This window comes from Scyliorhinus torazame, unplaced genomic scaffold (genome assembly GCF_047496885.1).
Source record: "Scyliorhinus torazame isolate Kashiwa2021f unplaced genomic scaffold, sScyTor2.1 scaffold_662, whole genome shotgun sequence".
Lineage (NCBI taxonomy): Eukaryota > Metazoa > Chordata > Chondrichthyes > Carcharhiniformes > Scyliorhinidae > Scyliorhinus > Scyliorhinus torazame.
The window spans coordinates 1-116874 of NW_027308389.1; the positions used below are offsets into that span (position 1 = coordinate 1).

General features: G+C 47.8%; 1 protein-coding gene across 1 annotated transcript; it reads left to right on the plus strand.

Annotated features, from left to right (window-relative positions):
• Positions 1 to 10123: 10123 nt before the first annotated feature.
• On the plus strand, positions 10124 to 110788 carry LOC140406575 (laminin subunit alpha-4-like; the record flags this gene model as incomplete). The annotated part of the gene is made up of 19 exons (XM_072494575.1): positions 10124 to 10418; positions 11501 to 11587; positions 13641 to 13792; positions 16642 to 16752; positions 21166 to 21277; positions 29435 to 29599; positions 32984 to 33177; positions 43424 to 43540; positions 47246 to 47394; positions 50861 to 51002; positions 62549 to 62645; positions 77323 to 77439; positions 78774 to 78956; positions 92959 to 93098; positions 94653 to 94829; positions 94937 to 95082; positions 102148 to 102310; positions 104471 to 104604; positions 110617 to 110788. Coding segments are annotated over exons 1-19 (2838 nt in total), but the record flags the coding sequence as incomplete, so codon positions are not given.
• Positions 110789 to 116874: the final 6086 nt, after the last annotated feature.

The window sequence follows — 116874 nt, forward strand, 5'->3', positions numbered from 1 at the left end:
GGCACGGACACCCCCCAACCTCCACCCCAACACGGACACCCCCCAACCTCACCCCGGCACGGACCCCCCATCACCTCCCCGGCACGGACCCCCTCCCGGCACCTCACCCGGAGCCCAGCCTACTCGAACCACCCCCCCCCCCCCCCCCCGCCGCACACACACACACACACAACCCGAGACACACCTCTCCTCACGCATTCAGACAGCGGCCACGCCATTGCCTGCCCAGAGCCAACCCCCAGGCCGTCACTCACCTCCACGCTGGTCGGCGTGAGCCTGGAGCACCGGGTCACGCCGATGAAAAGGAGGTTTAATTTACGTCGACGTGAACGGTCCATCACGTCGACGGGACTTCGGCCCATCCGGAAGGGAGAATATCGGCAGGCCGAAAATCGGCTGCCTTGCGCAGACCCGTGACATTCTCCGCGGCAGCAGCGACATTAACGCCCCGCGACTTTTCTCCCTTCCGAGACTTCGGCAACCGGCGGGGGGGCGGGGATTCACGGCGGCCCAACGGCCATTCTCCGACCCTCTGGGGGTCGGAGAATGACGCCCATGGGGAGAAAGCAGGAACAGGGGCGGAATTCTCCCCAAACGACGCGATGTCCACCGACTGGCGCCGAAAACGGCGCCAATCAGACGGCATCGCGCCGCCCCAAAGGTGCAGAATGCTCCGCATCTTTGGGGGCCGAGACCCAACATTGAGAGGCTAGGCCGACGCCGAGGGATTTCCGCCCTGCCAGCTGGCTACAACGCTGACATCCACTCCACAAAGTGAAATATTGCGCAGGTATGCCCTGTCCATAAAAAGTGGGGAAAATCCAACGTGGCTGATTAATCCCAGTTGAATCCACAGAAGTTCTCATGGAGTGGCTATCATATCCAAACTGGAGAGGATGAGCTCCAAGTTCAGTGCTAAGCTTGGGCCAGACATTTACATGTTCTTCAACAGCGACTGGAATATCTCTGGCAGGCTGGTCAAAGCACCATGGGCGCGATTCTCCAAAATGGAGATTAAGTGTTCGCGCCGTCGTGAACGCCCGTCACGTTTCACGACGGCGCGAACAGGGCCCGGGCATGACCTATTCTGGCCCCCACAGGGGGGTGAGCACGGCGCTGGAGTGATTCACGCCACTCCAACGTCCTTACACGGCGCCGAATGGGTGCCGCGCCAACCCACGCATGCGCATTTGGGGCGCGCCATCCTGCGCATGTGCGGGGAACTTCTTTTTTTTAAATAAATATTTTATTGAAAATTTTTGGTCAACCAACACAGTACATTGTTCATCCTTTACACAATATTATAACAACACAAATAACAATGACCTATTTTATAAACACAAAATGAATAAATAATAAATAACAAAAATGAAAACTAACCCTAATTGGCAACTGCCTTCTCACAAGTAACACTCTCCAAAAATATAATTTAACAGTCCAATATATAATTATCTGTCGCAACGACCTATACATATTATACAGTATATATTAACAACCCTGAGAGTCCTTCTGGTTCCTCCTCCCCCCCCCCTCCTCCCCCCCCCCCCCCCCCCCCCTCCCCGATCCTGGGCTGCTGCTGCTGCCTTCTTTTTTCCATTCCATCTATCTTTCTGCGAGGTATTCGACGAACGGTTGCCACCGCCTGGTGAACCCTTGAGCCGACCCCCTTAGAACGAAGTTAATCCGCTCTAGCTTTATAAACCCTGCCATGTCATTTATCCAGGTCTCCGCCCTCGGGGGCTTGGCTTCTTTCCACATTAACAATATCCTGCGCCGGGCTACTAGGGATGCAAAGGCCAAACATCGGCCTCTCTCGCCTCCTGCACTCCTGGCTCTTGTGCAACCCCAAATATAGCCAACCCCCAGCTTGGTTCGACCCGGACCCCCACTACTTTTGAAAGCACCTTTGTCACCCCCATCCAAAACCCCTGTAGTGCCGGGCATGACCAAAACATATGGGTATGATTCGCTGGGCTTCTCGAGCACCTCGCACACCTATCCTCCACCCCAAAAAATTTACTGAGCCGTGCTCCAGTCATATGCGCACTGTGTAATACCTTAAACTGAATCAGGCTTAGCCTGGCACACGAGGACGACAAGTTTACCCTGCTTAGGGCATCTGCCCACAGCCCCTCCTCGATCTCCTCCCCCAGCTCTTCTTCCCATTTCCCTTTTAGTTCATCTACCATAGTCTCCCCTTCGTCCCTCATTTCCCTATATATATCTGACACCTTACCATCCCCCGCCCATGTCTTTGAGATCACTCTGTCCTGCACCTCTTATGTCGGGAGCTGCGGGAATTCCCTCACCTGTTGCCTCGCAAAAGCCCTCAGTTGCATATACCTGAATGCATTCCCTTGGGGGCAACCCATATTTCTCGGTCAGCGCTCCCAGACTCGCGAACTTCCATCCACAAACAGATCTTTCAGTTGCGTTATTCCTACTCTTTGCCACATTCCATATCCCCCATCCATTCCCCCCGGGGCAAACCTATGGTTGTTTCTTATTGGGGATCCCCCAAGGCTCCAGTCTTTCCCCTATGCCGTCTCCACTGTCCCCAAATCTTCAGTGTAGCCACCACCACCGGGCTTGTGGTGCAGTTCCTCAGTGAGAACGGCAATGGAGCTGTCACCATAGCCTGTAGGCTAGTCCCCCTACAGGACACCCTCTCTAATCTCTTCCACGCCGCTCCCTCCTCCTCTCCCATCACTTACTCACCATTGAAATATTAGCGCCCAATAATACTCACTTAGGCTCGGTTGTGCCAGCCCCCCCCCTATCCCTGCTAGGCTGTAAGAATCCCTTCCTCACTCTCGGGGTCTTCCCGGCCCACACAAAACCCATGATGCTATTTTCAATCCTTTTAAAAAAAGCCTTCGTGATCACCACCGGGAGGCACTGAAACACAAAGAGAAATCTCGGGAGGACCACCATCTTAACCGCCTGCACCCTCCCTGCCAGTGACAGGGATACCATATCCCATCTCTTGAAATCCTCCTCCATTTGTTCCACCAACGCGTTAAATTTAACCTATGCAATGTGCCCCAATTCTGGCTATCTGGATCCCCAGGTAACGAAAGTCCCTTGTTACCTTCCTCAACGGTAGGTCCTCTATTTCTCTACTCTGCTCCCCTGGATGCACCACAAACAACTCACTTTTCCCATGTTCAATTTATACCCTGAAAAATCCCCAAACTCCCCAAGTATCCGCATTATTTCTGGCATCCCCTCCGCCGGGTCTGCCACGTTATAGTAGCAAATCGTCGCATACAAAGATACCCGGTGTTCTTCTCCTCCTCTAAGTACTCCCCTCCACTTCTTGGAACCCCTCAACGCTATCGCCAGGGGCTCAATCGCCAGTGCAAACAATAATGGGGACAGAGGGCATCCCTGCCTTGTCCCTCTATGGAGCCGAAAATATGCAGATCCCCGTCCATTCGTGACCACGCTCGCCATCGGGGCCTATACAACAGCTGCACCCATCTAACATACCCCTCTCCAAAACCAAATCCCCTCAACACCTCCCACAAATAATCCCACTCCACTCTATCAAATGCTTTCTCGGCATCCATCGCCACTACTATTTCCGTTTCCCCCTCTGGTGAGCCATCATCATTACCCTAACAGCCTCCGTATATTCGTGTTCAGCTGTCTCCCCTTCACAAACCCAGTTTGGTCCTCGTGGACCACCCCCGGGACACATTCCTCTATTCTCATTGCCATTACCTTGGATAGGATCTTGGCATCTACATTTAGGAGGGAAATAGGTCTATAGGACCCGCATTGTAGCGGGTCCTTTTCCTTCTTAAGAGAAGCGATATCATTGCTTCAGACATAGTCGGGGGCAGTTGTCCCCTTTCCTTTGCCTCATTAAAGGTCCTCATCAATACCGGGGCGAGCAAGTCCACATATTTTCTATAGAATTCGACTGGGAATCCATCCGGTCCCGGGGCCTTTCCCGCCTGCATGCTCCTAATTCCTTTAACCACTTCTTCTACCTTGATCTGTGCTCCCAGTCCCACCCTTTCCTGCTCTTCCACCTTGGGAAATTCCAGCCGATCCAAGAAGCCCATCATTCTCTCCCTCCCATCCGGGGTTGAGCTTCATATAATTTTTTATAAAATGTCTTGAACACTCCATTCACTCTCTCCGCTCCCCGCTCCATCTCTCCTTCCTCATCCCTCACTCCCCCTATTTCCCTCGCTGCTCCCCTTTTCCTCAATTGGTGTGCCATCAACCTGCTCGCCTTCTCCCATATTCGTACTGTACACCCTGTGCCTTCCTCCATTGTGCCTCTGCAGTGCCCGTAGTCAGCAAGTCAAATTCTAGATGTAGCCTTTGCCTTTCCCTGTACAGTCCCTCCTCCGGTGCTTCCGCATATTGTCTGTCCACCCTCAAAAGTTCTTGCAGCAACCGCTCCCGTTCCTTACTCTCCTGCTTCCTTTTATGTGCCCTTATTGACATCAGCTCCCTCTAACCACCGCCTTCTACGCCTCCCAGACCACTCCCACCTGGACCTCCCCATTATCATTGAGTTCCAAGTACTTTTCAATGCACCCCCTCACCCTTAGACACACCCCCTCATCTGCCATTAGTCCCATGTCCATTCTCCAGGGTGGGCGCCCTCCTGTTTCCTCCCCTATCTCCAAGTCTACCCAGTGTGGAGCGTGATCCGAAATGGCTATAGCCGTATACTCCGTTCCCCTCACCTTCGGGATCAACGCCCTTCCCAGCACAAAAAAGTCTATTCGCGAGTAGACTTTATGGACATAGGAGAAAAACGAGAACTCCTTACTCCTAGGTCTGCTAAATCTCCACGGGTCTACACCTCCCATCTGCTCCATAAAATCTTTAAGTACCTTGACTGCTGCCGGCCTCCTTCCAGTCCTGGACTTCGACCTATCCAGCCTGGTTCCAACACCGTATTAAAATCTCCCCCCATTATCAGCTTTCCATCTCTAGGTCCGGAATGCGTCCTAGCATCCGCCTCATAAATTGGCATCATCCCAGTTCGGGGCATATACGTTTACCAAAACCACCGTCTCCCCTGTAGTTTGCCACTCACCATCACGTATCTGCCCCCGTTATCCGCCACTATAGTCTTTGCCTCGAACATTACCCGCTTCCCACTAATATAGCCACCCCCCTGTTTTTCGCATCTAGCCCCGAATGGAACACCTGCCCCACCCATCCTTTGCGTAGCCTACCTGGTCTATCAGTCTCAGGTGCGTTTCCTGTAACATAACCACATCTGCCTTAAGTTTCTTAAGGTGTGCGAGTACCCGTGCCCTCTTTATCGGCCCATTCAGCCCTCTCACGTTCCACGTGATCAGCCGGGTTGGGGGGCTTCCTACCCCCCCCCCCTTGTCGATTAGCCATCCCCTTTTTCCAGCTCCTCACCCGGTTCCCACGCAGCTGTATCTCCCCCAGGCGGTGCCCCCCCACCCATCCCCTCCCATACCAGCTCCCCCCCTCTCCCCAGCAGCAGCAACCCAGTAATTCCCCCCTCCCACCCCCCCCCCGCTAGATCCCCCGCTAGCATAATTACTCCCCCCATGTTGCTCCCAGAAGTCAGCAAACTCTGGCCGACCTCGGCTTCCCCCCGTGACCTCGGCTCGCACCGTGCGACGCCCCCTCCTTCCTGCTTCTCTATTCCCGCCATGATTATCATAGCGCGGGAACCAAGCCCGCGCTTCTCCCTTGGCCCCGCCCCCAATGGCCAACGCCCCATCTCCTCCACCTCCCCTCCTCCCCCCAGCACCACCTGTGGAAGAGAGAAAAGTTACCACATCGCAGGATTAGTACATAAAACTCCTCTTTCCCCCCCTTTTTTAACCCCCCTCTTCGCCCCCCACATTCGCCCCACCACTTTGTTCAAACGTTCTTTTTAATAACCCGCTCATTCCAGTTTTTCTTCCACAATAAAAGTCCACGCTTCATCCGCCGTCTCAAAGTAGTGGTGCCTCCCTCGATATGTGACCCACCGTCTTGCCGGTTGCAGCATTCCAAATTTTATCTTCTTTTTATGAAGCACCGCCTTGGCCCGATTAAAGCTCGCCCTCCTTCTCGCCACCTCCGCACTCCAGTCTTGATAAACGCGGATCACCGCGTTCTCCCATTTACTGCTCCGAGTTTTCTTGCCCAATCTAAGGACTATTTCTCTATCCTTAAAACGGAGGAATCTCACCACTATGGCTCTGGGAATTTCTCCTGCTCTCGGTCCTCGCGCCATCACTCAGTATGCTCCCTCCACCTCCAACGGACCCGCCGGGGCCTCCGCTCCCATTAACGAGTGCAGCATTGTGCTCACATATGCCCCGACGTCCGCTCCCTCCGCACCTTCAGGAAGACCAAGAATCCTCAGGTTGTTCCTCCTTGCGTTGTTCTCCAGTGCCTCCAACCTTTCCACACATCGTTTCTGATGTGCCTCATGCGTCTCCGTCTTCACCACCAGGCCCTGTATGTCGTCCTCATTCTCGGCTGCCTTTGCCTTCACAACCCGAAGCTCCGCTCCTGGGTCTTTGTTCCTCCTTTAGCCCTTCGATCGCCTGTAGTATCGGGGCCAACAGCTCTTTCTTCGTTTCCTTTTTGAGCTCTTCCACACAGCATTTCAAGAACTCTTGTTGTTCAGGGCCCCATGTTAAACTGCCACCTTCCGACGGCATCTTGGTTTTTGCTTGCCTTCCTTGCCGCTGTTCTAAAGGATCCACTGCAATCCGGCCACTTTCTCCTCCTTTTTTCATCTGTATCCAGGGGGGATTCCCTTCTGGTTTACCGCACAGTGTTTTTAGCCGTCAAAATTGCGTTGGGGCTCCTATCAAGAGCCCAAAAGTCCGTTTCACCGGGAGCTGCCGAAACGTGCGACTCAGCTGGTCATCGCCGCACCCGGAAGTCTTCGTGCGGGGAACTTCTTATGCACGACAGCCCCTCACCAACATGGCGCTGGTGTTCGGGGGCCGTCCGCAGAAGGAGGTAGGCCCGGGGGGGGGGGGGGGGGGGGGGGGGGAGGCCGATCGCTGATCGGTGGGTCCCGATCGCGGGCCAGGCCCCATCGCAGGCCCCCCCCGATGAAGGAGCCCCCCTCCCCCCCACAGGCCACCCCCGCCCCCAGCATTCCTGCAGAGTTCCCACTGGCAGCAACCAGGGGTGGACGGCGCTGGCGGTTAACCTGTCGTGTCGTAGCGGCTGCTCGGCCCATCCAGGCTGGAGAATAGTGGGGGCTGTGTGAAGCGCCTCAATTGTCCTCTAGGCGGATTCTCCGACGTGCGCAGCGCAGACCACGACGAAGAGAATGGCGGGACGGCGTTGGACTGGCGACGAGCGGGAAAATGACGTAAACATCGATTCCCCGGTACGGCGCGGCATGGGAGAATCGCACCCCACACATTTTATTGCGTCTCTTCATCAGCCTTTTCCTATCCTGGAGCCCTCATTGGAGTTCACTATAGTGGAACTTGTGCAAACCTTGTTCTCTGGCATGTTGGCACCTGCCCTGCCTATTTCACTTGCCTTGTCTGCAGGCTACTCATGCCTGGTGACTCACCATATGCAGATCCCACCTCGCTGCTATCCTCTAAATAATAATAATCACTTATTGTCACAAGTAGGCTTCAATGAAGTTACTGTGAAAAGCCCTGAGGTATCCTCAATAATGATGCTTAGAGATTAAACTGTAAAGAAGGCTTTATTAGGCTAATAACTATGCTACAGATTTGGACGAGAGCTGACTGCTATACAGACCATGAGGCAGGCCTTTATGTATGGCTCCCAGATGGGCGGAGCCAGAGGCGGAGTCCCCAGGGTTCCAAGCCTGGTCTTAAAGGGGACATCACCTTACATGATGATAAGGCAGTAAACCGTTCATCACAAGCCCCTAGTCGCCACAGTCCGGCACCTGTTCAGGGAGGCGGTACGGGAATTGAACCACGCTGCTGGCATTGTTCTGCATTATTTAGCCAACTGTGCTAATCCAGCCCTAGTATGCATGATGCCAGTATCTGAGTTAGTGGCTGTGTGTACAAGACTGACTAATGGTTTAATCATCATTAGTCTCTTCTGCTTCCACTTCTTGCTTCTGCATCACTGCTGAGCTAGGTGGTAGTTTTGGCTATCTAACTGGAGGGAGACACAAGCGTCGGTTTGTGGAAAGGAAGAGATGTATGATTATACCATGTTCCGATAGGGGATCAGCAGAGATTGAGGAATAAGGCAGAAGTGAGATATGAGAAGGAGCTTACCATCTCATCATCAGTGGTTTCAGCCTGCTGCTGGCCATAGCCTCAGTCATAGACACTTTAATGATGATGAGCAGCAATCTGCCACTGAGGTAAGAACAGTCTCCCTAACAGCACTATAAGTATACTTACACCAAATGGACTGCAGCGGTTCAAGACAGCGGCTCACCAACACCTTCTCAAGGGCAATTAGGGATGGGCAATACATGCTGGTCTAGCCAGCGAAGCCCACGTCGCATGAACGAAGTAAAAAAAAACTGTTGCCCACCAATTAATTTTTGTTGCCTTTGATTCTGCACCACACTGACAGGCAAGGGAGAGGAAAATGGGTCAGTGAGTGTAGTGCAATGTTTGGGTATTGTGTCTTTCATGATGAATGGCTGCCAGTGTGTACAGGCAGAGAGGTCTTGGTATGAGGCTGGCAGCAAAGCCTGCAACCTTCTGTTGACCTCTAGAACAAGGCCTCCAATGTTGCATTGGAGGCCATCCTCTTCCATTCCGACATCTCCTTCAGGTCAAAGTCACATCTGCAGAGAATTTCATCATCTGCTCCAGCCAAAGTTCCATCCCACACCCCATCCCCCACCCACCAACTTTTAAGAGGTACCAGCTTGCTATTCTCTCCCGAATTTGCACCCACTACTCCGGGATGTAGCCACAGAACTGTATGCCTAGCTGGCTGGCCGTGTGCTTCATTCATGCAAATAAACAGGCAGAATGAACAGGCATGCTGCCTGTATCGAAATGAACAAACGCATGTTAACTGTGCATCACGGTCCGTGCACCCATTTCCAGGCCATATCCTATTCCCCCCACGGTCTTATTGTTTTATAAATTATGAAAAAAATGAATCAGGAAATGACCTGCACAAAATCACTGATAATGTTTTTGTGTAAATCTGGCTCAAGTTAATAAATTTTAAGTTAATAAAGGTTGGTGGGATTCTCCGGTCTGCCAGCCGCGTTTTTCTGGGTGGCACACCCTCACCAGCAGCAGGATTCCCCCTTCTCACCACCTGCCAAAGGGATTTCCCATTGTGGCCTCCCCACACTGCAGTAAACCTGTGGGCCTGGGGTGCGCTGCTGGCGCAATGGAAAGTCCCGCTGGCGGAGAATCCAGCAATAGATTTCAATAATATTAATAATCTTTATTGCCACATGTAGGCTTACATTAACACTGCAATGAAGTTACTGTGAAAATCCCCTAGTCGCCACATTCCGGCACCTGTTCGGGTACACTGAGGGAGAATTCAGAATATCCAAATTACCTAATAGCACGTCTTTCGGGACTTGTGGGAGGAAACCGGAGTTCCCAGAGGAAACACACGCGTACAGGGGGAGAACATGCAGACAGTGACCCAAGCTGGGAATCGAATCTGGGACCCTGGCACTGTGAAGCAATAGTGTTAACCACTATGCTACCGTGCTGACCTCGCTAGAGTTTAGAAGGGTAGGAGGCGATTTGGGCAAAACATTTAAGATCCTGAGGGATATTGACAGGATGGATGTGGAGAGTATGTTTCCTCATGTTGGAGAATCTAGAACCAGGGGTCACTGTTTTAAAATTAAGGGGTCACTCATTTGAGACAGATATAAAGAACAAGGAACAAGAACAAAGAAAAGTACAGCACAGGAACAGGCCCTTCGGCCCTCCAAACCTGCGCCGACCATGCTGCCTGTCTAAACTAAAATCTTCTGCACTTCCGGGGTCCGTATAAATGAGGAGATATTTTTTCTCTCAGAGGGTCATGAGTCTCTGGAACTCTCCTCTTCAAAAGGCAGTGGAAGAAGAGTCTTTGAATATTTTCAAGGCAGAGGTAGATAAATTCTTGACGAACAAGAGGGTGAAAGGTAGGCGGGAATGTTGGGTTGAAGTTACGATCAGATCAGCCATACTCTTATTGAATGACGGAGCAGGCTCGAGGGGCGATGGGCTACTTCCTGCTCCTTTGGCTAAGTACATTATTATTTTCAATTGTTTTATATTGTATTCCTTTTTTACAGATTGGTTACTATGGATACAGCAGTTGTTCTGGATGTTTGAGATGCGAATGTGCTCTGGCTTCCAAGGATGAATATTGTGACCCTCTGAGTGGACAATGTCAATGCTTACCCGGAGTCACAGGAAAACTGTGTGACCGCTGTCTGTATGGGTTCTGGAACTATGGACTAAATGGGTGCCAGAGTAAGTTAATTCCATCACATTTATCGGAAAGAGAGAAAGAGAAAGGCTTTAGTGACAATATCAAGCAACAAAGAAAACAAGAGGGTGAAGGAAGTTTAAAAAAAAAGGAGAAAGGAAAGAATTTAAAGTGAGCACTCTTTTTGTGGCAGCTCAAAAACAACACATTGTGTGAAGCAGGTTGAGACATCATGGGCGAGATTCTCCAACCCCCCCGCCGGGTCGGAGAATTGCCGGGAGCTGGCGTGAATCCCGCCCCCGGCGGCTGCCGAATTCTCCGGCACCGGATATTCGGCAGGGGCGGGAATCGCGCCGCGCCGGTTGGCGGGCCCCCCCCCGGTGATTCTCCGGCCCGGATGGGCCGAAGTCCCGCTGCTGGAATGCCTGTCCCGCCGGCGTGGATTAAACCACCTCTCTTACCGGCGGGACAAGGTGGCACGGGCGGGCTCCGGGGTCCAGGGGGGGGGCGCGGGGCGATCTGGCCCCCGGGGGGTGCCCCCACGGTGGCCTGGCCCGCGATCGGGGCCCACCGATCCGTGGGCGGGCCTGTGCCATGGGGGCACTCTTTTCCTTCCGCCTTCGCCACGGTCTCCACCATGGCGGAGGTGGAAGAGACCCCCTCCACTGCGCATGCGCGGGGATGCCGTGAGCGGCCGCTGACGCTCCCGCGCATGCGCCGCCCGGCAAAGTCAGTTTTGCGCCAGCTGGCGGGGCTCCAAAGGCCTTTCCAGCCAGCTGCCAGGGCGGAAATCAGTCCGGCGCGGGCCTAGCCCCTCAAGGTTAGGGCTCGGCCCCTCAAGATGCGGAGGATTCTGCACCTTTGGGGCGGCGCGATGCCGGACTGATGCGCGCTGTTTTTGGCACCAGTCGGTGGACATCGTGCCGATTGCGAAGAATCCCGCCCCTTAATCTGATAACACAGTGTGTGGTTGCAAGCAGTATTATTAATTCGTACAGAAATAGACCTTAGTATTTTTCGCTGTGCTGTTTAATAAAGATGTTGCATGCATTTCATAGTTCAAACTCATCAAGTCTAGAAACATGAGCTATAATTTCAGAAGTTCACTTGTTTCCCTCACCTGCAGGGTGCAAATGTGAAGGGCACTGTGACAGTGAGACAGGAGAATGTTTGTCAGCACCCACTGAGCCCCCAACCGACTGCTCTGTTGTCAGTAAGTATCTTCATGCAACTTAAGCCTGACAGCAATAATTCCAGGTGTCTCCACTGAACCCAGGTTGTGATTTCCCACAACTTTGTTGTTAAAATAGGATAATGCATGACATCCTACAGGCAATGGTGACCTTAAATACAACAATGTGCCTCCCTTTTCCAGCAAATTATGTTGGCTTTGCCCGTACAAGACTGATCCACCAATCATGTGGTTTGCAGCGCACTCCAACGCATGATATGATTATCCGAACATTTATCTACACTTGAAATTCAAATAGCATGTTCCTGGCTCCTCTCCCACCCCCCACCAACATTAAAAACCCACCAGTAGGGGACCATGAAATTCTGCCCTTGTGTGTTGTCATGTGAGCTCTGCATTATACTAGTGCATAACATTCAGACTTATCAAGTGCTTGCAATGTTTAGTAACTAATTTAGCTGGATTTTTTATGATTTAGCATATCATTAGGACTCATCAATTACAAATAGTCATATAATTTATATTAACTAATTAATAATACATGTGAATCATGAAAAGATTTAGGGTGACATCTGATCCGTATGGATATTTTTCTTTGGTGGGGAGTTAAAGATCTTTGAGTAGATTTATTGTCTGTCCAAATCAGAGCAACGCAGGATTAATTGCTAAGATCAGACTAGTCATATTTTTGAACAATATAAAATAGATGGGATTTTAAATAATTTATTCAACTTTTTGTTCTTACTCCTTTTCCTGTTGTAGGCATCTTCCACTATCGTGCCCATTATCCAGACATGTTTTGAGTCAGTGTGGCCAGGCTTCTCAATTATAGTAGCCTTAGAGGAAACCCCAACCTTGTTCTCACTTGGTGTCACCCAATAATTATTCCCTTCCTAGCAATGAAGACTGGGTAACCTGGCTGATTTTCCCCTGTCTAATCAGGGTAAACAGAATTATTGTGGGGCTGTGGTTTGCATCTCTACCTGTTAGCCAGAAGTTCTGCATTTGAGTACAGTCCCAAGATTTGATGGACACAGAATGTGGTGGTCATAGCATGGCCAAACATGTTGATTATCAACATCTAAATTCTTCCAATACCCAAATCACAGGCAGTAAGCGTGAGACATTTTCCTGTTGTCATCTGCAAAAGGCAACAGCAAACCACTACAGTACCTTGCCAAGCATGACCATGGACCAACACAGTGCTATGGTACAATGGTTAGCAGTGCTGTCTTATAGCTCCAAGGACCAGGTCTTGGGTGACTGTCTGTATAGAGTTAGCATTTTCTCCCTATGTCTGCTTGGGTTTCCTCTGGGTGCTCCGGTTTCCACCCACAATCCAAAGATTTGCAGGTTAGGTGGACTGACCATGATATATTGTCCATTAGTGACCAAAAGCTTAAGTGGGGTTACTGGGTTACAGGGATAGGGTGGGGGTGTGGGCTAAAGTAGGGTGCTCTGTCCAAGGGCCGGTGCAGACTCGATGGGGCAAATGGCCTTCTTCTGCACTGTAGGGACTCTATGATTCCAAGACAGAGAATCAGGGTTGCAGAACCCAATTGGATTGCATAGGATATAAAAACACAGAAACAGGCCATTTAGCCCAACAAGTCTATGCCAGTGTTCATGCACAATTCAAGCCTCCTCCCACATTTTCAAATCGAAAATCGGCCATTGTAACCCACCATTCCCTTCTCCCTCAGGTGATTGTATATTTTCCCCTTAAATGCATCCACCCTGCTTGCTTTAACCTCTCCCTATGGTGGCAAGTTCCATATTTTTACCACTGTTTGGGTGAAGATGTTTTCTTCTGAATTCCTATTGGATATCTTGGTGAATATCATACGTTGGTGGCCTCAGTTTAAGCTCTCTCAAAAAACCTTTCATAGTTTTAAAGACCTGTCAAATTACCTCTTAAACTTCTTGTAAGCTCAGCATTTCTTGTCACCCCCCCCCCCATTTGACCCTCGAGTTCCATCACCTTTGAAAGTCAAGCTGCAAGGCCCGGTGCTGTTCCTGATGACACTTTAAAATATTTGCCTCTAATCCTACATCTGTTCTATTATTTCACTAGGATGTGACAAATGTATCTGGGACTTAATTGAAGACCTAAAATTATCGGGATCATCACTGGAAGAAGCTAAGTCCAGTGTTCTAAATGTTATTACTGGAGATGCCATTAATAACCGCTTGGAAAAAATCAATTTCACAGCAATCCACTTCAATGTGAGTGCTAATAATAATAGTCAACTACATTTGGGACTCTCAATGAATTGTTTTCATAATTTTTATATTTTTTGTCCCAATTACATATTTTACTGCCGATGAATGAGTGAGGAAGGAAATAAACTTTAAACATAGACATATAATTGTGGAAAATGTTTACATTTTTCCATCAGATAGAATTTTTCTTGTCTTAGCAGATAGTTTTGGACAACTTTTATTTGGAACAGTTAGATTGAGACAGAGAAGAGCAAAAGTTAAGGGAAATGGTGCGATCAACTGCGTTCAGTATAATTCACTCACTCCTTGAGGATCGACGATTGCTAACCATGGCTCTTCATGCATCTCTATGTTGTGATATAACCTTGGGCAAGGGAAGGGGGCAGCTCACAAGAATTACCTGAGCTGATGTAGAAACTGAACCCATGCTAATGGTGGTATCACACTTTAGCCAACGTAGCTAATTGGCCCCTCACAACATAATTAAGCTGCGCAATGAAAAGTAGCAAACTTGTGTGCATTTTTCTTACAAATACAGGTCATCTACAGAACACAACTTGCCAATGCATTTCCATTTTACAGAATTCATTAATTATGTGACCAAGAGGATGCCTCTTTTCTCTGGTTCCTAGTTCATTAAATCTATTAGAAATAGCATAAAAACAATTATGCTGGAATCTGAAATAAATACAGAAAATACTGGACAATCACAGCAGGTTTGACAGCATCTGTGCAGAGAGAAGGGAGCTAATGTTTCGAGTCTGGATGACTTTGACAAAGAGTCATCCGGATTCGAAACATTAGCTCCCTTCCCTCTGCACAGATGCTGTCAAACCTGCTGAGATTTTCTGTTTTTGTATTAGATAAAGCAGTTGGGGTGAAGGGGATTAAAGGATATGGGGGGAAGATGAGATCAGGCTATTGAGTTGGATGCTCAATCACTATCATAATGAATGGCAGAGCAGGCTTGAAGTGTCGAATGGCCTCCTCCTGCTCCTACTTTCTATGATTCTTTGTTTCTATTATTATATGTGAATTTGCCCAAACCTACGATACTTTTGGCTCCCAAAATGTCCTTTTCATTAGCTTCCTGCACTGACCCATCCAGGTTTGTGAAGACAATTGTGCAGATTGGCAGGCACCCATTTCACGTACCACTACAAATGCCCAATTTCCTCACTCATGCTCCTGGAAGCTCCAGTGCCTGGTTGCTAATATAGGGATGTGGGGGTGCAGGTGTGGGTGGGGACGTGTGCTCGGTGAGGTGCATGGGCAGGGATGCCCAGACCCAATCTGGAGACCTTATACAGGCTCCTTTCCAACACAAGGATGTCCATAATCCTACAAGATCCTAAGGATGGGATTCTCCCATCCTCCCATCCCAACGCGAGTTTTCCGGCAGCAGATGTGGCTCATCATTGCCTGCTGGCGGGATCTTCTAGTCCTGCCACTGGGCAGGATTCTCTGTTTAGAAGACTAAGGTGTTGACGCCAGGACTGAATTGTGTGTGGTTTGTGTTCCCGTGGGGGGCGCTATTTGGTAAGAGAGTCAGGACATGCAAATGGGTGAGCACTCTGCCAGAGCGAATTGAGAGCAATTCCCAGCCCAGCAGACATTGTAACCACTGGGTCTGGCGGTATTGCTAAAGATCCTGGCAGCTTGAGCTGTTTTTAAGCACTCTACTTACCACACACTCACTGCAGCCACCAAGATGGCTCACAGAAGACCTGCACCCCCCCCCCCCCCCACCCCCCACCCCCTCCCCCTGCCCCAGGTTCGGGAGTCCAAGGTGGACCCCTAGCTCCATTCCAGTGAGGAGTAGAGAGAGAGACCTTGGGCGTCACACTCCGACCCCCCCGCCGGGTCGGAGAATGGCCGTTGGCCGCCGTGAATCCCGCCCCCGCCCCCGCCGAAGTCTCCGGTACCGGAGATTGGGCGGGGGCGGGAATCGGGCCGCGCAGGTTGGCGGGACCCCCCGCTCAACTCTCCGGCCCGGATGGGCCGAAGTCCCGCCCAGAAATTGCCTGTCCCGCCGGCGTAAATCAAAGCTGGTATTTACCAGTGGGACAAGGCGGCGTGGGCGGGCTCCGGGATCCTGGGGGGGGACGCGGGGCGATCTGACTCCGGGGGTGCCCCCACGGTGGCCTGGCCCGCGATCGGGGCCCACCGATCCGCGGGCGGGCCTGTGCCGTGGGGGCACTCTTTCCCTTCCGCCTCCGCCACGGCCTCCACCATGGCGGAGGCGGAAGAGACTCTCCCCACTGCGCATGCGCGGGAAACTGTCGGCTGCCGCTGACGCTCCCGTGCATGTGCCGCATTTCCGCGCCAGCTGGCGGGGCAACAAATGCCATTTCCGCCAGCTGGCGGGGCGGAAATCCCTCCGGCGTCGGCCTAGCCCCTCAATGTTGGGGCTCGGCCCCCAAAGATGCGGAGTATTCCGCACCTTTGGGCCGGCGCGATGCCCGTCTGATTGGCGCCGTTTTTGGCGCCAATCGGCGGACATCGCGCCGTTGGGGGAGAATTTCGCCCCTGCTTCCCCAGGGTGGGCCACAAACTGAAGCCTTGCCTCCTGAATATAGCCTGGGCCAGTCGTCACTGCTAAGCTCACCAGGTTGAGACAGCTGGTGATATGGAAGGGCTAAGGTCACTAGTGAGGCCTCTGAACTGAGATCAAGGTTAAACAATGTTCAGTCCTCTTTCAGCAGAGTTTCTCAGTGGCCACATTGCTTGTAACCATTGATGCATCTATTTCATCTGAACAGCAACCAGATTTAAAAGTTTCCAATTAAACCTAAAGTTATAATGTTTCTAGCTTAGTACCAACCTATTTATGATACATTCTTACAATGTAGACCCAGATTGCAGAGATGAGATTACAATTAAAATCGCAGAAATTTAAGACAGAAGATATTGAAGCAGCAATCATGAACCTCGTTTTTGATCTCAACATGTTGTCTGAAAAGGTGAGTACCTTTGATTTGACTTGAAGAGAATTTATTTTGTTGTTCAGGTGACATATCTTGTTAAGTTTATAGGTCTTACTAATTAACTTCATTTCAAATAATACATTGTTATAATTCATTAAATACTCATCTTTCCTCATTTTCACTCACGTCTATTCAATAATTTGGAGAATTAGTCACAGCTCTAGTCTTTGTAAACTTATTGAAAATTAATATTGTATAGGTACCTCATGCTTGCTTCTCAGTAACATTCTGTAAACTTGGGTGATGCAGCCCCAGTGAGCACCCTGTGCTCACCACTCACAGCAGAGAAGCTGAACATGGGTTCTGAAAAGGGTTCCACTCCATTAAAATGCAGATTGAGTGCAACTATGCTGGGACCACCATGTCAGTGAATGTATGGTGGTTTGGCAGCAGCCACAATATCTTTACCCTTTGGCAGTCTGTCAACTTGGACTGCGCAGAAGTAAGGGCTCCTTTCTCTCCTCTGCCACCAGCAGATGAGGACAATGTGTCTACAGTGAGAACCATGTCACTACCAAGAACAAGAAGAATCAATCCATTGACTTTCTCTGCCAAGGCAACTTTGAATGGCCCTATCAGCAGAGCATCTCTCCAAAATTATGCGGTGTGTTGCATCCTCTATATGCTCACTACTATGAGGGTGCAGCCTTTATCACCTTACTTGTAGAGGCTATCTCAGGAGGAAGCATGTCAGATCACATCACCCTGGATGGGCTACCAGTGTATACCTAATTAAACTGAGATTCCCTTCAGACATCAATTCCCCAACTTTCAATCCAGCTGCCATGGATCAGCACAGCATCCTCTCGGTCAAAATCCAGCAATAAAAACCTCCAACAAAATAATTTTCCATAGTAACTTTAGCTAACAACATATTTAGAACTCACTTGGGACCGTGCCCTCCTTTGTCGAAAAAAATATATGTCCTTTTCCCCTGGCTTGACTACAGCCCACTTGTGTCCGCTGGATTTTCACATGCTGACTCAATGCTGGCCATTAAGGTAAGCACTATGGGTGTCAGATTAAGCGATGATGGCTCTTCCTCAAAAGTCTGTAGCAGTTCTTGTCTTTTCACATGAAACTTCAGTGACTGTCCAGTTCTTGGGTATCTGAAAGCAGATAAAGAAGAGGATCAGGCTGAGGAAAGTGGAATGAGTTGGAAAGAAAGACATCCTAAATTATATGATCTGCAGCTTATACTTCATGCCAAATCAGAATGAGTATGAGGGGATATTTAAATAGAACCATAACACAGGAACATAAACATATTCTTGAATGTTCTCAGCATCACAGGTTGCAATAGCCTTTTTCATAGCCACCCATGATGATGAGTACAATCTCCCCCAGTGGACTTAGGTGCCTATCGCTTTCACATTTAAGTCTAGTCCCTTGAAGAATAACACTGAATGTGTTGCACTATGTTGGGTGATGTATCTGTCATAGCTGAATAGTGAGAGGGATGTAGAGGCTGCAGGAAGTGGGTATGGGTCTGGCCTTGTTGTGGTTGTGTGAGGATGAGGTGGTGCATCTGAATTTTAAGCCTGAGATCTTACTGCTAGGTATTGCAGATGAATGAAAGAGGAAAGTGTGTTGCATTGAGTAGTGTGAGTCATTGGTGGTGTGCTTGGTAGAGGATTTCCTGTGAAGAAGCATTCCTGACCTTGGCCACCTCTGTGAGGTCATTGAACTTTTTCTGATTCTGATGCCAGGTCCTCGGGGACAGGGTGTGGAAAGTTGCCTTCCAGAATAGGTACTTCCGTTCCATTCCCAGTGGTGCTTGTGAACCTCCTTGCCTCAGATGCATTTTGGCTCTTTCCTGCTGTCAACTTCCTGGACTAGGGTCTCCAACATTGCATCTGAGAATGTGGAGCTCTCTCTCTTGACTTATTTTATTCTTTCACGAGACAGGAGTATCGCTGGCCTTATTTTTAATTGCATTCTTATTGCCCATCTCTAATTGCCACTGGTAGTGAGCAACGTTCTTGAACTGTTGCAGTACATAGTGGAGTAGTGAACCCCACAGAGCTTTTAGGGAGAGAGTTCCAGGATTATGATGCAGCGACAGTGAAGGAACAGTGATATTGTTCCAAGTCAGGATGATGAGTGACGGAGGAGAACTTGCAGGTGGTAGTGTTCCCATGCACCTGCTCCCCTTGTCCTAAGTGGTAGAGGTCACAGGTTTGGAAGGTACTTTCAAAGGAGCCTTGTAGAGTTGCTGCAGTGCATCTTGTAGATGTTGCACACTACTGCCACCATGCTTTGGTGGTGGAGGGAATGAATATTAGTGGATGGAGTGCCAAGCAACCACCCTGAATAGTGTCAGTTTCTTGAGTGTTGTTGGAGCTGTACTCCTCCAGGCAAGTGGCAAGTATCCTGTCTTGTGCCTTGTAGATGATGGGGAATCAGGACATGAGTTACTCGCCACAGAATTCCCAGCCTCTGACTTGCTCTTTTAGACTCAGTATTAATATGACTGGCCCAGTTCAGTTTCTGCTCAATTGTAACTGGGATGTCAATAGTGGGTGATAGAGCGATGATAATCCCATTGAAAGTCAAGGGGAGATGGTTGGATTCTCATTTGTGGGAGATGTTAAATGCCTGGCGCATCTGTGGCACAAATGTTACTTGTCACTCATCAACCCAAGCCTGAATGTTGTTCAGGTCTGCTAAACCTGTCCATGGATTGCTTCAGTATCTAAGGAATTGCAAATGGTACTGAACACTGTGAAATCATGAGCGAACATCCCCACTTCTGACCTTATGGTAAGGGGAAGATGATGGATGAAGTAGCTAAAGACGGTTGGGCCTGGGACACTTCCTGCAACGATGTCCTGGGATTGAGAAGATTGACATCCAACAACCATAATACTATTCCTTTGTGTTAAGTGTGACGCCAACCAGTGGAGGCTTTTCCCCCTGATTCCCATTGACTTCGGTTTTACCAGTGACCCCCAATACCATACTCAATCAAGTGCTGCCTTGATGTTAAGGGCAGTCACTCGCCTCACCTCTTTAGTTCAGCTCTTGTGTCCATGTTAGAACAATGCTTTAATGAGGTCAGGAGCTGAGTGGCCCTGGCAAATGTAGGCTTACATTAACACTGCAATGAAGTTACTGTGAATAGCCCCTAGTCGCCACATTAGTGAGCAGGCTATTGCTGAGCAAGTGCTACTTGATAGCAATTGAAGACATCTTCCTTCATTTTTCTGATGAGAGAGATTCAATTAATGGGGCGGTAATTGGCCAGGTTAGATTTTTCCTGCCTTTTTTTAACAAGTTGTAGTGGAACAGCTTGGTGAGGGGTGCGGCAAGTTCTGGAGCACAAGTCTCCAGAACTATTACTGGAATATTGTCAGGGTCCGTAGCCTTTGCAGTGTCCGGTGCCTTCAGCTGTTTCTTGATATCACGTGGAGTGAATCGAATTGACTGAAGACTGACATCTGTGATGCTGGGGCTCTCATGAGGAGTCCAAGATAGATCTGGCATTTCTGGCGAAAGATTGTTGCAAATTCATCAATCTTGTCTTTTTCACTGGTGTGCTGGGCTTCCCCATCTTTAAGAATGGGGATATTTCTGGTCTTTCTTTCTCTTGTCCACCAAAGTCCACCAAAATTTATAACTCGATGTGACAGGACTACGGAGCTTAGACCTGATCCATTGGTTGTGGGATCGCTTAGCTACAAGTCTTGGACGCTGCTTTCACTGTTAGGTGTGGGCGACATGGCTGCACAGTGGGTAGCTCTGTTGCTTCACAGCTCCAGGGTCCCAGGTTCGATTCCCAGCTTGGGTCACAGTCTGTGTGGAGTCTGCAAATTCTTCCTGTGTCTGTGTGAGTTTCCTCCAGATGTTCTGGTTTCCTCCCACAAGTCGCGAAAGATGTGCTGTTAGGTGAATTAGAAATTCTGAATTCTCCCTCAGTGTATTCGAACAGGCACTGGAATGTGGCGACTAGGGGCTTTTCACAGTAACATCATTACAGTGTTAATGTCAGCCTACTTGTGACAATAAAAATTATTTTTATTATTATTATCATCAAAGTAGCCCTGTGTTGTATCTTCACCAGGTTGACACCTCATTTTTCGGTAAGCGTGATTCTGCTCTTGGCATGCCCTCCTGCACTCTTCATTGGCTTTTGCTTCATTTGATGTCCCATTTAAAGTTGACATTTTTAAAATTTTAGATAATATTTGTATTTTCCTTTATACTCTGGTCCTCCTGTTATGAGAAAGGAATTCTTCATAGATACAGCAATATAAATAATTTTAATTTTAGCATTCTCAGTGCCTAACCCTGACTCAAATTCTTACAATAATATGCCTTCTAATTAATGATTACTGAATGGAATTTATTCTATCACATTAACCTATCAATTAAATTTTATTATTTTAGGAAAACATAACTGTCATGAATGCACAGCTATTTGACGAGGAAACAACTAAAATCAGTGGCCGTGCCAACCAGATCAATGTACAGATTATTAAAATAGCCAATTTGGTCCAAGGTAAAAACCTAATTTATTTTATTTGAAAAGCAAGACTGAATTCATCTGGAATATAATTGAAGTAAAACTGTTGATCATTTTCATCATGTAACATGATTTGTATTCAGAATTGATTTATAGTTCATGTGGATTGCTGATTCCTGCTTTAATTATAGCTATTAATAGTCATTTGGTGGTGTGGAACATGAGTACTTCTGAATAAAGACGTTGGGCGTCATTCTCCGACCCCCCAGCGGGTCGGAGAATGGCCGTTGGCCGCCGTGAATCCCCCCCTCCCGCTGGTTGCCGAAGTCTCCGGTACTGGAGATTGGGCGGGGGCGGGAATCGGGCCGTGCCGGTTGGCGGGCCCACCCGCTCGATTCTCCACCCCGGATGGCCCGAAGTCCCGCCAATAAATTGCCTGTCCCGCCGGCGCAAATTAGAGTACCTATTTACCGGCAGGACAAGGCGGCGTGGGCGGGCTCCGGGGTCCTGGGGGGGGCGCAGGGCGATCTGACCCCGGGGTGCCCCCAGGGTGGCCTGGCCCGCGATCGGGGCCCACCGATCCGCGGGCGGGCCTGTGCCGTGGGGGCACTCTTTCCCTTCCGCCTCCCCAACGGCCTCCACCATGGCGGAGGCGGAAGAGATTCTCCCCACTGCACATGCGCGGGAAACTGTCAGCGGCCGCTGACGCTCCCGCGCATGCGCCGCCCCGACATGTCATTTCCACGCCAGCTGGCAGGGCAACAAAGGCCGTTTCTGCCAGCTGGCGGGGCGGAAATCCCTCTGGTGCCGGCCTAGCCCCTCAATGTTGGGGCTTGGCCCCCAAAGATGCAGAGCATTCCGCACCTTTGGGGCGGCATGATGCCCGTCTAATTGGCGCCGTTTTGGGCGCCAGTCGGCGGACATCGCGCCGTTTGGGGAGAATTTCGCCCATGGGGCAGGATTCTCCGGCACCCCACCGGGCCGGAGAATACCAGGGGGCAGCCTGAATCCCGTCCTGACGGCAGCTGCCAGATTCTCCGGCGCCAGTTTTTCGGCGGGGGCTGGAATCGCGCCGCACTGGTTGGGGGCCGTTGGCATCGGCCCCCCCCCCAGTGATTCTTCGGCTTGTGATGGGCCAAGTGGCCGCCCATTTTCGGTGGGTCCCACCGGCGTGAAATACACAAGGTCCTTACCGGAGGGACTTGGCTCTGTGTGCGGCCTGCGGAGTCCTCGAGGCGGCACGGGGGGATCTGGCCCTGGGGGGGGGGGGGGGGGCCACGGTGGCCTGGCCCGCGATCGAGGCCCACTGGCGGGCATGTGCCATGGGGGCGCTCTTTCCCTCCGGGCCGGCCGGTGTAATGGTCTGCCATGGCAGCGCGGAGAAGAACCGCCCTGCGCATGCGCTGGGATGACGCCAGCACACGCTGGCGCTCCCACGCATGCCACAACTCTCGCCGGCCGGCGGAGGCCCTTTGGCGGCAGTTGGTGCAACAACAACCCTGCCGGCGCCAGCCTAGCCCCTGAAGGTGCGGAGGATTCCGCACCTTCTGGGCGGCCCAACACCGGAGTGGTTCACGCCACTCCTCGGCGCCGGTACGGCCCGCCTGCTGGTTTGGGGAGAATCCCGCCCATGTTGTCGAAGCTTTTTCTCATGCACTCATCAGGATAATTCGCAAGAATACCAAATGCCAATACAAATTGTCCTGAAGAGTACAAGAGAAAATGTTTTGGCAACATGTCTTTTTTCAGAAATAGTCAAATTCTATAGCTATGAACTAAATAGTTCCACCTTGTCAGTTTATGCATGTGTGTTTGCAATTTCTTTCCTGGTATTCACAGTGGAATAGTTTCAACTCTTGCAGCAGCAGTTAAAACTTTTATAGAACATACAACAATGCAGCACAGGCCCTTCGGCCCATGATGTTGTGCCAACCATTTATCCTCATCCAAGATCAACCTAACCTACACCCCTTCAATTTACTGCTGTCCATGTGCCTGTCCAAGAGTCACGAATGGCTCTGACTCCACCACCTCTGCTGGCAGTGCATTCCACACACCCACCACTCTCTGTGTAAAGAACCTACCTCTGACATCTCCCCTATACCTTCCTCCAATCACCTTAAAATTATGTCCCCTCATGACAGCCATCTCGGCCCAGGGGAAAAGTCTCTGGCTATCCACTCTATCTATGCCTCTCATCACCTTGTACACCTCTATCAAGTCACCTCTCTTCCTTCTTCACCCAGTGAGAAAAGCCCGAGCTCCCTCAACCTTTCTTCATAAAACATGCCCTCCAGTCCAGGCAGCATCCTTGTAAATCTCCTCTGCACCCTCTCCAAAGCATCCACATCCTTCCTATAATGAGGCGATCAGAAGTGGACACAATATTCTGTGTGGCCTAACCAGGGTTAGAACAAAGAAAAGTACAGCACAGGAACAGGCCCTCCAAGCCTGTTCCGACCATGCTGCCCGTCTAAACTAAAATCTTCTACACTTTCTGGGTCCGTATCCCTCTATTCCCATACTATTCATGTGTTTGTCAAGATGCCCCTTAAATCTCACTATCGTCCCTGCTTCCACCACCTCCTCCGGCAGCGAGTTCCAGGCACCCACTACTCACTGTGTGAAAAGCTTGCCTCGTACATTTCCTCTAAGCCTTGCCCCTCACACCTTAAACCTATGCCCCCTAGTAATTGACCCCTCTACCCTGGGAAAAAGCCTCTATCCACTCTGTCTGTGCCTCTCATAATTTTGTAGACCTCTATCAGGTCGCCTCTCAACCTCCGTCGTTCCAGTGGGAACAAACCGAGTTTATTCAACCGTTCCTTTATAAAGCTTTTTGTAAAGCTGCAGCAAAACCTCATGGCTCTTAAACTCAATCGCCCTGTTAATGAAAGTCAACACACCATAGGCCTTCTTAACAACCCTATCAACGTGGGTAGCAACTTTGAGAGATCTATGTACGTGGACCCCAAGATCCCTCTGTTCCTCCACACTTCCAAGAATCCTGGCTTTAACCCTGTATTCAGCATTCAAATTCGACTTTGCAAAATGAATCACCTCACATTTATTTACGTTGAATTCCATCTGCCACTTCTCAGCCCAGCTCTGCATCCTGTCAATGTCTTGTTGTAACTTGCAACAGCCCTCAACACTATCTACAACTCCACCAACCTTTGTGTCATCGGCAAACTTACTAACCCACCCTTCCACTTCCTCATCCAAGTCATTTATAAAAATAGAGGCCCCAGAATAGATTCCTGCGGGACACCACTGGTCACCAACCTCCAGGCGGAATACTTTCCATCCACTACCACTTGCTGTCTTCTTTCGGCTAGCCAATTCTGTATCCAGACAGCCACATGTTTCTGTTTCCCATGTCCCCTGACTTTCTGAATGAGCCAAGCATGGGGAACCATAACAAATGCCTTACTGAAATCCATATACACCACATCCACTGCCCGACCTTCATCAATGTGTCTCGTCACATCCTCAAAGAATTCAATGAGGCTTGTGAGGCATGACCTGCCCCTCACAAAGCCTTGCTGACTATCTTTAATCAAACTGATTTTCACAATAATCATAAATTCTATCTCTCAGAATCCTTTCCAGTATTTTGCTCACCACAAACTAAGACTGACTGGTCTGTAATTCCCAGAGATTTTCCTTTTCCCTTTCTTGAACAGGGGAACAACATTCGCCTCCCTATAATCATCCGGTACTACTCCAGTGGAGAGTGAGGATGCAAAGATCATCGCCAACGGCACAGCAATCTCTTCCCTCACTTCCCGTAGTGACCTTGGGTATAATCCCGTCTGGCTCAGGGGACTTATCTATCCTAATGCTTTTCAAAATTTCGAGCACATCCTCCTTCTTAATATCAACCTGTTTGAGTCTATTAATCTGGTTCACGCTGTTCTCATGAGCAACAAGGTCCCTCTCTCGTGAATACTGAAGCAAAATATTCATTTAGGGCCTCTCCTACCTCCTCAGACGATAGGCACAAGTTCCCTTCACTATGCCTGATCGGCCCTACTCTCACTCTGACCATCCTCTTATTTTTCACACAAGTGTAGAACGCCTTGGAGCTTTCCCTAATCCTTCCCGCCAGGGCTTTTTTATGCACCATTCTCACTCTCCTAAGTCCATTTTTGAGTTCCTTCCTGTCTGCCTTGTAACCCTCTAGAGCCGTGCCAGGTCCTTGCTTCCTCAACCTTACGTAAGCTTACTACTTCCTCTTGACTAGAAACCACTGTTCTTGTCATATAAGGCTCCTTCAGCTTGTCATTCTTTCCTTGTCTCAGTGAGACAAAACTATCCAGCACTCGCAGCAAGTGCTCCTTAAACAACTCCCACATTACTGTTGTGCATTTCCCTGAGAACAACTATTCCCAATTTATGCTCCTCAGCTGCCACTGAGACATCTGACACCTGGCCTGGTTCGTTGCCAAGCACCAAATTCAATATGGCCTTCCCCCTAGTTGGCTTATCAACATATTGAGTCAGGAATCTTTCCTGTACACATCTGACAAAATCTGCTCCATCCAAACCATTTGCACTAAGGAGGTTCCAATCAATATTAGGGATGTTGAAGTCACCCATGACAACAACTCTGTTACTTCTGCACTTTTCCAAGATCTGCTGTCCAATCTGTTCCTCCATCTCTCTGCTTCTATTGGGGGGGACTATAGAAAATTTCCAATAAAGTGACTGCTCCTTTCTTGTTTCTGACTTCTACCCATATTGAATTAGTAGACAACCCTTCCGCGACTACCTCCTTTTCTGCAGCTGTGATGCACTCTCTAATTAACAGTGCCACTCCCCCTCCTCTTTTACCTCCCTCTCTATTCTTCTTAAAACATTAAAACATCCAAACCCCGGAACATCTAACAACCATTCCTGTCCCTGTGAAATCCATGGTTTACTAAAGCAGTTGAAACACTTGTCAAGAGGAAGAAGGAGGTTTATGTAAAGATGAGACGTGAATGGGTCTCATTCAGTTAGGGCGCTCGAGAGTTACAAGTTAGCTAAGGAGGACCTAAAGAGAGAGCTAAGAAGAGCCAAGAGGGAACATGAGAAGTCTTTGGCAGGTAGGATCAAGGATAACCCTAAAGCTTTCTATAGATATGTCAGGAATAAAAGAATGATTAGGGTCAGAGTAGGGCCAGTCAAGGACAGTAGTGGGAAGTTGTGCGTGGAGTCCGAGGAGATAGGAGAGATACTAAATGAATATTTTTCGTCAGTATTCACACAGGAAAAGGAAAATGTTGTCGAGGAGAATACTGAGATACAGGCTACTAGACTAGAAGGGCTTGAGGTTCATAAGGAGGAGGTGTTAGCAATTCTGGAAAGTGTGAAAATAGATATGTCCCCTGGGTCGGATGGGATTTATCCTAGGATTCTCTGGGAAGCTAGGGAGGAGATTGCTGAGCCTTTGGCTTTGATCTTTAAGTCATCTTTGTCTACAGGAATAGTGCCAGAAGACTGGAGGATAGCAAATGTTGTCCCCTTGTTCAAGAAGGGGAATAAAGACAACCCCGGGAACTATAGACCAGTGAGCCTTACTTCTGTTGTGGGCAAAGTCTTGGTAAGGTTTATAAGAGATAGGATGTATAATCATCTGGAAAGGAATAATTTGATTAGAGATAGTCAACACGGTTTTGTGAAGGGTAGGTCATGCCTCACAAACCTTATTGAGTTCTTTGAGAAGGTGACCAAACAGGTGGATGAGAGTAAAGCAGTTGATGTGGTGTATATGGATTTCAGTAAAGCGTTTGATAAGGTTCCCCATGGTAGGCTATTGCAGAAAATACGGAGGCATGGGATTCAGGGTGATTTAGCAGTTTGGATCAGACATTGGCTAGCTGGAAGAAGACAAAGGGTGGTGGTTGATGGGAAATGTTCAGACTGGAGTCCAGTTATTAATGGTGTACCACAAGGATCTGTTTTGGGGCCACTGCTATTTGTCATTTTTATAAATGACCTGGAGGAGGGCGTAGATGGATGGGTGAGTAAATTTGTAGATAACACTAAAGTCGGTGGAGTTGTGGACAGTGCGGAAGGATGTTACAAGTTACAGACGGACATAGATAAGCTGCAGCGCTGGGCTGAGAGGTGGCAAATGGAGTTTAATGCAGAAAAGTGTGATGTGATTCATTTTGGAAGGAATAACAGGAAGACAGAGTACTGGGCTACTGGTAAGATTCTTCAGAGTGTGGATGAGCAGAGAGATCTCGGTGTCCATGTACATAGATCCCTGAAAGTTGCCACCCAGGTTGAGAGGGTTGTTAAGAAGGCGTACAGTGTGTTAGCTTTTATTGGTTAAGGGATTAAGTTTTGGAGCCATGAGGTCATGTTGCAGCTGTACAAAGCTCTGGTGCAGCTGCATTTGGAGTATTGCGTGCAATTCTGGTCGCCACATTATAGGAAGGATGTGGAAGCATTGGAAAGGGTGCAGAGGAGATTTACCAGAATGTTGCCTGTTATGGAGGGAAGATCTTATGAGGGAAGGCTGAGGGACTTGAGGCTGTTTTTGTTAGAGAGAAGAAGGTTAAGAGGTGACTTAATTGAGGCATACAAGATGATCAGAGGATTAGATAGGGTGGACAGTGAGAGCCTTTTTCCTCGGATGGTGATGTCTAGCATGAGGGGACATAGCTTTAAATTGAGGGGAGATAGATATAGGTCAGATGTCGGAGGTAGGTTCTTTACTCAGAGTGTAGTAAGAGCGTGGAATGTCCTGCCTGCAACAGTAGTGGACTCGCCAACATTAAGGGCATTCAAATGGTCATTGGATCGACATATGGACGATAAGGGAATAGTGTAGATGGGCTTTAGAGTGGTTTCACAGGTCGGCGCAACATCAAGGGTCGAAGGGCCTGTACTGCGCTGTAATGCTCTTAAGTTCATCTCCCTTAATCCTGACACACCTTGCATTGAAACAGACACACTTAAACCCATCCCACTGAGTGCAACTTTGCCCTATCCGTCCTCACAGACTCGCTGCATACTATTTCTGCCCATTCAACAGCTACCCTATCCTCAGATCCGTCTCCCACCACTATCTGTCCACAATTAGTCACTTTTTCAGGTCCTGGGATGTTTCTCTCCGGGCTAGCCCACACTTAGAATTTTTCCATCACTGGGTAGTTGAGCTTGCTGGCCAGACCGGCTCCTCAGAGATCGGGCCACCATTTTGAAAGGATGCCCCGATCTCTAAGTGAGCTTGAAGTTCCTCCACATGCCCCACCCATGGGCAGTGTCACCCCCCCCTACACACATGGTCATCCCCCCCCAAGTGAGGACACCCCGTTATTGGATCACTGAGGGCCCCCTTTTCAGGTCTTCCCCCGCCCACTTTCCGGACCCCCCTTACAAGATATCACCCTTCACCCCCCCCACCCTTCATACACCCCATTCTTCCTTTCATAGTCGCTGTCTGACACTGGGACCTTGGATGTTGGCAGTTCTCCTGCCAGCCTGGCAGTACCACTCAAGCACCTTAGCAGTGCCAGGGTGGCAGTGTCAAGGGGCCAGCCTGGCACTGCCAAGATACCTGGATGCCATGATGAGAGCCAGGGGGCCACCCTGTTCTGTCCCTGGCCACCTAGGAGCCTCCAATGGCCTGGGAGACCCCCAGGCGCCCTGATGCCTGGTCCACATTTGTGTAGACCAGTACTAATCGGCGCCCGCATGACTTCTCACTGGGGAGCCGCTTAGATCACCGGAGGCCATTAGATCAGATTTCCATCTTACTAATGGGATGAGATGCAGTTTGCCTTTAATTGACCTCAATTAGCTTCGTACCACATCTAGGCGGGTTCTAGGTCCCACCAACGGGAGTCGACCGATTAGTTCGCAAGCTGCTTGACACCAGGCACGGTTCCCGGCATGGGCCCTTCCCACAATCTAACCGGCTCGTACAGATCCTCACCAGGTGCAAGCAGTCGTTAGATCGCACCCTGAACCTTATAATCATTTGAAATGATTGAGCCGACAGTTTCATCTGAAAATTAAATTGTACCACAACATTGTGATGTAAAATGACAAGAGATCAAAAGATCAACCTTGGAATCTATGCCACCTATAATTAGCCATATCACATTGCAGGACACTTAAACTTAGCCACTTGACTTTTCTGATAACCTTTATATTTAGACTTTTGATAAGATATAATCTCATTCCGTTGTGCAGATATTGTTGAAGGCCTAAATAAATACGGAACAGAAGAAGAATTGGCAGCTGAGGAAATCAACAAAGTCTTCCATGAGGTGAAGAAAATGTTGGAGGAGATGAGAAATCGGAACTTTTCTGACCAGAAGCCACTCACTGAAGAAGAAAGAGCAAAAGCCCAGAGTTGTATGTTTTATTGATTTGGATTTATTGTCACGTATACCGAGGTACAGTGAAAAGTATTGTTCTGCGTACAGTTGAGACAGATAGTTCCACATATGAAAAAACATAGGGCATACATAAATACACAATGTAAATACATAGACACAGGCATCAGGTGAGCATATGGAGTGTAGTACTACTCAGTAGAGAAGATGCGTAGAGAGATCAGTTCAGTTCAGTCCATAAGAGAGTCATTCAGGAGTCTGGTAACAGCAGGAAGCAGCTGTTCTTGAACCTGGTTGTGCGTGTTCTCAGACTTTTGTATCTCCTACCTGATGGAAGAAGTTGGAAGAGAGAATAACACAGGTGGGAGGGGTCTTTGATTATGCTGCCCGCTTTCCCAAGGCAGCGGGAGGTATAGACAGAGTCAATGGCTGGGAGGCGGGTTCGCAGGGATGGGCTGGGCTGTGTTCATGATTCTCTGTAGTTTATTACAGCCTTGGGCCGAGCTGTTGCCATACCAGGCTGTGATGCAGCCCAATAGGATGCTTTCTATAGTGCATCTGCAAATATTGGTAAGATTCAATGTGGACATGCCGAATTTCCTTAGTTTCCTGAGGAAGTATAGGCGCGGTTGTGCTTTCTTGCTCGTAGCTTCGACATGGGTGGACCAGGACAGATTGTTGGTGATGTGTACACCTAGGAATTTGAAGCTATCAACCATCTCCACCTCGGCACCATTGATGCAGATAGAGGTGTGTATGATACTTCAGTTCCTGTAGTCAATGACCAGCTCCTTAGTTTTGCTGACGTTGAGTGAGAGATTGTTGCCATTACACCATGCCAGTAGGTTGTCTTTGTCCCTCCTGTACTCTGACTCATTGGTGTTCGCGATCCAATCCACTATGGTCATGACATCAGCAAACTTGTAGATGGAGTTGGAGCCAAATTTTACCACATCGTGTGTATATGGAGTATAGTAGGGGGCTAAGTATACAGTCTTGTGGGGCCCCAGTATCGAGGACTATCATGGAGGAGCTGTTGTTGCACTGATTGTGGTCCATGGGGCAGGAAGTTGAGGATCCAGTTGCAGAGGGAGGAGCCAAGTCCTAGGTTTTGGAGTTTTGATATAAGCTATTGTGGTCCATGGATCAGGAGTTGAGGATCCAGTTGCAGAGGGAGGAGCCACGTCCTAGGTTTTGAAGTTTTGATATGTGCTTGGCTAGGATTATAGTGTTGAAGATGGAGCAGTAGCCAATGAATAGGACTCCTTGTTGTCAAGAGGCTCCAGGGATGAGTGTATGGCCAGGGTGATAGCATCTGCTGTGGACCGGTTGTGGCAATATGCAAATTGCAATGTATCAAGGCATTCTGGGAAAATGGAATTGATGTCTCTCTCATGACCAACCTCTCGAAGCACTTCATTACGATTGATCAGAGGGACCGGACGTTAGCCGTTGAGGCATGTTGCCTGGTTCTTATTTTGCACAGGTATGATGATGGTCTTCTTGAGGCAGGTGGGAACCTCAGAGTAGGGAGAGGTTGAAGGTACACCCATCATTTAGTCTGCGCAGGATATAACTGCAGAACTAGGGACCCCGTCAGGACCTGTTGCTTTCCGAGGATTCACTTTCAAGAAGGCCGATCTGATTTTGGAAGCAGTGACGCTGGGTATGGGTGTTTCCAAGGCTGCTGAGGCAATTGACAACGGTTTGATGATTTCCTGCTCAAACCAGCATAAAATGTATTAACTTCGATTAACCAGGGGCTGGTTTAGCACACTGGGCTAAATCGCTGGCTTTTAAAGCAGACCAAGGCAGGCCAGCAGCACGGTTCAATTCCTGTACCAGCCTCCCCGAACAAGCGCCAGAATGTGGCGACTAGGGGCTTTTCACAGTAACTTCATTGAAGCCTACTTGTGACAATAAGTGATTTTCATTTCATTTCATTTCAACGAAGAGGGGTGCGCTGCTGCTGGAGATTCTACTCGGATTTGCTTTGTAGCCTGTTATGTTGTTTAAGCCTGCCACAACCGACGAGAGTGTATGCTGTTAGTCTGTGACTCTAGCGTAGTGTGGTATTGTCTCTTGGCATCCCTGATGGTTTTGCGGAGGTCGTACCTGGATTTCTTGTATAGGTCAGGATCGCCTGTCTTGAACACTCAGACCTAGCCTTCAGTAGGGAGTCAATCTTCCGAATAAACCATGGTTTCCGGTTTCCGGTACTACCTTCTATGACACGCAATCTTCTACACAGTTGCTGATGAAGCCTGTGGCGGTGGTGGCATTACTCTTGTAGGTTGGCTGCTGAGTTCTTGAATATGGACCAGTCCACTGACTCCAAGCAGTCACGTAGGAGCTCTTCTGTGGCCTCGGACGAGCATTGCGCAACCTCCGTAACCAGATTCTCACGCTTAAGTTTCTGCTTGTATGCCAGGAGGAGCATTGTCTTATGGTCCAACTTTCCAAAGTGCGGTCAGGGGATGGATCAATAGGCACCCTTGATGTTTGGGTAGCAGTGGGTGAGGATGTTGGTTCCCCTGGTGGGACAGGAGATAGGTTGGTGGAACTTTGACAGTACACTCTTGCTGTTGGCCTGGTTGGTCCCCTTCCACATTGAACAAGGCCTCCAGGTATTCTGTTTCACTGTTATTTATAGAGGTGTACAGTTCATCAAGTGCCTTCTTCACTTCTGCCTGGGATGGCATGTAGACTACGATGATAATAGCAGAAGTGAACTCCTGGGGAAGGTACTATGGGTGGCACTTTGCAGTCAGGTATTCCAGGTCCTGGGAGCAGTAGTTCGCTAGGGTTGCCACGTCCGAGCCCAGGAGGAGTTGATTAAGAGGCAAACAGCTACACCCTTTGCTTTGCCCATTGACGCAGTGCGGTCCATCTGGAGTATTGAACTGTCAGGTTGTATACCACGGTCCAATAAGGCAAGGGTGAGCCATGTCTCCGTGAAACAGAACACAAAGCGGTCCCTCACTTCCCTCTGAAAGGTAAGTCTAGCGCTAAGCTCGTCCAGCACATTACTGGTTCACATTAATGTTATCTTTTTAACACTGAGAAAGAAACATACATTCAAAGGTATGGTAATAACTGAACACCACGTTGTGTGAAATACATGAAAGTTCCCATCCTTTCATGTGAGTAGACAAACACCTTTCGTAATTGTAACTTCAATCCAGAGAATCCTTTTAGTTTTCAATTTTGTACATGCAAGTGCAGTACTTAAAGGGCTACAATAGAGAATAGTCCTTAGACTATTTTTAGCTGATCCATAAATGTTTGTTTCATTCTCCAGTTCCGTCACTCTGCTCCAGTTCCTCCTATTTTCCCAATTAATGCATGTTTGGGCATTTCATAACACCAGTCTGGAGATGTTCAATATTTAATTACTTTTCAGTGTTGGATCATGTTCGTGGTCTCCAGGGTTTGCTGATGGAAAACAATGACTCGATTCGTAGAATACAGGACAATATTACTGTTTACAATACCAACGTCTCAGACCTGAAGGAGGCACTTGAAGATGTGATCAAGATTGTTCAACAAACAGAGGAGAAGAACAGAGAAAACGTTAATGGATACAAAAGAAAAGAGGTGAATCTAATACAGTAATGCTTCAGTCCAAACATTGAATACTAGCTCTCCACTTTGTTACATATTACAAAATGCAAAATGTAAATCTGCCTGTTGAGACCATGGGCAGGATTCTCCACCCCGTGATGCCGGAAATGCGGAAAGCGATTGGGTGGAGAGTTGGCATCTGCCAAAAAACGAGGTTCATGCCCAGCTTTGGACCGGACGCCATGGTCTTGGGGCCCGCTGATGTCGAGAATGCAATCTGTGCCCACTCCGGCATGCAAAGCTGGCATTTGCATGTGTTTGCATATGATTACCGGGTCCAATACAGTATTCTCCGGGCATTCCTGGGCTCCCCTGTGCTGAGTCTGTCATCAACTGCACAGTATGCCCCAAGCCTTGGAACCACACATTTTTGGCACAATTTCTTGCACTTGAAGGCAGTTGAACTCCTCCAACTCCTTCTGCAGGCGATGGAAAGTTGCTGATACCCCCTCCTGTAGATCCTAGTTCTGTGCCTGCATCTCTTGCATCATTGGGATCATTCTTTCCGGAAGCATGATACCTGTCTGGACTACAGCTAACTCTTGGGATCAGGCAGCCCTCTGACTGCCTGCCTTGGGAGTTCCTACCTCCACCTGATGTGCCACAGCATGTGTGACGTACATACCAGAAAATGTCCCAGGAGACTTTTCACTAAAATGCCCCACCGAGCTGATGGTCTCAGGGATGGTGGAGGGTGTAGGGGAGTGCAGTGCCGAAGAGTCACCATCGTCTCCGGACTGGGCTTGCGCTGAGGGCGCTGGTGCCCACAGGGGCCAGATACACCAGATGGTGATCCTGCAAGGCGAACAACAGGACACTTTGAGATCTTGGGAAGGAGTGGTGTTGGAAGAGGGGTAACTCACTTGCTATGGGACATCGGTATGCATTAGGGGCTCACTTGGTTTACCCGTGCTGCCCAACGCCAGGAAGATAGCCCTCTCGACCACCTTCTCGGCTAACTCCATCACCCTTCTGCTCAGCGGCGGATAGCACCCTTAGGACAGCAGTCCCCCTCTGATCTTCTCATGCTCCCTTCTGTCATGGGCAATATTCTCCTGGGGGACAGGAATGAACATTGTGAGAGATTTGGGCACAGGTTACACAGGGGTCTCCAGCTGGCGGCATGCGCGTGCAAGTTACCTGGCCAAAGAGGACAGTACAAGTGTTGGGGTTTGGTGCAGGGTGGGATTTGAGGGGGATGCCAGCAGATGTTTTTTAATAATAATCTTTATTAGTGTCACAGGTAGGCTTACATTAACACTGCAATGAAGTTATTGTGAAAATCCCCTAGTCGCCACATTTTGGCGCCTGTCCGGGTACGCAGAGGGAGAATTCAGCATGTTCAATTCACCAACAAGCGCATCTTTTCGGGACTTGTGGGACTTGTTTGGCATCTAAGGGGAGGATGCGCACTGAGAGCTGCGACTGGTGACAGGGGCACAGAGGTGCTGACTCACTCTGACTGATCTAAGGAAGTCGTTCATATTCTTTTGGCACTATAGACTGGACCGCCTGGTGAGGCCCATGGCACTCACGGCCTCGTCTACCTTCACGCAGGCCCAGTTTACATCTGCAGGCGGTAGCCTCCTGCCCACTCTGGGTAAGAGAGTGTCCCACCTCTCCTCCAACGCATCTTCCCAGAGTGCTGTTAGATACAGGGTCATCGTCGGGAACAACACCTCTATTCCCACCGAGAACAGACTGTTATTTTTTTTAGTTACATCGTACCCGTAGTCTCTCAAACAGAGAATTCCGCTCAATATTTATTTTTCAACTTCCAGGGTGGCCATCAGAGGAAAAGCAAAAAAATATCGAGGGTCGGTTGTTCAGAGTATGAACATTTACTATATATTATTTGAAAACGTTTCTGTGCCTATGATGAGGGTGGTGGTGCATAGAAAATATAGGACTGAGGTCACATTGAGCCATTTTTATATCATATCTACATATATTCCAACTGATGAAGTTAAAGACTTTGAGATAAATTTACCAATTCTGTGCTCTTCGGTAAATTTATCCTCATTTACCAAAATATTAATTGATTTAAATTTAATCTATTCATTTTCCATCTACTTTCATTTTATGTCTAAAAAAATTATATTTTAGAAAATATGAATGATCTCATAGCGAAGTTATTGAATGCATCTGAAAGTTAAAATAACATAGTTTAAATGACTCACTCATTGATACACCCTGAATATTGATGACCACTTAAACTCATCTAAGGCACGAGGAGAGATATAAACAAAATTAAAGAAAATCCCTGGTGTTCAATGAGCCAGTATTTTGATACAGATATGGGATGAGCAATATACTCACCTGTCCTTTTCATTTCTGATTCTACCTATAATTCAGGAGCCAGTTTTATTGTGTTGCAAATGACTTTTGATGAAAGCTTGTATTACAGATAGGAGATAAGGGAATAGTGTAGATGGGCTTTAGAGTGGTTTCACAGGTCGGCGCAACATCGAGGGCCGAAGGGCCTGTACCGCGCTGTAATGTTCTCATGTTCTATGTTCTAGGAGAGGCAAATTGTACCTTCTTCCTCTCACCAACTGTCTGTAAGCAAGTGAGCCCCTAATGTACAGTGATGTCCCTATAGTAAGTGAATTAGTTTGAAAGTATGCTGTGCCATATTTCCTGAACCTTCAGTATGTCTGATCCAATTTACTTATACCTCGCAAAAATGTGTTATGGTTAACTTAGAAGGTTAGATTATTCACATTCAAAAACTATGGGAGGTGTATTCCCAATGTCCCACTCCACTATACACATCGTACGGGGTGGGATTCAAACCTCCCGTCTGGTCGGAGAATCGCCAGGGGGTAGCGTGGTTCCCGCCTCCTGCTCCGACGCCGGCTGCCGAATTCTCCGCCACCGTTTTTTGGGCGGGGTCAGGGATCGCGCCGCGCCAGTTGGGGGCCATTGGCAGCGCGCCCCCCAAGCCCCCCCCCCCCGGCGATTCTCCGGGCCCAATGGGCCGAGCAGCCGCCCGTTCTCAGCCAGTCCCGCCGGCGTGGATTAGACAAGGTCCATACCGGCAGGACCTTGGAGGGCGGCATGGAGGGCTTGGAGGGCGGCTTGCGGAGTCCTCAGAGGGGGCGAGGGGGTATCCGGCCCCTGGGCTGGCCTGGCCCGCGATCGGGGCCCACCAATCTGCGGGCGGCCTCTGTGAGACTCCACGATGGCCGGCGCGGAAAAGAAACCCCCTGCGCATGCGGCAGAACACGCTCTTGCGCATGCGCTAACTCGTGCTGGCCGGCGGAGGCCCTTAGGCGCCAGTTGGTGCGGCGGCAACCACTCCAGAGCCGGCCTAGCCCCCGGAAGTGTGGAGGATTCCGAACCTTCTGGGCAGCCCGACGCCGGAGTGGTTCACACCACCCTTTGGTGCCAGTACGGCCCACCCCGCCGATTGCGGGAAAATCCCGGCCCTTAAGAGAGGTAGAGAAAAGAAAGTTGTACAACTCGGGATAGCAACAGTACAAGAATCACATCAATTAATATTAGTTCACGTGATTATCATAGCCCAGAGTCAGCGTGCAATGAGGAGTTATTCTGCACAGGAGTCAAATTCAGCTGGTTTAATATCAGGGTTCTCTTTAGTGGCCCTGATACCACAAGGTGAAGTTTTTTTTAAAAATATGTTTTTATTAAGAATTTTTCAACAATATTTTCCACCTTACAATCAAACCCCCCCCCTGTAACAAAGAAAAGAAAGAGAACTCGCGTGGCAAGCCATGAACATGGCAAGTCAATAAGATACAGAACTTTGTACATTGGAATCTTCCCGTACATGTCAGTTTCCGGATCATTCATGTGTTTTCTTGCTCAAATGCCCCCCAGAGGAACCACCCTTCCCCCCCCCCCCTCCCTCCCCTCCTCCCCCCCTCCCCCCCCCCCCCCACGAACGATGTCCCCCCCTCCCCCCCTCCCCCCTGGGTTGCTGCTTCTGCTGTCCGACCTTCATCTAACGCTCCGCGAGATAGTCTAGGAACGGTTGCCACCGCCTGTAGCACCCCTGTGCAGACCCTCTCAAGGCAAACTTTATCCTCTCCAACTTTATGAACCCAGCCATATCATTTATCCAGGCCTCCACGCTGGGGGCTTCGCCTCCTTCCACATTAGCAAGAACCTTCGCCGGGCTACTAGGGACGCAAAGGCCAGAATGCCGGCCTCTTTCGCCTCCTGCACTCCCGGCTCATCCAATACTCCAAATAGTGTTAGCCCCCAGCTTGGCTTGACCCGGACTTTCACCACCTTAGATACTGTTCCCGCAACTCCCCTCCAGAACCCCTCCAGTGCCAGGCATGACCAAAACATATGGACATGGTTCGCCGGACTTCCTGAGCACCTCCCACATCTGTCCTCCAACCCAAAGAACCTACTCAGCCTCGCACCCGTCATATGCGCTCGATGAACAACCTTAAATTGTATCAGGCTAAGCCTGGCACACGAGGAAGAGGAATTAACCCTACTTAGGGCATCAGCCCATAGCCCCTCCTCAATCTCCTCCCCCAACTCCTCTTCCCATTTACCCTTCAGCTCCTCTACCAAAGCCTCCCCCTCTTCTTTCATCTCCTGGTATATCGCCGACACCTTGCCCTCTCCGACCCATACGCCCGAAATCACCCTATCTTGAATCCCCTGTGCCGGGAGTAGCGGAAATTCCCTCACCTGCCGCCTCACAAACACCCTCACTTGCATGTACCTGAAAGCGTTTCCCGGGGGTAGCCCAAACCTCTCCTCCAGCACCCCTAAGCTCGCAAACGTCCCGTCAATGAACAGGTCCCCCATTCTTCTAATCCCTGCCCGATGCCAGCTCTGAAACCCCCCGTCCATCCTTCCTGGGACAAACCGATGGTTACCCCTGATCGGGGACCACACTGAGGCTCCCATCGCACCCCTGTGCCATCTCCACTGCCCCCAAATCTTTAGCGTTGCAGCCACCACCGGCTGGTGGTACACCTTGTCGGCGAGAGCGGCAGTGATGCCGTCACCAGCGCCCCCAGGCTCGTTCCTTTGCAGGACGCCATCCCCAACCTCTTCCACGCCGCCCCCCCCTCCCTCCATCACCCACTTACGGATCATTGCCACGTTGGCTGCCCAATAGTAACCACCCAAATTCGGCAACGCCAACCTTCCTCTATCTCTGCTACGCTCCAGGAACCCCCTCCTTACCCTCGGGGTCTTGCTCGCCCACACAAATCCCATAATGCTCCTGCTTACCCTCTTAAAGAAGGCCTTAGTAATCACAATTGGGAGGCATTGGAATACAAAAAGAAACCTCGGGAGGACCACCATTTTAACCGACTGTACCCTACCTGCCAGCGAGAGTGGCAACATGTCCCACCTTTTAAAATCCTCCTCCATCTGTTCCACCAGCCGCGACAAATTAAGTTTGTGCAGTGCCCCTCAGCTCCTAGCTACCTGAATCCCCAAGCATTGAAAGCTCCTTTCCGCCCTCCTCAACGGTAGGTCATCTATCCCTCTTCCCTGGTCCCCCGGATGGATCACAAAGAGCGCACTCTTTCCCACATTGAGCTTATAGCCCGAAAAGTCTCCAAACTCCCGTAGGATCTGCATTACCTCAACCATCCCCTCCACTGGATCCGTCACATACAGCAACAGGTCATCTGCGTACAGTGACACTCGATGTTCCTCTCCCCTCGAACCAACCCCTTCCATTTCCCCGACTCCCTTAACGCCATGGCCAAAGGTTCAATTGCTAATGCGAACAGCAGAGGGGACAGGGGGCACCCCTGCCTCGTCCCTCGATACAGCCGGAAATACTCCGACCTCCACCGATTCGTGACCACACTCGCCACCGGGGCTTTATACAGGAGCTTAACCCAACTAATAAACCCTCCCCCGAACCCAAATCTCCTCAACACTGCCCAGAGATACTCCCACTCTACTCGATCAAAGGCTTTCTCCGCGTCCATAGCTGTCACTATCTCCGCTTCTCCCTCCACCGATGGCATCATTATCACATTTAGGAGCCTTTGCACATTAGTATTTAACTGCCTACCCTTTACGAATCCCGTCTGGTCCTCGTGAATCACCCCCGGGACACAGTCCTCAATCCTCGTGGCCAACATTTTTGCCAGCAACTTAGCATCTACATTAAGGAGCGAGATCGGTCTATACAACCCACATTGCAGTGGGTCCTTATCCCGCTTTAAGATCAAAGAGATCATCGCCTCCAACATTGTGGGGGGCAGGGGCCCCCCCCTCCCTTGCTTCATTAAAGGTCCTTACCAGCAACGGGGCTAACTGGTCTACATACTTCCTGTAAAACTCCACCGGGAACCCATCCGGCCCCAGGGCCTTCCCTGCCTGCATGCTCCCAGGTCCTTTTACCAGCTCCTCCACCCCAATTGGCGCCCCCAAACCAGCCACCTCCTGCTCCTCCACCCTTGGGAACCTCAATTGGTCCAAGAATCGCCGCATCCCCTCTTTCCCCCCTGGGGGCTGGGACCTATACAGTTCCTTGTAAAAGGCCTTAAAAGCCTCATTCACTTTCCCCGCACTCCGCACCGTAGTTCCCCTGCCATCTTTGACTCCGCCTATTTCCCTCGCTGCCATCTTCTTACGGAGCTGATGTGCCAGCATCCGGCTCACCTTCTCCCCATATTCATATATCGCCCCCTGTGCCTTCCTCCACTGTGCCTCTGCCTTCCCTGTGGTCAACAGGTCGAACTCCGACTGGAGACTTCTTCTCTCCCTGAGTAGTCCCCCATCAGGAGCCTCTGCATAGCTCCTGTCCACCCTTAAAATCTCCCCCACTAACCTCTCCCTTTCCCTGCCCTCTCTCTTCACCCTATGAGCCCTGATGGAGATTAACTCTCCCCTGACCACCGCCTTCAGCGCCTCCCATACTACTCCCACCTGCACCTTCCCGTTGTCGTTGGCCTGCAGATACCTTTCAATGCATCCCCGCACCCTCCCGCACACTTCCTTGTCTGCCAGCAGTCCCACATCCAACCTCCACAAAAGGCGTTGGTCCCTCTCCTCCCCCAGCTCTAACTCCACCCAATGCGGGTCATGGTCTGAAATGGCTATGGCCGAATACTCCGTTCCCTCCACTTTTGGGATCAATGCCCTGCCCAGAACAAAACAATCTATCCGGGAGTAGGCCTTATGTACGTGGGAGAAAAAGGAAAAATCTCTGGCCAAAGGCCTGGCAAATCTCCACGGATCCACTCCCCCCATCTGGCCCATAAACCCCCTAAGCACCTTGGCCGCCGCCGGCCTCTTCCCCGTCCTAGATCTGGAGTGATCTAATGCTGGGTCCAGCACCGTGTTAAAATCCCCACCCATTATCAAGCTCCCTACCTCCAGGTCTGGAATACGCCCCAACATCCGTTTCATGAATCCAGCATCGTCCCAGTTCGGGGCATATACATTCACCAGTACCACCTCCGTCCCCTGCAACCTACCACTCACCATCACGTATCGGCCTCCCTTGTCCGCTACTATGTTCTTGGCCTCAAACGACACCCGCTTTCCCACCAGTATTACCACCCCTCTATTCTTCGCATCCAGCACCGAATGGAACACCTGTCCCACCCATCCCTTCCTTAACCTGACCTGATCTGTCCCCTTCAGATGTGTCTCCTGAAGCATGACCACGTCTGCCTTCAGTCCCTTTAGGTGCGCGAACACTCGGGCCCTCTTAACTGGCCCATTTAGGCCTCTCACATTCCACGTGATCAGCCGGATTGGGGGGTTACCCCCCCCCCCCCCCCCCCCCACGCCGCCGACTAGCCATCTCCTATCTTAGGCCAGTCCCGTGCTCGCGCCTCCCGCACCCTCTAGTCCCCCAGGCAGGGAACCCCCGCCCCGACCACCTCTTCCATTTTTAGTTCCCCCTCGGACAGTGCAGCAGCAACCCTAAAATCCCGTGAGAGACTCCGTGTGGGAGTCTCTCCTCCTCCTTACCTTCCTCCACCACCCCCCCTTTTTGGCGCGGGAAAAAGCCCGCGCTTTCCTGAACCAACCCTGAATCCTGTGGCGCAGCTCCTGTTGCGGCCATTATCCCAGTTCCCTCATCCCCGAGTCTCACCTCCCTCCAGCACCGACGTCCACATTCCCCATCATCATCATCTCGTCTACAGAAAAGGAAAAAAAGGAAATTTTAGGAATTTTAACCAGAACTCTACCCACATCCCCATCCATCATCCCACCCATGGGGTATTCTTTACCCATATTTACAACACCATATACAACCAACATTTCCCCCCACAACCACATTCCCTCAGTTCAAGTCCAGTTTTTCCGTCTGAATAAAGGTCCAAGCCTCTTCTGGCGTTTCAAAATAATGGTGTCGGTCCTGATAAGTGACCACAGTCGCGCAGGCTGCAGCATGCTGAACCTGGCTCTTTTTTTATGCAGCACCGCCTTGGCCCGGTTGAAGCCAGCTCTCCTCTTTGCCACCTCTGCGCTCCAATCCTGGTATACTCGGATCACCGCGTTCTCCCATCTACTGCTCCGCACCTTCTTGGCCCATCTCAGCACACTTTCTTTGTCCACGAAGCGATGGAACCTTGCCACTATTGCCCTTGGCGGCTCCTCAGCCTTGGGTCTCCTCGCCAGGACCCGGTGAGCCCCTTCCAGCTCCAGGGGGGTCGGAGGGGCCTCCGCACCCATCAGCGAATGGAGCATCGTACTCTCATACGCCCCGGCATCAGCTCCCTACACTCCTTCGGGAAGACCCAGAATCCGGAGGTTCTTCCTCCTCGACCTATTCTCCAGGACCTCAATTCTCTCGGCCCACCTCCTGTTCACTGCCTCGTGCGCTTCCATTTTTACCGCCAGGCCCAGGATCTCGTCCTCGTTGGTATTCACTTCATCATTCACCTCACGAAGCTCCACCGCCCGGGTCTTCTGGGTCTCCTTCAGCCCCTCGATCGCCAACAGCATTGGCGCCAGCACCTCCTTTTCAGCTCCTCCACACATCGCTTGAGGAACTGCTGCTGGTCTGGCCCCCACGCTGCTCGCTCTCCGCCCTCCGCCATCTTGCTTTTTTCCCCTTGTTTTAGTCTCTGCTCCAGGGCCTCTTTTCTCGTCGTTCCACCGCTGATCTCGGCCATATATCTTAAGGGGGGTCCTTACTGCACTTTCCCACACGGGATTAATTTTTTAAAAACTCCGTTGGGGCTCCTCTGGAGAGCCCGAAAGTCCGTTGTCGTGGGAGCTGCCGAAACGTGCGGCTTAGCTCCGCATCGCCGCAACCGGAAGTCACCACAAGGTGAAGTTGGCACACAAAGATTGAATCAGTTCTGCAGGCAATGGAAATTGTCCATTAGAGACCGCCTTTGAGGAGCAGGCTACAATTCTTGTTCAGCCTATAACTCTGCTTCATAGTAGTTCACCAGTTGGGTGTTAAACAGCATACTGAGGATTTCTCAATTCACAAAGGAATTTAGAGATTTCAAAATGGTCACTCAAGTCATGTGACTATTTCTTTATCCATAATCATTTCAAAAGGGATGTTTATCCAATATCTGGAATTGGCTTGGATTTCAGGACTGATAATGTCTCAGCCAATATGTTTCGAAAGAGTTACCATCCATGCTGAGGTTCTTGCATCAGGAAGTCACTATCTAGGCAGACCCACTGACTTTGCTTGAGGAGTAAGCTTACATAAATGCAAATAATGTCTATTGTTCCTTCAATGGTCTCCTTTTGAAATGGTCATGGACAGTCCTGATTAAGTAATTTTAACATTCAAAATTCACCCTCTGTGTACCCGAACAGGCGCCAAAATGTGGCTACTACGGGCTTTTCACAGTAACTTTATTGCGGTGTTAATGTAAGCCTACTTGTGACAATAAAAATTATTATTATTATGTACGAGGTGTCAATTGGCAAGATCCAGGATTCATAATTATAATGTCCTACACTTGGGTATGAGATTCCACAATGGTGAGAGGAGGATTCTTTTGTTCTTGTAATTCCTTTTCATCATGTAAGTTGTAGCAGCCATCTTTTTTTGTTCAGCAGAATATTCAATTAAAAAATAGCAAAAATAATAAAGTTTTGGTACATACAGCTTCGGATTATTTTCATGTCATTTTGGCTCAACATTTGGTGTTACATTACCAGGCAATTCATAAGAGAAACTGTATAAATGCATTTATAAAATGCCCTGAAATATTTCTTCAATTATAAATTATTCATTCATGTAAATTTTCTAAATACTTCACTTCTTCCACAGAGACGACGAAAAATATTAAACAAACATTTTGATGCTGTTAACATGACCCTTCAAATGGCTAATGATGGCTTGATAGACACAGAGATTGCTATATCAGAGCTAGACAACAAGATTGTGGTAAGACAAGACAAACTTTAATAACTAGTGAATGCTCAGTAGGTGTGAAATACATTTTATTAGATTCACACAAAAAATGTGTCTGCTGTTCAATATTTCTATCAAAACGTTATTGACAGGTGTACGATTACGCAATAAATGGAGTTCAAGAGAAATCTTCCTCCTGGCTGTCATTGATGACTCCCTTCTAAATGGTCATTGTTATATATTTCCTGCCTATAAGATTGTTATATGATGAACAGCAGAGGCAGTATACAGATACCCTACTTCCAAGACTCGCAGCACACCTGTATAGAATGCTCAACTATAATTACTTTTGAAGTGCATTCACAGTTACATAGTTAATCATAGCAATCATAATCCCACAACAAAAATTAAATCAATAACTGGTTGAAGAAGAATTAATGGTTAGGACACCAGGATAATTTCATAGTCCTTTTCAATAGTGTAATGTGGCAAAAAAAGGGGCAGAATTTTATGGACCCTCGCTGATGGGTTTGCAGGTGGGTGCTCTTCCCACCGCTCTAAACTGCCCACAATTGTACAGGGGTGGGTGTGGTGGTGTGCAGGAGAAGCCTAGGGCATACAGCCCTCCCATGCCACAATAAAGGCATTTAAATGGCCATCCCATGGCCACTTAAGGGCTGCTTCCCACCCAGCTTCAATGTTGGGGTGAGCTGGAGAAGTTGAGGGATGGGGAAGCTCAGCCAGTTACTCTGCTTAGGCACAGGCTGGGGGGGGGGGGGGGGGGTGGGGGGGGGGGGTGCATCTCCATCACTAGCCCCTTTGTATATGTTAGGCACCCTCTGCCCTCATTCCTCCCACTCTCCCCCAAGGTCTGAATCTCTGTGTGCTCCCTGCTCACCTGCTCATCAAACATTGACCCCCACTCACCTCACCCCCATCCTTGCTGCACCGGCATGACATCCCCTGGCACTAACCAGCATTCTAGCTCCAGCACTTTGACTCTGGGACTGCTTTTAGTCCCAGCAGTGAACACCACTGAAAGGCATCTCTCAGGCAGGACTTTCATCTGAGCGAGGGGCAGAAGTCCCACCTCCAGTCATTCAATGTCTATGGGACAGCCAGAGATGTGTTTCCTGCCAACTTCAATGGTGATGGGTGGGAAACCCTGCAATTGGAAAAGTTCTTCCCAAGGTCTCAGTTTCAAGTTTGGAGATATGAAGTAGTGGTAATATCACTGGACTGGTAATCCAGAGAGCCGGACTCACGCTCAGGGAACATGGGTTCATATTCCCCCGCCCCCCCCCCCCCATGGCAGCTGGTGGAAAATGAATTCAGTTAACAAATCTGGGAAATATAAAGCTCGTCTCATTAATGGTGGCCATGAAACCATTGTCAATTGTTGTAAAAACCCATCTGCTTCACTGTCCTTTAGGGAAGGAAAGCTGCCTCCTTACCTGGTCTAACCTACACGTGACTCCAAATCTACAACAATGTCGTTGACTCTTTACTGTCCTCAGTGATATCCAAGCAAGACATTCTGTTCAAGGCCAATTAGGAATAGGTAACAAATGCTGGCCTTGCCAGCAAAGCCCACATTCATGAAATAACTTTTTACAATTTCCTGTAATAAAAACTGCAAATATTGCTGGAAAAACGCAGCAGTTCTGGCAGCATCTGTAAAGTTATTATTCCGAGTCCAATGTGATTCTTCTTCAGAATTTCTTTGGAACAAGGGCCTCGATGATTAACATTTATTAGCTTTCAGTCGAGATCCATAGAATCCTGACAGTGCAGAGGCAGGCCATTCAGCCCATCAGGTCTGCACTGAACCTCTGAAAGAGCACCCTACCTAGCCCACTTCCCCACCCTATCCCTGTAACCCCACCGAACATGCACATCTATGGACATTAAGGGGCAATTTAGCATGGACAATCCACCTAACCTGCACATCTTCGGACTGTGGAAGGAAGCCGGAGCACCCGGAGGAAACCCACGCAGATACGGGGAAAACGTGCACTCCACACAGACAGTCACCCCAAGGTAGGAACCTTACCCAGGTCCCTGGTGATGTGAGACAGCAGTGCTAACCAGTGTTCCACCATGAAAGGGGAAATTTATCAATGGAGAGTACATTTTTAAAAAGTTTTTTTTACACATTCCACTGTACACAGACCATAAGACATAGGAGCAGAAGTAGACCAATTGACACATCGAGTCTGCTCTGCCATTCAACATGATTATGACTGATCTCATGAGATAATCCTCAACTCCACATTCGGACCTTATCCCCATAACTCTTGATTCCCTTACTGATTAAAGATCTGTTTATCTCAGCCTTGAACATACTTAATGACCCAGCCACTAGAGCCCCCTACGGTAAGGAATTCCACCTGTTTACTACCCTGTGAGAGACAAAATGCCTCCTCATCTGTATTAAATGGGCAAGCCCTTATTATGAGATTAAAAGGGATACTGTGGTTCATTGGTTCTAGAATGTATACAGTGAGTCAATGGGCATGAAAGTGCCAGAACTTGGCATACGGGGCATGAGGGAGTTGATGGGGGGGTGGGGGGGGAGGAGGGGGGGAGCTTGACTCGCAGACATGTGGGCTCACAGAGGGTGGACAGAAGGACAAAACCTGGCATAGTGGGTGGGTGGAAGGGCATAGAGGGCATGAGAGGATCAATAGTTCTTTGTAACTAGGGAGTGCGAGGGGGACGTTTTGAACATAGCAGGGTTCATGACTCCTTTCAAGGGACATGAGTCACTAATCATTAAAAACATGGCCCAACTCCGTGAAAATTGAGAAGGAGCAGCAGATACCTAGTTCCACAATGGAACTAGGTATCCAGTCCAAGTCGGGAGTGCTGGATGAGGACTTCTGACAGAATGCAGCCAGACCCTTTGGAAACACAAAAATCACACAGTCATGGAATGGGCCATGCTGTGGGGACCTGGGTTCAAATCCTACCATGGCAGGTGGTGAACTTTGAATTCCATAAAATTCTGCCATTAAAAATCTAACGATGACCACAAAACTATTGTCGAATGTCGTAGAAACCCAGCTGGTTCATTAATTTCCTTTAAGGGAGGAAAAATGTTGTCCTTACATGGTCTGGCCTACATGTGACCCACAGAAATGTGGTTGACTCTTAAATGCCCTCTGAAATGGTCACTCAAGGCCAATTATGGATGGGCAATAAATGCCGATCCAGCCAGTGATGCCCACATCTCCTGAACAAATTTTTAAAAAATCACCTATTACGCCCATCACCAACGCATACTGTAAAATCACAGGCAACCTGCTAACTCTGTTCTAACACAGTGTACCTAGATGTCACAACATAGAAATAATGAGGAAAATTTGGGTTTAAGATGAACTTATTTTGGTCTCAGCAATTAGGTGGGGTTGGAAACAAATTGCAGCCACTGGAATTGTCTGCTTACGGGTGGATTCCTTCTTTTCATCTGCTTTATAAACAATCCATTAGCACACAACACCTCAGTTTTAAGGCTGAGAACTACTGATCAGTAGTTTTCAATAAAGGCGAAGTGTGCAGAATTCAAGATGTTTTCAAAGCCCTTCATCCCCTCGCTCTGAAAATATTAAACTTTTTAATGACTTCAAGCTATTATAGTAAACATCAAAAAATGCTTGCAAAGTTTTACTTCTTGTCAAGAGGAATAAAAAAATCTAATTGTCTTGTTTTGCTTTTTTTGAATTGTGTTTGTTTCAGAATCTGACTACATTCCATGCCTCAGTAGATGGTGCTCATAAATTATTGAATGAGAAACTGACTAATCTCTCTACGTACGACAAACCCCTGGCTCTCCGTGCTATAGACTACGCTGAAGAGCTTCATAAGCTTTCCTTAGAATTGACCAAGTAAGTTCTGCTAGCCAATGTCTATGTCAAACATTTTTAGGACAGTAAAAATATTGCTCGAAACAGCAATTAAATGAATAATAGGAAGGAAAGATAGGAATTTGTGCACATGCTAGTGGAATTAGCATGTTCAGAGACCTCTGCATTGGTGATCTTGTCCTGCCAAGAGATGCCAAGGATTGGACTAAGGTACAAATGTGAAAAATGTTTGGCCCTTTCTCCTGTCTCGCAAATGCTGCCTCGGTTTCACCAAATTGGGGAGTGTGCTGAGGATGCAGATTTGATAGACTCACAGTTTGGTGTTCTCAGTCAAGTTACTGGTGTTCCACACTCTTACTATTTGGATGTAACAGCTGCAGCTTTTGCAATATGTGTGTTGATTTTAGCAAAAAGGTGAGTTTTAAGCCGACTCTGGAGCCTAAGTATGAGAAGCTACGAACAACCTCCAGCCTTGCATTGTTAATGCTGATTTTTGGGTGTATGGCAACATCCAGACACATAACATCTGCCTTCCTTATACTGATGGTCAAATCAAACTCTTTACAGGTGTGAGTGAGTCTGTCTATTTGCCACTGCAGGTGTTCCTCAGTATGGAACATTAGTGCGGCATCGTCAGTGTTCAACAATTCTCTGATGAAGACTTGTTGCACAATTAGTCAATCAATCAATCAATTAATTATCTTGGATCTTAGGTGAGAAAGACCGAACAGCTTTCCATCAAATCTGGCAGTTGGCCTAAAGACATATGGAAGCAGGAAAAATAAAAATATGCAAAATAGTATTGGCACCAGAGCAAAAAACTGGTTGACCCCACAGCAGACCTCAAAGGGGTCCCGCCATAACTAACAATCATGCTGTCATGGAAATAGGAGATCACACTGAGCTGCTTCATTAGCTTAAATAGACCAACTCTGCTCATGCGAGCAACTCACCTTCCCACCCAGCGTTATTTCATCTGCAAATTTGAAGATATTATATTTAGTTCCCTCATCTAAATCATTAATTACACTGTGAATAGCTGAGGTCCAAGCACTGATCCCCGCAATACACCACTAGTCACTGACTGCCATTTGGAAAAATACCTATTTATTCCTACTCTTTGTTTCCTATCGGCCAACCAGTTTTCTATTCATCTAAATACACTACTCCTAATCACATGGGTTCCAATTTTACAGGCTAATCTCTTATGTGGACAGGAGCCTCTCTTCTGGGAGGTGTCTTTAATTAGGGGATCTCTAGGAGGTCTTTTTAATAAGAGAGTCTCTGGTGGGGGCCGTTTGAGCTGGAGGGGGGTCGGGTCACCCTTGTTCTGGGGTGCGGGCGTTGGGGGGATTATATAAAAAATTCATTGGGGACCCTGAATTGCGCTGCGGGTTGGGGGGTGTGGGCGGGGGCGGTTTATTGCGGGCACTTCAGTTCCAGCAGGAGAACCTAGGTTGGGTTTTTTGACCATGCCCGCCACAAGATCACCATGGATGGGAAAGGGACCACATAAAGGTCCATTGACCTCGGGCGGGAATTTCCGGTGACCAGGTGGTCATGGCTGAAAATTTCCACCCACAGTCTCCCAAACGGAGAATCCTGCCCAATATCTTTCCCTACAAAAATGTTTTAACACATGAGGCATTGACCTGCCACGTCAAACTACCAGCTCAGGAAAGATAAATGATAAGGGGCAAAGACTAGGTGAGATTTTCTGCTACCCTGATCTTTGTGTACCTAACAATTTTCCCATAATTGTCAATCAGGCTCTGACTGAAAACTGGTGTGTATCTCTCCAAATACATTGCCGAGATTTTAGACTGGATCTTAAGCCACTCTGACAAAAGAAAATCGGAGGGGGTGACACCTGATTCATGCAGCTGGTCTGGCCGGGAAGGGGGGTTGCGAATCAAGCCTGAAAGGTTGATTCCACAGAGATAATAGCACCATCTTTAAAGAGTAATTGGAACTGACGTTACGCTTACTCCAACCCCCTCCTCCCCCCAACCACCATAAAGGTTTTGGGTGCTCTCTCCACTCCCCCCACAATTATCAGGTGCTCAACCCCCACCACAAATTGATCTTCCCAGAGGGCTCACCCCTGGCATTGCCCCCTGCACAGGGTATCACTGCCAGGTGCCAGGGGCAGTACCAGGCATGTCCCTCTCCCCGGTGGCTATTCTTGCCGTCCCCGGTGGGATTCCCTGGACTGTTCCACATTCTAAAATAGCTGTTGTGCAACTCGCTGACGTGACGACACATCGGCGAGGTATGAATATTTAGAGAGGGGGAAGTATATTGCTAGGAAGCACTTTAATTATAGTTAATTGTCGTGAAATGTATTAAAATGAGGTTTTGGGGAACCTCGTACTTCACCAGTGAGCAGCGTGGAAAATCGGGAAATGAGAATCTCGTTTCCTGACTCTCGCGATATGTTGCACCCGTGTCGCCATTCTCGTTGACGGTGAATGCGGGCACAAAATCTCCTGATCAAACCATGCCACAAAGAGTCCTGCAGATATCCAAGGTCAGGGCATTGACACCAGCTGGATCTGATCATCACCAGTTGTGACACAACATCAGTCTCAACAAAGGTAATTACCAGATCACTGACTGCAATACCGTTCACTCCATGGTGTGCACCAGGGTTAAGATGCAATCGTTGAAGCTTTTCGATTGAAAGCAGAAATGCAGTCCTCGAATGTCAGCGATACTTCTTACCCAGATAAGAACCAACAGTTCCTGGAGTCACTTCAACAGACACTCATCAGCATTTCCACAGAATACAGAAGTGAAATGAAACATACTTTGAAGCACCATTCACAATACTCTGAACATATGGGAAACAAGAGCTGTAAAAGGCTGACCTGGTTCGAGCCTAACATTGCTGTCATGGAATCTGACATTGAAGCCAAGCAATCTGCTCTTATTAGGTTTTACACTTATTTATGTGACAACATGTGGCAATTTGCTTGAATGTACTTTTCCATCATATGATTATAGTGATATCTCAAATCATGCAGGTGAAGCAAAAAAAGTTTATTAATGTCATTGGAGTCAGTTTAAAATGCCTGAAACAATGCTTCAGAGTTTGTAATTCTATACGTTGCCCTCCTGGCCAAGGAAACATGAAAAAATGTAAAAGGAAATTTGGCCAGGCCACCTGTCGCCCAGAATCTGCACAGTCAACAGTTGACTGTGCTGACCTTAATCAGCCCAGTTAAACTGGCACTTGCATTCCGAAGGCAAGATCAGAGCACTATTCTGCCATTTTAATTAGGCCCCTGCTTCTCTGGAGCAGGCAGCTAGCCCATGCCTGAATTCAGACAAGTAATGCTTTTTGGTGAAGGAATGCATCAGGAATGTGCTGTGGAACCATTCCTCCCTCTTCATCCCCTGTCTGCAAAGATCCCACCCATAAGAGTCAGCTCTTATGTGTTATCATGTACAAAATGAGTTTAAAATGATTTTGTTCTTTTTACAGTATTTTGACGATGATTGATGCAAATGGTATTGTCCAGAGGGCTATAAATGCTTCAAATGTCTATGATAATATTGTCCAATATGTGGCAGAAGCTGAAAATAATGCAACTACTCTGCTCAATGCTGCACAGAGAGCTGAAGATGTAAGTGTTTTATATTTATTTTGCAGAATATACTGTAAACAAAATACACATTTCAGTTACACCATTGGCATTTAACTATGTTTAATGGGCACAATTATATTCAAGTGCATTTATTTTTCATTCAAATGAGAATGAATTGTGCATATTGATAGCAAAGAACACTAAGAAATAGAAGCCAGGTAACACAGATGTTGCATGTAGTGTAAAACATGACATGTAGTCTAAGTGCAACCATTTTTATGTCAATTAAATATTTCTATTTCCCATGCTCGCAGTGCATGTAATCACTGGATGAATTTTGCAAAATGTGCTGATTTGTTGGCATAATTGCTGAACTTATTGCAAACATGGAAACTGTTTTTATTATTACGGATACAGATTTACTATCAGTTCTATTCAGCAATACATTTTTCTTGCAGTATTCTCTTTATTTTAGCACCAAGATGAAATTTGGTAGATTTTGTCTCGGTGTTAAATAGAAGGAAAATCAGGCTGCAAAAATCTACAGCAGCTGAGTCACATCTCAATTTCACTGTGATGTCTAAGCTTGGACTACCCCAAAAAGGTGCTTGACAGAGGAGTTGTGTCCATTAGAATTGACATATTGCTTCAGAATTCAATGAGTATTACTGCATAGTGATACAATGGTGATACGTGCATTGAAACCACTCAATAATCTAGATACTATTATTGGTTTGTTCTCAAGGTTAAAAAATGAAGACTGTGGGCTTTCGAAGGACCCAAAGAATACAACTTAACAGCCAATTATATTGACCTGAATAGGTTCACTATGCACTTTAATACCATGATGTGGAGATGCCGGCGTTGGACTGGGGTGAGCACAGTAAGAAGTCTTACAACACCAGGTTAAAGTCCAACAGGTTTGTTTCAAACACTAGCTTTCGGAGCACTGCTCCTTCCTCAGGTGAATGAAGAGGTATGTTCCAGAAACATATATATAGACAAATTCAAAGATGCAAGACAATGCTTAGAATTCGAGCATTCGCAGATGATTAAATCTTTACAGATCCAGAGATGGGGTAACCCCAGGTTAAAGAGGTGTGAATTGTCTCAAGCCAGGACAGTTGGTAGGATTTCGCAAGCCCAGGGCAGATGGTGGGGGATGAATGTAATGCGACATGAATCCCAGGTCCCGGTGGAGGCCTCATGTGTGTGGAACTTGGCTATAAGTTTCTGCTTGGCGATTCTGCGTTGTCGCACATCCTGAAGGCCGCCTTGGAGAACGCTTCCCTGCAAATCAGAGGTTGAATGCCCTTGACTGCTGAAGTTTTCCCCGACTGGAAGGGAACATTCCTGCCTGGTGATTGTCGCGCGATGTCCGTTCATTCGTTGTCGCAGCGTCTGCATGGTCTCGACAATGTACCATGCTTCGGGACATCCTTTCCTGCAGCGTATCAGGTAAACAACGTTGGCCGAGTCGGACAAGTATGTACCGCGTACCTGGTCGCGTTACATTCACCCCCCACCATCTGGTCTGGGCTTGCAAAATCCTACCAACTATCCTGGCTTGAGACAATTCACACCTCTTTAACCTGGGGTTACCCCTATCTCTGGATATGTAAACACTTAATTAACTGCAAATGCTCGCATTCTAAGCATTGTCTTGCATCTTTGAATTTTTCTATATATATGTTTCTTGAACATACCTCTTCATTCACCTGAGGAAGGAGCAGTGCTCCGAAAGTTAGTGTTTGAAACAAACCTGTTGGACTTTAACCTGGTGTTGTAAGACTTCTTACTGTGCTCACTTTAATACCACACATGGGTTTTCCAGTAGGGAGCCACATTTATTATTACAGAGGAACATTTATCATCAACAGTGCTATCAAGCCAGGCTCCAGACCTCATCACAGCCTTGGTTCAAGCGTGGACAATAGAGCTGAATGCCAGAGATGAGGTGAGAGTGATTGCCCTTGACATCAAGATAGTGCTTGACTGTGAATGGCATCAAGGAGCCCTAGCTAAACTGAAATCAATGGGAATCAGGGGGAAAACTCTCTACTGGTTGGGATCATACCCGGCTCAAATGAAGAAGGTCGTAGTGATTGGAGGTCAATCATTTCAGCTCCAGGACACACTGCAGGAGTTCCTCAGAGTAGTGTCCTAGGCTCAACCATCTTCAGCTGCTTCATCAATGACCTCCGTTCCATCATAAGGCCAGAAGTGGAGAGGTTTGCAGATGACTGCACAATGTTCAGCACCATTCGTGACTCCTCAGATCATGAAGCTATCCATGTCCAAATGCAACAAGAACTAGACAATATCCAACACCGCTAATTTGGATTCGACACATAAACCTACAGAATACACAGTTGATTATTAACATATAAAGTACACTCATCCACAACTAATCTCTACACTGTTATAAATAAACTATGATCTGTTCTTACTCATACTATCTTTACTTCTGTCTGTCTCCAGCTAACTCCTGCACTACTCTCTCCCCCAAGGCTTAGCATCAATGCCTTATATACTTGAATTGTAGCTCCCTCTCATGGCTATTCTAGGCATTTCATTAACCCTTGCAGTTCTTACATTCATGATAATGCCATAAACTGGACCAGTCATAATACTGTGGCTATTAAGGCAGGTCAAAACTAGGAATTCTACAGCGAGTAACTCACCTCCTGACCTCCCCCCCCCCACCCACACACACACACACACACACACACACCAAAGCTTGTCCACCGTCTACAAAGCAAAAGTCAGGAAGGTAATGGCATACTCTCCACTTGCCTGGATGAGTGCAGCTCCAACAACAGGGAAGAAGTGCAACACTATCCAGGACAAAGCAGCCCGCTTGATTGCTTCCCCTTCCACAAACATTCAAATCCTCCACCACCGATGAACAGTGCCAGCCGTGTGAACCATCTACAAGTTGCAATAACTCACCAAGATTCCTTCGACAGCACCTTCCAAACCCATGACCACTACCATCTAGAAGGACAAGAGCAGCAGATAGCTGGGAACCCCACCAACTGGAGGTTCTCCTCCAAGTCACTCACCACCATGACTTGAAAATATATCGCCGTTCCTTCATAGTTGCCGGGGCAACATCCTGAGACTCCCTCCCTAACAGCACAGTGGTGTACCTATGCCTCAGGGAGTGCGGTTCAAGAAGGCAACTCACCACCACCTTCTGAAGGGCAATTAGGGATAGGCAATAAATGCTGACCTAACCAGCCACGGCCACAGCCCGGAAATGATTTTTTTTTAAAGTGCTGCTGTCAGACATATGGACATCTGAATAGCAAAGCGAGCTAAGGTCAGCTGTTACTGCAGCAATTTTGCTCAGGTGTGCAGCCATGGAGACACGGTCAGAGGACAGCTGAAGAAAGATTGGCTCTGTGAGGGAGTGAAAGGGCAATCACTCCCTCACAACCATCATCCACTTCTAATTTCACAGAAGCACTGTGTCATATCCCACACGGGATGTACGGGGTGGGAATGATTATCTTCCCCATGGTTCTCACGGAGTATGAGCTCCCCCACTGAGGAGCGGGGAACTCCATTCAGCTATGTATAAAAGGTCAGCCAGCAAGTCACCGACCGAAAAGCGACCCGGTAGGGATCTACCGATGGTTCTATATAACATAACTATAAACAATACCTTTGGATTTCGGCGGCAGCGGTGCGCAGGGGCCTTCTGGGAGGTGAGTAGTGTATTTAAAAACCTTACCTTTACAGGAGCAGCCCTTTGGATTTCGGCGGCAGCGGTGCGCAGGGGCCTTCTGGGAGGTGAGTAGTGTATTTAAAAACCTTACCTTTACAGGAGCAGCCCTTTGGATTTCGGCGGCAGCGGTGCGCAGGGGCCTTCTGGGAGGTGAGTAGTGTGTTTAAAAACCTTACCTTTACAGGAGCAGCCCTTTGGATTTCGGCGGCAGCGGTGCGCAGGGGCCTTCTGGGAGGTGAGTAGTGTATTTAAAAACCTTACCTTTACAGGAGCAGCCCTTTGGATTTCGGCGGCAGCGGTGCGCAGGGGCCTTCTGGGAGGTGAGTAGTGTGTTTAAAAACCTTACCTTTACAGGAGCAGCCCTTTGGATTTCGGCGGGAACCGGAAGTTCGACCTCTGGCAAGTTTCCCCCCCCCGCCCCCCCCAACCAATAAATTCTGGTGGAGAGGAAACCCGAGACACTACACGTGTAGTGTCTCCCACCCGCCCTCCTCCTCTAACCTAATAATAAGACCCATTGGTGTAAGGTAAGTGCCATATTATATTATTATATTATTAGCATTGTGCAGGTCAAGGATTGGAGGTGGAGGAGCAGTCTCTGTCAGCGAGAGAACCTGAGAACATCTCAGAAGGTAAGCAAGTGATTTTTACTTTTATACCTTTTTTTCAAATTGTGTGTGTCGGGGGGAAACTGAAGTGACATCACAGAAAAGCTGTGACCTGAGTGGCTGGTTGGGATTCTAACCTAAATTTTTTTGAGTATTTGGGAACTAATTAAACATCATAACTTAATTATAATTTAGAGGATATCTAAGCCAGAGATCGGAGAATATTATAGTTAGCTATCGCATTTCTATTAGAAATCTAGTGCTAGGAAACAGATAGTTGACAGTAACTTTGTAATTAAAAAAAAAAAAGTATTTCAAAAAAAAAAAAGACAAATTTTAATTAAGTGACGCAATGTCAGTTAGAGGGGTGCTGTGCTCTGACTGTGAGATGTGGCAGGTCCGGGAGGCTTCCAGCGACCCGGATGGCTTCATCTGCAGAAAGTGCACCCAACTGCAGCTCCTCACAGACCGCATGGTTCGGTTGGAGCAGCAATTGGATGCACTTAGGAGCATGCAGGTGGCGGAAAGCGTCATAGATCGCAGTTATGTAAGTGTGGTCACACCCAAGGTGCAGGCAGAGAAATGGGTGACCACCAGAAAGGGCAGGCAGTCAGTGCAGGAATCCCCTGTGGTTGTCCCCCTCTCGAACAGATATACCCCTTTGGATACTGTCGGGGGGGATAGCCTATCAGGGGAAAACAGCAGCAGCCAGAGCAGTGGCACCACGACTGGCTCTGATGTTCAGAAGGGATGGTTAAAGCGCAGAAGAGTAATAGTTATAGGGGACTCTATAGTCAGGGGCACAGATAGGCGCTTCTGTGGACGTGAAAGAGACTCCAGGATGGTATGTTGCCTCCCTGGTGCCAGGGTCCAGGATGTCTCCGAACGGGTAGAGGGAATCCTGAAGGGGGAGGGCAAACAGGCAGAGGTCGTTGTACATATTGGTACTAACGACATAGGCAGGAAGGGGCATGAGGTCCTGCAGCAGGAGTTCAGGGAGCTAGGCAGAAAGTTAAAAGACAGGACCTCGAGGGTTGTAATCTCGGGATTACTCCCTGTGCCATGTGCCAGTGAGGCTAGAAATAGGAAGATAGAGCAGACAAACACGTGGCTAAACAGCTGGTGTAGGAGGGAGGGTTTCTGTTATCTGGACCACTGGGAGCTCTTCCGGGGCAGGTGTGACCTGTATAAGATGGACGGGTTGCATCTAAACCGGAGAGGCATAAATATCCTGGCCGCGAGATTTGCTAGTGTCACACGGGAGGGTTTAAACTAGTATGGCAGGGGGGTGGGCACGGGAGCAATAGGTCAGAAGGTGAGAGCATTGAGGGAGAACTAGGGAATAGGGACAGTGTGGCTCTGAGGCAGAGCAGACGGGGAGAAGTTGCTGAACACAGCGGGTCTGGTGGCCTGAAGTGCATATGTTTTAATGCAAGGAGCATTACGGGTAAGGCAGATGAACTTAGAGCTTGGATTACTACTTGGAACTATGATGTTGTTGCCATTACAGAGACCTGGTTGAGGGAAGGGCAGGATTGGCAGCTAAACGTTCCAGGATTTAGATGTTTCAGGCGGGATAGAGGGGGATGTAAAAGGGGAGGCGGAGTTGCGCTACTTGTTCAGGAGAGTATCACAGCTATACAGCGAGAGGACACCTCAGAGGGCAGTGAGGCTATATGGGTAGAGATCAGGAATAAGAAGGGTGCAGTCACAATGTTGGGGGTATACTACAGGCCTCCCAACAGCCAGCGGGAGATAGAGGAGCAGATAGGTAGACAGATTTTGGAAAAGAGTAAAAACAACAGGGTTGTGGTGATGGGAGACTTCAACTTCCCCAATATTGACTGGGACTCACTTAGTGCCAGGGGCTTAGACAGGGCAGAGTTTGTAAGGAGCATCCAGGAGGGCTTCTTAAAACAATATGTAAACAGTCCAACTAGGGAAGGGGCGGTACTGGACCTGGTATTGGGGAATGAGCCCGGCCAGGTGGTAGATGTTTCAGTAGGGGAGCATTTCGGTAACAGTGACCACAATTCAGTAAGTTTTAAAGTACTGGTGGACAAGGATAAGAGTGGTCCGAGGATGAATGTGCTAAATTGGGGGAAGGCGAATTATAACAATATTAGGCGGGAACTGAAGAACATAGATTGGGGGCGGATGTTTGAGGGCAAATCAACATCTGACATGTGGGAGGCTTTCAAGTGTCAGTTGAAAGGAATACAGGACAGGCATGTTCCTGTGAGGAAGAAAGATAAATACGGCAATTTTCGGGAACCTTGGATGACGAGTGATATTGTAGGCCTCGTCAAAAAGAAAAAGGAGGCATTTGTCAGGGCTAAAAGGCTGGGAACAGACGAAGCCTGTGTGGCATATAAGGAAAGTAGGAAGGAACTTAAGCAAGGAGTCAGGAGGGCTAGAAGGGGTCATGAAAAGTCATTGGCAAATAGGGTTAAGGAAAATCCCAAGGCTTTTTACACTTACATAAAAAGCAAGAGGGTAGCCAGGGAAAGGGTTGGCCCACTGAAGGATAGGCAAGGGAATCTATGTGTGGAGCCAGAGGAAATGGGCGAGGTACTAAATGAATACTTTGCATCAGTATTCACCAAAGAGAAGGAATTGGTAGATGTTGAGTCTGGAGAAGGGGGTGTAGATAGCCTGGGTCACATTGTGATCCAAAAAGACGAGGTGTTGGGTGTCTTAAAAAATATTAAGGTAGATAAGTCCCCAGGGCCGGATGGGATCTACCCCAGAATACTGAAGGAGGCTGGAGAGGAAATTGCTGAGGCCTTGACAGAAATCTTTGGATCCTCGCTATCTTCAGGGGATGTCCCGGAGGACTGGAGAATAGCCAATGTTGTTCCTCTGTTTAAGAAGGGTGGCAGGGATAATCCCGGGAACTACAGGCCGGTGAGCCTTACTTCAGTGGTAGGGAAATTACTGGAGAGAATTCTTCGAGACAGGATCTACTCCCATTTGGAAGCAAATGGACGTATTAGTGAGAGGCAGCACGGTTTTGTGAAGGGGAGGTCGTGTCTCACTAACTTGATAGAGTTTTTCGAGGAGGTCACTAAGATGATTGATGCAGGTAGGGCAGTAGATGTTGTCTATATGGACTTCAGTAAGGCCTTTGACAAGGTCCCTCATGGTAGACTAGTACAAAAGGTGAAGTCACACGGGATCAGGGGTGAACTGGCAAGGTGGATACAGAACTGGCTAGGCCATAGAAGGCAGAGGGTAGCAATGGAGGGATGCTTTTCTAATTGGTGGGCTGTGACCAGTGGTGTTCCACAGGGATCAGTGCTGGGACCTTTGCTCTTTGTAGTATATATAAATGATTTGGAGGAAAATGTAACTGGTCTGATTAGTAAGTTTGCAGACGACACAAAGGTTGGTGGAATTGCGGATAGCGATGAGGACTGTCTGAGGATACAGCAGGATTTAGATTGTCTGGAGACTTGGGCGGAGAGATGGCAGATGGAGTTTAACCTGGACAAATGTGAGGTAATGCATTTTGGAAGGGCTAATGCAGGTAGGGAATATACAGTGAATGGTAGAACCCTCAAGAGTATTGAAAGTCAAAGAGACCTAGGAGTACAGGTCCACAGATCACTGAAAGGGGCTACACAGGTGGAGAAGGTAGTCAAGAAGGCATACGGCATGCTTGCCTTCATTGGCCGGGGCATTGAGTATAAGAATTGGCAAGTCATGTTGCAGCTGTACAGAACCTTAGTTAGGCCACACTTGGAGTATAGTGTTCAATTCTGGTCGCCACACTACCAGAAGGATGTGGAGGCTTTAGAGAGGGTGCAGAAGAGATTTACCAGAATGTTGCCTGGTATGGAGGGCATTAGCTATGAGGAGCGGTTGAATAAACTCGGTTTGTTCTCACTGGAACGAAGGAGGTTGAGGGGCGACCTGATAGAGGTATACAAAATTATGAGGGGCATAGACAGAGTGGATAGTCAGAGGCTTTTCCCCAGGGTAGAGGGGTCAATTACTAGGGGGCATAGGTTTAAGGTGAGAGGGGCAAAGTTTAGAGTAGATGTACGAGGCAAGTTTTTTACGCAGAGGGTAGTGGGTGCCTGGAACTCACTACCGGAGGAGGTAGTGGAGGCAGGGACGATAGGGACATTTAAGGGGCATCTTGACAAATATATGAATAGGATGGGAATAGAAGGATACGGACCCAGGAAGTGTAGAAGATTGTAGTTTAGTCGGGCAGTATGGTCGGCACGGGCTTGGAGGGCCGAAGGGCCTGTTCCTGTGCTGTACATTTCTTTGTTCTTTGTTCTAATACCTGATTCCTTTTTGTCATTTGTTTATGTTAACATGCGGGCTAATGTCTGGGGTTTGGCGGGAGCATGGAATCGTTGTTATTGATATGGGGATTGACATTACATTTGTTCCTGATTATTGTTTATTGTTGGCTGTAAATTTGGGAGAAAATGTGAAAAAGGAGAATAAAAAATATATTTTTAAAAAACTATAAATAATACCAAGCTTTAGGTCAGTTGGTTGGACAGCTGGTTTTTAATGCAGCGTGACGCCAAGAGCATGGTTCAATTCCTGCACCAGCTGAGGTTATTCATGAAGGCCCACTTTCTCAACCTTGCCCTCGTCTGAGGTGTGGTGATCCTCAGGTTAAATCACCACCAGTCAGCTCTCCCCCTCAAAACCTATGGTCACTGGGACTATGGCGACCTTACTTTACATTTACTTTACATTGTCCCCGTGTTTGCGTGGGTTTCGCCCCCACAACCCAAAGATGTGCAGGGTAGGTGGGTTGGTCCCACTAAATTGCCCCTTAATTGGAAAAAATGAATCGGGTGCTCTAAATTTATTTAAAAAAGGAAATGGAAAGTTGCTGAAACAGCTGCTATCACTGAGAAAACCAACAATTCACAATACACTTCATCAAGCACAAACACAGTTACTCTTTGTAAAGGATCTGGATAGCAGGTTGAGGATGTAGCACATGGTCAGCTACACTGCATGGGTAAGAAGTAGAAAGTGGTGGCCAGGCATCAGCCAGCCACATGTCCAGCCTGGTCTTCTGAAACAGTTAGGTATTCAAACCTTGTCAGACCTGTGGTATTATCATAATTATCAGCATTACAAGGGTTAATGTAGTGCCGAAAGTAGCCACTAGAGGGAGCTGCAGATACAGCTATAAAAGGCAGTGATGCTAGACCTTAGGGGAGGAGTGTATGAGGAGATAGCGAGTGAAGGTCATAAGAGCAGATAGTGTGAGTAAGGTTAGATTTTGGATTCTACCAGCAATGAGATTAGCAGTAGATGAGTGTAGTTAGATGTTATTGATCAATTCTGTATTCTTAAGGACTAAGTGTTGAATCCCAGTTTTAGTTGTGTAAATAAAATCATAGCTTTGTTGAAGTAAAAGCTATACCGTGGTCATTGTGAACACCATGCCAACCATCCTGAAATAAGCAACACAAAGAACACCACAAGACCTACTTTCCAACATACATTGGTATTTGACCACAGATACCAGGAATCACTTACACCAATTCATAATGCAAAGTAAGATCTGTTGAGGTGTCTGGAGCTGATTAATGAAAATTGCACTAGCTGTCATAGATGAACAACTAACTGGCTGCATCACCTCCTATAGCACTTGCAACAGAACATTCAGTGGCACAATGTGTGTTTAGGCACGGAAGAAACACTCTATAGAAGACTAGAGGCCAAATTTTCAACATTGTTTTCTTGGATCAACTTCAACAATGTTTGTGCAGAACGAATATGAGCACACATTGTCCCTATTTCAGCTAAAAAGAAAAGTGACAGCCATTTGCCGACTCATTCCTCAGGGCAATGTCTTGATCAATTGGTGTCAAATTGCCTGGTTTAAAATTCAAACAATGCTTGGCAGCTAACTGTCAATCAGCATCAACTGTTGCATTCGCCAGGGCAATGCCTCTACCAATCAGGGTCCACTTGCTAACCAATCAGTACTATCTTCTCATAGAGTTGAAATAGTTGTTTTCCCTTTATATTGGTATTCTTGTGAAATGTCCTGATGAGTGCAAGATGAAAATATTTGACATGTCTCGTTTTCAAAGTATTTTATGAACATTATTATAATGTCACGAAGACTGCTTTATGTCAAATAATGATCTTTAATCAACTTGCTGAAACCTGAATTGAACTTCTAAAAACAGACTTTTAAAAAACACAGCGACTAAGGTGATTTGAGATGACAGCCAAAGATGGTTATCAATGCTATATATTCCACATTTACAGTGGAGGCAGTAAAACCAACAAACACAATTCAGGAGAATCTGAAGGCCTCCCATCTCCTAACAAGGCATAATGGCAATCACCTGAAGATTGGAGATGGCTATTTAGACTAATTGTTTGGAAAATGGGACCCTAGCTAAGAAAGCTTTCTAGACATTAGCTCATCAAGCTACACTTTCAATATACACACACTGACATTATTTGGATTGTCCGGCAGTTGGAGAAGGAAGGTCACATGACAAGCCAAACCTTTGTCTATTTTAAGCACATATTTTCTCAACAGAACTGAGGTCAAGCAGTTTAGAGGTACCCCCCCCCCCCAACAACCCCTCCTCCCACACCAAACCTCCCCTCCCACACCAACCCCCCAAAACGCCCCCCCCCCCAATGTAAGAAATGGCATCATCATCCTTGGCTCCGTGGTGGCACTTGCTCCTTTGAGTCAGAAGGTTATAAATTCGGACTTAATTCCAGAGATTTAAGCACATAATCTAACCTGAAACTACAGTACAGTACTAAAGGAGAGCTACACTGTTGGATGTGCCATCTTTTGAATGTGACTTTAACTCTAGGCCTGTCTGCCTTTAGTCTCTACAAGGCTGCTGCTCCTGCCCAGTTCGGACTTTGTCGCAGTTGATTCTTTCAACGCCATATCGTGATGTTCCAACAGTAACATTACTAGAGTTTCCTCAGATGCCCTGAAGTACACCCTCCTGGAATTTTGCCAAAAGCCTTCCACTGATGAACGATAAATTCCAACGCAAGCAAATGAGTCCATGTTACAGAGGTGTCAGAGAGTATGCAGAAGTCCGAATCTGTCAGAAAAATACTGCAAAAAGGAAAATCCAAACTAATGCTTTGGTTCCGATTAAGAGAGCAGTAATTCACGATGTGAACTCTGTAAGACAGTTGAGACTGATCGAAACATCTCTTGTCCAAAAAAGGAATGCTACTGAGTGTGTTGAACATGTGATTGTTTACAGGCTGTGGAAGGAATTCAAACACAGAGCACTTGGCTCAGAAACAGCAGTGAGATACTTCTGAACAAAGTGAAGGAGTTAGCTGTAGCTATGGAGGACAGTAAGTATATTCAGTGTACTCAGACTGCTTTCAGACCAAGGAATGGTTATGCTCTCCTTGCAGCAGTTTTCTCTCTCATGGCCAGCACCACTCTAACACCTTCCCTACCCCTCCCAGTTTCCCTCACCACCAACCTCCCAGCACTAACTTTATGCCTGAGACCATTCCTGAGCTCAACGGCTGCATTCAGTTCCTGGCCTAATTCCTACAAACACAAACAACTTAATTCCCATCAGTTTCAGGCAAGACAGTTTATCGTTGTTAAATGGAACCCAGAAGTCGTCTGAGATGTTCTGGATTTATTTGTCCCACCTTTTTGTTTCAAGGGAATATATTTTGATATTGTCTGCAATATCGTGGAATGTTCAGCCACTGTCTTTTCTGCCAACATTTGATCCAACTCATTCGACTCAGATGTATTTCCATCCTATCGAAGTTGGTTTTCCCTCAGTTAATTATCCCTGCTCTGGATTGCTCCTTGTCCTTTTCCATGGCCACCCTAAACCATATGATACAATGGTAACCTAAATGCTCTGTCTTTGTGATTTGATCCAGTTGGGCCAACTCATTCCCCAGAATCATGCCCAGCAGTTCATGCCCTCTCATTGGACGGGAAACATACGGCTGCAGAAAATTATCTTGAACACTCTAGGAACGCTCACCCTTTTTGTTCTTTTGCACTATCCCTATCCCAGTCTATATTTAGGCAATTGAAGTTCCCCTTTATAAATACTCAATAATTCCAGCAACTCTCTGTAATTTCTTTGCAAATTTGTTTCTTACATCTCTCCCACTAGTTGGTGGTCTATATATTATACCGACCATAATTATTGCACCTTTTTCATTCCTTACCTCTAGCCAGAGATTCCATCCTTGACTCCTCTGAACCTCCTCTCTCTCCAGTAGTGTAATGCCATCTTTAATCAATCCACTGCACCCCCCGCACCCCTTGTCTCCTTTTCCTGTCTCTCATAGGCACCTTTTGCATGGGAATATTTAACACCCAGTCCTGCCATTCTATGCTCCAGGTTTTGTTATAGGAATAATATCATAATTCCATTTGTCAAATGTACCTGCAGTTCACCAATCTTATTAATCGCATTCCGTCCACATTAACACTGATTTCGGCTTTTTTACTTTCCTTCTTACGCTTCTTCCATCTGATGACTTACATTTCCCTACTCGAATTCTATCAAACCCTCAAGTATTGATACTACACTCTGATATATCCTCCTTAATAGTTAATATTTCTCAATTATTCTCCTCTTCTTTCTGAATTTCCCCTCAGATTACCATCCCCCTGCCAATCCAGTTTCAACCCTCCCCAACTGGAATCGCAAAGCTCCCCGGGAGAACACGGTTCCAAATCCTGTCAGGGTGTAACCTGCCCTCTTTTACAGGTCCCACCTGCCCCAGATCTGGGCCAGTGCCTCAGAAATCGAAAGTGCTCCCTCCTGCTCTATTTCTCCAGACACGCCTAACGGGCGTGTGGCGCCTGGCCCGAATCCAATCTTCCTATTCTTATGCTCACTAGCACGTGCAGCGGGAGATTACTGTTCTTGGGGTCCTGCATTTTAACTCCCATCCTAACTCCCTAAACTCTGCTTTCAGGACCGCATTCCTTTTCCTACCTAAGTCATTGGTTCCATTGGACCACAACTTCTGGCTGTCCACCCTCCCCTAGAAGAAAGCCGTGCAGCCGATCTGTGACATCCTACATTCTACGTGTCTATTTCAGTTGGACAAAAAGCATGCAAATTAGAACTTACAACAAACTTAATTTATTGTTCATTATCAATTGGTCAAAATAGTTTGTTCTGTAATATTGGGTTTGAATATGTTAGGATTTGGGAGTAATACTGAACAAATTGCTTGTTGCTGTCATCAACATTAATTCAGCTTTGGTTTGCCCATTCAACGCTCCGGAGAGTTGCCACAGTTCTGTATCATAATAAATTTATATCCACGTCTATTCACTTGACTGAGGTATGAATACTGCCTTCCCAAAGATTTCATATGAATCTATGCATCTAGCACGTCTTGTTCAACTTCAGTGAACTCAGAGAACTGAAAAGAGCTGAGCTGCAATTCAAATTTACAGGTCTCTCTGCACCTCAGTCAGGTACTGAAGAAGAATACATGGCTTGTATTAATTTGCACACTTCTCAATAATCATCCACCCAAAGTGAACCAACATTGTATGGTATTTGTAATGTCTGAATGATTTTTTCTATTAGTAAGTTGGTGATGCTGACAGAGGATTTCGACACGACCTAACGGGCGTGTGGCGCCTGGCCCAAATCCAAGCGAGCCGGTTCGATCGCGGGAGAAGCTGGAATCTAAATATACGTCAGGCGCTGATCAGTTTCCATCTACCTGGTCCGCTCCCATTTGCGAGATCCAGATCCAACCTAGGCGTGACAAGAAACCAATAATAATCAATTAAAGCCAATCTCCATGTCTTTAATAGGACGGATCCCCTATCTAAAAGCCTCCAGTGATCCAAATGGCCGTTTATGCTGGACACTGACTGGGCGGGGCCAGATAGAGCCGGCTTTTGGCTCCACAGAACTGAAGTGGAACTGCACTATCAGCACGGAGGAACTGGGGGTTCCCCCCCACCCCCTTGCACAATCATCAGGGGCACCCCACCCCCACCACCACTGCGGAAGTGTCACTGACGTCCCCTCCCCCACACTCTCCTCTCGCCCACCACATATAACTGTCAAACCCCTCCCCCATGAGTCTCCCACAAGAGCCCACCCCTGGCACTACCCTCTGGCACTGCCTCTTGGCACAGGTTGGCACTGAGCCAGCCTGGCAGTGTCAACCTGTGCCAGGAGACAGTGCCAGGGGCCAGTGCCCTGCCATGTCCCTCTTCCCCCAGGAACTATACATACCCTTGCACGTCCTGGGAAATCCGTTCGAAAGAATCTAATTTCTAAAAAGCTGTTGTTAACCTCACCAACGTGATGTCACATTGGCGAGGTTTTAATAGTCAGTGAGGGGGAATCATGTGGTGGGAGGGGGCGGAGGGGCTGGGTAACCATATTAAAATGTATTCAAATACAAATTACAATGAGATTCTCACCATTTGTGGGTGTAAACCTCATGACGTCACCAGTAAAGGGCCGGGAGAATTGGGAAACACGATCACTCCAGAGAAATTTGGGTTTCCGGATTCTCTCCGGAGTTGCGGCATGCTGACAGCGAATGTGGGCTGCAATTTGCCCCACAATAGTGCATGCCAGTATTATAAGTATTCCCTGAATTCTGGAAGGATCCCGGTGGATTTGAAACACGCTAATGTAATGCCCCTATTCAAAAAGGGAGCAAGGCAACAAGTAGAAAACTATGGACCAGTTAGCATGACCTCTGTGGTGAGGAAGTTGCTGAAATCAATCATTCAGGAGGAGATGACTGAACATTTGGAAAGACAAAGCTCAATCCACCATTGCCAGCATGGTTTTATGAGGGGGAAGTCATGCTTGACAAACTTGCTCGAGTTCTTTGAGGACGTAACCAACAAGGTGGATAATGGGGAATCTGTGGATGTGGTATATCTAGACTTCCAGAAGGCATTTGATGAGGTGCTGCATAAAAGACTGATGCAGAAGGTGACATCGCAGGGGATTAGGGTTAGACTGCTAGATTGGATTGAGGATTGGCTGACTGACAGAAAGCAGAGGGTTGGGATAAATGGGGCCTTCTCTGGCAGGCAAACTATAACTAACAGGGTGCCACAGTGGTCAGTCTTCGGACCTCAACTGTTTACAATTTGTATAAATGATCTGCAAGCAGGGACAGAGTTGATGCACGATCAATGACCACTAAAGTGAGGTTGTAGTCCAACTGAAGGCTTTAATAAGCTAGATGTTTCCCCCAGCGGCTCAGGTACAGAATGAAGGCTATTGGGGTGGCACGGGTTCTTATACCCCGCCTTGCAGGGCAGAGCTACCATACAGCTTGACCAATAGGAAACATACAATATCTACCAATGGTGTTCCAGCATTACCAGGTACCGTAATACCTCTACACAGACTACCACATTCACCCCCTGTTAAAAAAGAGTCCGGCGGGGGTGGTGGCCTGATACTACAACATGGTAACGTGGTAGAAATTATAGTTATGGAGATACTGTAATACCTCCGTACAGCGTTTTGTAACTATTTACAATTCTATTTACTACTTACAATTTATGATTCTTAATTAACGATACACTTTAAAATGACGCAATCAGTCGAGTGGGGGCCTTGGTCGTCCTTTGTGATCGTTGAAGCTTCGGTGGTGACTCCGGTGGAGGCTCAGGTGTCTGTGACTCCGGGGGCGTGACCTCGATCCCTGTGGCACCTTCGACATCCCGAGACGGGGCTGGTGGGGAAAACTGTTGACCTGGGAAGGGAGCGTCTGCGGGGTGCGTCGGTGGGTAGGGGGGCCTAGACGGGGCCGGCGGAAGGACCGATCCTCCTGTAAGGTGCCCTGGTGGAGGGGAGGGTGGGACTGGTGGTTGAGGTGTGCGTGGGGCTCCGGCGGGCGGCAGGTCTCGTAGGGAGACCGTATCTTGTCGGCCATCGGGGTACGCCACGTAAACGTACTGGGGGTTAGCATGGAGAGGATGGACCCTCTCGACCAACGGGTCCAACTTGTGCGCTCGCATGTGTTTTCGGAGCAGTATGGGTCCAGGAGCTGCCAGCCAGGTCGGGAGCGAGGTTCCAGAGGAGGACTTCCTAGGGAAGACAAGGAGACGTTTGTGAGGTGTTTGGTTGGTTGTGGTACAAAGCAGTGACCGGATAGAGTGGAGGGCAACCTCGAGGACTTCCTGCCAGCGGGCGACTGGGAGATTCCAGGACCGTAGGGCCAGTAGGACGGTCTTCCAGGCCGTTCCGTTCTCTCTCTCTAATTGTCCGTTGCCCCAGGGTTTGTAACTGGTCACCCTGCTCGAGGCGATGTCCTTGCTGAGCAGAAATTGACGCAGTTCCTCGCTCATAAAGGAAGACCCCCTATCACTATGTATGTAAGCGGGGAACCCGAACAGTGCAAAGATGCTATGGAGGGCCTTGATGACGGTGGTTGCGGTCATGTCGGGGCAGGGTATGGCGAATGGGAACCGGGAGTACTCGTCAATCATGTTCAGGAAGTATGTGTTGCAGTCGGTGGAGGGGAGGGGGCCTTTGAAGTCCATGCTGAGGCATTCAAAGGGATAGGAAGCCTTTATCAGGTGCGCTCTCTCTGGCCGGTAGAAGTGCGGTTTGCACTCCGCGCAGATTTGGCAGTCCCTGGTCACTGTCCTGACCTCCTCGATGGAATAGGGCAGGTTGCGGGTCTTGATAAAGTGGAAAAAGTGAGTGACCCACGGGTGGCAGAGGTCCTCGTGGAGGGCTCGGAGGCGGTCCACTTGTGCGTTGGCACAAGTGCCGTGGGACAGGGCATCAGGAGGCTCGTTTAACTTCCCGGGACGATACAAGATCTCGTAGTTGTAGGTGGAGAGTTCGAACCTCCACCGCAAGATCTTATCGTTTTTTATCTTGCCCCGCTGTGCATTATCGAACATGAAAGCAACCGACCGTTGGTCAGTGAGGAGAGTGAATCTCCTGCCGGCCAGATAATGCCTCCAATGTCGCACAGCTTCTACTGTGGCCTGGGCCTCCTTTTCGACTGAGGAGTGGTGGATTTCGGAAGCGTGGAGGGTACGGGAGAAGAAGGCCACGGGTCTGCCTGCTTGGTTGAGGGTGGCCGCTAGAGCTACGTCAGACGCGTCGCTCTCGACCTGGAAGGGGAGGGACTCGCCGATGGCATGCATCGTGGCCTTTGCAATGTCTGCTTTGATGCGGCTGAAGGCCTGGCCAGCCTCTATCGACAGGGGAAAAGCTGTGGATTGGATCAGGGGACGGGCCTTGTCCGCATAGTTGGGGACCCACTGGGCATTGTAAGAGAAAAACCCTAGTCAGCGTTTCAGGGCCTTGGAGCAGTGAGGGAGGGGGAACTCCATAAGGGGGCGCATGCGTTCAGGGTCGGGACCTATAACTCCATTTCGCACTACATAGCTGAGGATGGCTAGGTGGACGGTGCTAAACACGCATTTATCCTTGTTATACGTAAGGTTAAGGATCTTTGCGGTTTGGAGGAATTTTCAGAGGTTTGTGTCGTGGTCCTGCTTGTCGTGGCCGCAGATGGTGACATTATCGAGATACGGGAATGTTGCACGTAAACCGTACCGGTTAACCATTCGGTCCATCTCGTGCTGGAAGACCGAGACCCCGTTGGTGACACCGAAGGGAACCCTTAAGTAGTGATAGAGCCGCCCATCTGCCTCGAAGGCAGTGTATATGCGGTCACTAGTATGCATGGGGAGCTGGTGGTAGGCGGACTTAAGATCCACCGTGGCGAAGACCTTGTAATGCGCGATCCTGTTTACCAGGTCGCATATGCGGGGGAGAGGGTACGCGTCCAGCTGCGTAAACCTGTTGATGGTCTGACTGTAGTTGATGACCATCCTATGCTTCTCCCCGGTCTTTACCACCACTACTTGAGCTCTCCAGGGACTGTTGCTAGCTTCAATGACTCCTTCCCTCAGTAGCCTTTGGACCTCTGACCTAATAAAGATCCGATCCTGGGCACTGTACCGTCTGCTCCTGGTGGTGACGGGGTTGCAATCCGGGGTGAGGTTCGCAAACAGGGAAGGCGGATCGACCTTGAGGGTCGCAAGACCGCAGACAGTGAGGGGGGTTATAGGGCCGCCGAACTTGAAAGTTAGACTTTGGAGATTACACTGGAAGTCTAAACCTAGGAGTGTGGCCGCGCAGAGGTGGGAAAGGACGTCGAGCCAGTAATTTTTAAACTCCCTTACCTGGACTGTGAGGTTTGCTAAACAAAGCCCCGGGGTGAGATTCTCCGACCTCCCGCCGGGTCGGAGAATCGCCGGGGGCTGGCGTGAATCCCGCCCCCGCCGGTTGCCGAATTCTCCGGCACCGGAGATTCGGCGGGGGCGGGAATCGCGCCGCACCCGGATGGGCCGAAGTCCCGCTGCTGGAATGCCTGTCCCGCCGGCGTGGATTAAACCACCTCTCTTACCGGCGGGACAAGGTGGCGCAGGTGGGCTCCGGGGTCCTGGGGGGTGCCCCCACGGTGGCCTGGCCCGCGTTCGGGGCCCACCAATCCGCAGGCGGGCCTGTGTCGTGGGGGCACTCTTTTCCTTCCGCCTTCGCTATGGTCTCCACCATGGCGGAGGCGGAAGAGACCCCCCTCCACAGCGCATGCGCGGGGATGCCGTGAGCGGCCGCTAACGCTCCCGCGCATGCGCCGCCCGGCATTGTCATTTCCGCGCCAGCTGGCGGGGCACCAAAGGCCTTTCCCGCCAGCTGGCAGGGTGGAAATCAGTCCGGCGCGGGCCTAGGAGGAATCCGCACCTTTGGGGTGGCGCGATCCTGGACTGATTTGCGCCGTTTTTGGCGCCGGTCGGCGGACATCGCGTTGATAACGGAGAATTTCACCCCCTTTATCTCTACTGAGTGGAAACCGGAGGCCAGGGAGATTTATTGATTAACGGGGTAGACAAGGAGAGAACAGCGCCTTACCGTGTCGGGGTGTATTAAGCTCTCCGTGCTCCCAGAGTCAATTAAGCAGGATGTCTCATGCCTGTTGATTAGTACTGTTGTTGTAGCTGTTGAGAGTGTTCGAGGCCGGGACTGATCCAGGGTCACTGAGGCTAATCTCAGCAGTTGAGTGTTCTCTTCGGGCGGTGAGCGGTCAGCCGAGCTGGGGTCCTGGGAGTCCAACCAAGATGGCGGCTCCCATTGGTCGCACATGGCCAGGGGTGCACAAAATGGCGGCACCCATCCATTGAACATGGAGTCCGCGGGACAAGATGGCGGCGCCCGGGGGCCGCACGTGGCCCTGGGGTAGGAAGATGGCAGCGCCCGCTGGCCGCAAGGGGACCATGGAGAGGTTTGTGGTGGCGGTCCGCATTCGCCACCGGAGACCACGGCGACTGCACGGGCCTGGCATACCACCGCGAAGTGGCCCTTTTTACCGCATCCCTTGCAGGTGGATGCGCGGGCCGGGCAGCGCTGCCGGGGGTGCTTGGCCTGCCCGCAAAAGTAGCAGCGGGGCTCCCCAGGTTTGCCAGGCCGCCTTGCAGCACAAGCTTGTGGGGGGATGGGGGTTGTCTCGGGGTCGGCTGCGGAGGGATTCCATTCTGCCCAGGGGGCTTCCGCGCGGTTGGGAACGTAAGCGCGGGCGTTTCTGGAGGCCACATCCAGGGAGCCTGCAAGGGACCGTGCCTTCTTGAGGCCTAGGGTGTCTTTTTCCAGCAATCGCTGGCGGATTTGGGAGAACAGCATACCTGCCACGAAAGCATCCCGGATCAAGAGTTCTGTGTGTTCTCTCGCCGAAACTTGCGGGCAGCTGCAGTTTCTTCCCAACACCAGGAGCGCACGGTAAAATTCTTCCAGCGATTCCCCAGGAATTTGTCGCCTCGTTGCTCGCAGATGTCGGGCGTAGACCTGGTTTACCGGGCGAATATAATGTCTTTTTAGCAGCTCTATTGCTGCATCAAAGTCTTCCGCGTCCACGCTGAGGGTGTAAATTTCCAGGCTCACCCTCGAGTGCAGGACTTGCATTTTCTGTTCTCCCATGGGTGTGTTTGCGGCTGTTCCGAGATATCCTTTAAAACACGCCACCCAGTGCTTAAGATTGCCGCTGAGTTCGCCGCATGGGGGCAGAGTTGCAGACACCTTGGCTTGATTCGGAGCTCCATCCTTTTAAATCTAGCTTATTAAATTGATGCACGATCAATGACCACTAAAGCGAAGTTGTAGTCCAACTGAAGGCTTTAATAAGCTAGATGTTTCCCCCAGCAGCTCAGGTACAGAATGAAGGCTTCTGGGGTGGCACGGGCTCTTATACCCCGCCTTGCAGGGCGGAGCTACCATACAGCTTGACCAATAGGAAACACACAATATCTACCACTGGTGTTCCAGCATTACCAGGTACCGTAATACCTCTACACAGACTACCACAAGAGTGTAATATAGCAGCATTTGCAGACGATACTAAAATAGGTGGGAAAGCAGGCAGTGAAGAGGAGATGACGATTTTACAAGCAGATATAGATAAGCTAGGAGATTGGGCCAAAATGTGGCATGTGTAGTTTAATGTAAATAAGTGTGAGGTTATCCATTTTGGCCAAAAGACTAGAAAGGCAAATTATTATCTGAATGGAAAGCAGATTCAAAATGCCTCTGGGCAGAGGGATCTGGGTGTCTTTGTTCATGAATCGCAGAAAGTCTGTATCCAGGTACAGAATGTAATTAAAAAGGCAAATGGAATGTTAGCCTTTATTGCAAGAGAACTGGAGCATAAAAGTAGAGAAGTGTTGTTGCAATTGTATCGGGTGTTGGTGAGACCACATCTGGGGCGTCATTCTCCGACCCCCCGCTGGGTCGGAGAATGGCCGTTGGCCGCCGTGAATCCCACCCCCGCCGAAGTCTCCGGTACCGGAGATTGGGCGGGGGCGGGAATCGGGCCGCGCCGGTTGGCGGGACCCCCCGTTGGATTCTCCGGCCCGGATGGGCCGAAGTCCCGCCCAGAAATTGCCTGTCCCGCCGGCGTAAATCAAACCTGGTATTTACCGGCGGGGCCAGGCGGCGTGGGCGGGCTCCGGGGTCCTGGGGGGGGCGCGGGGCGATCTGACCCCGGGGGGTGCCCCCACGGTGGCCTGGCCCGCGATCGGGGCCTCCACCATGGCGGAGGCGGAAGAGACTCTCCCCACTGCGCATGCGCAGGAATCTGACAGCGGCCGCTGACGCTCCCGCGCATGCGCCGGGAAACTGACAGCGGCCGCTGACGCTCCCGCGCATGCGCCGCATTGCCGCGCCAGCTGGCAGGGCAACAAACGCCATTTCCGCCAGCTGGCGGGGCGGAAATCCCTCCGGCGTCGGCCTAGCCCCCCAACATTGAGGGGCTAGGCCGCCAAAGATGTGGAGCATTCCGCACCTTTGGGCCGGCGTGATGCCCATCTGATTGGCGCCGTCTTTGGCGCCAGTCGGCGGACATCGCGCCGTTGGGGGAGAATTTCGCCCCTGGTGTATTGTGTCCAGTTTTGGTCTCCTTACTTAAGGAAGGATGTGGTGGCATTGGAGGCAGTTCAGAAGAGGTTCACCAGATAGATTCCAGAGATGAAAGGGTTGACGTATGAGGAGAGATTAAACAGTTTGGGTTTATACTCGTTGGAGTTTAGAAGAATGAGGTGTTTAAAACTCTAAATGGGATTGATAAAGTAAACATAGACCAAATGTTCCCCCTTGTGGGGAAACCTAGAACGAGAGGTCAAAGATATAGGTTGAGAGACAGGGGGCGGGATTCTCCCAGCCCGGGGCCGGCACGTGATTCTCCGCAGAGCAGAGAATCGGCGGCATTGTCACCGCTGCGTTTGGCTCAGCGCCGGTCGCGGGCAGCTGTTCGCGGCTGGGCCACCGATTCTCCAGGCCGTATGGGCCGAGCGGCCACTTTAAAAAGGGAGAGTCCCGCCTGCCCCGTCCACACCTGGTCGCAGCCGGCGGGAACTTTGCGCGCAAGTAGGGGGGGCAACCGGTGGGGGGAAGGGAAGGGGGGCTCCAACCCCGGGGGGCCTGCGATGGGGCCTGACCCGCGCTCGTGGCCCATTGATCGGGGGGCCGGCTTCTCGCTCCCCGAGCCTATCTTCTTCCGTGCCGGCCTCTGAACTCCCGCGCCATGTTGCGTTGAGGGAGGCCACTGCGCATGCGTGGGTTGGCACCGGCGCCACTGCGCATGTGCGGATCCGCGGTGCACAGTTCGCGCCGGGTTGGGAGGCTGGAGCAGCGTGAACTGCTCCTGCGCCATGCTGGCTCCCTGTAGGGGCCAGAATCGGTACTCCCAGTGGCCCATTCATGCCGTCATGAAACGTGACGGCGTTTCCGACGGCATGGACACTCTGCCGCCGAATGGTGCCCGGTAGATTTAGAACTGAGATGAGGAGGAACTACTTCTCGCAGAAGGTGGTGAATTTGGGGAACTCACTGCTCCATAGTGTGGTTGGAAACTGAGTCATTAATGTTTTCAAGAAAGAGCGAGACATATTTTTGATTTAAAAACGGGTTAAAGTTGTATGGGGAACAGGTGGGGAGGTGGATTTGAGACCAGGAAGAAATCAGCCATGATCTGATGGAATGGCGGAGCAGGCTCAAAGGGCTTAATTGCCTACTTCTGCTCCTAATCCTATGTTCCCAAATATCTGAGAGAAACCTTTACTAAGTGTTTTATTGAGAGAATAAATCCCTGCTGGTGAAGCATCACGTGATGTGTAGTGACATCAGCAGAGTGTTTTGCATGGGCTTTCAGTTCTCATGGTCAACCTGTGGAACAGTGCTGAAGGCAGTGAAATGTGTAAATATAAATTTTAAGACATTGACTAAACATTTTTGGCAGATGGTAATGAAGTAGGGTAAGACGTATGTGATATTGGGGCTGCCTAATGGATGAACATTGATCATAGAACATAGAACATTACAGCGCAGTACAGGCCCTTCGGCCCCTGATGTTGCGTCAACATGTGAAACCAATCTAAAGCCCATCTACACTATTCCCTTATCGTCCATATGTCTATCCAATGACCATTTAAATGCCCTTAATGTTGGCGAGTCCACTACTGTTGCAGGCAGGGCATTCCACACCCTTACTACTCTCTGAGTAAAGAACCTACCTCTGACATCTGTCCTATATCTATCTCCCCTCAATTTAAAGCTATGTCCCCTCGTGCTAGACATCACCATCCGAGGAAAAAGGCTCTCACTGTCCACCCTATCTAATCCTCTGATCATCTTGTATGCCTCAATTAAGTCACCTCTTAACCTTCTTCTCTCTAACAAAAACAGCCTCAATTCCCTCAGCCTTCCCTCATAAGATCTTCCCTCCATACCAGGCAACATTCTGGTAAATCCCCTCTGCACCCTTTCCAATGCTTCCACATCCTTCCTATAATGCGGCGACCAGAATTGCACGCAATACACCAAATGCGGCCGCACCAGAGTTTTGTACAGCTGCAACATGACCTCATGGCTCCGAAACTCAATCCCTCTACCAATAAAAGCTAACACACCGTACGCCTTCTTAACAACCCTCTCAAGCTGGGTGGCAACTTTCAGGGATCTATGTACATGGACACCAAGATCTCTCTGCTCATCCACACTACCAAGAATCTTACCATTAGCCCAGTACTCTGTCTTCCTGTTATTCATTCCAAAATAAATCACCTCACACTTTTCTGCATTAAACTCCATTTGCCACCTCTCAGCCCAGCTCTGCAGCTTATCTATGTCCCTCTGTAATTTGTAACATCCTTCCGCACTGTCCACAACTCCACCAACTTTAGTGTCATCTGCAAATTTACTCACCCATCCTTCTACACCCTCGTCCAGGTCATTTATAAAAACGACAAACAGCAGTGGCCCCAAAACAGATCCTTGGGGTTTACCACTAGTAACTGGACTCCAGGCTGAACATTTCCGATCAACCACCACCCTTTGTCTTCTACCAGCTAGCCAATTTCTGATCCAAACTGCTAAATCACCCTGAATCCCATGCCTCCGTATTTTCTGCAAGAGCCTACCGTGGGGAACCTTATTAAATGCTTTACTGAAATCCATATACACCACATCAACTGCTTTACCCTCGTCCACCTGTTTGGTCACCTTCTCAAAGAACTCAATAAGGTTTGTCAGGCACGACCTACCCTTCACAAAACCGTGTTGACTATCTCTAATCAAATTATTCCTTTCCAGATGATTATACACCCTATCTCTTATAAACCTATCCAAGACTTTGCCCACAACAGAAGTAAGGCTCACTGGTCTATAGTTACCGGGATTGTCTCTACTCCCCTTCTTGAGCAAGGGGACAACATTTGCTATCCTCCAGTCTTCTGGCACTATTCCTGTAGACAATGATGACATAAAGATCAAAGCCAAAGGCTCAGCAATCTCCTCCCTAGCTTCCCAGAGAATCCTCGGGTAAATCCCATCTGGCCCAGGGGACCTATCTATTTTCACACTTTCCAGAATTGCAAACACCCCCTCCTTATTAACCTCAAGCCCTTCTAGTCTAGTAGCCTGTATCTCTGTATTCTCCTCAACAACATTGTCTTTTTCTTGTGTGGATACTGATGAAAAATATTCATTTAGCACCTCTCCTATCTCCTCGGACTCCACGCACAACTTCCCACTACTGTCCTTGACTGGCCCTACTCTTACGCTAGTCATTCTTTTATTTCTGACATATCTATGGCTCTTCTTAGCTCTCTCTTTAGGTCCTTCCTAGCTAACTTATAACTCTCGAGTGCCCTAACTGAACCTTCACGTCTCATCTTTACATAAGCCTCCTTCTTCCTCTTGACAAGTGATTCAACTTCTTTAGTAAACCACGGTTCCCTTGCTCGACCACTTCCTCCCTGCCTGACAGGTACATACTTATCAAGGACACGCAGTAGCTGTTCCTTGAACAAGCACCACATTTCAATTGTGCCCATCCCCTGCAGCTTCCCTCCCCATCCGATGCCTCCTAAGTCTTGCCTCATCGAATCGTAATTGCCTTTCCCCAGCTATAACTCTTGCCCTGCGGTATATAACTATCCCTTTCCATCGCTAAAGTAAACGTAATCGAATTGTGGTCACTATCACTAAAGTGCTCACCTACCTCCAAATCTAACACCTGTCCTGGTTCATTACCCAGTACCAAATCTAATGTGGCCTCGCCTCTCGTTCGCCTATCTACATACTGTGTCAGGAAACCCTTCTGCACACATTGGATAAAAACGGACCCTTCTAAAGTACTCGAACTGTCGTGTTTCCAGTCAATATTTGGAAAGTTAAAGTCCCCCATAACAACTACCCTGATACTTTTGCTCCTATCCAGAATCATCTTTGCAATCCTTTCCTCTACATTTCTGGAACTTTTCGGAGGCCTATAGAAAACTCCTAACAGGGTGACCTCTCCTTTCCTGTTTCTAACCTCAGCCCATACTACCTCAGTAGACGAGTCCTCATCAAACATCCTTTCTGCCACCGTAATACTATCCTTGACTAACAATGCCACACCTCCCCCTCTTTTACCACCTCCCCTGAGCTTACTGAAATATCTAAACACCGGCACCTGCAACAACCATTCCTGTCCCTGCTCTATCCATGTCTCCGGAATGGCCACAACATCAAAGTTCCAGGTACCAACCCGTGCCGCAAGTTCACCCAGCTTATTCCGGATGCTCCTGGCATTGAAGTAGACACACTTTAAACCACCTTCCTGTCTGCCGGACTCCTGCATAGACTTTATGTTACAAATAAAATTGGGATAGGGGTTCAGAGAACCTGGGGCTTATTTTAAGAATGTCTCATGAGTTAGGAGTTGGTGAGGAAGATTCTGGAATATTTTTCCCATAATTGTAATATTTCATATCTATTTAATTCCCTCTCCTCCAGGAGTTAACATCGATAGTGACTGGGAACGATCACAGTCTTTGGGTGATGGTGTATTGGGCCTGATGGTCTTTGCTAAGTTTTTTGTATATTCATACATTGCTTATGCATTTTTGTTTTAATCCCACCATGTTGATTTAAAGTTCTCACTTTAATTTGATGTCGCCTAAGCCTATTTTGTTCACTTCCTACAGATGATGGGACAGATTTTCATGAAACCAGAAGCCATGTGGACGCAGTTATCAGCAAGAAAAATAATACAATGAACAGATTACTGAATGCAGTAAACCAGTTAGCATTGATTGAACCAAGTACGTACTTTTCCAAATATATTTTTCCTTAAGGTACAACAATTTTTATTTATGTAGCAACTCTAACATTGTAAGCGAAGTAGGGGAGGGGGAGATTGACTGTAGCTGGTCGCCTATAGTGCAGCAAGGTCAGAAGACTCTGTGCTATAACTTCTAAATTTTCAAATTCAATGACCCTGCAAATCAAATGCACACATTTTCCAATCTTTAAAGTATAAATGTTGCCCCTCTGCCCACAGGATGAATGTGTGCCTTTGATATTCAGCAAATCAATGGTGGAAGTAAAGGGATGGTGTGTGGGAAGACTTAATGTACATCAGCCATCACTTTGGTGTATGCTTAGAGGGCTGTGAAAATGGGCAGAGGACCAGAATAACAGCTCCGCACCCGTTTTCTGGTGCTGCCTGCCACATCTGGCACAAACAAAAGGGGGAAATCGCGACCCGAACCTTTGAAATTTGCAATCAATGCCATTATTTTTTATTTGAGTGAAGTGGGAATCTCTGCAATAATGCAAATTTGTAAACCAAACTATTGAGATATTTGGTTATTGAATACCATTACTGAGATATAACTAGTGAGGTATAACATATGCATCTTAATGTGTCATCATCAATCTCATTCGTATCAGCCTAACATTGTTTTTAGTACGGAGCACACTATGAGCTCACATTTCACACTTTGCAGGCAAGGAGCTGGATTTCACTGCTGCTCACACTGTTGGGTATGTGTTGTATGTGAGCAGAAATTGGTGTCACTTTACGTTTTCCAGTAGAGTTTTGCAGTGACTCTTTTTAAACTTCAGCTGTTGTGCATCTTCATTGGTGCAAAAGCATCGTTATCAGTAATCCTAAAGCACAATTTAAATAGGTCAAGAAACAGTTCTATTAGCTCACATTTCTGTCATTTGACACTGATGAATGGATTGGACTGTTTCTGCCTGATTGCGTCTCTATGAGCAGTCAGGCCAGGCTATGGGACATAATTTTGGGTGGGATTTTCCGGCCTTCCTGTCAGCGGGATCTTCATGTCCCGTCAAAAGCGATGACCCTCCCCCCCCCACCCCCACCCACCCCACCACAGCGTGTTCCCAGGCGGCAGGATGGGGCAAGCCTGACTAAACACTGTAGACATCAGCGGGACTGGAAGATCCCGCTAGCAGCCAATGAAAAGCTGTCTCCACTGCCAGAAAACACGCCTCAAGGAGGTTGCGGGGGGGGACAAATCCTGCCCTTGTTCCACCGATACCAAATGTTGATCCAGTTCTGCAATAATAGAAAATCTGACCCAAGATATTAATGCAACTCTTAATTTTTTATGTATAAACATTTCAGGTAATAGGAACCAGATGGAGCAATCAAAACTAACTGCGGAAGAAGCAAGGGATACAGCTGAGATGGTTCTCCAAACTATCAATGCGATGGATGACTTGGTGAAAGATTGGCCTCAGAATCTTAGCACCTCTGCTGATGATGGAACTGCTTTCAAGAAGACAGTGAGGTCAGCTGGTGAAACAGGTACATGATGGTTATGTTGCAGCTCCCATTTAGTTTACCTTCATACTTAGAAAGAACATTTTTAAGAACTTTGCAAAAGTGAACCCTTACAGACTTTTACCATTTTAATGCTCAAACGATTGACATGTGCCATTCTCGCAATTGAATTCAAGCTGTCTTCTTCTGTCCTAGATTGACCATCCAAAAATTATTTTAGACAATTTGCATTCAAATGAAGTGATGTTTTCTGAGAAGTTGCAAGTTTTAAAATTAAACTTTATTGAGGAAAGATGGCATAATGGTTACATTCCTGGACTTCTGGTCTGGTGACATACGTTTATAGCGAGTAGAGTTAAAATCCCAAAAGATTAAGTAAATGTGGAATTTAAAAAATATATCAAAAATGGTAATCATGAAAGAACAGGATTGTCATAAAAAAAAACATCTGGTTCACAAATGTCCTTTAGAGAAATAAATCTGTCCAGACCCAGTCTGTTTTTTTTGTGACTCCAGAGCCACAGCAATGTGATTAATTCTTAATGAATTCTTTGCTGGACCACTGAAATGGTCCAGCAAACCAATTAATTGTTTTAGGTAGATGGCCGATGACTAGCTAGCACCTTCCAAAGGGCAATAAGGGATAGGCAATAAACGCTGGTCTCATCATTGATGCCAACATCTTGTGCAAGAATTTTAAAAATGATGGACCGATATTATACTATTAGCATTTTTTGGCATTAGTCAAAGAAATAAGGGAATGATAGCATGGAATTCAGGACCTTCTTTAATGGTAATACATGGAAAAATACAAGTAGCCAAGCCACTTGCTGGATATAATTGGGGTCCACACTGAAATGCAGAAATAATTCACTGTTGAAGTGATTTGATCCTGGACTTAAAATTTTCCATTATTTTTGGGTTGGTAGGCCACATTTATTTTTTCTTATTCAAGGCATCGATGATCAAATTTCACTGAGATAAGATTTTGTACAACATGAAACAAGGATTTCAAGAATATCAATGTCAAAGCAATAAATTTCACAAAAGTGTAATTAATAAAAATGCCCATTAAAATATGCCATGTAGCAAAGTTTGCCAATAAAACTCAACTTTCAGCCATTCCCGAGTCTACCTGATCTCCAGCCATTTCCAGGCCTACCTGACTTACAGTCGCGAGGATGCCTTCCCGATCTCCAGCCTCGGTGGCCTTCCCAACATCCAGCCGCTCGGTGGCCATTCCTTTCCTAAACTCGGCTCGATTGTTGGGCATAAATTGCTTCTTGCTTTCCACCCTGTTTATTGTTCATCTCCCGAGTCCTTGCTTGCTTTCCTTCCTCCTGCTTTTCCTCATGGCCTCCACCTCCTCCCTCTGCCACCTTGGCCATGTGCTCCTTCAGGGAGGCGCCTGGGCAGCAGGGCGGGAGATAGAATGCACTGAAAACAAAGGATCTGCCAACCACCTTCACAATACTCATTGCTCGTCCAAACAGAGACTTTTTCTCTCCCACATTTGCCACTGATATGATTGTCAGTGAGCCATTCATCTGCAAACTCGGGAGAGAATCAATCTCTGATTGCCCAAACAGATCCTTGCAGATCTTTTATTCAACTTACCCATAATTTGAAGAGTGAGCCTGCGGGCTGGATGGAGGTGCTGGTTTGTAGTCTGTGAGCCAGGTGTTCAACAAGCCTGTATTAAATAAATTTACAATTCACGCACCAATTATAGATTTAAATAGTTATAGTTCTAATCTTACATCAGGAAAATTGAGGCTGCATGCCCATTTTTTTCAGTGGGAGTCGCTCCTTCCAATTGCCAGCACAAACAAAGCTTGCCAAAAGAGCTTGGCTTGTTGCACACCTGGCTATAAATGTAAAATTCAGCAAGGCACATTTTCATGCATCTCATAGAATGCTATTTATAAGGCCAATTATCATCTGAACATTAAATGAGTTCAAATCTTTCTGTTCATGAGACCACGATATTTGCATGTAGAGTTCTGATGCCCAGGTGAGTACCATAAGCAACATTTTCCACTCTTTAGCATCTTGCCACCTGGCAATAGCAATGTGTGTTGTTGAGTTGATACCTTTGTTGCATAACAGAAATGATGCAAGTACACAGAACATAGAACAATACAGCGCAGTACAGGCCCTTCGGCCCACGATGTTGCACCGAAACAAAAGCCATCTAACCTACACTTCCCGCCATTCGGGGGGGACCCCGTACCTGGTTCCAAGTGATTGGACTACGTTCCGATCACTTGGATCGATTTCTCCAATACTGGAGTCGTTCCCTGATCGCTGGGCGGTCCCTAGGTGTCCGTTGGTCTTCCTTTGTCTTGTCTTGTCTTGGCTCCTGCTGGCGCCGAGGAGTCTGGTTTGGCCTTATTAACCTTAAATATTGAGATTGTTCCCGGGGATCGCTCATTAGTATGCAGATGGCTGTGAGTTTCAGTGCTGTCTGGGCTTTTGCAAGTTCTAATACACAGGATTTCTGCACTTGCTAGTTTTTGCCTGTGTTGGCTGAATTTCCCTGCAGCCTTTGCGGACCTCCATTTTAAGTCGGGACGTGGCCAACCCAGGTGGCTACATTCCCTCCTTGTGATCCCTAACGCGAAGCGTGAAGGATCACATAACTGCGTTGTCTTCCCTTCCTGACCCACTCTTCCATGGCCTCTACACTGACCATAACTATGCATGAAAATTTTTTAACTAACAATTCTAAGTGGCGCTATGTCACAACAGGGACATGATTTACAACAACAAAAAACGGTACCTCAACTATCTCTCATAAACTACACTCACTCAAACATTCAATCATACTAACTTCCTAACAATACCAAAATAATAGCAGCATTCACATTTTTCCTCTGGTTTGGCAGTCAAGCACAGAGGTGTACAATATTTCCGTTGTAAACGAAACACATTTCTTTATTTATAAAAGATGCAACATAAATGTTCTTTATTGTAGATCAAGGGGCTCGGGGTCCTGGTGATAACCGAAAATAGGGGATCTTATCCTGAATACCGGGGTGCGAGAGCGGTAGGCTCTCCTTCGCCATTTCCTCATACGGATAGTCTGCACGATGCTGCAGAATATCGCCAGTACTAGAAGGGATTCAATTACGTATGATAGTGAATACCAGGTTATGAACGTATCACACCATGATGGTGTGTCGGTGACTATCTCGGGGTTAACTATTTCAGGGTGTAGTGTATGGTAGGGGCGAGAATCATTCACGGCCTGTGTGGTAGGGGTCAGGGGGTTCGCATTCGCGCGGAACTGGATACAAATTACAATAACGACGATAAACACGTATGACATCTTCATTGTTGTCTTCTTTCCTTTTCGTCTCTTCCTTTCCGTTTCTTCTCTCTTCCTGGAGCTTCTGGAATTCTGTGGATCAAGCATAGTTTCTGTTACTATCTTGGTTAATATCTCGTGCGTTAGCATGTCTGTCTTGTAGTGCCAATTTCCCTTTATAATTTGTCACCATGTGTGACTCCCTCATTTTTTTTTTAAACCGAAAATTTGGACTGGACACAGTTTTTTTAAAAAATACTGAAACAGTGCGAGCCGTCTCGCAGGCTGTGCGATTTACTATCCAAATGTTTGAGGATGTAAATAGCAGAGGGAAGTAACCATAGGTTGCCAAAATCAAACAAAAAGAATTTTGAACATAATGAGCCAAAAATGGGGTGCGTATGGGTCGCAGCGGGTAAGAATTGGATGGAATCCCCGGGTAGGATGGTGATCAATGCCGTATGTGCTCTACCCGAGTGTAGCTGACCAGAGGGGGGGGTCCTCAGGCAGGGCGGAGACCAATGCCGTTTCTCCACTGCCTGAGCCACTGACAAGAACGGGCAAAAATGTAGTCATCGTGGGGGGTTGCTGTAAAGGTTCTACCGTCGAACCAGAAGAGCAGTTATGAATGGGGGCTGGCAAGCTCTCAGCGGTTTCTGCCGATAAGCGTGCTGGCAAGTTTTCACAGGTTTCTGCCGACAAATATGGCGTGTGGCCGCGGAACATCCGAGTTTACAAACAACACTTAACGATAACATTAACGAACAAACATTGAACAACATGCTGCAGGTTCCATCAGAAAGGACATCGTAAATCACATTTGGACTGGGGTGTAATTAGCATATGGAGGCAGTGTAGTGTGGCCGAAGAAGAGTGGAAGGAGGAGTGAAACAAAAATGAAGTGGCCTTGCTGAGGTGTCCCTGCCAGGAGAAGTGGTGGGTAAGTGCTCACAGTTTGCATGGGGCAGCTGGGACCTTGTGGCTGCTGTGGGTGGTGTTCTCTTTCATATCTGGGGGCTAGTCTAGCTGGTGGGGGTCTCCTGCAATCTCGGGCGAAGTGTCCTGACTGCCCACAGTTGTAACATGACCCCTGGTGCACATAAGGTGGAGCAGGCTCTCTGGTGCATTGTTCCCTTGGGTATGGTTCCCTGGGTGGGTGGGGGGGGGGGGTCGGGGCTGTTGGTGTCTTTGCTGGTTCGGGGGGCGTTTGTGGGCTGAATCCGTTGCTGTTTCAGGGGGGCTTGACATTCTCATGCGTAATGTCCTAATTGTCTGCAATTGTAACATTCTTGAGCTTTGGGCTGGGGTTGGCAGTTCCTGCCCTCATTTACCCATGCACGGTTCTGGTGTGCTTTAACTGGGTTCATTTCTACCTGCTCTTCATCGGGTTCTATAAATATGGTTTTGCCTGCAATTGATTGCTCCCAAGCGCGGGACAATCTTTTTAAAACCCACTTTTCATTGTGCGCTTCCCCTGAGGGGTCATAGTTGGCGCAAGCTTTTTGTCCTGCCTCTGTGGCATGGGAGATAAGGGTGCGGGTCCATTTGACCATACCGTCTTGGGACAAATGGGCGCGATCTAAATTGCCGAAAACGGCTGTAAAATGAATCCACAGGCGTCCAGAAAACGCTGCGGGGTATTCTGTCCTTTTCTGCCTGCACTTATTCAGGCCTTCTACTGGGTCACCTCTGTTGTAACCGATCGCGTCTAGGATCGCTGTGTGCATCTCTGCAAGGGTGCCTTTTCTACATTCTGTGGGTTGGGAAGGGCTGCTACAACCGAAGGGTCTAAACTCAAAACTGTGAGCTTCACTTGCTCACACTCATCCAGGCCGTACATGGACGCCTGCTGCTTTACTCTAGCAAAGAAGTGGTGGGGGTCTGAGGTGGGGAGGAATGGTGTGATATATTCGCACAAGTCCCGTAATTGGGTCACGGTTAAGGGGGTGGTGTAAAGGAATTCCGCGTCTCCTTCCGATGTGACTGTGCGGTGGGTAGTGACTGGATTCATGGGAACCTGATCTCTCTGTTCTGTGGGGGGTTGAGGTGCTTTTCTCTTTTGGGGCTTTCCTTGCGCACATGTTCCCTGAACATATCTATGCGCAGTTTCATTTAACTCTTGCCAATCAGGGCCGTCTTCCTCATCTAATTTGGATCCAAAGGTGCTCTGGAACCCATTTTGTACTGAAAGCAAAGACTGCAGCTCTGCAATCTGCTTCCTGCATTTTGCATGATCTAATGAGCTTTGTCTGTGCTCCGTGGTGGCAGCATGGAGTGCTCTTAACGCTGCTTTTAAATCGCTGCACTGCCTTTGCAATGCCTCCACCTGTTTCTCTGTCTCTTCTCTTACCAGGACTGCACGTTGCATGTCCTGATAGGCCTTTTCATACTGGGTTTCGAAGCTGCTCCGATGCGCTGGACAAGACTGGTGTGCCCACTTGGCATCATCCACCTCTCCGTCCTTTGCTGCCAACTTTCTTCTCAACTCTATATTCTCTTTCTCGATCTCGCTAACATCGACCTTGCTCATTCGATGTGTCTCCTCTATCTCTTTGCTGAGCGTCCGAACGACCTCCTCTGTGCCTCGCAATTGTGCCAAACAGGACACGATTGCCATCGGCTTGCGAGCTTTCCCTGAGCTTTTCTTATGGATCTCTGACAGGTTCTCCCACCAAGTATGTCCTATACTCCCGGGTCCTGTTTCCTCATTGTCACAGAATTCACTCCAAAGGGGCCATCCTTTCCCTTTGAGCTATATTCCGATCTCTTCTTCCCAAACGGGACACTGACCTACTCTACTGCTGGTCGCTGCGACCACGAATTCTTCAGGGTTCATGAGGCATTGCATTGCCTGCATTGCCATCTTTCTTCTCTAAATACTCTCTTAAAATTTGGAATGAGGGGTACTAAGGCGGTGCTGTAATTACGGGTACAGCTTTTGCTATTTTCCGGAATACAAGCTCCCAACAGTTTTTCGCAACAAAAATCGTTCAGTTTTACCTCATAGCCCTGTTAGTTATGCATGCATTTACATGCTTCCGAATTATGAGGATTGATCAGAACTGCTTGAACATTATAGTATATATAAATGATTTGGAGGAAAATGTAACTGGTCTGATTAGTAAGTTTGCAGACGACACAAAGGTTGGTGGAATTGCGGATAGCGATGAGGGCTGTCGGAGGATACAGCAGGATTTAGATTGTCTGGAGACTTGGGCGGAGAGATGGCAGATGGAGTTTAATCCGGACAAATGTGAGGTAATGCATTTTGGAAGGTCTAATGCAGGTAGGGAATATACAGTGAATGGTAGAACCCTCAAGAGTATTGAAAGTCAAAGAGATCTAGGAGTACAGGTCCACAGGTCATTGAAAGGGGCAACACAGGTGGAGAAGGTAGTCAAGAAGGCATACGGCATGCTTGCCTTCATTGGCCGGGGCATTGAGTATAAGAATTGGCAAGTCATGTTGCAGCTGTATAGAACCTTAGTTAGGCCACACTTGGAGTATAGTGTTCAATTCTGGTCGCCACACTACCAGAAGGATGTGGAGGCTTTAGAGAGGGTGCAGAAGAGATTTACCAGAATGTTGTCTGGTATGGAGGGCATTAGCTATGAGGAGCGATTGAATAAACTTGGTTTGTTCTCACTGGAACGAAGGAGGTTGAGGGGAGACCTGATAGAGGTCTACAAAATTATGAGTGGCATAGACAGAGTGGATAGTCAGAGGCTTTTCCCCAGGGTAGAGGGGTCAATTACTAGGTGGCATAGGTTTAAGGTGAGAGGGGCAAGGTTTAGAGTAGATGTACGAGGCAAGTTTTTTACGCAGAGGGTAGTGGGTGCCTGGAACTCGCTACCGGAGGAGGTAGTGGAAGCAGGGACGATAGGGACATTTAAGGGGCATCTTGACAAATATATGAATAGGATGGGAATAGAAGGATACGGACCCAGGAAGTGTAGAAGATTGTAGTTTAGTCGGGCAGCATGGTCGGCACGGGCTTGGAGGGCCGAAGGGCCTGTTCCTGTGCTGTACATTTCTTTGTTCTTTGTTTGTTCTTTTGTGGTTTTTCTGTTCCCAATTGGATTCTAATTCAAAGGTTGTGGGTTTGAATCCCACCAGTTGCCAGTAATATGTTGCTAACTTTTGGTTGGCTCTTAAATGTTGCCATTGTATCTTCACTTAATTTGCTCTGTTTCTATAACCTTTGCTCTTGAGTCGCCAGGTATCTTTATGATCCCGCCACGAGGTTCAAGTTCAAGTACTGATCAATAACTCAACACACCAATTAGTAAGACTCAAATCAAAACATATTTATTATACACTGTAAATCACTACTCATTCATAAACTCTACTTTCTAGACTATTCTCTATCACTAAAAGGCCTATACTTAGCTTCGGAATTTGCCCACCAGGTCAGGGGAACAAATGGCCTTTTGTTCGATCTGAATCTGCAGGATTCAAAAGCTGGTATGGACTGGTAGCTAGGAGCGCCTATCTCGTAGCATGCGTTGACTGGAGACTTACTTGGTTGATGCGGCAGCTTAGACAGTTCACTCTCAAAGGTTGATTCGAGTTGCTGAGTGACCCTGCCAAGAAGGACAATTTGAACTTGGGGACTCTACTTTATAGTTCCCAGGGGCTTCCCGCCGTTCAGGGCGGACCCCGTACCTGGTTCCAAGTGATTGAACTACGTTCCGATCACTTGGATCGATTTCTCCAATACTGGAGTCATTCCCTGATCGCTGGGCGGTCCCTAGATGTCTGTTGGCCTTCCTTTGTCTTGGCTCCTGCTGGCGCCGAGGAGTCTGGCTTGGCCTTATTCACCTTAAATGTTTTGATTGTTCCTGGGAATCGCTCATTAGTATGCAGATGGCTGTGAGTTTCAGTGCTGTCTGGGCTTTTGCAAGTTCTAATACACAGGATTTCTGCACTTGCTTGTTTTTGCCTGTGTTGGCTGAATTTCCCTACAGCCTTTGTGGACCTCCATTTTAAGTCGGGAAGTGGCCAACCCAGGTGGCTACATCAAATGCTTGACATATGTGTACAAATGTAGTCTGCTCAATGTGGCAGATGCCACCAGATTTGACTTGCAGCTATTTGACAGCAGGTAAGCTTTCTATTGTCCTAACTATTACTTCTATGATAAAAGCAATTTTTATGCACAGCCCATTGTGCAGCAGTTAATGTAGCCTGAATTGTGGAGGTCTATCCAGCAAAACGAGTCAAAATATATGGGAAAAAACATCAAACAGAACATGATGACATTAAAAAACATAAAAGGAGTAATCAAAAATGTTCATTCTCCCTGTCGGAAGTTTAATTCAGCATGTCAGGTCCCAGGACAATAATTGTGCCCATTCCAAATGGCTGAGACTCCTGCGGTGGGCAGAAAATGTTGTGTTGAACACTTTGTCATTGAAGCTAAATCAGTCAGATCGTATAGGTTGGCAATGTGCCCTTCTTTTTTTTGCGCCATCTGCTCATTCGGTTGCAACAAAAAAAATAGTTCCATGATGACACACCCAATTCTGCGTGCACGCCCCCCGTATATGTGAGGATCTGTGACACATTTACATTGCATGTTAAAAGAACATTCCAAGGAGTTTTCACAACCCAAGAACGTTGCTTTGATTGGCTGCTAGTTATATTTCTTGGGCATGAACGGTGCTCTTATGATTTTAAAAACATGAGCACGTGCAGGCTAATAGGATTAAATCAATCTGGAGAGCAAATATGATGCTGTTGCACATCAGTATTCCACATGACTTAATAATTTTTACTAATCACTCTTACATTTCTTCACATTAAATACCATAGTCAGCTTTCCATATGTCTCTCTAAATGCTTGTTGTTTCCTGTTATTTGCACTGCTTTCCAAGTAAAATTATGCAATGACTAACAATAGGTTAACCAGGGGCCAGTTTAGCTCAGCTGGTTTGTGTTGCCGAGCAAGGCCAACAGCATGGGTTCAATTGCCATACTGGTTGAAGGCCCTGTCTTCTCAACCTCGCCCCTTGCCTGAGGTGTGGTGATCCTCAGTTTATATCACCACCAGTCAGCTCTCTCCCTCAAAGGGGAAAGCAGCCTATGGCCACCTGGTACTACATAGAACATAGAACAATACAGCGCAGTACAGGCCCTTTGGCCCACGATGTTGCACCGAAACAAAAGCCATCTAACCTACACTATACCATTATCATCCATATGTTTATCCAATAAACTTTTAAATGCCCTTAATGTTGGCGAGTTCACTACTGTAGCAGGTAGGGCATTCCACGGCCTCACTACTCTTTGCGTAAAGAACCTACCCCTGACCTCTGTCCTATATCTATTACCCCTCAGTTTAAGGCTATGTCCCCTCGTGCTAGCCATTTCCATCCGCGGGAGAAGGCTCTCACTGTCCACCCTATCGAACCCTCTGATCATTTTGTATGCCTCTATTAAGTCTCCTCGTAACCTTCTTTTCTCTAGCGAAAACAACCTCAAGTCCATCAGCCTTTCCTCATAAGATTTTCCCTCCATACCAGGCAACATCCTGGTAAATCTCCTCTGCACCCGCTCCAAAGCCTCCACGTCCTTCCTATAATGCGGTGACCAGAACTGTACGCAATACTCCAAATGCGGCCGTACCAGAGTTCTGTACAGCTGCAACATGACCTCCTGACTCCGGAACTCAATCCCTCTACCAATAAAGGCCAACACTCCATAGGCCTTCTTCACCACCCTATCAACCTGGGTGGCAACTTTCAGGGATCTATGTACATGGACACCTAGATCCCTCTGCTCATCCACACTTTCAAGAACTTTTCCATTAGCCACATATTCCACATTCCTGTTTTTCCTTCCAAAGTGAATCACCTCACACTTCTCTACATTAAACTCCATTTGCCACCTCTCAGCCCAGCACTGCAGCTTATCTATATCCCTCTGTAACCTGCTACTTCCTTCCTCACTATCGACAACACCACCGACTTTAGTATCGTCTGCAAATTTACTCACCCACCCTTCTGCGCCTTCCTCTAGGTCATTGATAAAAATGACAAACAGCAACGGCCCCAGAACAGATCCTTGTGGTACTCCACTTGTGACAGAACTCCATTCTGAACATTTCCCATCAACCACCACCCTCTGTCTTCTTTCAGCTAGCCAATTTCTGATCCACATCTCTAAATCACCCTCAATCCCCAGCCTCCGTATTTTCTGCAATAGCCTACCGTGGGGAACCTTATCAAACGCTTTGCTGAAATCCATATACACCACATCAACTGCTCTACCCTCGTCTACCTGTTCAGTCACCTTCTCAAAGAACTCGATAAGGTTTGTGAGGCATGACCTACCCTTCACAAAGCCATGCTGACTATCCCTGATCATATTATTCCTATCTAGATGATTATAAATCTTGTCTCTTATAATGCCCTCCAAGACTTTACCCACTACAGACGTGAGGCTCACCGGTCTATAGTTGCCGGGGTTGTCTCTGCTCCCCTTTTTGAACAAAGGGACCACATTTGCTATCCTCCAGTCCTCTGGCACTATTCCTGTATCCAATGATGACATAAAAATCAAAGCCAATGGTCCAGCAATCTCTTCCCTGGCCTCCCAGAGAATCCTAGGATAAATCCCATCAGGCCCCGGGGACTTATCTATTTTCAGCCTGTCCAGAATTGCCAACACCTCTTCCCTACTTACCTCAATGCCATCTAATCTATTTACCTGGAGCTCAGCATTCTCCTCCACAACATTATCTTTTTCCTGAGTGAATACTGACGAAAAATATTTATTTAGTATCTCGCCTATCTCTTCAGACTCTACACACAACTTCCCATCCCTGTCCTTGACTGGTCCTACTCTGTCCCTAGTCATTCGCTTATTCCTGACATACCTATAGAAAGCTTTTGGGTTTTCCTTGATCCTTCCTGCCAAATACTTCTCATGTCCCCTCCTTGCTCGTCTTAGCTCTCTCTTTAGATCCTTCCTCGCTACCTTGTAACTATCCATCGCCCCAACTGAAACTTCACACCTCATCTTCACATAGGCCTCCTTCTTCCTCTTAACAAGAGATTCCACTTCTTTGGTAAACCACGGTTCCCTCGCTCGGCACCTTCCTCCCTGCCTGACCGGTACATACTTATCAAGAACACGCAATAGCTGATCCTTGAACAAGCTCCACTTATCCAGTGTGTCCAAAACTTGCAGCCTACTTCTCCACCTTATCCCCCCCAAGTCACGTCTAATGGCATCATAATTTCCCTTCCCCCAGCTATAACTCTTGCCCTGCGGTGTATACTTATCCCTTTCCATCCTTAACGTAAACGTCACCGAATTGTGGTCACTGTCCCCAAAGTGCTCACCTACCTCCAAATCCAACACCTGGCCTGGTTCATTACCCAAAACCAAATCCAATTTGGCATCACCTCTTGTTGGCCTGTCAACAAACTGTGTCAGGAAACCCTCCTGCACACACTGAACAAAAAATGACCCATCTAATGTACTCGAACTATATCTTTTCCAGTCAATATTTGGAAAGTTAAAGTCTCCCATAATAACTACCCTGTTACTTTCGCTCATATCCAGGATCATCTTCGCCATCCTTTCCTCTACATCCCTAGAACTATTTGGAGGCCTATAGAAAACTCCCAACAGGGTGACCTCTCCTTTCCTGTTTCTAACCTCAGCCCATACTACCTCGGAAGATGAGTCCCCATCTAGCATCCTCTCCGCCACCGTAATACTGCTCTTGACTAGCAGCGCCACACCTCCCCCTCTTTTGCCTCCTTCCCTGAGCTTACTAAAACACCTAAACCCCGGAACCTGCAACATCCATTCCTGTCCCTGCTCTATCCACGTCTCCGAAATGGCCACAACATCGAAGTCCCAGGTACCAACCCATGCTGCCAGTTCCCCTACCTTATTTCGTATACTCCTGGCATTGAAGTAGACACACTTCAAACCACCTACCTGAACACTGGCCCCCTCCTCCGACGTCAAATCTGAGCTCCTGACCTCTATACTCTCATTCTCCCTTACCCTAAAACTACAATCCAGGTTCCCATGCCCCTGCTGCATTAGTTTAAACCCCCCCAAAGAGCACTAACAAATCTCCCCCCCAGGATATTTGTGCCCCGCAGGTTCAGATGTAGACCATCCTGTCTGTAGAGGTCCCACCTTCCCCAGAAAGCGCCCCAGTTATCCAGAAATCTGAATCCCTCCCGCCTGCACCATCCCTGTAGCCACGTGTTTAATTGCTCTCTCTCCCTATTCCTCATCTCACTATCACGTGGCACGGGCAACAACCCAGAGATAACAACTCTGTTTGTTCTAGTTCTGAGCTTCCATCCTAGCTCCCTGAAAGCCTGCCTGACATCCTTATCCCCTTTCCTACCTATGTCGTTAGTGCCAATGTGGACCACGACTTGGGGCTGCTCCCCCTCCCCCTTAAGGACCCGGAAAACACGATCCGAGACATCACGTACCCTTGCACCTGGGAGGCAACATACCAAACGTGAGTCTCTCACGCTCCCACAAAATCTCCTATCTGTGCCCCTGATTATAGAGTCCCCAATTACTAATGCTCTGCTCCTCTCCCCCTTCCCTTCTGAGCAACAGGGACAGACTCTGTGCCAGAGGTCTGTACCCCATGGCTTACCCCTGGTAAGTCGTCCCCCCCACAAGTATCCAAAGCGGTATACTTGTTTCTCAGGGGAACGACCGCAGGGGATCCCTTCACTGACTGTTTTTTCCCCGTCCCTCTTACAGTTACCCATCTATCTCCAATCTTTGGTGTAACTAATTCCCTGAAGCTGCTATCTATGACCCCCTCTGCCTCCCGAATGATCCGAAGTTCTTCCAACTCCAGCTCCAGTTCCCTAACTCGGTCTTGGAGGAGCTGGAGATGGCAGCACTTCCTGCAGGTAAAATCAGCAGGGAAACTAACGGCATCCCTCACCTCAAACATCCTGCAGGAGGAACATTGCACTCCCTTCCCTGCCATTCCTCCAACTTTCTACCAAGATCTGGCTAACAACTAAATTTTAAAAAAATTTTATATATAAAAAAAAAATAAAAATAACGAATAAAAATTATTAATAACAATAATAAAATATGGTACTTACCTCACACCAAAGGGTTTTATTATTAGGTTAGAGGAGGAGGGCGGGTGGGAGACACTACACGTGTAGTGTCTCGGGTTTCCTCTCCACCAGAATTTATTGGTGAGGGTCTTCCCAGACGTCCGCGGGTCGACTTCCTGTTCCCACCTTAAACACTCACCACAGACAGCAACCTTTTAAATGGTCCCCTCTGTCTCGCAGCCCCCGCGCTTTTCAAAATTCCCGCGCTGATTCTAAGGTCCCAGCTCTCACTCCCGAACTCAACAGCTGACCTCACCACAGACAGCAACCTTTTAAATGGTCCCCTCTGTCTCGCAGCCCCCGCGCTTTTCAAAATTCCCGCGCTGATTCTAAGGTCCCAGCTCTCACTCCCGAACTCAACAGCTGACCTGCAAGGCAAGTAAGTTAATCTGTATGGTGACTTTACTTTAATAGGTTTTATACTGGCTATTCAATTAGTGATGGCAATAATGGTAAAATAGAAAACGAAAAACCTCCTACTTTACATGATATAATCAACTCAGAATCTTCATCAACAGCTTCCTCTTGGTAGTTTCCAATCCGTTAAACCATCTAGCTTTTAACTCTTCCATTTTCATTGTATTTCCAGTGTATAACCTGACAGAAATAGTACCCCAGCTCTTGGACAAACTTCGAATTGTGGAACTGAAAAAGCCAGCAAGCAATATTTCTGCCAGTATTCTGCGAATTCGCGAGCTCATTGCACAGACGCGGAATGTGGCCAGCAAGGTGAGAAAGACCTGCGATGATGAGTAGAATATCCTGTTAACTCCTTGATACTCAAACACTTATTACAACTTAGACCACATAAAGTGTCTATCAAATTAGATCAATATGCTTATTCTTCATATTTATTTCAAAGTGTCCTTTGTTGCTAAATACATTCAGAGCACAGACAAATATACGGACATACGAATTAGAAGCAGGAGGAGGCCACTCAGCCCCTCAAGCCTGCTCTGCCATTCAATAAGATCATGACTAATCTGATTGTAACCTCAAACCCACACTCCCACCTATCCATATAACCTTTCACCCACTTCTTATAAAGAATCTATCTATTTCTGTCTCAAAAATATTTAAAAGGCAGGGTTCTCCTGCCTCCCAGCCGCGTTATTCCTGTCAGCAGGCGGCGATGCACTGTTTGCTGGTAGTGGGATTCTCTGCTCCCATCGCTGACAATGAGTATTCCCACTGAAGCCACCCAATGCCGCCGGGAAACCAATGGTGGGAGTGCGCTGCCGGTGGGAATCCTGTAACCACCGAGCGGCCAGAAAATTCCAGCCAAGACTGCTTCCACTGCCTTTTGAGGAAGAGAGTTCCAAAGACTCATGGCCCTCTGTTAGAAAAAAATTCTCCTAATCTCTGTCTTTAATGGCCGAACCCTTATTTTTAAAACAGTGACTCCTAGTTCTAGATTCTCCCATAAGAGGTAACAGCTTCTTCTCCACATCCACCATGTCAAAACCCGTCAGGGTCTTCTAGATTCAACCAAGTTACCTGTTCTAAACTCCAGCTGATACAAGTCTAGCATGTCCAACCTTTGCCCATAAAACAACCCACCCATTCCAGATCATAATCTAGTAAACCTTTTGCAAATTTGCAATGTCTCAGCGAATGACCTCCATGCTGAGAAATGACAGAGAATATCCATAGTGATGGATTACCTATGAATGGAAAAATCTTAGACAGGACACCTGAACTTCTTCAGGGCTGCAGCTATTTTTACAAATTAATTTCCCATTTTGTCATTTATTGCTTATGGATTCACCGAGTGGTGCAGTCCCAGTTGAGGATATGTGACTCAGGCCTCCTGGAGAGCGTTCCACCTGGGGTCTCTCTCCCACCACACATCTTACATGACTGAGCAAGCTGAATTAAAATTCATCAAAAGTTCATCTTGAGCTTTAGTTACCTCATTCAGGGAAGGTGAAATATCAGTAAGAAGAACTGAACATAATTATATATCCTAAAGTATGCTGTAAATCATTTATTCAACTTTTTTCAACTTTCTCCTTCACATGATAGGAATGTTTTGGATTGGGACCTCGCTTGTACTCTGTGACTGACTTGCATAAAGTGGGCTTGATATACCAGGCTGTGTCATTCCTCACATGCCTAATAATAATACTGTTAAGATTAATATTGGGTTTGTGAATCCCACCCCGTTTAATTAATATGTAACACTAGAGATTGCATCTCCTATGTCCAGTAGTTACAGACTACAGATGTACAGATTTACTGACAATAGTTAAAGAAACAACTGATTTCCTTGTTTCACTTCAGGTTCAAGTCTCCATGAAGTTTGATGGTCAGTCTGCTGTAGAAGTCAATTCAAAAACAAATTTGGAGGAGCTCAAATCGTTTACTTCAATGAGTTTGTACATGCAGGTTCCTTCATTAAGTGAGCAAGGCCAGCCTGCCAATCAAGATAGATTTATCTTGTACCTTGGAAACAAGAATGTAAGAACATGTCAATTTTACTATAAGGAATATGTATGTAATCCAAATTCTGCTCAATAGGCATAATTAATTTTTATGTTTTCAAATGTATTTCTGTTCTTTTCTAGGGAAGGCAAGATTATATTGGTCTGAGTATTAAAAACGACAATTTAGTTTATGTTTACAATCTTGGAAACGGAGATGTTGAGATTCCGTTGAACTCAAAGCCTGTGAGCACTTGGCCAAATTACTTCAATTTAATCAAAATAGAAAGGTAATTGATATCTCTTGTTGGGCAACAGCAATTTTTGGTGAAAGCATTTCAAAGCATGTGGGCGTGATCTTCCCAAAAGGGTACAAAGTCCCCTAGCGAGCGCGTTTAGCCGTGTGTTTCCCGGCTCTCGCAGTGCCGAGAAACACGTGGCTTTTCAACGCTACTCGTGTTGAATAAAGGGCCTGAACGGGGAACTCGCGGCCGAGGCTGCACATAGCCCTGAATTTTTCAACGGGTAGCTCGGCTCGCCGGAACTGCCCGTTGTAGCAAGAGATCAGGACGCCATTTTTAAATGGCATCCCGATCTCCGAGGGCCACAAATAAAATCACCGACCTCCACCCAGCCCAAACGCAACATGGGAGGGTCCCTCACCCCCTCTTACACCCACAGTGGCAACCCTGGCCTAATCGCACACGCACAAAAAATGCCAGCTTAGCACCTTGGCAGTGTCCCTGCCAGATGGCATGCCACCTCGGCACCTTGGGGTGCCAGGATGGCACCCAGGAGGCACTGCCAGGGTGCAAGGCTTGCATGGTCAGGGTATCCAGGTGGCACCAGCAGTACCAGGGAGCACCCTGCCCAAAAGGCATGCAGCTGGGGGCCTCTGATCCCCTTGGTGACATCTATGAGTGCCATTCCACATGGTCCACGTTTGTGGGGACCAGTGGTGTACAACACTCACCTGAGGTCTCTGAGGCAAAGGGATTGAGTGGCAAAACCTCAGCTACCTTGGAAATCTGCACATTAGAGTAAGACCTCACTCTAATATGCAGATTTGCCAAAAGGTTATCCTGCCCATTTGGGAGGGATTCTGCTCGCAACGTCACGCGAGATTGCGTTGAATCAAAATTGATATTCAATATTATAAAATTTGGGTAATTTCTATAATAGACAGCTGATTAACACAGCTGGATTATCATTGAGGCAGTCAAGATTAAAATTTACCACCCAATCACTTTCCTAAATGTCCACATCTGAATTACAATGACTGCAGCACTATCTGCAAGTTGCACGGCAATAAATTGTCAAGGCTTCTGAAGCAGCATCTCCCAATTACAGGACCTCCAGCAACTAGAAGGGCATTGGCAAGGGCAATGGGAACACCATCGGCTCTAAGATCCTCTTACATCATATATCTTGACCTGGACATACATCACCATTCCTTCATCATTGGTGAATTAAAAACCTACAGTCAGCATGACATGTTGTCATGTTGATGCTCCTGACAACATTATGGGAGCATCTTCACCTCATAAAAAATTTACTTGCATTTATAGAGCATTCTTTGTAACCTTAGGATAAGGTTACTTTGTATTAAGTAGGTTGGTTTGAATTGCACTCATTGTTGTAGAATAGGAAGTGCAGCATCCAATTCACACACAGCAGTGGCCTCTACAAATAGCAATGTGGTAATGACTAGATAATCTGTTTTAGTAATATTGATTGATGGATTAATGCTGGCCAAAACACTGGGAGCACTCCCCTGCTTTACTTCAGATAGTGTCAAGAGATACTATACACTTACCTGAGAGATGAGGAGACGTTCAAAAAGAGGGTCTGCCACTACCTTCCTAGGTGCAACCAGGGATGGGCAATAAACTGTAATTTTGTCAATAATGCCCACCTGTTGAAAATAAATTTTAAAATATATAAATTGAGTATGCACAATCTCAATTTAACCTCGAGACCAAAGTAAAACAAGTGCACATAAGAACATAAGAACTAGAAGCAGGAGTAGGCCATCTGGCCCCTCGAGCCTGCTTTGCCATTCAATGAGATCATGGCTGATCTTTTGTGGACTCAGCTGCACTTTCCAGCCCAAACACCATAACCCTTAATCTCTTTATTCTTCAAAAAACTTCTATCTTTACCTTGAAAACATTTAATGAAAGAGCCTCAACTGCTTCACTGGGCAAGGAATTCCATAGATTCACAACCCTTTGGGTGAAGACGTTCCTCCTAAGCTCAGTCCTAAATCTACTTCCCCTTATTTTGAGGCTGTGCCTCACGAGTTCTGCTTTCACCCGCCATTGGAACAACCTCCCCGCATCGATCCTGTCTCTTCCCTTCATAATTTTATATGTTTCTATAAGATCCCCCCACATCCTTCTAAATTCCAACGAGTACAGTCCCAGTCTACTCAACCTCTCCTCGTAATCCATGTTGGCTTCAATTAAAAGTAAACTCGAGCAAAGTGTAAAATAGATGGTTGATCCGATTCTGTGCTATAATCTCAATGGTTTGTGCGTTACCAGGAAGGGCTTGTCCAAACCAAATTGCTATGACTAACTACAAAGTTATTGTAATTTTGGTGCATATAATGTAGAATAAGCACCAAATAAATGTAATAAATTGTATTTAACAGTATTGGAATCATTTTGAGTAAAGAATATTTTTAGCTATGAGCATGCCCAAAAATTTATCTTCTCATTCTAAATAATTAATCACTTTATCTTGTTTGAGTCTGGACTATGAATATCAACCATGCAGTTATCAAAGCTCAATCCAATCTTGTCCTCACTTCTAACTTTGTCATTGCAAATCAGAATATGTGAACAGTTGGTGCAGCTTGGGGGAAGTCATTATCTATCGGGGCATCATAAATGCTTTCATCTGGGAATCTGGTAGCTAGGAATTTCGAGATATATCATAAGGATGGTCATTTTGAATATGTTTATGATTTTGCTTGAAATACTGATGAAGGTGTTACCCCAACAGCATTCACAATATTGCTGCATTTTGTGAACAATTGTTCCCCCATTTTGAGCACAGTATGAGTGAGATTTGAGAATGAGAGGTGACATTATTGAGACACATAGGATTCTCAGGGGGCTTGACAAGGTAGATGTTGAGATGATTTTTGTCCATTGTGGGGGAGTCTAAGACCAGAGAGAAAAGAGTAAGGAGGTTGCCCATTTAAAACAGCGATGAGGAAGAATTTCTTCTCTCGGAGGGTAGTGAATCTGTGGAATTCTTTACCACTGAGGGCTGTATGTAGAGTTTGGGTTGTTAAGTATGTTCAAGGCTGAGATAGACAGATTTTTAATAAGTAAGGGAATCAAGGGTTATGAGAGTAAGGTGGGAAAGTGGAGTTGAGGAAGATCATAGGATGGGTGGCATGATTGCACAGTGGCTAGCACTGTTGCATCACAGTACCAGGGTCCCAAGTTCGATTCCCGCTTGGGTCACTGTCTGTGTGGAGTCTGCACGTTCTCCTTGTGTGTGCGTGGGTTTCCTTTGGGTGCTCCGGTTTCCTCCCACAGTCCAAAGATGTGCAGGTTAGGTGGATTGGCCATGCTAAATTGCCCTTAGTGTCCAAAAAAGGTTAGGTGGAGTTACTGGGTTATTGGGATAGAGTGGAGGTGAGGGCTTAGGTAGGGTGCTTTTTCCAAGGGCTGGTACAAACTCGATGGGCTGAATGCCCTGCTTCTGCACTGTAACTTCTATATTTCTATAATCAGTCATGTTCTCCTTGAATGATAACCATGATGTGGAGATGCCGGCGTTGGACTGGGGTGAGCACAGTAAGAAGTCATGCAACACCAGGTTAAAGTCCAACAGGTTTGTTTAGAATCACTAGCTTTCGGAGCACTGCTCCTTCCTCAGGTGAATAAAGAGGTGGATTCCAGAAACATATATACAAAGTCAAAGATGCAATACGATACTTTGAATGCGAGTCTTTGCAGGTAATTATGTTTACAGGTCCAGACGGAGCAACTTGAGAGAGGGATAATCACAGGCTAAAGAGGTGTGAATTGTCTCAAGCCAGGACAGTTGGTAGGATTTTGCAAGCCCAGGCCAGATGGTGGGGGGTGAATGTAATGCGGCATGAATCCAAGGTCCAGGTTGTGGTCGCACTCATGTGTGCGGAACTTGGCTATAAGTTTCTGCTCGGCGATTCTGCATTGTCGCACGTCCTGAAGGCCGCCTTGGAGAACGCTTACCCAGAGATCAGAGGCTGAATGCCCTTGACTGCTGAAGTGTTCCCCGACTGGAAGGGAACATTCCTGCCTGGTGATTGTCGCGCGATGTCCATTCATCTGTTGCCACAGCGTCTGCATAGTATCGCCAATGTACCACGTTTGGGGACATCCTTTCTTGCAGCATATGAGGTAGACAACGTTGGCCGAAGCATACAAGGGTGTAGTGTTAATCAGGTCAGTCCATAAGAGGGTCATTTAGGAATCTGGTAACAGCAGGGAAGAAGCTGTTTTTGAGTCTGTTCGTGCCTGAAGGAACCCCAATAAGATTAAAGTTTCCACTTTTAGTTTGAATATTAGCAATTTCCTGACTCTGCAAAAGTTCAGCCATGTGTAAGATATGTTACTTCAATATACTACTCACTGCTACTCAAAAATCAAGGGCGCCTACCGTTCCATCCCTCAACCACACTTTGGAAAATCAGACCATGAGACGATGCTCCTTCTCCTGGCATACAAGCAGAAACTCAAGCGGGAGAATCCAGCTAAGAAGGTCGTGCAGTACTGGTCCGAGGAAACAGAAGAACTCCTACAAGATTGCTTAGAGACAGTGGACTGGTTCATATTTAAGAACTCAGCAATCAACTTTAATGAGTATGCACCACTGTCACAGACGTCACCAGCAATTGTGTGGACGACTGTGTGCCAAAGCAAGCAGGGCGTACGTTCCACAACTGGAAACCATGGCTCAATCGTGAGATTGACTCCCTACTGAAGGACAAGTCTGAAGCGTTCAAGTCAGGCGACGCTGACCTATACAAGAAATCCAGGTACGAACTCCACAAAGCCATCCGAGATGCCAAGAGAGAATACCAGACCAAGCTAGAGTCACAGACTAGCGTTACAGACTCTCGGCGTTTGTGGCAAGGACTAAACAACATAACGGGCTACAAAGCGAAGCCGAACAGTATCTCCAGCAGCAGCGCCGCCCCGATGAACTCAATGCATTCTATGTTCGGTTCGAGCAGGAAACCAACAATCTGCTATCGAGTGCCCTAGCAGCCCATAACTCACCCATACCCACCATCACAGCTTCCAAAATCAGATCGGCCTTCCTGAAAGTGAACCCTCGGAAGGTGACGGGTCCAGATGGGGTCCCTGGTCATGCAATCAGAGCCTGCGCGGACCAGCTGGCAGATGTGTTTGCAGTTATCTTTAACCTGTCCCTACTCCATTCTGAGGTGTCCACCTATTTGAAGAAGACCACCATCATACCAGTGCCAAAGAAGAACCAGGCAACGTGCCTCAATGACTACTGTCCGGTGGCCCTGAGGTCAGTCGTAATGAAGTGCTTTGTGAGGTTGGTCATGAAGTGCATCACCTCCATACTCCCAGAAGGCCTTGACCCACTGCAATTCGCATACCGCCGCAACCAGTCCACAGCAGACGCCATGTTGCTGGCCCTACACTTATCCCTAGAGCATCTCGACAACAAGGACTCCTACATTAGACTCCTATTCCGCCTCAGTTCCGCCTTCAACACCATAATCCCAGCCAAGCTCATATCAAAGCTCCAAAACCTAGGACTTGGCTCCCCACTCTGCAACTGGATCCTCGACTTTGTGACCAACAGACCATAATCAGTGAGAATAAAAAACAACACCTCCTCCACAATCGTCCTCAATACTGAGCAAGGCTGCGTACATAGCCCTCTACTCTACTCCCTGTACACACACACACCTGCCTGGCAAAATTTGATTCCAACTCCATCTACAAGTTTACTGATGATATGACCCTAGTGGGCCGGATCTCGAATAACGATGAGTCAGAATACAGGAGGGAGATAGAGAACCTAGTGGAGTGGTGCAGCGACAACAATCTCTCCCTCAATGCCAGCAAAACGAATGAGCTGGTCATTGACTTCCGGAAGCAATGTACTGTACACACCCCTGTCAGCATCAACGAGGTGGAGATGGTTAGCAGTTTCAAATTCCTAGGGGTGCACATCTCCAAAAATCTGTACTGGTCCACCCACGTCGACGCCACCACCAAGAAAGCACAACAGCGCCTATACTTCCTCAGGAAACTAAAGAAATTTGGCATGTCCACATTAACTCTTACCAACTTTTACAGATGCACCATAGAACATAGAACATACAGTGCAGAAGGAGGCCATTCAGCCCATTGAGTCTTCACCGACCCACTTAAGCCCTCACTTCCACCCTATCCCCGTAACCCAATAACCCCTCCTAACCTTTTTGGACACTAAGGGCAATTTAGCATGGCCAATCCACCTAACATGCATGTGTTTGGACTGTGGGAAGAAACCGGAGCACCTGGAGGAAACCCACGCAGACACAGGGAGAACGTGCAGACTCCGCACAGACAGTGACCCAGCAGGGAATCGAACTTGGGACCCTGGCGCTGTGAAGCCACAGTGCTAGCCACATGTGCTACCGTACTGGCCCGGTCGAAGTTATTCTATCTGGCTGCGTCACAGCCTGGTATGGCAACTGCTTGGCCCAAGACTGCAAGAAACTTCAGGGGGTCGTGAACACCGCCCAGTCCATCACACAAACTTGCCTCCCATCCATTGACTCCATCTACACCTCCCGCTGCCTGGGGAAAGCGGGCAGCATAATCAAAGATCCCTCCCACCCGGCTTACTCACTCTTCCAACTTCTTCCATTGAGCAAGAGAGACAGAAGTCTGAGAACACTCTCGAACAGACTCAAAAACTGCTTCTTCCCCACTGTTACCAGACTCTTAAAAGACCCTCTTATGGACAGACCTCATTAACTATACACCTGTATGCTTCACTCGTTGCCGGTGTTATATAGTTACATTTTGTACTTTGTGTTCCCTTATTATGTATTTTCTTTTCTTGTCATGTACTTAATGATCGTTGAGGTCGCAGAAAAATGCTTTTCACAGTACCTCGGTACACGTGACAATAAACAAATTCCAAATCCAAATATCATTACATTTCAAATGGTAATATTTCTGTTTGAACCTCTGTTCAGTGGTTGACAGAAACTTTCAATAGTTAATTCTTCATTGACGAGACTTTCAACTTTCTGAATTGACCAAACCAAAGAGGAAGAATATTGACATGGCTTTTGCTGTTTGGTTCCTTTCCGATAGAGTTGGCAGGCATGGAAAAATACAGTTAACTGTACCTAGCCCAGGTAGCACAGCGGAGCAAAAATTCATCCAGAAAGGAGCAGCTGAAGGCAATGACTCTCTGCTGGATTTGGAAGCTGATAACATGGTTTTTTACGTGGGAGGAGTACCTGCAGATTTCCAGGTATGCTCGGCTGAGCCAATGCTCATGCATTTTGCTGCACCTTTTCCTTTTAATGATGTTAGCATTTCACAACTTTCACAAGCTTGGCCTTTATGTGAACTTCCAACCATTGTGTCCAAAACTGCAGTTTAATTGCTTTGGCGCCGTTTGTTATTCCAGTCAAATTGTAACCTGGTAGAATTCAAAAATAAATATTGTAGACCTCCGGGGCGGGATTCTGTGATCATGAGGCTAAGTGTAGACTCCATCGGAAACGCCGTCGTGTTTCCCGACGGCATCACCACGGCTTCAGGATCAGCAATTCTGGTCCCTACAGGGGGCCAGCCCGGCACTGGAGCAGTTCACGCCACTCCGGCTGCTGATCCTGTCGTGAACTGGGCGCCGCGGGATCCGCGCATGTGAAATGGCACCGGTGCCAACGGGCGCATGCACAGTGGCTCCCTTCAACACGCCGGCCCCGACATAATATGACGCACGGCTACAAGGGCCGGAGCGGAAGAAAGGAGGCCCCCAGCCAGAGAGGCCAGCCCACCGATTGGTGGGCCCCAATCGCGGGCCAGGCCACAACGGAGGCCCCCCCGCCCCCTGGGTTGGACCCCACCCCCCACAGGCCACGCCCCCGACCCTTCTACACCGAATTCCCGCCAGCTGAGAGCAGGTGTGGACGCCGCCGGCGGGACTCGGCTTTTTTACGACGGCTACTCGGCCCATCCCGGGCCATGAATCGGCGGGGGGGGCGCATAGAGCAGTCCTCGACTGGCACCACGCCAACCACGCCAACGCCAATGGTGCCGATTCTCCTCTCTGAAGAATTGCGTGCCGGCGTCGGTCGCGAGGATTCTCCGGCCCGGCCCCGGGCTGAGAGAATCCCGCCCCCTATTTTTCCTCCAACCACTGAACTGTTTCTCCTCTATTGTCTCCTCTTACAGGGCAATTATTCTCTCAGTTTCTGAGATGGAGTCCTTATTGCAAACATCGTCATTGATTGACTGAAAACTGATTAAATACTATCACTTCAATGGGTACATTTAGCAGCAGACTATTGCTGCTCAAATCATCCGATTAAAAGCCAATAGAAGCCAATTAGAAGCAGACTTCCCTTATACTGGGAAGACCAAATGCACACTGGGTGACCACTTTAAACAACAGCTCCATTCAGTCTGGAAGCACCACTTCGACATCTTAGAATCACTTTAGTGCAGAAGCAGGGCATTCGGCTCATCGAGTCTGCAACGACCCTCTGAAGGAGCACCCTACCTAGCCCCCCACCCCCCCCAACCTATCCCCATAACCCAGTAACCCCACCTAAATATTTCTGGGCACTAAGGGACAATTTAGCATGCCCAATCCATCTAACCTGCACATCTTTGGACTGTGGGAGGAAACCGGAGCATCCGGAGGAAACCTACGCAGACATGGGGAGAACGTGCAGACTCCACACAGTCACCCAAGGTGGAATCGAACCCGGGTTTCTGGCACCGTGAAGCAGCAGTGCTAACCACTATGCCACCGTGCCACCCCTAATCTTTCGATTCGGTGCTTTACAGCCTTCTGGACTCAACATTGAATTCAACAACTTTAGACCATGAATCATGTCCTCCATTTTGTACTTTTTTCCCCCTCAAGTGCCATTTGTTTGCATGATTTGTTTTCAGACAACACTGACCTTTATTCTGCTATTAACACCTACTCTGGACCAATGCTTTGTTTCTTTACTACTCCTATTCCCATTCTCTTTGACCTGTCTTCCATGTGGTCTTATTCATTTAATCTCATCTGCCCTATAACCTACCCCGATGTTCCCTTTTTGCTCCACCTTACCCTGCCCCTTTTTGCAATTGCATAAAACCGATTACATTTCTTCCTCCCTTCAGTTCCAAAGAAGAGGCATATGAAGCATTAACTCTGTTTCTCAAGCCACAGATGTTGCCAGACCTTCTTGGTTTTCCATCACTTTCTGTTTTTATTTCAGATTTCCAACATCTGCAGTGCTCATATTTTTTCCTCTTGTTTATAATGCTTATTCTGCATAATTTTTGATGGTGCTAGGAGTTGTTTCAACAAACGTCCACTTCCTCGAGGCATATTAACCGGGTTTCTGTTTTTTGAATATTTGAATGGCAATATCTGGAGATTTTTTTTCTGATTCCTTTGTCACAGCTCCCTGCCAGTTTAAACCTCCCTGGATTTGTTGGCTGCATTGAACTGGCCTCACTGAATGATGACATAATAAGCCTCTACAACTTCAAACAGACTCATAAACTGAACACAACAGTGGACCGACCCTGCACAAGGTAAACAGACCATTGCATCTGTCACACTTTGGCAAAGCATATTGTTTTCATTTTGTAACACCAGGTACAACATTTTCAGTTTGTTGTGGGTCGGGATCAGAGTTTGCCAGACCCAGAACCTTGTGTCATCGACCGTCAGGCCAGTACATATGAATCATTTTTAAAGAGGCCAAGTCAGTGTCAGAATATCTACTTGCTACTTGTGGGCAGGTGGACAATTTAGGCCAATTAAGACTCCTCTCTCTTGCAGAAGGGATTTATAATCAGCACGCAGGCTTTGCACATCAGGCTAGTGCACTGCCAATGCACGAAGGCAATCTTGTAGCAGGAAAGGCAGAGAAAATGATTACCCCCACCTGCACCTATCATGGCCACAGCTGCAGAGGCTGGCCGTGGAGGTTTTGCTCCTCCACAATCACGTCAGGCAGCTGTGGTCATTTGAAAGAAAAGCTGGCCTTAAGAGGGTTCATCTATATTGGGGTGCCCTCTCTCTCTCTCCATCACAAATCAGCATCTTTCACCTCAGATAGTGAGGTTGCCAATGTGTCAGTGCTGGAGGCTCTTCCATAAGCCCTCCAATCTTGGGAGCTTGTCTTAAGTAGGGTGAGCCTGCCCCCTGCTATTAATTGATTGGCACATTTAAAGTTGAGGTTGGTGTATAAGACCAAGGTCCAATTTAATCAATCTTTATTTTATAATAAGGTATAGTTTTCTCCACGAATACTCAAATTGATGAATAGTCTAGCTGCACAGACCAGGCGGTCCAGATTCGGTTCCCAATTCGTTGATATTGGCTCAGGTGGCATTAAGGTTCTGGCATTTGGTTTCAGTACCTTTCTTTCAGTGTTAAGGTGCTTGTCACTCGAGGGCTACGCCCAGTATCCCCACCCCGTGCTATCACCGTCTTCCTTCCAGCCCGCACCCGGTTTCTGTCTCTTCCAAAGGTTGTGTGCTCACCTCTCTGACAAGGAGTGAAAACAAAGAGTTGAAAGTTACAAGCTAGACATTGCTTGTGTGGTAAGTGTGGTAATACCAGGTATTGCGGTACCTGAGAGGTGGATGACCATTGGCTAGACCCAGGAGTCTACCATTGGCTGATGTACATAGCTCCGCCCTGAGAGGCGGAGTATAAGAACAGATGCCATCCCAGCAGCCTTCACTTTCTGTATCGAAGCTGCTGGGGAACAGTTCTAGCAGATTAAAGCCGATTAGTTATGACTCACCTTGTCTCGAAAGTAATTGATTGCGCGTCAGTAAGGTGAGAAGAGCAACATTTCTGGAGGGTGGCTGTGTGTCTGCGAGAGGGTAATGAAGTGAATGTGAGTGCTGGCTCTTCAGATTGATATGTGAGGTAGTGGCTGGAGAGGAAAGAATGAGTGGAGCTGCAAGGTGTGTTGTTCTGAGTCATACAGTTCAGGAAATGCTGTGCAAGTCAGAGTGTGTGATTTGGCAGCTGAAAGTGTTTTGCCACTGATCTTTCCCATCCTCTTACTGCACTGTCTCTAGATTGCTGACTTCCTCCGCGACCTCCCTCATGCATGCTTGTTTGAGAGGTTGTCCTTCTGGGAGTTCCCCTCAACATAGCCCCTCAAATCCCTCCAGATAAGAGTGAGAGACTTGGGGAGCAGCCATCCCAGGTCTCCTCTCCAGACCTTTTATTGCTGCAGCCTTAATACGATTCACTCCATGTGATATCAAGAAATGGCTGAAGGCATTGGATCACTGGATACTACAAAGGCTATGGGCCCTGAGAATATTCCGGCAACTGAAGATGTGTGCTCCAGAACTTGCTGCACCCCTATCCAAACTGTTCCAATACAGCTACAACACTGGCATCTACCTGCCAATGAGGAGGATTGCCCAGGTGTGTCCTGTACACAAGAACGAGGACAAATCCAAACCAACCAATTACCGCCCTATCAGTCGACTCTCCATCATCAACAAAGTGATGGTAGGTGTCATCAACAGTGCTATCAAATGGCATTTACTCAGCAATAACCTGCTCACGGATGCTCAGTTTGGGTTCTGCCAGGGTCACTCAGCTCCTGACCTCATTGCAGCCTTGATTCAAACATGGGCTAAAGAATTAAATGCCGGAGATGAGGTGAGAGTGACTGCCCTTGACATCAAGGCAGCATTTGACCGAGTTTGGCATCAAGGAGCCCTAGCTAAACTGGAGTCGATGGGAATCGGGGGGGAAAATTCTCTGCTGGTTGGAGTCATACCTGGCACAAAGGAAAATGGTTGTTGGTTGCCGGTCAATCATCTCAACTCCAGGACATCACTGCAGGAGTTCCTCAGGGTAGTGTCTGAGGCCCAACCATCTTCAGCTGCTTCATCAATGACCTCTCTTCCATCATAAGGTCCGAAGCGGATGACTGCACAATGTTTAGCACTATTCGAGACTCCTCAGATAATGAAGCAGTCCATGTCCAAATGCAGTAAGATCTGGACAATATCCAGGCTTGGGCTGACAAGTGGCAAGTTACATTCGTGCCACACAAGTGGCAGGCTATGACCATCTCCTATAAGAGAGGATCCAACCACCGCCCCTTGACATCCAATGGCATTACCATTGCTGAATCCCCCATAATCAACATCCTGGGGTTACCATTGATCAGAAACTGAACTGGACTAGCCATATTAATACTGTGGCCACCAGGGCAGGTCAAAGGCTAGGAATCCTACGGTGAGTAACTCACATCCTGACCTCCCCCCCCCCCCCCCCCCCCCCCCCCCCCCACCAAAGCCTGTCCACCATCTACAAGGCACAAGTCAGGTGTGTAATGGAATACTCTCCCCTTGCCTGGATGAGTGCAGCTCCAACACTCAAGAAGCTCAACACCAACCAGGACAAAGCAGCCTGCTTGATTGCGGCCCCTTCTACAAACATGGAAACCCTCCACCACTGACAAACAGCGGCAGCCATGTGTACCATCTGCAAGATGCACTGCAGTAACTCCCCGAGGTTCCTTAGCTAACACCTTCCAAACCCACAACCACTACCATCTAGAAGGACAAGAGCAGCAGATACCTGGGAACCCCAACACCTGGAGGTTCTCCTCCAAGTCACTCACCACCCTGACTTGGAAATATATCGCTGCTCCTTCACTATCACTGGGACAAAATCCTGGAACTCCCTCCCTAATAGCTGAAGGACAGCAGATGTTCAGGAAGGCAACTCATCACCACCTTCTGCAGGGAAACTAGGGATGTGCAAGAAATGCTGGCCTAACCAGCGAAGCCAGTATCCCCGAAATAAATTTTTTAAAATTAAAAATCCATATCCATTTAATTAGCAATCCTTAGTCAATCCTTCCTCTGACACATATGGTGCATGATCCTTCCCATCCTCAATGGCAGGTAGGACAATGCAGAAGCAGGATGCTACTGTCATGGCTGACTTAAAGAGTCCCATAAAAATCCGCTCCATCATTATTCTGGTTCCCAACCCAGTTCCACCTTTTCTCCATGGACTAAAATTTAAAATGTTATCCTGCCCATTTCAGTAAAATCTGATTGACTGAAGAGCTTGCTTACCTTTCTCACAGAGGTCCCTGATCCCCTTTCGAAGGTGCCTTGTTGAAATAGATCTCTTACTGCACCTCCCCACCCCACCCCCCACCCCCAAAGCCTACTAAAGGCAATGAGTGATGAAACTCATTTGTCATTAATTCGTGGCACACAATGCAGGTTCAGGTAAGAACAGTTATCAGGTTTGGTTTTGAATACTCCACAGTCGGGTCAGATGGTGATCGATTTGTTCAACTGGATGGTACAATTCTTGCGGGACTTGACAGGGTAAATATTGAGAGGATGCTTCCTCTTGTGGGAGAGTCTAGAGCTAGGGGGCACAATTTCAAAATAAGATTTATCCCATTTAAGATGGAGATGAGGAGGAATTTCAGATCAGTCATGATCCTAGTGACTGGTGGAGCGGGCTCGAGGGGCTGAATGGCCTGCTCCTGTTTCTTATGTCCTTGTGTAAGACATCAAGTAGAGAAGGTGGTGACATTGTGGCATTGTCATGTACTCGTATTCCAGAGACCCAGGGTAATGAAACCATTTCTGATTCACTAGTATCCTTTTAAGGAAGGAAATCTGCTGTCCTTACCTAGACAGCCTACTGGACTATGTGATTCCAGAACCACATTGTGGTTGATTCTTAAATGCACTCTATAAAGGGCAATTAAGTATGGGCAATATTTGCTGGCCCAGCCAGTGACGCCCACATCGCATGTTCAAATAAACAAAAGAAAAGTAACCTTCAGGAGAGGAAAGATTGTCAGCAAAACTGCAAATCATTAATGCGTTAATGTATGTACTCATTGTATCGACCCAATTCCTAAGTAGTTTAGTTGCTTGGAAAATTATTCCCATATTGTCAAGCAGGAAATTCATCAACTATGTTCATAATATTCTTAAGGAACTAATTATTCAGTCAGAGCTTCAACATCACATTTATTTGGCATCCATGGCTTCGCTAAAGCAGCAGAAGACCCTTTCCAGACATTCTGTCTCGTCAGTATCAAATCAATTACAATTTGTCCGTTTCTGTGCACTTTAAGGATGTTGCATCATCTGACTAAAATCTCTTGCAGAAAAGGAATTATCTAGGCTTTGATAGTCATGCAAGAAAACCCAGCTGGTGCAAAATGTTTTCTTGTTCTGGATATGATTGAAAACACTCAGTCTAATGGATAATACAACATTAATTATCAATGAATTGCAAAAGAAAATGGGGTGATGATGTAATATTCTAGTGTTACAGCATTTTGAGCAATGGAATATACAGCGAGGAATCAATCCTCCAGCTTCCACATAATTGATACCCAGTTGGCTCAGACTTCGAGGAAGATGCTTTCCCACAGAAAGAGAGAAATAAATTGAAGAATCAATCACTCCAGTTTAAATTTCATCCCTGGGCTTTTGACTAAAGAATGAGATTGGCTCAGCCCTCATAGTAAAGTGCTACATGGCAGTCAAAGTTATTAAAAATAACAAATCAAAAATTATTAATAATTTAATAATCTTTATTGTCACAAGTAGGCTTGCATTAACACTGCAATGAAGTTAATGTAAAAAGCCCAGAGTCACCACATTCCAACGCCTGTTCAGGTACACAGAGGGAGAATTCAGAATGTCCAAATTACCGAACAGCACGTCTTTCAGGACTTGTGGGAGGAAACCGGAGCACCCGGAGGAAACCCACGTAGACACGGGGAGAACGTGTCGACTCTGCACAGACAGTGACCCAAATCGGGAGGCGTACCTGGGACCCTGGAGCTGTGAAGCAATGGTGCTAACCACTGTGCTGCCGTGTCGCCCATTATTTAAAATAATTTATTTAAATAATAAAATAATTATCAAATAAAATAATTATTTAAAATAATTTAAACATCTGTATCCTTCAAATAATAAAATAGGAGCCCTAACAAATAGTTTTAAATGATACAAGTTGAAGACAATGGCCCATTATTTACAGGGGACAGAGTGAAGGCAGGGACACACATTTATGAGGGGAGAAATGGAAGGTCCCTTCCAAAGTCCCTTGAGCATTTAATTTTCTCTGTTGCCGACCTGGCATCGGCTGATTGAGAACCAACTGTCACATGGGAAAACCAGCCACATATAGCAATCTAAAATGATTGGGGCATGTTGGGGTGGGGGGGGGGGGGGGGGGGAGTAATTGAATGTAGGCTTCCCCCAAGGGGGATGAAAAATGATTCCAAGAATGAGTGACGAGACTTTCTCTTGACCACTTCTAGTGATCAGATCAAATGTGCAGTTGGCAGCGAATTGCAATCCTATTTCGCCTGAGAACGCCATCACTGATGGGGAAATCTGGGGAAAAAAAGTTACATTTGGAGGAGGGGCAGATTAACAAGAATAAACCATAATCTTCATTATTGGGTTGTAGATTTGCAAAAGTATTCAAAATGTGTTGTCATCTGTTATTAATTTTTCACAGATCATTTCAATCCGTGTTCATTTTCTTCCTCTCTCTCGTAGGTACAGACTTTCTTTTGCCCAGAGTAGGACAAGAAACTTCTACTTTGATGGCTCAGGCTATGTTTTTGTGCGGAACATACAAAGGAGAGGGAAGTTCAACATAGCAACTCGGTTCAATCTGGACATTCGCACACCAGCTGACAATGCCCTCCTCTTACTGATGGTGAAAGGGGTAAGGATGACCAGCAGCAATAATTTAATAATGGTGTTAATTTGGTCATGTAGAAAGTAAAATACAATTAACAAGAAAGAAAAACAATGGGGAAACTTAATCAAATAGTCCTCTAGGCCAAAACTTCACATGCCGTGAGTGTGTGCTGGGTATTTGTGCATAAAGGTTGCATGGGATTTTCCATCTAGTAAATTGAATAATAGTAAATGCTGAGCCTGAATTCCCGATTTGTGTTCTCAGCACGTGAACTTAAAATCCACAAAATCAACTTTGAATACTTAAATATCTGGTGATTCATTTCCATTCATCGTGATATTGAACAATGTGGACATTTAGTACACTAATCCATCCACCTCCTCCATCTGCCATTAATTTGTGCCTAGCAACCAGATTAATGTTGGCCTGTCAGCAGAATGAAAAGGGGAATCGCAATAAATATCCAGAGCACAAAGTTCTGCTCGCAATTTTACTGTTGATCACTTCTGCACCGATAATGAAGAGAGAACAACACCAAATGTCCCAAAATGCTTCACACAAATAGATACTGAGACAAAGAGGGAAAGATAAAGAAGAGTGATGTGAAGCTTGGATAAGGACACAGATTAAATTATGACAGAAAACATATTCTACCATTCTCATAAAATAAAGTATTACGACATCATGGGCTAGTGGCCCGTTGGTGGGGTTGGTTTATGGCTGACCAGATGAAGAACGTAACGAGAAAAAGGCAGCAGCCTGGACGAGGGATTATTCAAAGAGGGACAGAGGAAAAAATGGCAGAGAGTTCTGGGGTGTCATTGCCCGCCCAGTGATCTACTGAGCAACTGGTGGACTTTTTGAACATTAGGTTCCAGCAGCAGAGGCAAGAGGCCTCAATGGACCTAGCGAAGGTGGTGGAGCTACTTAGGGCGGTTATTGAGAAAGTGGAACAGAGGTTGGAGGGTCTGACCCTCCAGAAGATGGAGATGTCAGTGGGAGAGTATGAGGATTGGCTGGCCTCATTGGAGGCAGAGATGTTGCTCGTGGCAGAGCGGCAGAAGAGGTTGAGGGGAAGGTGGAGGACCTGGGTAATCATTCCAGGAGTCAGATTCTTTGGATTGAGGGGTTGCCTCAAGGGATTGAGGCAGCCCCAAAATCTTGAGCGGCACGGTAGCACAATGGTTAGTTCTGTTGCTTCACAGCCCCAGGGTCCCTGGTTCGATTCCCGATTTGGGTCACTATCTGTGCGGAGTCTGCACGTTCTCCCCGTGTCTGCTTGGGTTTCCACTGGGTGCTCTGGTTTCCTCCCACAGTCCAAAGATGTGCAGGTTAGGTTGATTGGTCATGCTAAATTGCCCTTAGTGTCCCAAAAGGTTAGGTGGGGTTACTGGGTTATGGGGATAGGGTGGAGATGTGGGTTTAAGTAGGTACTCTTTCCAAGGGCCGTTGCAGACTCGATGGGCCAATTGGCCTCCTTCTGCACTGTAAATTCTATGATTCTATGATTGAGGGAATGCAGGCCACAAAGTATGTGCCGATTATTTTGAGAAGAGGGAGGGGGTCTTTCACCATCTGCCCCGAGGTGGATTAGGTGCGCAGGGTGTTGAGGATCACGCTGAAGGCGAGGGAGTCACCAAGGGAGATGGTGGTGTGGCTGCATCGCTTCCACAACAAGGAGAAGACACTGAGGTGGGCGAAGGAAACGAGAAAATACACCTGGAAGGAAACATGCTGTGCGGATTTGGGAGTGGAGCTGGCCAAGCGGCGGGCCAGTTTCAGTTGGATCAAGGTTGCCCTCTACAAGGAAGGAGTGAAGTTTGGAGTGTTGCATCCTGCTCATTGGTGGGTCACATGCCAGAATCAAGAGTTTTATTTTTATACGCTGGAGGAGGCAAGACAATTTATGAGAGACCATGGACTGGGAGATGTGTGAGGACAATGAACTTTGAAGATGTTAATGTGGGGAATTTGGGTCTGCACGCCAGGTGGTTTGTTGTATTCAATGTGTCTGGGTGCGGAGTGGGGCAATGTATTTTACTGTTTTGGGGGAATTGCGGGTGAAGGGCGTCTGGGGGGAAGGGAGGTAAACAGTCGCCTCGAGTGGGGAGCCACCATGCCAACTGATTTGTTAGTTAACGGGAGTGAAGTGGGGGGTCCACCTGTGGAGGGAGTGTGTGGGGGTGATTGGGTGGGGAGGGGGGGTGGGTGGATTTTAATACAGTGCTGGATTCTAGGCTGGACCGGTTGTAACCTAGACCCTTGAAGGTTTCGGCCATTGCAATGGAGCTGCTGGGGTTTATGGAACGTATGGTGTGGATGGACCCGTGGTGGTTTGAGAGGCCGAGGGCGAAGGAGTTTGCGTACTTCTTGCACTTGCACCGAGTGTACTCCTGCATTGATTTCTTTGTCTTAGAGAAGGCGCTGTTGGCGGGGGATGGTTGGATTGGACTATTCAGCAATTGTGGTCAATGACCACATGCCACATTGGATGGATTTGCAAGTGGCGAAAGGGGAGGCTCATCAGCCCCTGTGGAGGCTGGATGTGGGGTTGTTGGCAGTTAAGGGGGTTTGCGAAAGGTGAGGGTGGGCATCCAGAATTATGTGAAGCAGAATAAGACGGGGGATGTTTCTGCATCCATGTTGTAGGAGCCGCTGAAGGTGGTGGTAAGGGGGAATTTATATTGATTTGGGCGCACAGGGAGAAGGTGCAGCAGGCTGAGACGTTGAAGTTGCTGGAGGACATTCTGAGGGTCTATCGGGGATATTTGGTGGACCTGAGGAGGCATTACTAAATGAGAGGCAAAGGCTCCAGATGGAGTTTCAGCTGGTGTCTAAGGGAAAAGCGCTGTTGCAATTGCGGTATATGAGTATGGGGAGAAAGCTAGCACGATGCTTACGCATCAGCCGAGGAATCAAGCGTCGGCGAGGGAAATCACGAGGGTGAGAGATGGTAGGGACACAGTGGTATCGGAGCCAAAGTGGGTGAACAGGGTTTTTGAGGCTTTTTACCGGTGATTGTGTAATTTGGAGCCTCCAGTGGGGGATGAAGGGATGAGGCAGTATTTGGACGGGTTGGAGTTCTCGAGGGCTGAGCAGGCGAAGGTGCAGGGACTGGGGACCCTGAGGGAGGTAATGGATTGCATGGTGTTGATGCAGGCAGAGAAGGCCCCGGGCCTGAGGGGTTCCCAGTTGAGTTCTATAAGAAGTTCGGGATACAGCTGGGGCCCCTGCTAGTGGAGATGTAATATACATCAATGGTGAGGGGGAAGCTCCCCCCCCCCCCCCCCCCCCCCAATGCTGTCTCAGGCTTTGATATCGCTCATTCTAAAGAAGGACAAGGACCCGGAGCAGTGAGGATCGTACCGTCCGATCTCGCTGTGTAGATGCAAACTTGTTGGTGTACACTGGGGGAGAAGGCAGGAGTGTCCACTCTCTCCAAAGGTAGTGAAAGCTCACCCCCACCAACCGAAGCGGCAGTTACCCCAATCTCCTCTCCTGTCCCCATGCATTAATTGAAATACCTCACTTTCCCCCATATGATTGTACCCCAAAAAGCAACTAAACTCCCCAAAAATCCCCATGATCCTATCAAAGCTCCCGACCTGGTATTGGAGCCAAAGGGGGAGAACAAGGCTTTTGAGGCTTTTTACCGGTGATTGTGTAATTTGGAGCCTCCAGTGGGGGATGAAGGGATGAGGCAGTATTTGGACGGGTTGGAGTTCTCGAGGGCTGAGGAGGCGAAGGTGCAGGGACTGGGGACCCTGCGGGAGGTAATGGATTGCATGGTGTTGATGCAGGCAGAGAAGGCCCCGGGCCTCATCCCTTCGTGTGCAAGACTAGACCTTGTCCAATTTAAGGTGGTATCCACTCTCTCCATTGCACTTTGCCTTGGTGATTGGGCCACTGGCAATGGCGCTTAGGGGTTCAAGGATGTGGAGGGGTATTGAGCAGTGGGCGGGGTTGAGCACCAAGTTTCTTTGTACACGGATGATCTCCTGTATATTTCGGACCAGGTTGGGAGCTTTGATAGAATCATGGAGATTTTTGGGGAGTTTAGCTGCTTTTTGGGGTACAATCATATGGGGGAAAGTGAGGTATTTCAATTAATGCATGGGGACAGGAGAGGAGATTGGGGTAACTGCCGCTTCGGTTGGTGGGGGTGAGCTTTCACTACCTTTTGGATACAGGTGGCGCAGAGTTGGGCCCAGCGGCATAAGTTGAAATTGGCACGGCTGGTGAAGGGAATGAAGGCGGAGTTTAAGAGGTGGATGTGCTGCCATTGTTGTGGTCGGGTCCAGGTGTTACAGATGGCGGTGTTGCCAATGTTATTGTTTGTGTTTCAGAGCCTCCAAATGTTTGTGCCCAAGACCTTTTTTTAGGAAGGTTTAGTGGGATGATCTTGAGGTTTGTGTGGGCAGGAAAAGCTCCACGGGTTAGGAGGGTGGTCTTGGAGAGGGATTGATGGAGACTGGGGTTAGCGTTGGTGAGCTTGCTGAACTACGTTTGGGCAACAAACGTTGCAATGGTTAGGAAATGGGCGGTGGAGGAGCGGTCGGTTTGGGGGCTGATGGAGATGTCTCGTGAAATTGGGGGCTGGAGGATGGAGTGAAGCTCTGCAGAGGGTGAATGCGTCCTCTTGTGCAAGAATAAGCCTTGTCCAATTTAAGGTGGTGCACAGGGCCCACATGATGGTGTCCAGGGTGAGTCTGTTATTTCCAGGGGTGGAGGATAGGTGCGGGGGGTGGGGGAGCGAATCATGTGCATATGCTTTGGGTGTGTCCAACGTTAAGGGGGTTGAGAGGGATTTTCGCATGTAATGTCAAAGATTTTGGGAGTAGAGTTAGCCCCGTGTCCAGAGATGGCTGTGATCAGGGAGTACAAGCAGGGAGAGAGGCCGACGTGTTGGCCTTTGCCTCTCTGATAGGCAAGAGAAGGGTTTTGTTGTGCTGGCGGGACTCGGAGCCGCCGACGGCTGGAGTACGGGTGAGTGATTTGGCACAGTTCCTGCATTTGAAACAGATCAAGTTCGCCATTTGAGGCGCAGAGGTGGGGTTCACCTTGAGGTGTGAAGCTGTTTTTCGACTTCTTTAAGAAGTATTGAGTCGTCAGCGGGGGGGTGAGGGTTCAATTTGTTTTCCATTTGGGAGGGGTTGGGTTGAAAAACTGGAAAAGGGAGGCAGGTGCCAGTGTGGCAGTGGAGTGAGTGGGTTATTTTTATTGGGGTGGGGGGGGGGCTGCAGGGAAGAAAGTGTTTGCTTTGTTTTGCCACAGTTGGCTTGGTTATGTTTATATTTAAAATGCCTTCAATAAAATGTTTTTTTTTAATTATTATCTAATTCTTAATTCCTCCCTTTAACTGCCCCCCCCCCCCCATCCTCTATACACATATAAGACAAACAAACACAGAGGGGAAGAAAGGGATAAAACAAATAAGTAACAGAGAAAAAGTGTATTTGTTTCTGTAAGGTGTTTCCAGCACCTGTTTAAACCTTGCTTTCAGTTCAGGGTTCTTACGGCAGATTTATTCAGGTCTCTGAAGTTTTAGGAATACAGCATTCAGATCCTTTCTGAAGAGAGAGAGAGAAAGAGAGAGAGAGAGTCTTTGTCTTTGGCCACAGCCTGTAATTGTTTCCCTGTAGATTCATTCATTCAGGTTCTCCACAGCCTCAGGAATACAATCTTTCTGGTGAGAGAAAAAGCAGGTCCTTGCCTTTTTGTGTCCAGGAGTCAAATTGAAACTCCTTGCAACTCTGCAAATCATTCCACTGGGGCAGGATCCAATCACCACCTGCTACCTGGCAGAGTACAGTCTTTTGGGCCAATTCATTGGCCCCCCAGCCAATCAATCAAACCAAGTCCCAGCCCATCTCTCTCTCTCTCTCTGGTGCCGACAAGTTTGAAAATCCTGCTCAAACTAGCAGGATGTTCTCTCCTTTAACTAATGAATTCCTCGTTCTCTCTGCTGCTTGACTTAAAGGTACATATCTATTCATCACCCATGGTTCAAAACTGATAACAGCAAAATAAAAAAAGGGGAAATAAGGGAATAAATAGGAAGGACCCTTACAATAGCAAGTGTTATGGGCCAGGGTTTAGAGAACCCCAAA